Here is a 144,179-nt window from a genome sequence, read left to right as displayed (position 1 = left end):
GTGCGTCTAAACGCCATTTTACCTATGTAATGCATATCTTTGACCTTAGAACCACGTTAATGTTACACCAGAGTTTGTATGTGTAGGTAAGCAATGTATAACATTCATCTTAGCTTCGCTGTAATACTGAGTCACAGAAATAGTTAATATCTTTGCCTTTAAACTATAGGTTACACATCCTTTTTTTACTCGCACTGTCATTTTTGTACTACGCGCTGACTGGTTGGCAAGAGGAGGGGTCTTAAGTTTCCCACTAACGCATTTGAGCTGTTTCCCCAATCTTGGACTTTTAACACCACGCTGTGATTGTCTAGAGATAGGGGGAGGAAGTGAGGCAGGAAGTTTTAATTTCTCCTTGACGCAGTTGAGCTACTTTCTAATGCTAAGCTGTGATTGGTTGGAAAGACGGGAGGGAAAGCGTATAGATTACACAATTGGTCTGTTTCCATCAACTTTTAATTTTCAGTGCTGCACTATGACTGGCTGCACATAAGGAAGTGGACATGGCTTTTAATTTTCCACTAACACAACTGTGACATGTCCGCCATATTGGATTTTTCATACTGCACTATGATTGTCTGGAGATAGGGAATACTGTGCTGTGACTGGTTGGAGTAAGGTATAGGGGTGGCTATGCGTTTTAATTTCCCACTAACACAATGGGCGTGTTTGAACCATCTTGGATTTTTAATACTGAGTTATTATTGACTGGAGATAGGGAGAGTGGAAGGGGAGGTTGTGTGACTTATCACTGATAAGGATGATGATGTCACTGAAAAAACCGGTGACATCAATGATGATGCCACTGATAAGAATCATGACATCAGTAAGTCAATGACGTCTGTGTGCCAGTCACCAATGTAATCAAACTGGTGTAGGTAGTAGATACCTATACTAAAACTCATCCGCAGCACGTTTTCTGTAGTCGACTTTCGTTCCTTTCACAGAGGTCGGTAGCTGTGCCTCTAATCTTCTAAAAGCTGTGAACAACTTATGAAACGAACATTGGTGCTTCCAATAGGAGCGTTCACAGTGACATGGACGAGAAATAGGATCAAAACAAGTTTAATCGTGGCGCTGTAGAGCATAACTGTCTATCACGACTGCAAGCGTCATTTTCAGTTAGCGGAAGCCTCTATTTTACAATGTCCTATCTCTTTTATACAGAGTATAGGACGTTATCTACTTCCACCACCGTGACTGTTTCTTCCATTTTACCTACAAAAATTGGCTTTTTCAGATTTCCCACCATTTTACTTAACGAAGTTGGCTTATTTCCCGACTTTATCAGCAAAATTGAAAACATTTTGGAGTTGTCCTGCAGTAAAATTGGCAGAATCACTCAGGATAAAATGGAAATCTGACAACAATGATGACAGGGCGGACATTTGCCCTAAACCATATTTGATACGTTTCTGAATTTCAGACAATGACGATCTAATATTCTTTGAGATACAGTGACGTCTAATTCAGCACATTATTGGCTATAATCATCAACCTCTCTCTGACGCTCTTATGTTTGTGATGTCACTGTGGCTACTATTGCCATTAAACAACAGGTGAGTATTTGTAACGACGCAAATGCCGCTAATACTCTACGTTGTTAACCTTCAACTTCATGTCCGACAATATGACCTTCTAAAACACGTCCAGCTGTTCAAAATATTCTAGATTACATTCACGTAGACTGCTAATGCTTACGTAATAGTTCTTATTCTAAGAAAATGGTACGATCAGTATTTCCAGGGAACTATAGATGAGCTGGTGTTACCCATGAAACACGCTGCTGTCACGCTGAGTGTTGCTCCTAATAAGATTCAAGGAGGCTTGCAGGCTCAGAATCCCATTTCTCAGGAAGAACAACGAACAATGTCGATAGCAGTTCTGAAAGAACTGACAAAGAAAGTGACGCAGCCAGAAGACATGGCCAGGTGTCAATGTAACTTCGCATACGTACACACCATTGGCTGTCATGTAAATGACAATTCTCTGTGAGAGGTAGAACGGCCACCAAAGCGCATTAGTGTTATGTGTGTTTATTGTTGTTACCATGCTTGGTATGGTATGTAAAGTGCGTGAACAGAGTCAGATGTTGAGTGATCAATGTGAAGGACGTGGAGATGCCAAGTACTCGTGTGAGACAGCGTTACCAACACCTAACATAGTTTGTCAGGATCTTCACTCTGTCTCCATTTAGCCGACTGGTCGAATAATGCAATATCCAGATTTTTGGAGCATTGAAATGTGACAGTGGCTCGATTTTAGATTCCATGAGAACGTGCAGACAGTCATACTCGTCGTCAAGGTTCCAGTCGACCACGTCTGACCATCACAAAAGAGGATCGCTATATCGTGCACCAAGCACATAGTAACGCCTTCACATGTGCGTCCGCTATCCTGCAACAGTTAATGAACTCCCTGCGACAGTCTGTGTCATCTCGCTCCATTCGTCGAGTACTAACAGCAGTCGGATTAGGGAATTACCGTTCCTAACGTAGGCTGCCGTTAACACCACGATACAAACGGCGGTATTCGGAGTGGTGTTGTGTCCGGGAAGCATGGACTGTTGATGAATGCCGTCGCTCTGCGTTCAGCGATGAATCGCGGATCTGCGATACCCCTGATGACAGTCGTCGGCGAGTTTGGCGGCTACCTGGCGAGAGGTCCCATTCAACCATTGTTTCGCTACTCCTGGCGTCACGGAGCGAGGAGCCATTGGGTATGATGCCAGGTCACAGCTGGTATTGATAAAGGGAACTTTAACTGCACGGGATACGTCACGGACATTTTGAATCCTCATGTGTTGCCTCCAGTGTGGCAGTATCGCCATTTATCAACATAACAGTGCTCGTTCACACACGAGATTTGTCTCTATGAACTGTCTGCATATCGTTGAGGTACTCCTGCGGCCTGCAAGAATCCCGAATCTGTCCCCATTAGAATATGTGTGGGACCAGCCTGGACGTCAACTTCCTCACACTGCCAGTATCCAGGATATCAAGCACCAGTCATTGTATAACAGCTGTGGGCTAGCTTACCTCAGGAGAGGATGCAATTGCCTTATAACAAACACCCTTCCCAACCGAATCAGAGCCTATGACTTTCTTCATGCATACGAATAGGGTTCGTTTCCTTATCTATCCCTACATTTTTATATTACGATCTGTCGAATTCTCAGTCATGTATCTTGTAAAATATTCCGGTCGCCTAACATATTTTGTTGCTGATCGGAGCCCGCTAATGGGCAACCGATAACCAAAAATGGTTCAAATGGCTCTGAGCACTATGGGACTTAACATCTTAGGTCATCAGTCCCCTAGAACTTAGAACTACTTAAACCTAACTAACCTAAGGACATCACACACATCCATGCCCGAGGCAGGATTCGAACCTGCGACCGTAGCATATTCGATAACCGTCCTCCAGCAGTATGTGATGGATCTCGTAGCCTCTTGCGTAGCTGCGGTGCTGGAAAGAGAACTCATGTCATCTGACAAAACTACCAAGGAACTCCGAAAGTTTAACCATCACATTTAACAAAACTGTTTTGCAAGCAAATCAGTTTCTTAATATTCTATACTCAGATCGACAGATCGTCCACATACTCAAAACTTCGCTCAACATCACAGATAGTTTAAATCGAGTTGTCTCTCATAACTAACACAAGAACCATTGAAGTGTTTCTTTTCCTTTTAGATTTCTGTCCTTACAACGTCGTTTACTCTGAGACTAGCAAAGCACAGCCGAGCCACCAATCCAAAATGTAGGCGGCCGCCCACATCAGGCTGGGACGTCCATCCGCCGCTTTCCTTTTCAACGTCGTGCATTTACTTCGCTCTGCCTCCGCTGGTGCACCTGTCGGACGAAAGTGCACACAGTTGAAAGTTCCCCAACTTATTAACTGGATAAACGGCATGATTAGGTCAGACGAACATCTTGTGCCGCGCAAAGAATATAGGGGTGGAATATCACGTTACCGAAATCGCCATGTCACACCTCAAGGGTATGCAGAGGGGATATAAAGTCACACTAACAAGTCGAGCCATATTACCACTTTCTTTCTAAATTTGTCTCTATTTTTAACAACATAAGTAACATCACGCATTCTCTTAACCAGTGAAGTTTTATTCCGTTTCTTCCTCTCCATCCGAGTGCTCTAATTATTTTGTCTGGTTGTGCATTTGTGATACAGCTCCTGGCATATCGTATTTTTCTCTGTGGCGTTACAGCTAGAGGGTGTTCGTGTATTAACTCATTTCCTAATGAATCAGAGAAAACTGATTGTTTTTTATAGCGAACTAGCGAACTGCTTGTGGCAAGCACGATTATAAACAGTAGTGTGTGTGTGGGGGGGGGGGGGGATGTTAGTGGTGATGATGGGGCAGCCTGGGAAAGCTCTCTGATCAGAGGCTAGTCCTAGTATTTCCTACCAGCGATTGTTCTGGTCATAACTTAGAGCATTTCTGTGGTTTTTCAAATTTTATGAATGAAACATGTCTTTCAAACATCAAGACTATAACACGTCACCATAAGTCCATATGTTTTCCAGTCCGCAACTGATACAGTGTTTCGGGTAACATGCCTTTAAAATTAATTTATTTTCTTAACTGAAATTTCATGATACACCTACATCGCAAACCTCGCTGAGGTTGTAGCGAAGGACTTAAATATGGAGGGTGTGATTCGATCATGCCATGGTTAGATAGCTACGATTTCCAAAATAAAACTGTCTTTTAAAATTCCATTCTGTAACTAATCACACGAGCGAATGTCTCTTTTCTTTCAGTATTTCTAAAAGAACGTCGCGTTTGAATAAAGCTATCTGTTTATATTGACTTTGTGGGTATTTCGAAATAACATCTCACACTTATGTTGTGTATTACTCCAGGGAATTGGTGAAATGGTCGTCTGAAGCACAGTTTGCGTTACCTGTGGATGATGGATAGGACTTTGCAGCTTCTCTCACACAGGACATCGATCACAATTACACGGGGTCACTAGGTCACGCGGCTACATCAAGATGCTCAGATCCAATGATCCATCAATCAGTACAAAAGTAAACTAACGTCTCGAAATGCAGACAATCAAGGCTTATCTTGCTGTTAAAAGGAATACTGAGTCAATATAGGAACAAATTAGTATGCAAGTTAATGCACTTGTAGGAATGTTTTATGCCAAACAAACACATACACCAAAATAACTACATACTACGTAAAAATAATTTTGTAGACACGACGACGTGATCTTTCGCGATCAGCATACGGATAGCACCCCTGCCACTATTCAACTGTGTAAGATACTATTCATCGCTATTTTGTGGTGCATACAAATTTCAGTATCTCGTGATGCAGTCTTGTAGGCACTTACACTAAACAGTTACTGAAAGCACGACACTCACTTCGCAAGGAATTTGTAAGAATGTGCGGTGTAAGAAGAGCCTCTGCGATTAAGCAACTGAGCAGTCCCAAAGTGTCTTCCAAACAGTAACTCCATGTGAAATAATTTACATGTATCTGCTCTCGTACACCATAAAATCTTCCTTCATCCCAAGTGTGAAAGATGGATAATGTTAAAGAGTGTGGCATGAGTCCCTAGTTGATGCCTCTCTGTCAGATGGAGCCATTGACAAACGATGAGCGCAATTTCAGTCCGGTGTCTGCATACTTCTGACAACGTTTTCTTAACGTTTCTGTTGCTAAAAGCAGTCTATCGAAACAGTGCACAATGTAGAAAGTGTGTTTACGTCAGAAAGATAGACATTTGTGAAGCATTAGCCCATTCACGATGGTCGTCTAAATTACTCAGATTGAGGAATACTATTCATGTATAGAAATTGTGCAAAAGTTACTCGCATTATGACGAGGAAGAAATCTGAGTGTGCCACCTCCAAATACAACATATGGAAAAATAATGAGAAAAAGATATCCAGGGCATCCATCATTGGGAGTGAATTCCTAGATGTTAGCCAAGAACCGCTGTACAGTACGTTACCAGTGCCAGGCTCTAGGTATTATTGCTTATGAGGAAGATCTGTTATCTTCCGTGTATGGCACTCAACACCAAGTTTTGGAAGAAAGTAGTACAATACTATTGAGAATAGTAAGTTTACTGAAAATAGTAAGTTTACTGAAAATAGTAAGTTTTTTCATTTATAAGTACAGATAATTTCAATTCGGAAGTTGCGGAAATTCTCTAAACATATTCAAATGTTAAAACGTGCTTTCGTCTGGAAGAGGTTTTTTAAGTATTGTGTCTTTTTTAATGGTGCAAAACTGCAAAAGGAGTAGAGGTGTTAACAGTTTTTCAAGTGGAATGTGTTTCGGAATGTTATTGTTGGTGTTGTGGTGTTCAGTCCAGAGACTGGTTTGATGCAGCTCTCCATGCTACTCCATCTTCTGCAAGTTTCTACATCTCCAAATAACAACTGCAACCTACAGCCTTCTGAGTCTGCTTGTTATATTCATCTCTTGAACCCCTATCTTTTACTGCCACACTTCCCTCCAGTATTAAACTGGTGATCCTTTGATGTCTCAGAATATGTCCTATCAACCGATTCCTTCTCCTAGTGAGATTGTGCCACAAATTTCTTTTCTCCTCAATTTTCTTCAGTACATCTTCATTATTTATGTGACCTACTCATCTGTTCTTAAGCGTTCTTCTGTAGCACCACATTTCAGAAACTTTTACTCTCATCTTGTGTAAACTGTTTATCGTTTAAATTTTACTTCCATACATAGCTACACTCAACACAAATAGTTTCGGAAAAGACTCCATAATACTTAAATCTACATTCGATGTTCACAAATTTCTCTTCTTCAGAAACGCTTTTCTTGCCATTGCCAGTCTGTTTTATATTCTCTCTACTTCAGCCGTCATCAGTTACTTTACTGCCCAAATAACAGTGCGCATCTACTACTTTTAGTATCTCATTTCCTAACCTAATTCCCTCAGCATCACTTGATTTAATCCGACTACATTCCATAATCCTCGTTTCCCTTTTGTTTAAGTTCATCTTATATCCTTATTTCAAGACACTGTCCATTCCATTCAACTGCTCTTCCAAGTTCTTTACTGGCTCCGGCAGAATTACAATGTCATCAGCAAACAAAATTTCTCTTTGTTCCCCATGGACTTTAATTACTACTCCAAATTTTTATTTGGTTTCCTTTACTACTTGCTCAACGTACGAAATGAATAACATCAGGGATAGGCCACAAGTCCGTCTCACGCCTTTCTCAATCAGTGATTTCCTTTCATGCCTCTCGACACATAACTGCCGTCTAGTTTCTGTAAAAGTTGTAAATAGCCTTTAGCTCCCTATTTTATACCCCTGCAACATTCAGAATTTCAAAAAGAGTACTCCATTCAACATTGTAAAAAGATTTTTCTGAGTATAGAAATCTATAAACGTAGGTTTGCCTCTCCTTAACCTATCGTCTAAGATAAGTCGTAGTGTCAGTATTGCCTCGCGTGTACCTACGTTTCTTAGGAATACAAACTGATCTTCCCCGAGGTTAACATCTACCAGTTTTTCCATTTTTCTGTAAGGAATTCATGTTTGTATTTTGCAACTGTGTCTTATTAAACTGATATTTCGGTAATATTCACACCTGGCAGCATTTACTTTCTTCTGAATTGGAATTATTATATTCTTCTCGAAGTCTGAGGGTATATCACCTTCCACATGCATCTTGCACACCAGATGGAATAGTTCTGTCATGGTTATCAGTAGTTCTAACGGAATGTCGTCTACTTCGCGTCCTGGTTTCGACTTAGATCTTGCACTGTTCTATCAAATTCTTCTCGCAGTACAATATCTCCTATCTCACCTTCATTTACGTTCTCTTCCAGTTCTGTTATATTGCCTCAAGTTCATCTCCCTTGTATGGACTCTCTATGAACTCCTTCCACCTTTCAGCTTTTCCTTCTTTGCTTAGGATTGGTTTTCATACAGATGCTTCTCTTTTCTCCAAAGGCCTTTTTAATCTTCCTGTAGGCGATATCTATCTTTCCCCTAGTACTATCCGCTTCGAAACCCTTGCATTTGTCCTCTAGCCATTCATGCTTAGCCATTTTGTACTTCCTGTCAACATCACTTTTAGACGATTGTATTTCGTTTCTCCTGCTTCATTTGCTGCAGTTTTATATTTTCTCCTTTCATCAATAAAATTCAATATCTTTTGTGACATCCAAGGCTTTCTAGTAGGCCTTGTTTGTTTACTTATTTGATTCTCTGCTGCCTTCACTATTTCATCTCTCAAAGCTACCCATTCGTCTTCTACTGTATTCTTTTCCCCTGTACTTCTCAATCGTCGGCTAATGCTTGCTCTGAAGCGCTCAACAACCTCTGATTCTTTCAACTTATCAAGGTCCCATCTCCTTAATTGCCTACCTTTTTGCAATTTGTTCGTTTTAATCTATAGTTCGTAACCAATGAATTGTGATCAGAGTCTACATCTGCCCTGGAAATGTCTTGAAATTTAAAATATGGTTCCTAAAGCTCTGTCTTACCGTTATATAATCAATCTGAAACATTTCAGTGTCACCGGGTTTCTTCCACGTATAACAACCTTCATTCATGGTTCTTAAACCAGTTCTCAGTGATAATTAAATTATGCTCTGTGAAAAATTGTACCAACTGGCTTGCTCTTTCATTCCTTACCCCCGTACTTAGTTACTACCTTTCCATTAGCTTCCTTTAGCTACTATCGAACTGCAGCCCCCATAGCAATTAAATTTCCGTTTCCCTTAACTATCTGATAATTTCGTGTATCTCATACATTGCTTCAGTCTCTTCGTCATCTGCAGAGCTAGTTGGCATATAAACTTACAGTACTGTGATGAGCGTGGGCTTCGTGTCTGTATTAGCTACAATAAGGCGTTCACTATGCTGGTCATAGTCGCTTATCTGCGTTCCTATTTTCTGATTCATTACTAAACCTACTCCTGCATTACTCCTATTTGATTTCGCATTTATATCCCTGTATTCACCTGACCAGCAGTCCTCTTCCTCCTGCAAACGAACTTCACTTATTTCCACTATATCTAACTCTAGTCTATCCATTTCCCTTTTTAGATTTTTTAACCTACCTGCCCAATTAAGGGATCTAACATTCCACATTCCGACTCGTAGAATACCGTTTTGTTTCTCCTGATGACAACATCCTCCTGAGTAGTCTCCACCCGGAGATCCGCATGGGAGATTATTTTGCCTTTGTAATATTTTACCCAAGAGGATGCTGTCATCACTTAACCATACAGCAGAGCTGCATACCCTCGGGAAAAATGACGGTTGTAGTTTCCCCTTGCTTTCAACCTCACTTTCAACACTACAAGACCGGTTATTGTTGATCAGTCCATCATCCAGACCGTTGCCCCGTAACTACTGAAAAGGCTGCTGCCCCTCTTCTGGACCTACACATTTGCCTGGACTCTCAGCAGGACTTACGATAAGATTATGTGTACCGGTCAGTCACAAAAGCCACTCCACCATGGTTCAGGGAAGTGTGGGGGGTGTTCGGAGTGCGACGCATTTAAAATGTTCTGTGTTTCAATATTAACTCAACAATCCAGCAACTTTGACAAAACATGTAATTTATTTTGAATACTCTGTTCCTTAAGCTTCTCGAAAAGAGATAAATTCTAAAAAAGATAATCAATTTTTGTAACTAGAATGAGATTTTCACTCTGCAGCGGAGTGTGCGCTGATATGAAACTTACTGGCAGATTAAAACTGTGTGCCCGACCGAGACTCGAACTCGGGACCTTTGCCTTTCGCGGGCAAGTGCTCTACCATCTTTTTTTTTTCTTTTTTTTTCGTTATTGTTCGTTTCAATTGTTCGTGGCGGACGCCACCTGACGGCCGTTGAAGTTCGTTATTGATCCATTTACTCAGTTTTTTATTACAGAGGGCAGCTAACCCTCTGACCGAACACGCTGAGCTACCGTGCCGGCTACCATCTGAGCTACCGAAGCACGACTTACGCCCGGTCCTCACAGCTTTACTTCTGCCAGTATCTCGTCTCCTACCTTCCAAACTTTACAGAAGCTCTCCTGCGAAGGTTCACAGGAGAGCTTCTATAAAATTTGGACGGTAGGAGACGAGATACTGGCAGAAGTACAGCTGTGAGGAGCGGGCGTGAGTGGTGCTTTGGTAGCTCAGATGGTAGAGCACTTGCCCGCGAAAGGCAAAGGTCCCGAGTTCGAGTCTCGGTCGGGCACACAGTTTTAATCTGCCAGTAAGTTTCAATTTTTGTAACTAGTTACCTTGCAAAATATGAACTTCGTCGATTTACGTTCAGTTACTATTCCGTAGTAATTTAGATGGTTATTTAAGCATTGTGGTCATTATCAGACTAGCCTGCGTCACAATCTATCAGTTTGAAATTTTTGGATTATTGCGTATTTTCAAACGTTGTTGTAATTATAGCATGTCAACAGACTTTGTAACCAAAAGAATACAAGTCGACTGTCTTGATATTAAATAAGTATAGGTATCGCAGATAGTATGTCAAAGATTGTCATTTCAACTACATATAATGTTCACGAAAACCGAGCGTGAAAACTTCAATCGAAGAGATTAATATCCAGCAACATGTGAGCCACTACTTGACAACTGATCGTATTTCTTAGTGTATCGCCCGATACGCAGCGTTAAGTGTTATAAGATCTAAGTAACTTTAAATATTACATGCAAGCCTAGTATGCTTACGTTTCTTGCTTTGTATGTCATCGAGAGATCACACTCTACTTACAGTCGCTGAGTAACTGAATTTTTCTTTGTGAATGTGGTTTCTGTAAATGATCACAATATGGGAATCCATCGGGGGAGCCTGGAACCCCTAGGGAGCGCAACCTCAACTGTCGGACACGGTTGTCTCCCAGACAAAGGTGGCTGGCAGGAAATGAAATACCACCAGTGAACTACGAGGCTAGCTGTCGTCCTGTGGTTGAATGTTGGATCGTCGAGGACTAGATCAAAAGTTTAAAACTGTGAAATGTTAAAACCATTGTCACATCACTAAGTTCAATGTCTACATTTATCAGTCGAAACATAGCTAAGGCGACCTCCGTAGGCGATGAAAAGACCCTCGAAATGCCACAGAAAGATACTATAATAACCGTTGGTGATCTCAATGGTCATGTTGCCTAGAAAGCAGGTAACTGTTGATGTCATGGTAACAATAGCAGAAGTGTAATAAATGAAGATAGTAACAGAATAATAGATTTTGCGGGAGCTCAAAGTCTAATTATCACAAACAAATTTTTCGAGAAGTGGGCCTCGCTTCTTTCGACGAACTACAGTGCCAGAAACGTCAGACAGATTGACTTCCTTCCCGTTCGAAAACGACATCAAAAGCTAGCTATATATGCAGAGGCCATTCCTTATGAAACAGTGGCTCCTCTATACCGCTCACTTGCAATTCGAATGCACATGAAAATAACGACTCCAAAGAAGGAAGAACGAAATGGCCCAGCACGGGTAACGTGGCGGCCGTTCAAAGAAAGACAAGTAGGCATCTACATCTACATCTACATTGATACTCCGCAAGCCACCCAACGGTGTGTGGCACTCTTCCACCAACTGCTGATATCGAAACAATTTGGAGAGTATTAAAAGAAACTTATCATGCAATTACTTGTAGACAAATAAGCATTTCCAAACACAGAGTTCAATCCCGCGTCCGGCCGTCCTGATTTAGGTTTTCCGTGATTTCCCTAAATCACTCCAGGCAAGTGCCGGGATGGTTCCTCTGAAAGGGCACGGCCGACTTCCTTCCCCATCCTTCCCTAATCCGATGAGACCGATGACCACGCTGTCTGGTCTCCTTCCCCAAACCAACCAACCAACCAACCAAACACAGACAGATCATTAGACATGGTCGTGAACAGGAGATGTTACGAAGAAAGTCAATGCAAACAATGAGTTTTATCACAAGTTCCTTACTTCAAAAACACCTGAAAACTCGAACGCCTACTGCGATGCTGAGCATCATACAGAGAAGACAGTTGCAGCAACCATATCAGTTCATTACAACGAGATCTATAAAAGGTTTGACACACCAGCTGGCGGCCGTGATATCCATCGCCTAGCAGAGGAGCGGCATAGGCGTAAGGCAGACAGAGAGAAATTCTGTGGCACCAGTCACAAAGAAAGTAAATTTATCGTTGACCAAAAGAAAGCAGCAGAGTGCTTGCGGCGGTACTTCGAAGCTGTGTCCAGTGAAGAGTTCCACATTCCTCAGTACAACAGTAGGCACCAATTCAAGAACCCATGATACTGATCACGAAGTCTGAAGTTCTAGAGGATATACTGAAGATGAAACTTGGGAAGGCGACTGGGTTAGATGATCTGCCAGCAGACTTGTGGAGATCAAGGCACTTAGAGGCAGCTGAACGGCTGAATAGTATCCTCATCAAGATCACTGAAGAGAAGATGATACCAACCGGGTGAAAACTGAGTAGTACAGTCCCAGTCAGGAATTATACTCCTTCTATCAATGGAGATCTTAGAGCGCATCGTAGACAGCAAAGTATACAAGGTTGTCAATTTTACCAGCAACCAGTGTGGCTTTGTGACAAGCTGTTGGAACCACCGATGCTATCCATGTAAATCGCTTGCTTATTGAGAAGCACCGTAAGAAGTCTAACCATTTTCAATTCACTTTCCTGAACCTGGAAAAGACCTTTGTCGGAATACCACGAATCTCATATGGTTTGTCCTCAAGAGTATGCAGATCTAATTCAATGAGTTCAGTATCGTCCGTCAAACGGCTATGCTTGGGTTGCAATCTAAACATTCGTCTAGTGATAAAATGTCATGCTGTAGTTTGTTGATTGGCTGTTTAGTGTGTACAGTGACACCTCAGAGGCTACTCAGTACATAGTTCAGCATGCTCTTACACTTTTATGTGGACAGTCCAGAACATTTTAACAATGTATGATTGTATCAAAGTTGAGACAAACTCAAGAAAGTCCACTTGACGGATTATACTGCACTCACTTGAAAATGGTCACACAGACGAAATTTCTCAATTGTGATGATCAAAAAATAAAACGACAATTTAATCCAACTATTGACAATCATGCCGGAGAATGTTACCATTCCAAAATTTATTCGATGGGTGAAAGCTAATGATGGAATGAGTTACAGGAAGCTATAAGGAAGTGAATACTATTATAATACAAGGAATGGTATTAACTGTGGTGCGATCCTAGAAATGAGTGTAATTTATCTTATATTTAGGAGTAAATCGTTCTAGGCTATCCTTTTTTTATACGTGGAAGGAATTAGAAAAGCGACAGTGATATGAAGTGGGAGACTCCGTTGAGTTTTCCAGCTGTGCTGTTCACATAGAAGGGTTGGCGTCGAAGTCAAAGACGAAAGGTTTATGACCATTTGAAAGATTCAATAGTACCTGCTTTATTACTGCACTGCTGGTTCTCTGACTTACGGTTCAGTGATGCATGAAGCACAATTTCTGAAGCTGTTTCGTTGTCATGAATGCAGCACGCATCGGTCTTTAAAGGCTAAAAAATCTTACATTATATTTTAGTACTGATTTTCCTTCTGTTCCGTTTTTTGCTAATGTATTCATCATTTGGATTTGATGCTCTTGCATTTGCCATGTTCGCAGATAAAATTATAGGATACAAGGTCCACCTGTTGTGCAAAATACTGCTTTTTACATGTGACCCAAACATGTTTAAGTACCTTCGTGCCATCATCAGTGAGTTTCCTTTATTCAAATATGTGAAATGTAAACATATTTCAAGTGATCATCAACCTACGAAAATTAGGCCTTATGCTGTAGTCATTACCTTAATTTTACATGATACGGTTATGCAGGACACTCTGTACATTTAATGCACTGATAGTTTGTAATCTGCAACTAGATGATTTTATTGTGAATTTGGGTGGCACGTTAACGCGTCACTTCATACCTAAACGTGAGTTCAGCGTGTCAAGTCATTTTGCACCTATACTTGCCGTTACTTACGTTTTGCTTTGCAAATCCTTCTTCATCTGCGTTCTCGTGCGTTACTGAGAACCAGACAGAAATACTACATATATTTTGCAACATTTCGTTTGCAAATAACAGTTTCACTTCGCCAAAACACATTGTAAACGTTGTTCTTGTGTGTCCAGTCCAAGGCGGTGTTAAATTTTTCTCAAGTGAATCTGGCACCAAATTAGAATTTGTTTACTTTCTATCTCTCTCTCTGTTTGTTTGTTTGTTTGTGTGTGTGTGTGTGTGTGTGTGTGTGTGTGTGTGTGTGTGTGTGTGTGTGTATGTGTGTGTATGTGTGTGTGTGTGTGTGTGTGTGTGTGTGCTTTTTAGCTGTTCGTGTCGTCTTTTCTGTAAATTTCTTTTAATGTGTTAAATAGTGTGCCTTTGTATAGTGTAATTCTTTTATAACTTGATCTCCTCCTTGTATTGCCTCCTGTAAGTGGAAGTTTCTTTCCATTGTCTGTTTATGGTAGAGGCTGTGGCTGGATTTTGGTATTTTTAAATTTGTTTCTATTTCAGTTGGGTGGTGGGCGTGGGCTGTTTGGTGGGGCAGCAAATGTGGCATATTTCTCTGAGGTGTTCTGAATATCTTTTTTTAAAATTCCTGTGTGTTTGTCGTATGTATATTGACTGACAAATGTTGCAATTGTGTTCATATATGCCTGATCTGTTGAATTTATCTATGGTGTTTCGTTTGTTCTGAACTTTTTCGGTGTTGCATTGTATTTCCTGAACATTATTGGAAGTCAATGTTTCTTTAAGATGTTACTTATTTTATTATTGTAGGTAAGTACCTTCCATTTAGTTTTGTGTGTATGTTGTTGCGTTATGCCTCGCATATGATCATTGCCTGTTTGTTGTGTTCTTCGTGTTCCTTAAGGTCTTGTGTATATGTGGCCTGTTCATTCCTTTTCTGTTTACATTTTTGCATCCGTATAACAGCGAAGTTATTTACTAGTTGTAGCAGCTGGCACGATAATGATTTTCCGGTTGTGAAGCACCGCTGGCGGAGATGTGGCTGTTTATCAGTGAGGCTGCGAGCGGGCGACGCGGTCCCAGGCAGTACCCTCTACCGGCCTACCCCATAGCCATCGATCTCAATCCGCTGTGGCGCGTCCTCTGCAACCCGACCCCTCTGAAACATAAAACCGTATAAACTCCGCCGTAATGGATCCTTAGCGTGCTCACCAATCATTACATAAACATAATTAGTTACGGAAGAGCGGCCGCCCTTGATCCCTGCCGCCTGCCCTTACGTGCTCGTTATCACAACCCGGCCGCAGATATGCGGGTAACCTTCCCTAATTTGTTGCTCGTTTCGAGAAACGCTTAGGCAGGATGCCGTGCACTGATAGATGCGATGTCGAACGTCATATCACGCTTCTCGACCACTGTGACATTTGATTTATGTTCGCTATTATGTCTACACGCGGCACTTCCTCTTCTGCTTAGAATTTAAAGTCCCGTCTACGGCGAGGTAATTGAAGACGGAATAAAAGCTCTGAATGGACAGAGTTACGTGTTACATACAGCATTTGAACGATTCTTTGATCGAAATGATGTGGAACGAGTCAGTTTACAGGACATGTATACTCGATTGAATCAAGGGAAATTCCTATATCTGGATGGCCTCACGAGAAGCGAAGTCTCACTCAAGCCGAATATGAATCCAGTGCCTTAACCACTGAGCCACCTTTTTTCGATGTTGTGTATTGAGGGTATGCGAGAGCTAGACTACACCTACTCACTACTTAGATTTCCAACTTCATCACTACTGTTTCATTTCTCTTATTATTATTATTATTATTATATGGTATTCTGCCTTGTGGTAGGTCTCTGTCTTCGTACGGTGAATTTCTGATGCCAATGTTCCCTGTCTTCAGCTTCTTCCTTCAGTCTGCTGTATCTCTTTCCATCTGTCATACCATCCAAAAGTTGAATTCTTCTTCTTCCTCGTCCTACCGTTCCTTTAATTTTCACTTCAGTGACTTCATCTATGAGCCCTCAGTGTCTAAGTATGTGTCAGATCGAGTTAGCCTTCCTCTGAAGGATTGTATTCAAAATGTCTCACTTCTCTCCTATTCTTCTCAGTACATCGTTATTCGTCACCCGATCGGTCCACTTGATCTTGTCCATTCTTCTCCAGCACCACATTTTAAAACTTTCAAGGTATTTTTTTTTCTTTTTTCTCTTGGTCCCCGTCTGTGCTCCGTAAAGTGCAATGATCCAGATGTAACACTTCACCAGTTTCTTCCTTCATTCCAAGCTTAACTTGCTGGTCAGCAGATTCCCCTTTTTATTGAATGCAGTTTTAACCATAGCGATTCTTGCTCGAATTTCACTGGTGCATTAGGCATCCTTTGTCACCAAATTTTCCAAGTATTTGAACCGTTTCACATCCTAGAGTTCTCCATTGTCGATAGTTATCCCCAAAAATTTCTCCCTTTTTTATATCCGCATCACTTTTGACTTTTCGATGTTGATTTCCATGTCGTATTTCCTTCTAGTTTCCACCAACTGCTTCATCATGTGTTGCAGTTGCCTTTGATTAATAGCAAGCACTACCAGGTCATCTGCCTACTTGATGGTATTGATGAGGCGTCCTCCTATCCTGAAGTTTCCGCATCAAAAAAAAAAAAATGTTCAAATGTGTGAAATCTTATGGGACTTAACTGCTAAGCTCATCAACTCCTAAGCTTACACACTACTTAACCTAAATTATCCCAAACACAAACACATACACGCATGTCCGAGGGAGGACTCGAACATCCGCCGGGACCAGCCGCACAGTCCATGACTGCAGCGCCCTAGACCGCTCGGCTAATCCCGCGGTTTCCGCATCCTTTCATAGCTTCTCTCGCCAGCCATTCCCCATACACGTTGAAGAGACTAGGCGATAGACAACACACTTGTCTGACGCCTCTTCCTATTTCCACGATGCTTGTTTCTCCATAGTTCAGTCGCACCTTTACTCTTTGTCCCAAGTACAAGTTGAGAATTAGTCTCCGGTCTCTCCAGTTTATTCCTATCTCCTTAAGGATGTGCATCAATTTTATCCAGTTGACTCTGTCAAAGGCCTTCTGCCAGTCTATAAAACAAACACAAACTTCTTCGTTAACAGCTAAAACTCTTTCCGACAATATCCTCACCATGCCTATGGCGTGTCTCGTTCCTTCTCACTTCCTACATCCAAACTGGTCCTCTCCTATTACTTCTTCAATTTTGTGTTCCAGCTATCTGTTGAGTATTCTTGCAATAATCTTCGCTACGTGTGATATTAAGCTGATTGTTCTGAAATCACTACATTTCTTGGCTTGCTGTTTCTTCTCAAGAGCAACCATTATGACATTCAAAAAGTCCTTAGACCATTCCCACTTCAGAAAATTTTGTCAATGAGATGCGTCAATGCCTTCAAACCCTCATTTCCAATTTCCTTCAGCAAATCCACTGGCTTGGCGTCATCTCCAGTGGCTTTCCTCCTCTTCATGTCCTTAACCGCCTTCTCTACTTCAGTTGTCAGTACACTAAGTCCTTTTTCGTCTTCGTTAATCTCTGCCTCTATTTCAGTGCCTTATCGTATAGTTCCTTTATATATTCTTCCCATACTTTCAGCACCTCCGTTTGTTCAGCAACCATTTGTCCCCTAAAGTCCTTTACACATCAAATACATTGTAGCATAATGAAACGAAATAACACATGTATCACGATTTGCAGAAGAAAAGAACAGTTTTAGATCAACGGAAAGCTAGTGGTAAAGTTGGTAACACTACATACAACACATACGATACCTATTTAGTCAGAAAGATAAAAATAAATTGTAGCAGTGCCTCATTGTGTTGTGTGTAACATCAAAAAATGCAAAGTTCTGCAGAGTAGTGTGTTATTAGACCAAAAGCAACAGTGACATACGGGAAAATAACCACGAAAAGGTGCAAGAAGACGTCGTTTCCTGATACAAGCGGAATACTAGGCTTGAAAGATCGTAAGTAAAACTCAAGATCATGTATAACGAATTTGTCTTTCGGTCCAGAAAGCAAGTCAAATTGTAAATACAGATCACTGATGATGTTTAATTTCATTAAAACTAACCGCGTTTGGTAACAAAAACGCGTATATTTTTGTACTTGCAAAGATGTAATTAAAATACCCTCAGTGCATGCCCCATGTCCGGTTGGTCCAAACATTTTATTCTGGAAGCTAGGAGGAGTTGACCTCTCGCAATTTCCTGTATACAAATAGCTTTTTTTTTATTATTTTAAGACGTCAAGGTAAGGCTGCAACTGGCTAAACGAGAGGTTTTGTAGAACACTGGAAATCACTTTTATGCGTGTATAAGAACTATGTCACGAATAAAAACTCTATACTCGAGATTCCAGGGAGTGAGGGGGGGGGGCGGAGAGGGGGCGCAGCGACAAGTGCCCCATCCCGTCCCCCTTACGGATATCTATGGACGTCATTATATACTGCTTTCCCCCACACTGATGTGTGGCACAAAACATGCTGTAAGCATAACAGTCTTTTTGTGATGCAGGTTGATAGCACTTCGTGTACGTTAAAGAAATGACGTTGCTCCGAAGTTCGAATTTCACGACAAACAACAGATACTCGGTATAATTGGTTGGATGAACCGACTGTAAATGAATGCTAGCGCTCACCCTCTGTGTTCAGTATTACAGGTTAGAAGGAAAAGACGGCAGAAATTCACATGGCAGTCGTCAGTCCTTGATTAACAGCTCAGGCGGGCAAGAACTACCGGGGGGGGGGGGGGGGGGGGGGGAATGCAAGGGGGGGGGGGTGACTTTTTTGAAACAACCGACCCAGCGCATTAGCGTAAAGCTGTTCAGAAAAGGTACAGAGAAAATAAGTCAAGAGCTAATGCTCGTTCCCTTCGAACAGACGTCCACTACACCATCTTACTTTTACGCATTTCATAAGTGCTATAGTCGTCACGTTAGTTCTGAATTTTTTAGGTAAAGAGGAATTTTGTATTTCTGTCTCTGCATCGCAGTCGAGAAAGTGCTTATGTATCTCGGAAACTGAAGCAAACGTTTACAACTACTACAAATTTTTGTGTCACTCCCGGACAAACCACATACAAACGTCTGGAAATCAAGAAATGATCTATATGGAGCATAATCAAAACATGACAACTGTTCAGGTGGCTACGGAGCGATTTACAAAAATATTTCCTCACTCTCATTGTTTAGAAAAGAGTAGATTAGCTCCCATTGACTTAATCATCAAAAGTAAAAGACCGATTAGTCTTCCTTCTACATCTACATCTACGTGATTACTCTGCTATTCACAATAAAGTGCCTGGCACAGGGTTCAATGAACCACCTTCATGGTATCTCTCTACCGTTCCACTCTCGAACGGCACGCGGGAAAAAGGAGCACTTAAATTTTTCTGTGCGAGCCCTAATTTCTCTTATTTTATCGTGATGATCATTTCTCCCTATGTAGGTGGGTGTCAACAGAATGTTTTCGCAATCAGAAGAGAAAATTGGTGATTGAAATTTCATGAGAAGATCCCATCGCAACGAAAAACGCCTTTGTTTTAATGATTGCCACTCCAATTCACGTATCATGTCTGTGACACTATCTCCCCTATTTCGCGATAATACAAAACGAGCTACCCTTCTTTGTACTTTTTCGACTTCATCCGTCAGTCCCACCTGATGCGGATCCCACACAGCACAGCAATACTCCAGAATAAGGGCGGACAAGCGTAGTGTAAGCAGTGTCTTTGGTAGAATTGTTGCACCTTCTAAGTGTTCTGCCAATGAATCGCAGTCTTTGATTTGCTCTACCCACAATATTATCTATGTGATCGTTCCAATTTAGGTTATTTGTAATTGTAATCCCTAAATATTTAGTTGAATTTACAGCCCTCAGATTTGTGTGACTTATCAGGTAATCGAAATTTAGCTGATTTCTTTTAGTACTCATGTGAATAAATTCATACTTTTCTTTACTCAGGGTCAATTGCCACTCTTCGCACCATACAGATATCTTACCTAAATCATTTTGTAAGTAGTTTTGATCATCTGATGATGCCGGCCGCGGTGGTCTCGCGGTTCTAGGAGCGCAGTCCGGAACCGTGCGACTGCTACGGTCGCAGGTTCGAATCCTGCCTCGGGCATGGATGTTTGTGATGTCCTTAGGTTAGTTAGGTTTAACTAGTTCTAAGTTCTAGGGGACTAATGACCTCAGAAGTTGAGTCCCATAGTGCTCAGAACCATTTTTTTGAAGTCACCACCGAGCGGGGTACTTATTTGAAATGACTCAAATTTTCTTTGAACTGTTCACCACCTATGTCTCCTGAGTCGGGGGGACGGTAAAACGATCCAATTAATAGTTTAGTCCGATTGTCAGGTATAACCTCTACCCATACAATTTCACATGAACTATCTACTTCAATTTCGCTACAAGGCAAACTACCTCTGACAGCAATAAATACTCCACCACCAACTGTATTTAATCTATCCTTTCTGAACACTGTTAGATCGTTTGAAAAAATTTCTGCTGAACTTATTTCCGGCTTTAGCCAGCTCTCTGTACCTACAACTACTGGAGCTTCAGTGCTTTCTATTAGGGCTTGGAGCTCTGGTTCTTTCCCAACACAACTACGACAATTTACAACTACAATATCAATCGTTTCTACAACTACCTTACTGTGTTTTACCTGCCCACTTTTAGACGGACGCCCCTTCTGTGGTTCCCTGAGACCCTCTAACCTAAAAACCGCCCAGTCCCTTCCACACAGCCCCCGCTACTCGTGTAGCCCCCTCATGTGTGTAGTGGACTCCTGACCTATTAAGTTGAACCCGGAAACCCACCACCCGATGGCGCAAGTCAAGGAGTCTGCGGCCTACACGGTCACAGAACCACCTGAGCCTCTGCTTCAGACCCTCCACTCGGCTCTGCACCAAAGGACCACAGTCGGTTCTATCGACGATGCTGCAGATGGTGAGCTCCGCCGTAATCTCGGAAGCAAGACTGGCAGTCTTTACCATTTCGCCGGCCGGAGTGGCCGTGCGGTTCTGGGCACTAGAGTCTGGAGCCGGGCGACCGCTACAGTCGCAGGTTCGAATCCTGCCTCGGGCATGGATGTGTGTGATGTCCTTAGGTTAGTTAGGTTTAATTACTTCTATGTTCTAGGCGACTGGTGACCTCAGAAGTTAAGTCGCATAGTGCTCAGAGCCATTTGAACCAACCTTTACCATTTCCTCAAGCCGCCCGAAACCAGACATAATCTGCGCCGATCCAAATCGACACACTTTATTGGTACCGACATGGGCCACCACCTGCAGTTGGCTGCACCCTGTACTCTTCATGGCATCCGGAAGCACCCTTTCCACCTCCGGAATGACTCGTCCCGGAATGCACACGGAGTGCACACTGGCTTCCTTCCCCTCCTTGGCAGCCATGTTCCTAAGGGGCCCCATTACGCGCCTAACGTTGGGGCTCCCAACTACTAGCAAACCCACCCTCTGTGAATACCCAGACCTTGCGGGCCGAGAAGCTTCCTCTGGAAGAAGATAGACTGCATCCGACTCAGAGACATCGTCAGCCACAGATAACGCCCGAAACCTGTTCGTCAAACGAACCGGAGAGGCCCTACGATCAGCCCCTCGGAAAGTTTTTCGCTGCCTGCCAGACTTTGGAATGATCTCCCACTCGACCACAGGTGAGGGTTCAACCTCAGTGCAGGCAGTACCCGGGGAGGTCACAGTAGTGGACCGATCGGAGGACACGTGGGGCGTGCTCGACGTCTCTCGCATCCCCGCGTGCGATCCCCCACAGTGACGCCACTGGGCAGCAGCCTCAAGCTGTGTGACGGAAGCCAACGCAGCCTGAAGCTGTGAGCGAAGGGTTGCCAGCTTAGCTCTCATCTGTACACAACAATCACAGTTCCTGTCCATTACTGCAGTCGCTCCTGTTTGAAGCTCGTAAAAATATGTAACAAGCGAACGATGTACTCACCTTATTAGTAGCAGGAACTAGCGGTGCGCTCTCGATGACGGTCTAACCTTCGGAAAATGGAGGAGAGTTGCTTCCGAAAACTTTGATTGCGTCTCGTTTACTGCCTGAAATACTGTAGGACAATCAGTGATCGAACTCCAGAACTTTGATTTGGTAGATTCTTATCTTCCTACGTAGGCACCAAGCCACATCTCTGCTGCTACTTTCAGCACAACCATGACTTCTACCGCTGCTGCTACTAACTACTAATAATAACAATAATAATAATAACTATATTTATTGTAACGATGAATAATCAACTAGAAAACAACAACGTATTTATAACGTATTTTAAAAACCATAATCATTGCATTAATACCAGTACCAAATGACTAACTCCATAAATACTTAGAAACAATGCCAATTATATCAATGATAAATGCAGGCAGTATGAAAAAACCAGCCATGTTAGTATAGTTTACATGCGTTCTATCGCTGAACGCAGTTTGCATTGAATAACCGCATGAATAAGGCAAAAAAGGTAGTTGCGAAAGCCGTAAGAAAATGCGTAACACCGAAACAAGAATTAGCTAAGAATCTGATCCAAGAAATCGAGAGACAGTGAAGGAAACAATCAGCGTAAAGGGAGGATAAAGCGAGGAAATGAACGGACCTAAGGAATGATGAGCTAAACTGCTAGAGAGGAGGAAATCTACTTACATTTTTTTAACAGGAAAAAACTTACCATCGACAACGAAATCATGAAAGACAGAGCACCAGCTTGGAGTGTGGAAAAATGGGAAAGGAAATCTGCTGCTTCCTTGTCAAATGAACCATATCGGCGTATGCTTTAAGCGATTTAGAAGAACCTCAGTAAACCTAAATCTGGATGGTCGAACCGGGGTTTGAACCGTCGCCCTCCCAAGGGCGAGCCTAGTTTCTTGCCGCTGCACCACGTCAATCGTTGCGTTAATGCCGATGCTATGCCGATGGAAACAGAAAATGATCTTGAATTCAGTCTAATTTTGCATCACAGGTAGATAATTGGCAATGTAAGTCACCCTTCTCAAATCACTAAATCTGAAAAAATGGATTCTATCTCCCATCGAGGTCATTTGTCTGTAACATTCTGCATTTGTCTTAAAAACAATGTTTCAAGGTTAAGGATTCTAAAGACAGCTGGAACCAACGTCGCAGAAAAAGCAATACCATGGAACCGCCTTGTAGTATTTTCCCTTACTTGAAAATGCCGCCTTCATCCTATGTCTTGGAACTGAGAAATTCATCCAAAGACCACCACTAGACTTTGTATCTGTAATTTCACTCCTTTCAGTTATCCAGAGACTATTTACGATTCTAATATTAAAAACTTGAAAGTATTTCTTAATTCTAAGAAACCAACTTTATCCTTCTTCTTGAATGCTACAATATTTGTAGCACAGAACGTTTTGTTTCAGTATCCTTACGTTTTTGACTCAGCTCCAGTCACTTTCCATTTATGTCTTATTTGTTTCTCACCCATCATTACTACGTTTCTATGCTATCCTCCTGAGTTTCTTTCATCCGTCAGTAAGTTAGACAAAACACCATATGATCAAAGGTATATAGATTGACCCGTAAACAGTATTGAGGGCACTTTCGTTTCTCTGAATGATTCCTCCGCTTCTACGTCCAGAAGTGTACTGCACACATGGTAAGATAGGTTATAGAGAAACTTCGTAGTCGACGTAGTTATCTGTATAAAGATGAGAATCGACCTGATATCAATACGCCAAGTTTTCACCGTGGACGGCGCGAGGCGCAGCGCACGGAGTTGTTATGAACGCGCATGCTGAGCCGCGCATGCGCAATGTCAGCTCAGTATGGCTTAAAATAGCAGAGCTCAGCACGTACTCGCCAGTACTACTACAGTGGTACTTACCTGAAGATGGCCAGAAGACTCTGCGCCGAAATATGGTGGCAGAACGTTACTGACATCCGGCAGTTCTCCCGTGTTTTTATGGAACAAGATATTAAGTACTTAATATGTTAAGAAAGTAAAGCAACAGCTCGGGAACAGACTAGCCGAAGAGGAACTTTTCCAGCGTGAGGTATGCGACAAAAGGTGCATAGCGTGTCAGGTTCGTAACTCATCCCTCCCTGTTGTTCCCCTCCTTCATTGAGACATAGTACACGGGAAAAAAAGAGTTGCGGTACCTCACCATATACGCCTACATTTCTTTAATTTTAGCATCTCAACACGTGGTGTATGTTGTGACGAGTAGTACGTTTCTTGACTCCTTTTTGGAACGTGCACTTTCATAATTTTGTGCGTATGGTTTCCCGCGATGCAGACGTGATATCTCCCACTGCAGTTAGTTAAGCATTTCCGTGACACCTCCAGACTCAACGGAGTCCGTTAAAATGGTATTTACACTAATAGCCACATATGTCGCGTTTCAGGGAAAATATTACAGTATAAAACTTGTCGACATCGTTAAATTTTTTAAACACGCTGAGTTCCTTTAAGTGATTGCAAGATGATTTATTAAAGAAAACGATAAGCCAGATATTTTTCCAACACGTGAGGATGTGGAGGAGGAAGAGAAGAAGGCCAGGAGTCTGCAATAATTGCAATAACTACGAGGGTCGTTCAATAAGTAATGCAACACACTTTTTTCCGAAAGCAGGTTGGTTTTATTCGGGATCCCAATACACCATATTATTCCCTACTCTTCTGGCTGCAAAACATTGTTTTTCAACAAAATCTCCGTTCCCCACCTTACTGGAATGGGCTGTATGCCCGCATGGTACCACTCTACCGGTCGACATCGGAGCCAACGTCTTACAGCATCAGTAACCACTCCATCATCCAAGTACTTCTTCCCGCGAACTGCATACTTCATTCGGCCGAACTCTTTGGACTTAAAGGCGGTGAGGTACCCAGCAGGCACACACCTCTGAGTACTCAAACTGGTGGGCAGCACTACTAACGGAGACGTCCAGTTGTGCAGCGAAGTGTTTGATTGTGATCAGTCGATCGCCTCGAATGAGAGTGTCCGCACGTTCTAACATTGCAGGAGTCACAGCTGTGTGCGGCCCGCTGGCACGCGGGTGATCGGACAGGTCTGTGCGACCTAGCTGCGATGACATACTTCTCGCCCATCGACTCATCGTGCTTTTGTTCACTCCCAAGTCTTCGTAGACATTCTGCAAATGCCCATGAATATCTGCGATGCTCTGATTTTTCGCCAAAAGAAACTCAATGATGGCTCTTGGGTTGGAACGCACCCCCGTAAATAAATGCCATTTTGAAGGCAACGTATAGCACCGCCACCTATCGGAACTTCATGAAACTGTAGGGGCCGAAGCTGGAATATTCCACGATATCCCACAACAAATTCTGTCTTTTTTCAACCGAAATTTGCCGAAAAAAACATGTTGCATCACTTATTGAACGCTCCTCGTACATTGTCTGTTTAGTGTTAAGCGTTAGATACAGTCAGCGACACCATAGTGGGTTGTGCACTGTACCCAACAGTGCAAATGGACGGAGATGGCCATGACTGCATGAGTGGAGAGTGTAAGTTGAGCAGCGGACGTGGGGAGGCGCTGGCGGCGGCCTCGTTGTCTGTCTGGTCACGGCGCGGCCTAAGCCCTGCCCGTCCCCGGTCCTCCTCGTTCGCATGCACTTGTTGTCCCGGAGATCAACCGCAAATTACGTGCCAACAGCCTCGCGGCTCTCGCACTAATCCCACCGCAACCTTACGTCTTTCTTAACTGCCACTTTGTATTCAAAACGCGCGATTACTTTCCCAGGGAATTCGCCACTCGTTAAAAACGTGGAGTCTATTGGGCGCAGAGCAGTAGCGTGCCCTCCTAACCGGAAAGTGTAGCCAGCTACTCGGTTAGAGCATGCACTAAGTGCCATGACACGCTCTTAGCCATGTCATCGACTGCGAGTGGTGTTCACCGAGTACATTACGACCAGCCATTTATCATCCTCTAAAAAGATAAAAGCCCCTCTTCCCCAGACCTAACTCCACATTGCGATTTAATGCTGTTAGCATCCTACTATGTATACTTGTTCCTCTATGGCGAATACCCGTCTAATATTACGTCTTGTCTAGACAATTTCTAATGATGTTTCTCTAAGTAAGTGGGCACCAGCGCCGAGATGGTTCGTTAAACAGAGCCATGAGCGGTTTGTCTCGCTGCTGTTTTCCAGTCCGCAGTTGTGGTCGATCTCTAATTACGAGATATTACCCTTTCTTTCTTCACCTCCTTCCTTGTAATGGAGAACGCAGAAAAAAACTTCTTCATTTTATATTCACTCATGTTTTTGACAAAATACGTCTTCTGCCTCCATTTCGCTTCCTTAATAGTGATTGTGAGATCGTAAACATATAGCTTCTCCCTTACCCATTTATTCTCGTTACTCCAACACAATTATTTCCATTGTCCACTAGGCAAGTCTTAATTTTCGAGCGGTTTGAGCCTTTAAGTTTCGTGTATCATTGTCATAGTTAAGAAATTGCAGCACATTCGAAATTTACGGCATTTAATGGATAAATGAGCTACAAAAATGTTCACTGAATAAACATTGTTTTTTGCCTTGTTTCACAAATTTTATTATTAATGTTACCGCACAACATAGATTTCGGGTTATAAGCCCATTTTCAAGTGCATTACTGTTTCCCAAAGATGATAATGCACAGATAAACATGATGATAAGGCAAAGATAGTCGTCTCAACTTCTTAATGTATCGATCCATGACTTAATGTAAAATTATTCAATGACCATTTTTAACAATTACATGTGAAATTACACAATTCAGCAATTATACTAACATGACGGGACTAAAGTTATGCATCAGCCAAGAACTTTTTGTCTACTGATGGACTGAGGCCCAAAGTTTTACTTCTATCCTGGAGATGTGATATCATCTAAAAGAGGTGAATAATTGGACTGGGTTTGCTCGTTTAATAACAGGCCGCGTGGTCAGAGGCGCCTTGTGACGGTTCGCGTGGCTCCCCCCATCGGTGGCTCGAGTCCTCCCTCTGGCATGGGTGTGTATGTTGTCCTTAGCGTAAGTTTGTCTGAGTTAGACTAAGTAGTGTAAGCTTAGGGATCGATGACCTCAGTAGTTTCGTCCCATTAGGATCTTATCACAAATTTCCAAAAAAATTTTCCATATAATAGGTGTGGGGATGTACACATGTGTCTTTTAATTTCTAAAATTTCTAGTTGGTTGAGTTTAGCCCCCTTTAATTTCTAAAATTTCTAGTTGAGTTAGGCCCCCTTTTCCTGTGTGTGTGTAAGACATGTACATCGCCAGCCGCTGTGGCCGAGAGGTCCTAGACGCTTCAGTCCAGAACCACGCTGCTGCTACGGTCGCAAGTTCGAATCCTGCATCGGACATGGATGTGTGTGATGTCCTTAGGTTAGTTAGGTTTAAGTAGTTCTAAGCCTAGGGGACTGATGACCTCGGATGTTAAGTCCCATAGTGCTTACAGCCATTTGAACCATTTGAACTTGAACATCGATTTGTGGTTATTGTTCAGGCAATGTTCCGCAAACGCTGAATCAGGCATCTTCAATCTCCATTTTCTACGGTATTCTTTAAGCCTGGTGCAGACTGACCTCCCCGTCTGTCCAGTGTAGCAAGACTGACAGTCACGGCAAGTGATTTTATAAACTCCACTTTTTGTGATGGCTGGTTGTTTGTCTTTTGCATTGAACAAACAACTAATATTGTCTGAGGGACACAGTAAAACACAGAGGAACCATTTGCGTTCAAAATGTTACTTATCCTATTTGATGTTCTCCCTATGAAAGGTAATCTGCACCATTTCTTTTCCAATTTGTCTGTATTTTTTATTGGGGACAGCAGGGACATGGATCACTTCTTCACAAATAATGAATTTAATCCCAACATCATTGATAAAATTCTAGGTAAAATGATGAAGTGGAGGAGAACAACACATTGACTCTGTTGTCAACCCGAGAAGATTTTATCATTGAGATTCGCCGAGAAAGAAATTCTAAAGAGGTACTAACCAGCGGTAACGATTATATTGATGAAGGTGATAATGTTTCAGGTGATATTGTGACGGGGAAAGTTGTTAAGGAGGTTAATAAGGACGGCATAGCATTAGTCTCGTCAGCTATTGATGAATTTGTGTGTGGATCGGCGGATATTGGTGAATTATTTTTGAAGGAAGGTAGTAATGATGTTATATGTGCAGAAGTTATGAAAGTTGAAGCTGCTGGTGTTGATACTTCAGAGGTAGGAATCTGTGCGCATCCTCCTACTAATGGAGGTGAACCCGAAAGTCTGGATGGATCTGTGGATCTTGTATGTTTGTTTGAGAATGAATTTGAGGTGCGATCTGAAATTAATGTGGCACAGGAGTGTGTAGGAGAGGAAAAGGTATTATGCTCAGGTTTAAATCAAAACGCAGCAGTATTTATTTGTACTGTTGATTCTGAAATTGCACGACACTGTAGCTACAATTTATGTGATATAACAGCAGAGGATGGTGAAACTACGAATGCTTCTTACATTGGTGATTTGTCGACGGAGGTAGATGAGGTTTTATGTAGCGAACTGTATGATGTATCAGCGGCTGTTGAAAGTGCTGTTTGTGAAGGTGTTTGTAATGACGTGGAAGTAAAGGGTAATGCTTTATTTCATGATAATGATTTTGTAGCTCCTAATATCGCTAATTTTAAGGGAGAATACAGTGAGTTTGATTCTAATATACACTCCTGGAAATGGAAAAAGAACACATTGACACCGGTGTGTCAGACCCACCATACTTGCTCCGGACACTGCGAGAGGGCTGTACAAGCAATGATCACACGCACGGCACAGCGGACACACCAGGAACCGCGGTGTTGGCCGTCGAATGGCGCTAGCTGCGCAGCATTTGTGCACCGCCGCCGTCAGTGTCAGCCAGTTTGCCGTGGCATACGGAGCTCCATCGCAGTCTTTAACACTGGTAGCATGCCGCGACAGCATGGACGCGAACCGTATGTGCAGTTGACGGACTTTGAGCGAGGGCGTATAGTGGGCATGCGGGAGGCCGGGTGGACGTACCGCCGAATTGCTCAACACGTGGGGCGTGAGGTCTCCACAGTACATCGATGTTGTCGCCAGTGGTCGGCGGAAAGTGCACGTGCCCGTCGACCTGGGACCGGACCGCAGCGACGCACGGATGCACGCCAAGACCGTAGGATCCTACGCAGTGCCGTAGGGGACCGCACCGCCACTTCCCAGCAAATTAGGGACACTGTTGCTCCTGGGGTATCGGCGAGGACCATTCGCAACCGTCTCCATGAAGCTGGGCTACGGTCCCGCACACCGTTAGGCCGTCTTCCGCTCACGCCCCAACATCGTGCAGCCCGCCTCCAGTGGTGTCGCGACAGGCGTGAATGGAGGGACGAATGGAGACGTGTCGTCTTCAGCGATGAGAGTCGCTTCTGCCTTGGTGCCAATGATGGTCGTATGCGTGTTTGGCGCCGTGCAGGTGAGCGCCACAATCAGGACTGCATACGACCGAGGCACACAGGGCCAACACCCGGCATCATGGTGTGGGGAGCGATCTCCTACACTGGCCGTACACCGCTGGTGATCGTCGGGGGACACTGAATAGTGCACGGTACATCCAAACCGTCATCGAACCCATCGTTCTACCATTCCTAGACCGGCAAGGGAACTTGCTGTTCCAACAGGACAATGCACGTCCGCATGTATCCCGTGCCACCCAACGTGCTCTAGAAGGTGTAAGTCAACTACCCTGGCCAGCAAGATCTCCGGATCTGTCCCCCATTGAGCATGTTTGGGACTGGATGAAGCGTCGTCTCACGCGGTCTGCAAGTCCAGCACGAACGCTGGTCCAACTGAGGCGCCAGGTGGAAATGGCATGGCAAGCCGTTCCACAGGACTACATCCAGCATCTCTATGATCGTCTCCATGGGAGAATAGCAGCCTGCATTGCTGCGAAAGGTGGATATACACTGTACTAGTGCCGACATTGTGCATGCTCTGTTGCCTGTGTCTATGTGCCTGTGGTTCTGTCAGTGTGATCATGTGATGTATCTGACCCCAGGAATGTGTCAATAAAGTTACCCCTTCCTGGGACAATGAATTCACGGTGTTCTTATTTCAATTTCCAGGAGTGTAGAAAGTGATATTTGAACAGAATGGTATCTTATGGGGGGATGTGATTTTACTGTAACTGATTGGCGATGGTACGGTAGAACATTACGATCGTTATTGCCTCATTTGTGGACTCGAGAGAAGTTTAAGATAGCGAGAGGTCTAGAAGGTAGAAGGGAGAAAAATGAAAGTGGGGCGAAAGAAGCATTTAATTAACTATTTTGGGACTAATACGAAATTGAGGGGTGGATCGAACAGGATATGTGTAATCTAGACATGGAAGAGAAGGGACGAGACAAAGAGTATGATTTGTTGAGGGAAAAGTGTTTAGAGCGAAAAGAAATGATTAACATTCAGCCTATCACTGAAATTAAAGTAAATGATGAGAAAGTAGACGCACTGCTCGATTCTGGAAGCAATGTGTCGGCAGCGTCGGAATGTTTTGTACGTAGGATAAAGAATAAGATATTTGTGTTACTACCTGTAAATAGTGTAAAAGTTAAAACAGCAATTGGCGGTTTAAGTAAACCGATAAGGCAAGAAGTGCTCTTGGAATTCAAGTGTGAGGATAATCATTTTAGTATAGGATGCTTTATAGTGAATTGATGTGGTGCTGGGAACAAATTAGATAAAACTTCGCTTCACTGCGTGGGAAGGTGCTTGCATTTTGAAATTGAGGACGAAAAAAGGAATGTAAAATTTAAGAATCTATTGACGGAGGACAAACAAATTGCGCACACCATAATTACACATGATTGGGATGAAGGGAACAATACGTGTGACAAGTCTGGAGGGGTAATTTTCAATATTTTATTTTAGGATATATTGTAGCTTTTTTGTTGTTTAGTCGCATAAGGATTGTTTTTGGGGGGGGGGGGGGACACAAGGTCTGTGCAATTATAAAGATACAGTTTAGACACAACTGTGGCGCTGCGGTCGCTTCCTACTCGTCGACTCGATCTCTCTTGGTAAAGGGTGCAGGAACGTATGACTAGTCGTGACTTGTTCTTCAAATGCTTCAATTGGCTCTAAGCACTATGGGATTTAACATATGAGGTCATCAGTCCCCTAGACTTACAACTACTTAAACCTAACTAAGCTAAGGACATGATACACATTCATGCCCGAGGTAGGATTCGAACCTGCGACCGTAGCGGCCGCGTGGTTCCGGACTGAAGCACCTACAACCGCTCGGCCACAGTGGTCGACTGATTTGTTCTACTGAAGTTGAGTACACAATCTTGCTGCTGTAATGTAGTACTGACAAGGCAACATAACCGACTGTTGGATCAGCTGGCCTTTAACGAACCGGGTTTTGTGGAACTATGGAGGGTATAAGGCGAAAATTAATTGAGGTGAAGTACACAAATTCAAATGCCTTCCATTAGAGAAAGAGTGATATCTGGAATAAGTCTCATGCTATAGTCCACACTTCAGACGAAAAGCATACAAATTTCGTCCAAAGCAAACAAAATAGTTGTATTCTTGTTTGTTCAACCTCCACCATGAGCAAACATATGTGCTGTGTCAAACGAAAACCGGACACAGAGTAGCGTCACTGTTAAGTCCCTGCGACTAAAAAGCTCGCTATTTCGCGTTTACTGGTGAACAGCAAGGTGTGTAGCTTGTCATTCATTTCTGTAATTTGTTGTAATAATTAATCTCCATATAGAGATTGCACTTCATTCTCATGTGGTATTTTATGGTATTGACTCGGTAACACCTCGAAAGTGTATAAATGTCAACTTAACTGTTAGACATTCTCTGAATAGATATTAAATATTACAATAAATTTACAGTAGTCTTAGAAAAAGTTTTATCTGTATAAACATATGCAGGAACTGAACAATATTCACTGTTAACTGCTCAGTCATTATATTAGTATGTAACTTGCTTCTGTCATTTAGGCAGATCGAACATTTTGTGATATTTCAACTTGCTCTTGGGAATAGCTACAAAGCCGAAACCATGATCGTGTGAAATAAACGAATCGTAATTTACAGCTTAAGGGCATAAATTTCTTTCAATACGTTTATGTATGTAGTGGGAATGACGCGAGTCGGCGGTTATGCTTGTGAACTCGTGTACTCGCTCTCGTTTTTGAGCGAGTCGAGTCCACTTGTACCCGTCAACAGACTCAAGTGACGGATAGGCTGCGGCGGAGATTCAAGAGTCGAGTTTACGAGCATAAGTCTCTCCCAGGGTGGGTAGAAGAAGTACTTCTCATCCTCGATAAATTAATCCAAAGAGAAGCACTTATTCAGGAAGCTTTCCTGTACAAATAACACCTCATGGGTTCACTTCATGAAACTGACATCAGTTGCATGATACGTATGTACAATATGGTTAGGCAACATTACAGCTGAGGCAACCATAACCACCTTACTCTCTCGCATTGTTCTTTTTTGTTGAATGGGTTTCCTTTGGTCAAGTTACATAGTGTCAGTTACATTTACATAATAGAATGTCCTTCCACAAAGTACTTTGCTAAGAGTCTTCCATATTTCTGTATTTTCGAAAAGTATTTGATACGGTGCCCCATAGCAGACTGTTAACGAAGGTACGAGTGTATGGAATAGATTCCCAGATATGTGAGTGGCTCGACGACTTCTTAGGTAAAAGAACCCAGTATGTTGTCCTCGACGGCAAGTCTCCATCAGAGACAAGGGTATCGTCTGGAGTGCTCCAGGGAAGTGCGATAGCACCGCTATTATTTTCTGTATACATAAATCGTCTGGTGGACAGGCTGGGCAGCAATCTGCGGTTGTTTGCTGATGATGCTGTGGTGCACGGGAAGGTGTCAAAGCTGAGTGACTGTAAGAGGATAGAAGACGAATAAGACAAAATTTATAGTTGGTATAATCAATGGCAGCTAGCTCTAAATGTAGAAAAATATAAGTTAATGCGGACGATTAGGAAAAACAAAGCCGTAATGTTCGGATACAGCATTAGTAGTGGCCTGTTTGACACAGTCGCGTTGTTTAAATATCTGGGTGTAACGCTTCAAAGCGATATGAACTGGGAGGAGCATGTGAGGCTTGTGGTAGGAAAAGCTAATGGTTGACTGTGATTTATTGGGAAAATTTTAGGAAAGCGTGGTCCATCTGTGAAGGAGACCGCATGTAGGACACTAGAACGACCTATTCTTGAGTACTGTTCGAATCTTTTGGATACGCCTCAGGTCGGATTAAAGGTGGCCGAGCGGTTCTAGGCGCTTCAGTGCGGAACCACGCGGCTGCTACGGTCGCAGGTTCGAATCCTACCTTGAGCATGGATGTGTGTGATGTCCTTAGGTTAGTTAGGTTTAAGTAGTTCTAAGTTTAGGGGACTGATGACCTCAGATGTTAAATCCCATAGTGCTTAGAGCCATTTGAACCATACTTTTCGGATTAAAGGAAGACAGCGAAGCAATTTAGAGGCGAGCTTCTAGATTTGCTACCTGTAGGTTTGATCAACACGCATGTGTTATAGGTATGCTTCGGGAATTGAAATGCGTATCGCTGGAGGGAAGGCGAGGTTGTTTTCGAGGAACATTATTGAGAAAATTTAGAGAACCTGAATTTGAAGCTGACTGCAGAACGATTCTACTGCCGCCAACATATTTTGTTTTAGGACCACGAAGGCAAGATACGAGAAAATAGTGCTTGTACGCAGGCATAGAGATAGTCGGCTTTTCGTCCCTCTGTTTGCGAGTGAAACAGGAAAGAAAATGACTAGCAGTGGTACAGAGCACCCTCCACCACACACCTTACGGTGGTCGCGAAGTGTGTATGCATGTGTAATTCCTACTTCCTTTTGTTGTAAACAGCGTCAGCATCGTCGTTAAGATCCCAGTGTAATGCCCTTTATATGTCGTTTACTCAATGCGCAACAGCCGGCCGGAGTGGCCGAGCGGTTAAAGGCGCTACAGTCTGGAACCGCACGACCGCTACGGTCGCAGGTTCGAATCCTGCCTCGGGCATGGATGTGTGTGATGTCCTTAGGTTAGTTAGGTTTAAGTAGTTCTAAGTTCTAGGGGACTTATGACCACAGCAGTTGAGTCCCATAGTGCTCAGAGCCATTTGAACCAATCAATGTGCAACAATTTACTTCTTTCTCCAGTCTCGCAACGACGACTGACCAGTTGACGTTGACGTATCAGAGATTGAAGCAAACGGCTGGAATAACAGACTTTACTTTCCCAGCAAGAAAACTGCTTTTGTGAATTCCAGCAGCATCTGACGAGCTTTTAATACACCTTGGACCTCATACGAAGCTCAGCTGGCTGCCCCAGCTGACAAACTTCAGGTGAGAACGACTGAGGCCACTATATAGCATTGGTTATAGGTATAGCGTCAAAGAATACCCTTGACTCCCTTTTTGTATTGCAATAGACTTGGAACTGAATGCATTAGAACAGGAGTAATTTGTTATCTGTCTGAAGAAGCTACTGAGCCATCTGCAACTTTTCCACAGTAATTCTCACAATGCAACATATCCTTAAAGCCCTAATGACATCACAGTTTCTTGAAGTCATCATTGTGGTTCAGCACCATCAGAGTGTTTTTTAATGAAGCACCCGCGAGCCACACGACCGCTATGGTAATCGGAAAGAAGACTTCAAGGTCCAAAAGAATTAAACAATTTAAAAGTGAAGGGAGAAAAATAAAATTTTCTACGTCCTTTCGATGCCGAGGCACAGCACAAGCTCAGATTGGACAAGGGTGGGGTAGAAACCATTTTGTCCTATTCTTTACAATTTTACCAAAAGTTGCCGTAAGCAAATCGGGAAACCATGGAAAACCTGACAGTGATTTGAACTAAGCTCCTTCCGAATATCGCCCCAGGACCTTAAACGCTATACAATACGACAAGGTTCTCCCGTATTTTGGAATAAATAGCTATTTTTACTGATCATCAGGCCATGAATAAGTTTGAAATCACACTGAAGCGCCAAAGAAACTGATATAGGCATGCGTATTCAGAGTGCAACCCTTCCGCAAATTGCTGCAGATTTCAGTGCTGGGCAAGCAACAAGTGTCAGCGAGCGAACCATTCAATGAAACATCATCGATATGGGCTTTCGGAGCCAAAGACCCACTCGTGTACCCTCGATGACTGCACGACACAAAGCTTTACTCCTCGCCTGGGCCCTTCACCACCGACATTGGACTGTTGATGACTGGAAACATATTACCTGGTCGAACGAATCTCGTTCCAAATTGTATCGAACGGATGGACGTGTACGGGTATGGAGACAACCTCATGAATCCATGGACCCTGCATGTCAACAGGGGACTGTTCAAGCTGGCGGAGGCTCTGTAACGGTGTGGGGCGTGTGCAGTTGGAGTGATATGGGACCCCTGATACGTCTAGATACGACTTTGACAGGTGAACCGTAGGTAAGCATCCTGTCTGATACCTGCATCCATTCATGTCCATTGTGCATTCTGACGGACTTGGGCAATTCCATTAGGACAATGCGACAGCCCACATGCCCAGAATTGCTACATACTGGCTCCAGGAACACTCTTCTGAGATTAAACACTTCCGCTGGTCACCACTCTCCCCAGACATGAGCATTATTGAGCATATCTGGGATGCCTTGCAACGTGCTGTTCAAAAGAGATCTGCACCGCCTCGTACTCTTACTAATTTATGGACAGCCTTGCCGGATTCATGGTGTCAGTTCCCTCCAGCACTACTTCAGACGTTAGTCGAGTCCATGGCACGTCGTGTTGCGGCACTTCTGCGCGCTCGCGGAGGCCCTACACGATGTTAGGCAGGTGTTCCAGTTCCTTTGGCTCTTCATTGTAGTTTCTCCGCTAGCACAAATTACATTTCAAATTGAACAGGTACCGTGACAAGGTAGTGGCTTACACTGATGGACCCAAGCAAAGGGGCTTGATTAGCTGTTTTGTTATTTCGCTAGAAATATCCCTATGATTCGCACCTGCCATCCAAGTTCATTGTCTTCCATGTCGAATTGAACCCATTCATCAATTATGTTTAGCAGATTAGATGTTACCATTTACTGACTACTCAACTGAGCAAAGACACTGAGTGTTTTTCAGAGTATCCAGAGAATGTAGCCGGCAGAAATGCCCAGAATATCCAAGACACCTTCCTCACCCTAAAGAATTAGGGAAAAAGAATATTATTCAGTTGGCTTGTATATCGCGTTGGAGTTCGCGTTAACGATATCGCAATTGCTGCAGCCTTAAAGGACCGTCTTTTACTTAGTACAATGACAGTGCGAGTCCTATCCTTTCGCTGAAGACTTGTAGTGACTGATCTGTATAACAAAGAGTTGCTGGAAATGATGAAAATACATTTCAGGTTATTAAGGGTCCACAGAACTATAGCACACTTCCACGCACCTCTCAGGCGAAACTAAGTAATTCTAGCTCGTCTTTGTATAGAGCTCATCTTTTAACTATGGCTTCTGACTTCATCACGAAAAGCCTTCGAAATATGCCGTCTATTCTAACAATACAAGAGTTTCTCATATTTCAACGAGGTGTGTTTGCATGCTGTAGAAACAACAACATTTGGCAAGGTTATAGACATGCCCTCTATATCAGCTGAATAGATCTGGAAGGATGGATGGGGCCGCTGTTTTCGAGTCTGATTCCGAGTGGGTGCGGTGCTGCAGCAGTATAGCAATGAAATCATGCACTGCGATTGTTGCTTTGTCTTTCGTCATTTTCTGGTAATATTTTACAATAGGACCGGTGCAGCTTCATCTGACGTTATTAGATACCTTTTTTATGTATTTTATTGTTATTGACAATTTTCATTACATTTCATTCTTATCTCTCTTCCGCCTCACTGTAAGTCTCACCACCATTTTCTTCTTCTTCTTTTTCCCTTTTTCAATCTTGTCACTTTCTAATTAAATGTTTACAATAGTTAACAGTGTATGGCCTGGTGGCAGAGTGGATGTCAGACTACAATCCCAGAAACTGAAGTCCAAGCCGTAACTGGTATTAGGATTCGTCTCTCGTCCATCTCTTGTTTTACTTCTGATAATGCTTTGAGGATTATGTCAAAATGCCAAGCTGTATCTTTTTTCGGTTTCTATGTTAAACTACAAGTTCCTAAGTAGCTGGCAATGTAGGAATATTCACAGGTCAGAAGAAGCTAAGGACACACCTCCTGTTGACTTCATAAAATTTAAATGTTTATGTCCTCCTACTTTCATAGATCAGTGACACTTGAGCTACGTTACGTTCTTGTCATCATGCTTAAAATTTGAATGAAACCATCAGCAATGTCGGCCGAAGACTTTCAGTATAAAGAGTCATGCTCATTCTTCCAATGGCCTTGTCAAACATGTCAGAGAAGCGGACAGAGGTTCAGGGCACCGTATTGCCCTTGAGATGGGAAACTGTCGCCAAAATGTAGAAGAATCAGCAACAAACAAAGGCATAAGGATGCAGAAGTCAATGGAAATCACTACATTAAAGATAAGCAACGTGTATCCACAGGACATTTGACTTGTAAATGAAAAAGTGTAGTGGTAATTTCTCCATTAGCAAAACGTTCTGATTTAGTCCCCAATTCGAATCTCTGACAGGGACTGCCAATGGCAAGGTGACCATGAGAAAAAAGTTGAACAGCCAACGAAAGGGTAATATTCTACGAGTTGGAGCGTGGAATGTCCGAAGACTTCAGTACACTGATAAAAAATCACAAAATAGAGAGGTATATTTGGAAAAGACCTGGCGAAACAGAAAGATTCCATCTGGATTATATTAAGGCCATGCAGAGTTTCCGAAATCAGATATTTGATTGTAAGGCATAACCATGAGCAGATATAGACTCATATCACAACTGAGTAATGACTAGTTACCCGCTCCGGCTTTACACTGATGCCGGCCGTGGTGGACGAGCGGTTCTAGGCGCTTCAGTCCGGAACCGCGCTGCTGCTACGGTCGCAGGTTCGAATCCTGCCTCGAGCATGGATGTGTGTACTGTCCTTAGGTTAGTTAGGTTTAAGTAGTTCTAAGTTCTAGGGGACTGATGACCCCAGATGTTAAGTCCCATAGTGCTCAGAGCCATTAGAACCATTTTTTTACACTGATTACACTAAGCGTCTACAGCCGAACGACTTCTTTACAATAATTAGTAATACACACAAACCTTCTTTGTGAATCAGACTATTTATTAGTGAAAACCGTACCAAAATTCCTACAGTGGTTCCTGAGATTAGCCTTCATATACAAATAGAAGAACGCAGAGTGGGACTTCAGTTTATCATAGCTATAGATGAAAATTAGGCCGAATCGTTCGGAAGAATCAACGTGGAAAGAAGTGGGGTGTTGAAGTGCTGAGGAATGATGCAATGTGTTTGAAGTTGTTCAAGGCTGTACATAATATGATAATGAATACCACAGTACGCTGTTCAGTTGTACAGGAATGGAAAAAATGTCAGTTACAGAAGTCGGACAGACAAATAGATGTACGAGCAAGGTAACTGTTAAGAAGCCTCGGGTAACAGAATAAATTCTTCAATTGATCGACGACAGGAAAAAGTACAAAAATATAAAGCACTTAAGTATTAAATAAATAGGAAACGCAGGGAAACCAAGAAAAAATGACTGCAGGAAAGCCGCGAAGAAATGAAAAGGAATGGTCATCGGAATGATTGATTCAGCATACAGAAAATTAAAAACAACATTCGATGAAATGAAAAGCAAAGTCTTCAACACTAATAAGCAACAGGAATTCCACTGTTAGACGTAGATGGAAGGAGCATATAGAGTAAGAAATGGGAGACGATGTGGAAGACACATTGGATCCAATATTTGATTCAGAGTTTGAAGGAGCTTTGGAGGACTTGCGATCACATAAGGCATTGGTAATATCGTTTCGGAATTTATGAAATCATTGGGAGACGTAGGAGCCAAACGACTGTACAAGCTGGTTTGTAGAATCAACGAGTGGATATATACCATCGGCCTTTCGGAAAAATATCATACACTCAATTCAGAAGAAGGAAGGGAAGAATAAGTGCGAGAACTATCACAAAATCAGCTTAAGAGTTCAGGCATCCAAGTTACCGACAATAATAATGTATAGAAGACTATAAAAAACTTGGGGACCTTGTAGATGAAAACCAGTTTGGTTTTAGGAAAGATAATGATACTAAAGGGGCAGTTGAGATGTTTTCTTAGTAATGGACGCAAGAATCAAGAAACATCAAGACACGTTTATAGGATTTGTCGACGTAGAAAAAGCGTTTGACAACGTAAAATGGTGAAAGATGTTCGAAGTTCCCAGGAAAATAACTGTAAGCTATAGGGAAAGGCGGGTAATATGCAATGTACTCAAGAACAAATAGGAAATAAAGCAATGGAAGACAAAGTACGAAACATTCGGATTAAAACAAAGTTATAACCTGGTGAATGGAATGACCAGTCTTATGAGGATAAAATAGGGATTGGGAATAAATCGAAGAAAGACAACCGGCCAGTGTGGCCGAGCGGTTCTAGGCGCTTCAGTCTGGAACCGCGCGACCGCTACGGTCGCAGGTTCGAATCCTGCCTCGGGCATGGATGTGTGTGATGTCCTTAGGTCAGTTAGGTTTAAATAGTTCTAAGTTCTAGGGGACTGATGACCTCAGATGTTGAGTCCCATAGTGCTCAGAGCCATTTTGAAGAAAGACAAAATTAATATGGAGTAGCGGAAATGAGATCAGCGATAAACTTAATGTCAAAATTTGGGAGCATGAAGTAGGTGAAGCGAAGCAATTATGTTAACTTGGAAGTAAGGTAACACATGATGGACTAAGCAAGGAGAACACAAAATGCTACTAGCACAGTCAAAGAGGTCTTTCCTAGTGAAAATATGTCTACTACTATCAGACATCAGCCTTAACGCTTTGCGGACGACAATCATACTGGTACGGCGGTGGCCGTAGTGTCGCGCCAGCCTCCGATAATACAGGTACGCTTTCGCTTTTCTGTCATGTGTTATCTGCAGCCTTAACGGCATGATTACTCCCCTCTGTGACTGAATGGTGCTAAAATCTGTTGTGAACATCTAAATCTGCTTGCGCTTTCAGGAGGCCTTGTATACATTCGATCAATGGGAACTAAATTCGATACTTGCACTTGTGTTTCCGTGTTTGGTGAGAATGATGCATTCGAAAGGTTTGAGTGACGATGAAATTAAGGAAATTCTTGTAAATGAAGACGCAGCTGCAGATTCTGGTGGTGATTTGGAAGACCGTGAAGACTGTAAGGTACTACCAAGAGAAAAATGAAGATTCATCGAGTGACAAAATTATTCACGAACCGGGCCCTTCACGGACGAGGAAAAAGGAAAAAGTCGGAAACAGTGAGTACAGATGGCTGACAGACAGCGTGTCTACCCCTCAGAATTACATTTTTCCGACAATAATTCTATAATGAATCCTCATTATACACTAAGTGAAGAAACTAGTGAAAGTGATTGTTTTGATCTTATATTTGACAGGCAATTGATGGGATACATTGCCAGTGAAACCAGCAGCATTTACAAAGTAGTAAATGGTCGATGTCAAGGATCTTCTTGGGGAATACAATAGACTGAAACAAATGCAGACGAGAGTATCAGTTTTGTGCTGACACCTCATGCAAAAAAAAAGAAAAAAAAAAAAAAAGAATAGACTGAAGGACCATTTGTCTACAGACCCACTGACTGAAACACATTTCTTTTCGAAAGCAGTGACTAGGGGAAGATTTCTGTCAGTTTTTCGAATGTTACATTTTAGTGATGGAGGCGTTTTGGGAGACGCTGAGAGGATGAATAGGCTTTATAGAATTAAGTATACTGTGAATTTTTTTATGGTGTAATTCAGGTGAGTTCTAAATGTATTCAGAGATCTGTGCATTAACGAGTCTCCAATGCAGTGGAAAGTTAGATTTGTTTTTAGGCAGAATATACGAAGCAAAAGGCAAAGATCTGGAATAAAACTGTTTATATGGGGCGGTGCTGAAACTAGATGCGCTTTAGATAAGAAAGAATACTCAGGAAGAGGAACAAGAATTAAAGATACTTATGGCCTTGCTTTTTCTGGCGCTGTATAACTACTCTGTTGAAATTTTACCTCAACAACAAAATTTTACACTTCCATGTAATAATTTTCAAATAATTAACTACCATAAAATCACTTGGTGAGAACATAGCAAGCCAATAACTTGTTTTATTTCAAAAACCTATATATTTCACGAATCTTAAAATAACTTAGTTCAGAAAAGGAGGCGAGTGTGTAAAAACTTAGCCTTCCAAGGGTTAATTTGACGAAGAAATTTCTAAGGATGTACGTTTGGAACACAGCATTGTATGGAAGTCAATCATGGACAGTGGGAAAACCAGAAAAGAAGATAATCTAAGTTACTGAGAAGTGGTGCTACAGAAGAATGTTAAAAAGTCGATAGGCTCATAAGGTAAACAATCAGGAGGGTCTCTACAGAATAAGCGAGGAATGAAACATATGGAAAAATTGAAAGAATAATAGGACATGTGTTAAGACCTCAAAATAACTTCCACAGTACTTGAGGGAGCTGTAGAGAGTAAAAGCAGGAAGACTGAGACTGGAATATATCCAACAAATAACTGAGGACGTTGGGTGCAAGAGTCTAAGATAAAGAGGTTGGCACAAGAGAGAAATTCATGTCGGCACACATCAAACCAGTTAGAAGACTGATGACCCAAAAAAAGACCGAACCCAACTGTCTTGGGTGGAACCAGGACTAGCAACGTATTGGTACAGGAGAGGGGGAAGGCGTTCCTGCCAATCGCTCAGTGGAAATTGCTGGCGTGTGTAGGGGCTTATGCGTTTGTTCTTTCGGTAGGGATGGCCCCTTCACGCCTGGGGGCCATAGTTCGGCCTTCATAGACTCCGCATAGTCTGTTGTCTATTGGCCGTGGCAGTTTCGGCAAGGTAGACCTACCCTGGGGGACGGAGGGTGCACCCATGCACCGCCAGAGATGGAGGTGAGGATCTTATGCAGGTAATTGGTGCAAGTCTGGAACTTGTCAGTCTGATTCTGGGCCATCTGATGGTGGTTGTCGCCTTGGTTGGCTTCTTGAGCCTTGGAAAAGTCATATCAGGGCTGTAACGTCATTTAGTTGCCACGACTGGAACTGATTGTAATGTGCAAAACTCTTGTCCACCAACTATTTCAACACAGAACGCCTCCTGATACCAGTGACGAACTTATTACTAGAGCTCTGTATGACAGTACAGGTGTGGCTGTGAGGACTGGGCTCGCTGGTTTAGTCACAGAAGGTCGAAAACGGTTCTGTCATTGTGCACTATGGCTAGTCTACGGCTGTATAATAGCGTGTATCTACATGAAGCAAGGAAGTGTGTTAGAGTTTCTTCTGAGGTTACCGTCCTCATTATTTTGTTCATCTTCCGACTTTACTCCGAACCCATATACTCAAACTATTAGCTGAGACACACTGGGGATGTCTAAGATGAAGGGCTACGTGTTTACCTGTTACGAACACCATTTCTAACTTCCCATACTTTGCTCGAATGTAAACCACATCATCAGATACAATCCTGGCATTAGGCATAACCTAGCACTCGATTCGTGTTTTCCGACACCATCCCCTCAACGGCTTCCCCAAATTGTCTCAGTTGTTGACATCGATGGCCTGTCTGTTCTTTCCTCGTCACATAGAGAACTTCTTCCCTATTTGAAGCTTCTATCTATTCGTAGATCTTGCTTCGCGATAAACAGCTGTCACCATACTGCCCTTGCATTCGACGAATAATTTCCGCAAGTTTAACACCTTCCACAGAACACAAAAAAAAAAAAACGAATCACTGCCCTTATTTACACCTTGGGGCAGATCGACATGGAGCTGCCATGTTTCACTGTGTTGTACAGTACAACGACTAACGCGGCGATAAGAGAGACGAGAAGAGAATTTTTGCAGATATATATATTCTCTTATGTAGTATATATATATATATATATATATATATATATATATATATATTATACATCGTTTATACCAAAAAAGTAAGTAGCCTAAGTCCGTCCGAACGTTTATTAGAGTAACATGTGAAATTTTGAAGTAAATCGGTCAAGAATTTTTCGAGGTTTTTGGTAAAAACGTTAAACAGCGACTTGTCTTAATATAGTACCATAGATTTTGTATATGTATTTATGCACAAAACATATTAAAAAATCATAGCCTACGTGCGTCCGAACTTTTATTAGAGTATCGAGTAAGCATCTGAAGCAAATCTATCCAGAACTTTTCGAGGTTTTTCCTAACAACCTTTCCCTATAAGTACCAGATATATATTTATATAAATAAATATTTAATAAATGTATAGCCTATGTCCATTACAACGTCTATTAGAGTATCGTGTAAACGTGTAAAAAGTTTAAATAAATCGGTCAAGAACTTTTCGAGATTTTTGGTAACAACGACTTGGCTTTATATAATAATAGAGATACGGATATATGTAGACTGATCTTGTTGTACACTCAAAACAGCTTTTGTTGAGACGGAAAGAAGGGCTTGCTCAAACTAATGCACGTAAAAGAAAGCGTTAACACACACTCGCGGCTTCTCGCTATAGCATGACAGAAGAAAATGTGAACAAAAAACTGTTGAACAGTTAACACAACACCTGTACAAAATTTAAATAATTTTAAGGTAACTTAGGAGAAGACACAGATATACTCTAATTAATTATAGTGAAAATCATTGTGTTTAACAATACACTGCATTTAAAATACGTTGTAGAGATATCTTTCGCCTGAAACGTATTAAACAACATAACACCACATAAATGACTTTTTCGTCTCACAGCAGATTAATTTTGTATTATCACATATACGAGGGCTGTCCAGAAAGTAAGTTACGATCGGTCGCGAAATGTAAACCACTGGGAAAATCCGGTAAAGCTTTGCACATATGTGTTGGGCAGTGTCTCTAGTGTGCCCGTCGATCGTGTCGCGTCGGTCTTTTCTGTTTTGAGTGAACAGTGAGCACGTGAAGATGCGTAGGGAATAGCGTCTCCCGCCAAGTATGAGGGCCTGGTTAGAGATTTTGCCTGTGTCATGCATCCCACATAACACAACTGTCGAGCAGTTCCTTCCTCATGCCAATTCTCGGCCGCACACTGCAGGGGCAATGAAGACGCTCCTGCAGCGTTTCCGATGAGAAGTGTTTGATCACCCATAATACAGTCTGTAATTGGCTCCCCCAGAGTCTCATCTCTGCTCACAAGAACCGCTGGCTATGAAGACAAAATTTTCCACAGACAACGAGCTGCAGACCAGTGCAAATAACTGGCCGAAAGCACAGGCGGCTGCTTTCTATGACGAGGATATTGGAAAGTTGATACAACACTACGATAAAACTGGAAGCTGGAGCGGCGACTATGTAGAGAAGTAGGTGGAAGGTGTACCTAACTGTTGCAAATAGAACGTTTCTGGTTTTCACTGTGGTTTCCATTTCGCGACCGATCGTAACTTACTTTCTGGATAGCCCTCGTATGAAACTGGTGACTGTTCTTCATCTACTCTCACACAAGCTTTGTTCGATATTTCCTACACAGTGAAGAAAGTACTGTACTTGATGCACCATTGGGTTATATCCCAGAGCAAATGGGATCAAATTTTTGTCCAACCATCCTGCGATTCGCTGCTTTCTTAAATTCACTTTAGGCAAATGCTGAACTGATTCCACTGACTAAACTATAGCCAGCTCCTCCAAACATTTTGAACCAAACAATCTCTATTCAGCAGCTAAATACCCAACTGCTTACAGCTAGTTTGCTTACACAGATTTAATACTGTTCTCTGAGATAAGTGATTTTCACTTGCGTACTGTGGCTCATAATCTACTGAGTCTGAAATTTCAATCTTTAAATGTTTAGATCCTAAATACTTTATTTAATTTTCGTTCTCGCCTACATCTTAAAAGATCAATTAAGATATTATTTTGAAAACTTTAACTGATCCTTTGGCATACGTTTTGAATACATATCCTCTAGTGTCTACGACATATGAGTTTAGAGTTTATATCTTTATGCTAGCTATGTCTTTTCTGGTCCTGTAATCTTTTCCAGTTTCTTTAATTTATACCTTCCGCTAATTGATTTTCTTCTTTCATTATTTTTTCAATAATCCTTTAAATCAACTCTTTAATTCTGTAATTACTGCTTCTAAAATTTCCGAAAGCTTAGAAGAACTTCGGATGTAACAATGTATATTCCAGTACTATTATTACATCAATTTTCGCCCACATAATACAGCAGGTCATGGTTCAAATTTTTTGCTCGTGTATGTGAATTTTGTCACTTAAGTTAAAAAGAAGTAGAAGTGGTCCATTTTTCAGAAGACAAGTGACTTAATGGATAGAAATACACCAACAGAAGAAACTGTAAATAAGATTTTTCGGAAGTATTATTAAGTGATATGTTTCAAATGGATTTCATATAGAAACAATGTGAAGGCATCATTTACACTTGTACCAGAAATAGCACTAAAAGACAAATATTCAGTTGTGTACGAAAACTGAGTAAACTCTTTTCGAGTACTTGTTCAGACATGTATAAAACTCAATTAAAGAATTAGATATTCGCATGCATGTGCGACTCGTGCGTGTGGACTGCATGATGACAACCTCCTAGAAAATTACAATATCCATCATAAACGTAAAACTAACAATAATTAAGTAACCATATTTTCAGTACTCACTGTTCAATACTCACTATTAAATGATGGTGGAACTACACTGCATGATGATAGCCGCCAGAAAAATCATTATATTCAACATAAACATTGAAATTTGCTCTAATTAAGTAACCACATTTTAAGTATTCACTGTTCAGTACTTACAGGTAGGTGTTGTTTTGCGAACAAATTGCACTGTTTGTATATTCGTAGAACGACATAAACGAAAAGCCGTTGGTTGTAGCTAACACTCGCCAATTCCTTTCCTGGGACTGCGAGTCCAACAACTTGCTGCTTCTCCTTACCACTGCCCCTCCACTTCTCTCCACGATTAGCCTGTCTGCTAGAGTCAAGACCGAGCTGCAAGCCTTGCAATTTCATGTGATTAGGCTATTCGAGTGAGGTGAGTTTTTCTAGTATTTAGTTACAGTTTGTGTGGATCTTAAATTGTTACTTGCATCTACAGGGTGTTTGTTACAAAAAGGTACGGCCAAACTTTCAGGAAACATTCCTCACACACAAAGAAAGAAAATATGTTATGTGGACATGTGTCCGGAAACACTTACTTTCCATGTTAGAGCTCATTTTATTACTTCTCTTCAAATCACATCAGTCATGGAATGGAAACACACAGCAACAGAACGTACCAGCGTGACTTCAAACACTTTGTTACAGGAAATGTTCAAAATGTCCTCCGTTAGCGAGGATACATGCATCCACCCTCCGTCGCATGGAATCTCTGATGCGCTGATGCAGCCCTGGAGAATGGCGTATTGTATCACAGCCGTCCACAATACGAGCACGAAGAGTCTCTACATTTGGGGTTGTGTAGACAAGAGCTTTCAAATGCCCCCATAAATGAAAGTCAAGAGGGTTGAGGTCAAGAGAGCGTGGAGGCCATGGAATTGGTCCGACTTTACCAATCCATCGGTCACCGAATCTGTTGTTGAGAAGCGTACGAACTCTTCGACTGAAATGTGCAGGAGCTCCATCGTGCATGAACCACATGTTGTGTCGTACTTGTAAAGGCACATGTTCTAGCAGCACAGGTAGAGTATCCCGTATGAAATCATGATAACGTGCTCCATTGAGCGTAGGTGGAAGAACATGGAGCCCAATCAAGACATCACCAACAATGCCTGCCCAAACGTTCACAGAAAATCTGTGTTGATAACGTGATTGCACAATTGCGTGCGGATTCTCGTCAGCCCACACATGTTGATTGTGAAAATTTACAATTTGATCACGTTGGAATGAAGCCTCATCCGTAAAGAGAACATTTGCACTGAAATGAGGACTGACACATTGTTGGATGAAGCATTCGCAGAAGTGTACCCGTGGAGGCCAATCAGCTGCTGATAGTGCCTGCACACGCTGTACATGGTACGGAAGCAACTGGTTCTCCCGTAGCACTCTCCATACAGTGACGTGGTCAACGTTACCTTGTACATCAGCAACTTCTCTGACGCTGACATTAGGGTTATCGTCAACTGCACGAAGAATTGTCTCGTCCATTGCAGGTGTCCTCGTCGTTCTAGGTCTTCCCCAGTCGCGAGTCATAAGCTGGAATGTTCCGTGCTCCCTAAGACGCCGATCAACTGCTTCGAACGTCTTCCTGTCGGGACACCTTCGTTCTGGAAATCTGTCTCGATACAAACGTACCGCGCCACGGCTATTGCCCCGTGGTAATCCATACATCAAATGGGCATCTGCCAACTCCGCATTTGTAAACATTGCACTGACTGCAAAACCACGTTCGTGATGAACACTAACCTGTTGATGCTACGTACTGATGTGCTTCATGCTAGTACTGTAGAGCAATGAGTCGCATGTCAAGACAAGCACCGAAGTCAACATTACCTTCCTTCAATTGGGCCAACTGGCGGTGAATCGAGGAAGTACAGTACATCCTGACGAAACTAAAATGAGTTCTAACATGGAAATTAATCGTTTCCGGACACATGTCCACATAACATCTTTTCTTTATTTGTGTGTGAGGAATGTTTCCTGAAGGTTTGGCCGTACCTTTTTGTTACTCCCTGTATATCTTTCAGATCTGTAATCCAGAAGTTAAAATGATTAATGTAGTGCAGCATTAAACATCTTTTCGGCTTGGATCCTTAGTAATGTGACAAAAAGGTAATGTTAAAGCACATGGAAGTTAGAATGCAACTCTAAATGCTATTAAAATTGTTAAGGGTCAGCAGAGAAAATATGGAATAGAATAGGATACAATTACAAAACCGTATGAGTGAACTTGTGGATGTGTGTTAAGAAATGCGCTTATCTCTGCTCTCAGCCACCTATTAGGAATGAAATATAATGCAGCAAATATTATATAGACCGAGAATAGTGTGTTGGACGTAAAGTGACTTCACAAAAAATGTCACAAGTATGATATTACACAAAAGCACATAAAAGAATATGTTCAGTTTTGCCACATTAAGAGTCATGAACATATGAATATTATTATATCCACAGATTAACACCCACGTGCGAACAAAAATTTTTATTAGGTGGAGCAAGGCCACCGCTTAATTTTAAAAAAAGATGAACTTTCTTCGAAAACAAAAGGCTCCTTCTCCTACCAAAATTTTATAACAAGCCAAAGAATATGCCACCTTATTGAATTGAAATATTAGCAACTGAACTGAATTTACGTTTCTTTGTCGGGTTTCCTCTCGACGCTTTCTGGCGGATGCCGAGGAAGTAGACGGGCGCAGAGTCCGGGGTCGATGGCTGGCGTAGCGAAGACGTGGCACCTGGACGTTCCCGCTGCGTCGAAGTATCTACCGGGCGGCAGTCCGCGGCGGGTCGAAAGACGCCTGTTTCCTTTCTTTTTTTTTATCTATGCGCTGATCTTCAGCCGAAAGACATAGAACAAACAAATAGAAGACATTTAAAAATAACAAAGGAGAGAATATGGTGAACATAGATATAAAAACGGGGAACATCATGGAAGGCAATAGACAAAGAAAGGGGTGACTGTAAAATGGAGATAAAAAACTATTTAAAAGTAGCGTACACAAAAAGCCACACACTGCGACAATTAAAAGAACACAAGGCACAGTATGACTGGAGCATTAAAAAGTATCGACGTATGGCGTAGCACATAACAAACACTGACGGCGAACCTCAACGCAGTACACAATTAAAATCCCACCTCTTGACGCACATCAGAAACAGCACTAAACACAACACTGACGTGGCACACTGACAATGATCAAAACGGAGGATCTGCCAGGCGCAAGGATATGAGGGAGACCGGAAGAAGGGAGGGAGGGAAGGAGGGAGGGAGGGGGGGAGGGGAAGAGAGGGGGGAGATGGGCGGGGGGCGCGCTGGAGAGGGCCAGGTAGGGAGGGATGTGGGAAGGAAAGAGGTAAGTATAGGAGAAAAATCCGCTCTGGGAGAAGGAGGTGAGAGGGAAAAGGGGGCCCTGGGGAGGGGGGGGAAACAAGGCCAGGTTATAGTTGGAAGGAAGGGTAGACGTCACGGCGAAGTTCGTCATCCGGGAGGGGGAGGCGCTCGAAATTGCCCTGATGAAGGAGATGGAGAGTGTGGAAGTGGAGAGAGGGAGGGATACAGCGATAGAGGCGCGGCAACGGGCGGGGGGTGGAGAGGAAGACGGAAACCAGAGGGTGGGGGGGATCAAGCCTGCGGACAATGTAAAGGATGCGGAGATGTTGGAAGAACAGGAGGAGGTGGGGGAAGGGCATCAGTTCATACAGGAGCCGTGTGGGGGAAGGAAGGCGGATACGGAAGGCAAGGCGGAGTGCATGGCATTCAAGGATTTGGAGGGCCTTGTAAAAGCGGGTGGGGGCAGAGATCCAGAGGATAGGACGGATGAGGGATTTGTAGGTGTGAAGGATGGTAGAAGGATGCAATCCCCATGTCCGGCCAGACAGGAGTTTCAGAAGGCGGAGGCGGGAATGGGTTTTCTGCTGGACGGTCTGGAGATGAGGGGTCCAGGTGAGGTGTCGGTCGAGGGTGAGGCCAAGGTATCTCAGGGTGGGGGTGAGCTGGATGGGACGATGATAAAGGGTGGGGTAGAAATCATGGAGGCGAAAGGAGCGAGTGGTGCAGCCTACGATGATTGCCTGGGTTTTTGAGGGGTTGGGACGGAGGAATCACTGGTTACATCAAGTGGTGAACTGGTTAAGGTGGGTTGGAACCATTGAATGGTAGGATAGAGAGCAAGGGAGGCGGTGTCATCAGCATACTGCAGAAGGTGGACTGGTTGGGGTGGCTTGGGCATATCAGCCATATACAAGAGATAAAGGAGAGGGGAGAGGACAGAACCCTGGGGGACACCAGCCGTGGGATAAAAGATACGGGAGTTGGTGTTGTGGAGGGTGACATAGGAAGGACGGTGTGAGAGGAAGGAAGCGACCAGACGGACAAAATTGATAGGCAGGGCGTAGGTTTGGAGTTTAAAGAGGAGACCGGGATACCATACACGGTCATAGGCATTTTGGAGGTCAAGGGAAACAAAAATGGCGGAGCGACGGGAGTTGAGCTGGAGGGACAGAAGGTGAACGAGGTTTAGGAGTTGGTCTTCAGCAGAGAAGGAGGGTCGGAAGCCACACTGGATAAGGGGGAGGAGGTGGTGTTGAGTAAGGTGCTGATGGATACGCTGGGAGAGGATGGATTCAAAGACCTTACTGAAGATGGAGGTGAGACAGATGGGATGATAGGAAGAGGTGGCAGAAGGGGGTTTGTTGGGTTTGAGGAATAAGAGGATGCGGGACGTCTTCCACAGTTCAGGGTAGGAGCCAGTAGTGAGGATGACATTATAGAGATGGGCGAGGACAGTCAGGAAGGAACAGGGGCTTTCTCGAAGGTGGCGGTAGGTGACACAGTCGTGACCAGGGGCCGTGTTTGGACTGGAGGATAAGTTTAATGTCCTGTGCTGTGATGGGAGTGTTTATGTCAGAGGGGGGCAACTGCCCCAAGTACTGGAGACTAGGAGCAAGTGGAGTGACCAAGGTATCGGCACGTTCCATGACGGTGGGGAAAAGAGAATAATCAAAGTGGGGATCATCTGGGATGGAGAAGACCTCAGAAAGATGGGAAGCGAAGTGGTTGGCCTTACTGAGGTTGTCAGGAAGGGAGCGATCGTCATGGAGAAGGGGGTAGTGGGGAGCAATAAGGGAACCAGTAAGGCTATGGAAGGCAGACCAGTGCTTGGAGGAGTTGATAGGGAGGGTGGCGTTGAGTCGTGTGCAGGTCTGGCGCCAGTCTCGGCGTTTCATTGCTGTAATAAGATTCTATACATGTCGCTGTATTTGCCGGTGGCGTTGGAGTGTATCCCTGTCACGAGTGCGCAGGAAGGAGCAATAGAGGCAGAGGGATCCACAGAGGAGGAGGACAGCCCGCGGAGGGAGAGTGGGATGGTGTGGGTGGATGGTTTTAGTAGGAACATGGGCCTCCACGGCGGCAGTAATTACCTTCTGAAGGAAGGACGAGGCATGGATGATGTCGTCAGGATGGCGATAGGTAAGAGGGTGGCTTTCGACCTGGGTGGAGATGGAGTCCCGATAGGCATCCCAGTTGGCACAGTGATAGTCATGGACGGCCTTGGGAGGGGGTGCAGGGTGTGGAGCCAGAGGGGACGGTGAGCAGACGTTATGGTGAGAAGGACAGGGAGGTGATCGCTACCTGTGGGGTCATGGACAGCGACAGCGATACGCCCAAGGAGGTTGGCGGAGGCAATGACAACATCGGGGGTGTTGTCACTTTCGGGTCAGGTGGGCTGGGGAAGGGGAACAAGATCACCTTCGATTGTGGAGAGGAACTGATGCCACCGCCGAAGGGCGGCAGGAGTGCGGCTATGGATGTTGAGGTCGGCGGCAATCACATAGGTGGAGAAGGTGTGGTCAATGTGCGAGATGAAGTCATAAGGAAGAGGAGCAGTGGAGTGGACATAGATGGTGGCACAGGTAATGGTGAGGGAGGGGAAGAAGATGCTGAGGATAAAATGTTCAGTGGGGTCATTGAGGAGAGGTTGTGGCCGGACGGGGATACGCTTAAGGTGGCCAATCGCTACTCCACCCTGCGCACGAGGACCAGGAAGGTCAGTGCGGTGGAGGATATAGGGAGAGGTGCGGATAGAATGGTGGGGCTGGAGAAAGGTTTCGTTCAAGAGGAAGGTGTCGACCTGGTGGTGGGAGAGGGTGTGCATGAGGAGGTATTTGTTGGTGCGGAAGGAGCGAATGTTCTGGAAGAGGATGTGATACTCATGCCGCGCCATGGCGGGAAGGAGGGGGGGAAGAGAGGGAAGGGAAGAGGCTTAAACTAGGGTGTCGAGGTGGGTGAAAGTGAAGTGGGCTTGGTTGTGGGAATAAGTGGCGAAGGTGTTCAGGTGGAAAACGGAGCGAGCAGCAAGGGAGATTTGTTGGAAGGTGTGGAGGCGCTGAAAAGGGTGAATGTTTTGGAGTACAACGGTAAGGAACCGGATGATGTTCTCAGCCGTGGGGGGTGGAAAGAGGGTATTGTTGGGATGGACAGGCAGATCGACGGGACAAACAGGGACTGTAAGCTCAGGGGTGGCTGGAGGGGGTTTAGCTTTACACTTGTGGGAGTAGGTGGGATGGGGGCCATTGCAGGTGTTACAGGAAGGAGGAGCAGCGAGGTTGGGGCAGTTCTTAAGAAAGTGGGAGGCCTTGCAATCGGGACAGGTGGGAGGGTTTTTGCAGTTGGGGGTCAGGTGGTCATTGTACATCAGGCACTGCTGACAACAGTAGGATTGGGGAGGGGATTTGGAGGATTCGACAGGGTGGCGATGGTGGTATATCAGGGCGCCCTGGGTGAGCAGATGGTCAATGGATGGGGCGGACTCAGAGAAGACCCGCATGAGGTAGGTGGGACCAGAGGCATTGTGGATACAGCGGGCAGAGCGGATTGCCAAGTCCGGGTGGGAGTTCAGTTCTGCCAACACTTCATCCTCCGTGATCACCGCGGGCTGAGAGCGGTGATCACAGCGGTGTAGGTGGGGGGGGGGGGGGGGGTGGGCGACGGGGAGGCTGGGGCTGATGAGGAGTGGAAGTGGAAAGGAAGGGTGTCAGAGAGGTGTGGGGGCCAAACATAACTCGTGGGAGTTTTCGAAGGAGATCCGTGTGAAAGGATGGGGATGGGGACTCGATGAGGACTGAGTCCCTGCGGGGAATGAGTTGGGAGATAGGAGCACCAGGTAAGTACTTTCGTACCTCCACAGTGAGGGTATGAGCGTCGAGGAACTTAGGATCGGGAGTTGACAGGACAAAGGTATGGAGGGTGGGGGCCGGGGTACGGGTGGCTGGAGGAGGGGTGGTGTCCTTGGAGACGACAGGAGGAGGGGGAGGTGGTGCTGACTTTTTGTGGGAAGTGGCGGGAGCAGAGTCGGTAGTGACGCGCATTTGGGGTTTTTTGTAGAATGGAGGCTGGGAGGAGGGGAGAGGGACGAGGAGGAGAGGGAGGTGGCGGGTGGCAGATCCCTGTGGCGTAGTGGAGGTGCCGGGAGAAGCAGCCGGTTCAGTGGTGGCGACAGTGGCTCGGCACGACGTGATACGTGCAGGAGATGCAGACGACGAAGCGATGGGGTGGGTGAGAGAGGGGAAGCCGACCACCTGAGGGGTGGCACCAGAGGCGGCAACAGAGGCGTACGTGAGGGCAGGGGTAGTAGTGGGAGATGTTGAGGGTGTGGGGGCTGGAGGAAGGGTGTAGAGGTGTGGGTATACAGCTGGGGAGGAGATAGGGGGATGGGTAAGTGGTGGAAGGGGAGGGGAGGTGTAAGGCGGGAGGCCAGGGGCGGCACTCCAGGAAGTGACAGTGGGAGAGGGGGAGGGGTAGGTGTAGATGACAGTGGAGGTGGGAGTGCTCATAGCAGACAAACGGCGACACACAGACGTTCGGGCAGCAGGCGGCGGCGCCGGCGGCGGCGGCGAACAGACGGACAGACAGCAGGCAGCGGCGGCGGCGGCGGCGGCGGCGACGACGACGACGACGACGACGGACAGCGAGCAGGCAGGCGGACGGACGAACAGCTACAGCAGCAAGCGGCGGGCGGGCAGACAGACAGACCGACCGACTGACAGACAGATACAATCTTCGAAGACGGAGATTCCACCCTGAGAGTAGCCCACGCTTTGCAGTCTGACGCTTCGAAGGAGGGGATCCAACCCTCTAGATGGCCTGTTTCCCTTTCTTCCGGCTATTTAACATTGCGGCTCCAGTCTTCCTCCGCTGATTCTGCAGTGATGATTGGCGGCCGTTGGCGATCCCTGAATGGGCAACTTTGTATTCTAAATTTCTACAGGCGAGAACGAAGGTCTACATACTGGAGGTTTTGCTCGCTCATGCTCGCTCGGAGATGGTGCGATCGAGTACGAATGATCGGAGAGAGCATGCTGTAGTCGAACGGTATAGAGTGAGCATGCTGTGGTTAAATGGAGAACTTTGGGGAGGAAACAGACCATCCGATTCGATGCGCTCCCCAGTCTGTGTTGTGATCTTTCTGTAATGTGATGTTGATTCTGATATTCCCAACAACTGACGAATTCCTGCATTTTAGTGTCTAATTGCGACATTATCGTGATTCGTGAGAGAAAATTTGGAAAGAGTTAAATGCTTCACAGAGAAATGTGGTAACCAGAAGCCTTTGTAAAGATGGTCGATCTCGAAATAACACATCAAACTGCTGTTTTTTATAACATGCTTTATTTCGTTACTTCAACTGTACGTGCGAAAATCTGTCAGCACTAGTGTGAAAGTTAATTCCCAAGAAATTAAAAATCTGACAACAAGAAAACTGTTTCAAAAACACCTAGATTAAATAACGTTTCAGCAATGTGATTCTTCATAAATTTCGCAGATTTTCTCTTCTCAGGAAAGGGCGTTGTCGTGAACATTACCATCTGAGGTCATCAGTCCCTTAGAACTACTTAAACGTAACTAACATCAGAACATCACACACATCCATGCCCGAGACAGGATTCGAACCTGCGACCGTAGCGGTCGCACGGTTCCAGACTGAAGCGCCTAGAACTGCGCGGCCACTGCAGCCGGCCTGGAGACTACATGTTCAGTACTTATGGTATCTTTTCAGTGTCAATTGAAGGTGGAGGAGAGAGGGAGAGGGCGTAAAGGAAAGGAAAGGAATTCATGAAGTCAGCGGCATCGGCACTTTATGCAGAGTCAGCGACGACAAGTGAAAACGTGTGGCGACACGGGATTCGAGCCTAGAATCTCCTGCTTTAGTAGGCAGTTACGTTAACTACCGTGTCATCCGGACTCAGTGTTTACCGCAATTGCGCGGACTATCTCGGTGCGCTTCTCGGCTGACCCACATTCACACCTAGCATTACCCATCCGCAGTCCCAGTCCGTGTTCCCCTTGCTGGCTACTTTGAGATTTCTGTAAGAGGTCGAACGTGATTTCCTAAGTACCAGACATCAACAGTAATGCACTCTCGAAATAAGCGGTGAAAATGCTACCTGTTCATATCTAGGTCGCCTTAAATAGATTGTGTAAGTGAGCATTCTCTTTCAGTGGTCCTCAGAATATGAACAGGAGTTTGTTAATCTAAAAGATTGACTCAGAAGCGTCCTGCCTCACCCATTGCACACATAGCTGCCCCCTCATTCTAGTTACTGACTCTTCTAAATATAGGTTGGGCATAAAAATCAAAGACACGGTCATCAGGAGAAGAAAATTATTTCCAAAGAGGAAAAGAAATGTTTTTTATAACATTTTCTGAGTAAAACTTCCACGAGTATTTACTCAATACCACCTTTAAATTTGTTGTGGACTGGAAGCCCTTTTTGGCAGTTTTTTTCCCTCAATCACCGTACACCCCAGAGAGCTGCACAACGACTACTGCAATAGTCTCTCTTGTTCATTAGTTACCAGTACAACATTTTTCTTCAGTCCACAGCCCACCACGCTAAGGCAGACACATTTCCAAAATTAGCAGGGGGTCCACGAGAAAATTTTGGTGTGTCAGTGCAGCTCTGCTATGAGATTGAACATCAACCTCCAGCAGTCCTCACGGACCTACTTCCACCAGTGGTGAAGGTAGCAAATGCCACAGTGGATCTGCAGGTGCCCATGTAACAGGTGGCCTACAACCCAAATTACCAGAAGAAAAGAGCCCGTTTTCTGTCTGACATCAACTTTGGATTAGACACGGTGCACTCAGCCTTTCTACAGCAGACGATGGTGAATGCAAGGTTATTACACATAGTGACAGTGGACAGTTTCCCAGAATTCTACGCTATTAATGGTTTTCAGTACCTACTGGCAGCACCAGTCCACCCAACAGCCTTCCAGGACGAGTGACATGGGCATTCAGAATACAAATGGGCCTAATACATCAAGAGACTTACTCGGAAAATACTCTCAGCATCTTTTTAAGCACCTACCATAAAACACGTCGACGGGTAGAGTCTTGTAAAGGACCTCCATGGGCTGAGGAAGTGCTGTGTCTACCAAAGACCAGTTACGTGCACCCATCGTTGAGACCCGAGCATTCTATCCACAGGACCCAGTCCTGCTCCATGAATTTGGCACCAGCTTAGCTGGGTCTTTGGCACAATCATCAGCCTTCATGGAGCAGCTATAGCCAGTGTTGATACTCACAAGATAGCTGCCCAACGGCACATCAGTCAGATGCATGGCTGCTGATTCTCCACAGAGCTACAGCCACCAGTACTGTCAGCAACAGACCGATTACGATTACCAGTTCTTCAATAAAAGCCTGATCTCTGCACTAGTTCACCATAACCACAGGAAGAGGACTCGGGGGAGGAGATGCTTGAGCCTCCAATCCCCAAGCCAACATTACCGCCACCAGAGAACGGCTCGATGCCAGCAGCAAAGGAAGTCGTGAGCGCGTCTCACAGACCACCACCAGTGGCCTCTCGTCCAGTGCAGACGACGCAAGACCTTCCAGCTGTACTCGGAATCTCTTGGGAGGAGGGATTTAATTTATCTGCCACCAATAGAGTGCATTTCTATCGAAAGCACATGTTTCGTGGCCTTATGCCACAGTGAAGTGCCAATAGTTATATCACTTGGATCACCGCTGTGCCCTGCACCCATCCTTGATATTGCATGGCCACTATCCTCGCTGCTCTGGCATTTGTCATCAGGAAATTTCCACTATTTAAGATATTGTATCAATGCTTCTTCTATTCTTCAAGAAATACTTAACTAAAGGACTACCGTCAGTTTTCCAGTTGTGTTTCAGAGGCGAACAGACCCAAGGCCACAAGCATTTTGGTTGTTGTTCTCAGTTATTAGGTGTTTATATTTGTTAAATAGATTATTAAATTTTTTCTTTGTATTCCTTGTTTACTGCGACGCACAGCATAAAGGGAAACGCAAGACAATACAGAATCAATTGCTCCAACGTATTCCGTAACTCGGAACAGAAAGCATTTTGCAAAAAATTAAATAAATGCAGTTTATTTTTGTTATGGCTGACGAATCTCTTGACTCAGTTCAGACAACGGCACCGAATCCTCTTATCAACAAAATATGTAGACATAGGACTAAAATGACAGGACAAATTTTCAGTGATGTAACAGTAATAAGTAGCCCCGCCACAGGAGAGCAAGAATACATGACAGAAGTATACCGCCATCCATATTTCCACCCATTCGCCTGGATGACAGCGTATCTGGACACGACAGTCGTTCCAGTGTAACAAAACACATGAGTCATCCAACCGAGCCACGTTTTTCCATTGATACATGGTATATTTTTTTATGATTCGGCTTCCAGTGACTGTCACTGAGTCAACGTGGGAACACGTTCCACGGCATAACAGTTACAGTGAGATTGATCAATCGATCTGCTGCAGATACCCATGTTCAATAATGTGTGATGAACGGTGCTCTTCAGAACACTTGTGCGTCCCCCAGTATCGTATGCTGTCGTCAGATCTGTCACAAATCGGTTATTGTCCTGATTTACAGAGCGAAAAGCCTCCAAATTCCACGTTCTGTGATGAAGTTTAAACGTCCAACACCTTGTCATCTACTCGTGGTTGCACCATCCTTCAACAACCTTCCATAGATGCTCACAACAGTAGCATGTGAACAGCTTACCAGCTTCTCCATTACTGAGATTCTTGTTCCAAACCGAGCGAGGTGGCGCAGTGGTTAGCACACTGGACTCGCATTCGGGAGGACGACGGTTCAATCCCGTCTCCGGCCATCCTGATTTAGGTTTTCCGTGATTTCCCTAAATCGTTTCAGGCAAATGCCGGGATGGTTCCTTTGAAAGGGCACGGCCGATTTCCTTCCCAATCCTTCCCTAACCCGAGCTTGCGTTCCGTCTCTAATGACCTCGTTGTCGACGGGACGTTAAACACTAACCACCACCACCACCACCACCATCTTGTTCCAAGACGCTGGGCCATAATAATCTACTCTTTGTAAAAGTCTCTTGTATCGGTGAATTTTCTCATTCGTGGTTTGTATCGTCACTAGAATGATTCTTCCTTCGTCTCTACTGCGCTTATACAATCATCAAACAAAGTCAAGAGATCAACATAAACATCATTTCCGTCCTTTTTATTGCTCATGAAAACTACACATTGCATGTTGTACCACCAGTGAGACCTTCAGAGGTCGTGGTCCAGATTGCTGTACACACCGGTACCTCGAATACCCAGTAGCACGTCCTCTTACATTGATGCATGCCTGTATTTGTCGTGGCATACTACCCACAAGTTCTTCAAGGCACTGTTGGTCCAGATTGTCCCACTTCTCAACGGCGATTCGGAGTAGATCCCTCAGAGTGGTTGGTGAGTCATGTCGTCCATAAACAGCCCTTTTTAATCTATCCCAGGCATGTTCGATAGGGTTCATGACTGGAGAACATGCTGGCCACTCAAGTCGAGCGATGTCGTTATCCTGAAGGAAGTCAGTCACAAGATGTGCACGATGGGGGCGCGAATTGTCGTCCATGAAGACGAATGCCTCGCCAGTATGCTGCCGATATGGTTGCACTATCGGTAGGAGGCTGGCATTCACGTATCGTACAGCCGTTACGGCGCCTTCCATGATCACCAGCGGCATACGTCGGCCCCACATAATGCCACCCCAAAACATCAGGGAACCTCCACCTTACTGCACTCACTGGACAGTGTGGCTAAGGCGTTCAGCCTGACCGGGTTGCCTCCAAACACGTCTCCAACGATTGTCTGGTTGAAGTCATATGCGACACTCATCGGTAAAGAGAACATGATGCCAATCCGGAGCGGTCCATTCGGCATGTTGTTGAGCCCATCTGTACCGCGCTGCATGGTATCGTGGGTGCAAAGATAGACCTCGCCATGGACGTCAGGAGTGAATTTGCGCATCATGCAGCCTACTGCGCACAGTTTGAGTCTTAACATGACGTCCTATGGGTGCACAAAAAGCATTATTCAACATGATGGCGTTACTGTCAGCGTTCCTCCAAGTCATAATCCGTAGATAGCGGTCATCCACTGTAGTAGTCCTTGGGCAGCCTGAGCGAGGCATCTCATCGACAGTTCCTGTCTCTCTGTATCTCCTCCATGTCCGAACAACATCGCTTTGGTTCACTCCGAGACGCGTGGACACTTCCCTTGTTGAGAGCCCTTCCTGTCACAAATTAACAACGCGGACGCGATCTAACCACAGTAGTGACCGTCTAGGCATGGTTGAACTATAGACAACACGAGCCGTATACCTCCTCCCTGATGGAATGACTGGAACTGTCGGCTGTCGGACCCCCTCCGTCTAATAGGCGCTGCTCATGCATGGTTGTTTACATATTTGGATGGGTTTAGTGACATCTCTGAACAGTCAAAGGGACTGTGTCTATGATACAATATCCATAGTCAGTGCCTATCTTCAGGAGTTCGGTGATGATGCAAAACTTTTTTTGATGCGTGTATGTCAGTAAAAACTTGTGATTAATTGTGTATGGCGTCTAAGAAATATTTGTAGTTTTTAGCGTGCACTAGACTTTGACTCCGAGGGTATGAATTCCGCATGCTATGCTTTGCAGTCATAACCATGAGGTTTCTGATCTCAAAAGTCATGATATACTTAGTATATAATCGAGCATTCAACATTGTGTGTCCCATTATGGACTGCTTATTAACTGATGAAAAGTGTGGTTCTTTAAGTATTGTGTCTGATTTTAAGGCTTAAACTGGCCTCTAGAGAGAGAGAGAGAGAGAGCTGTGAATGTGAAAAGATTAATACAAACTGTGCTTTTTTTCGTTCCTTCATTTTGGTAACTATATGTTAAGACAGACGTAGCAGCAAATATGTGTACCAAAACTGACAATACAGAACAAGTGTTTTAAGACAAGGACTTTTCATCCTTGTAGCTACAGCTAGATCTTATAAAATTAACTCACTTCGGTAGTATGGTACTGTTCAATATGTCTGTTCAGTCTGTTAACACATTTAGCGTTGCAAATTTCTTACAATTTTTCTCAAGTGAGAGAAGTTATATGTCACTTCAGGGCAGGGCATGATTCTGAAGAACTCACTTTCTGTATTAGTATGAAGGCAGACGAAAACTGTCTTTTATTAGCACAACATATGGAAACCTTTGGATAAATTTGAAACTATGCTCTTACCTTTCTGTAGTTGCAAGGTGTTAATGGCTTTAAACACATTGAACTTCCGACTATGTCCTTTTACCATACTTCTCACAATTTGAATCCATGACTAGAAGACTTGCCTACTGCACAATAATATCCCGGCGCTTAGCTCATTACTGCACACAAAGCATTGTAATAACTGTTGCCAATGTCTGACACGAAAACCTCTTAAAAAACCAAAGCACTTTACACAGTTAAAGTTGACAGTTATAAGCGACAGTCGAATGAAAACGAGACAGATGGTAAGAAGTTATGTGACCCATCCATATGTCGCCAAGGTTGTTTCGACTATGCTGCAAAAGTATTGCTGGGAAGTCCTTACACATTCTCCATGCAGTCCCTATATCTGCCCATCTGATTATCATATTTTTGAGTCCTGAAAAAAGACATTCCTTGCCGTCTATTTGCTTTGGATAAAGTGGTGCACACCTGTCCATTATAAAATGCTTTCAGTTAGTTTAAACAAAAGTCAGTTTCTTACCTACAATTTTATGTTCCCACTTTGCTTCTTGGGAACTTAGATGAAACATCACATAAGAACATCACACTTTGTGCATGATACCTTAAAACAATGAATGGCAATAGGTATGTGTGTCTACACACACACACACACACACACTTTATAAGTAAAATTATAACTGTCATATCTCAACTGGGTTTATCATTTTAGATTAATTGAAGCCTTTGGTACAACTTTGCTAATTCACAGTCAGACTATCACCTAGCAGTCTAACATAGACATTCATAATCGTGTGCTTCACCACCTCACAACCCAGTTGTCACCTTTCAAACTAACTTAAACCTTGGGTTCCCCTACAGATCATCCTATCGCCATAACTTATGTTCCAGAAAATAAAATAGACACAAACAAAAATATTGTCAGTGATCGGATATCTTCCTGTTTGTACACATTTAATGTCACACAGCATGTTATCATTACGTCATGGACAAAAATGATGTTTTGTATTAACCTTTTAATTCTGTATCATCACTCTCACCATATCACTTCTCAAAAATTGAGGGAATTGCTTTGACTGTTCCCAAAAGACCCTTCTTGGAACAATTATTTACTTAAAAATATCTGTAGGGCTTTGTTAAACGTATTGATAACCATATTTGAGTGAAACTTGTTACTCATAATTTGGAAGAAATCCATAATAAACGCAGGACACACATTAAAACAAAGAACCGCATAGAATAAAATATGTACACATAATAGACACTTCCAATACATATATTACAAGATTAGAGTTAGGCAGTCTCTACAGGGGAAAGACATATTCATAACTGAGTTATGAGAGCGACATTTTCCAAACAAGAACTTCTTCAATTAAAGCACAGACACAAATAAAATATCGTGATGTACGATATTCCTGTTGCTTCTTTTCTTCTTCCTTCTCTCAAGTGTAACGAAATTGATGAAGCAAGCATTGCTATGGAAAAAAATGGCTGTAGTTTAAATATGTTAGCAATATTCTTATACATTTCTGTTCAGTTTTACATGTCGAATATTTTGTACAATGACTCATAAACAAATGATCAGTACCATTGTAACTACTACAGAGGGACAGTGGCACACTAAGAAGGGACTGAGGGGGCAGTCTGTTCTGGGTCTCAAGTCAAGGGGACCCTCAGGTCTCAAGGACCTCAAGATTTGGAGGATTATCAGTACCATCCTGTGTTTAGTCAAATCCCAAACGAGGCCCATGTATTTTCAGCAGATAAAAGTCAGTTTGGAGTTTGAGGCCCCATATGTATGTAAAATATGAACATTGATTCTCTTTTACCTATTATATGACAATTATTGTCAATTTATGTGTCCAAAATATTAAGAATTTTATAAAACTTTGCATGAAATTTAAAAAGCAACAAGACAGATAATCGTTTGTCTTCTAGACACAATTATTCTACATGAAACGGTCTGTGATACCTCTGCCATCTATACAGTTTATAAATACATGGGTAAGTGCAGTGAAGAGCTTGCCAGTGATTTATTAACTTTGTAACCAAAATATTACATTGCAAAATTTATCTTTTCCAAGGTTATACATAATTATTCTGCAGTTTATTTTATGTATATGAAAATCCTACTAGATGAACCAGAAGATATATCGAAAGGTATTCAACAACAGCTAGAAAATAATAGGCTCGATATTGCATTATGCAGGGTTCCAGGTTATGACGATGTTGTGTCATTGCCCGATTGTACATGGAGGAGTACAAGGAAGAATTCGAACAGTCAATATAAAACTCTGTTCAGTCCCCATACTAATTGTTCCTCAAATCCTTGTGAAGTTCATGCATTCTCATATGTTCCATCTAGTGTCACCTGCACTCATTCGTCTCATCTTCTACAAATAGATGGGAATTCTTTGTCGAGAAAAAACAGGAAAAGTTTGGATTGCTTGTCTGATACTTCATGGAGTGCTCATTACAATTCAGTTAAAGTCATAAAAGAAAACATGGAAACAATTGTGACCACTTTGGAAGATATGCAGGAACCTTAATACTAGATCTGCAGCAAGCTTCCTCCTTCCAATTATTTGTGTTATGTGTCTTTGACCTATACCAACTTTTGACACAAGATACTAGCGGAAGTAAATTTTGTCCAATAATATTCACAGTCTCAAAAAATGAATTTCGGCAAAAGACTCGCCAAATCAAATGAATGAGATTTTAGTGATGGAACGAACTACAATTACAGACAATGTTGTTATTTTTGGCTCTAAAAATGCAATGATATAGACATTAACGCTTACCAATGAGGAAAAATTCCAGCTGAACTGCTGATGACACTGTATTAGCCATTCAAGCACTTCACTGATCAACGTCTGAATACACAAACCAGTTCATACAAGAATTGTTACAACACTACATTGTCATCAAGGAAATCACCAAAGTTTTCCAAATTGCTGAAACAAAATTTATACTTGAAGCTTCTGATGACACTCTGGCTGTAGCACCAGAGAATCTCATAAAAAATTTATAATGAGTTTGATAGAGAGCAGGTCCCCTAGGAAATAAGAAGGTATTAAGGACATCTACATGTATCTGATCTGAGTATACTGATGCTAGATGGACAACCCAAGAAATCCTTCAGTTTATAATTAAATGGTACTTCAGTGAATGATTACATAATACATTACTTAGAATCCAATACTTATTGACCGTTTCTGTCTCAGTCACATTATGCAAGAGAAGTTTTTCTAAACTGAAACTAAAGAAAATTTTCTTTCCTCTGCACTGAAACGACTAGTAAATCGGTCCATTTAATCGACTGAAAGCAAAGTTGTATTTCAAATAGATTTCAACGACATTGTTGAGAATTTCATTGAAATAAGGACATGAAAACATGTAGTACAGTAACATCAATAATAACTACTCTCTCATACTAGGGTTATGAAACTAATTGATATTATAGTTATCTGTGATTCCAGTCATATGAAGTAAAAGATAATTTTCATATTCTGTTCTAAATTATTCCTACCTGATGGTTGCTATACTGATAGCTGATTCATATTGTAAGTTTCTCACCTATAACATTAAGTATGTGTATTACAATTACTGGAGCATAGAGTACACACATTGTAAATACCTTGTTTTTTGTCATCTATTAGATCTATATTATCAATTTTTGCAAAATGTACTCTACAAATACATTAACTGCTAAGTAGACATGGTGCTCTATGTAGTTTAGCAGCTCTGCACCTCCAACAGAATTAGTCCGCCACTAAAAAGGTACTGTGAAGTGATCAATTTCAATAATAGGCACATAACTTAAACCCAGACGAAATACATCCTCATCCAATCTATTAACAACTAATATGTATTTATTATAATATACATTTCCATATGCTATGCATACTTCCATGTGGAAATTTAGTGTTGCTACATTCTAAAACATTTCTTTAGTAATAGTATGCGTTGCTTTATCCTGACTGAAAAAGCGGTAAGTGGGTATGTTGAGTGCCGTGGCAGTTTTTATTTCTTATCAATTTCTGACAAATTGGTTACATTAAATTTATTTTAACATGAATTAATTTTATTAATTATTCTTAATTTTTTAATTAATTTTATTTATGATGATCTTCAGATGATGCACAAGAAAATGTTCATTAAATAAAATCAATTAAAAATTAAAATAAAATTAATTTAATTAGTTTGTATTAAAATAAAATCAGTTTCCTTAACTCATCAAGAAAGGTGTGCAGTAAAAATATGCCAACTTCCTTTAATGTAGTCACTTACTACCATTATATAAAAACCGACATCCATTTTGAGCACACTAAAATTAATGTATAAGAAAAATGACACCAAAAATTAAACCAAAGTTAAAAAAAGCACTTTACTTTAGTCTCAACTGCTTTATCATAATAATTACATTTTGTGAATTTTTATCATCTCTCATCACAGCTACTAAGTGGACATATTTGGTGCATTGGTGCATTTTGATGCAAATTCGTTATCATTCTTCTCAAGCTCCCACAAACTAAATAAAATCATTTTATATATATATATATATATATACAATCAACCAATGTGTTTTCTGCAAGGCCCATGTTCATTATACATTAGTCCTGAATGAACTGTGACAGAAATCTGAACAACAGGGGACTGACATACTAGGACACACTTTAACTTCTTACAGTTGTCTGGCTATGTTCTTCTTGTATTTTTTAGCATTGATAATGGCCAGGCACTAGCCGAAATTTAAATTTGCCTAATAAAGCCTGAATGAAAAGGATAACTGACTGCTGTCCTCTATCATTTGAAAGTTATATCACAATCACTGAGTACACCCACATTCCAAATGGAAGATAACTATATATATATATATATATATATATATATATATATATATATCTGTGTGTGTGTGTGTGTGTGTGTGTGTGTGTGTGTGTGTGTGTGTGTGTGTGTGTGAAAATTTTAGACCAGAAATTCAAGACCATGAAATTCTTATCATTATCTTTGAGTTTCTTCATCTCTCAGTCTAGTATGTCTTCCTTCAAAAAAATGAAAATCGCAACCACTAATAAAGTTCGAATATCTGTCTGGGAAAGCAATTTTAAATTCATTATTCAGTTCCAAACAAATTTTCTCTCCATGTCTAGTAATCAACTAGTAATGTAATATAAAATATTTACCTTAGCTCACTAGTTTTTTTTTAAATTTCTATCATTAGCATTGTTGAGCTTCATGAGTAAGGCTTCCATTTAAATAGAACAAAAATTTATTAATAAAAATGAATATCCATATGGCAGTGTATCATAATTTTGTAGAACTGTTCCTTTATCATATTTAAATGAGAATTCTTTCTTAACATGACTGTTGTTAATATTTAGCGTCTACATCTCTGGTTATCTGATTGTACTCTCATCATATCCTTTCCTTCACTTCACTCTTAGTTAATCTTATCATATATTCGTCATTTGACATTTGAATGTTTTTACAGTTTAAAGTAAGCCTTTTACTTTCATCTCTGTACGTTTATTGTTTTTTTAATAATAACTTATGGTCCATTTGAAGCCCATTTTGTAATCCATCTGTTGTCTTGTAATTCATCAGTATACAAGCTGTTTCAAAAGTATTTCAACCATTATCAATACCTGCTATACTGTCGGTATCAAAATAAATGACAGCTTTTCTAAATTATCTAACACACCACGTAACCTGAGTCTTGCATTTGATGTAATGAATGCTGTATTATTTTCTACATAACAATCCTTGAAGTTGTACTTCATCTGTACCATATGCTCATTAATAAAATATATATATATACTACCTAATCGATTATCCAACAGTATCACATAAGATTTTTATAAATCTGTAGCATACTCAGTTTTACTCATATTTTGACATTGTCCAAATTTTCCCCACAATGAATTCAGACGTATCTCAGTAGCATCTTGTTTTCCTGGGTTTACTTTTATTCTACCAAGACCTAAGTCAGTACCTATTTTTTCTTTCACATGTTTTATATATATCTCATTACTTCAAAATTTTGGGGACTGTTTTCTAATTTTATTTTCATAAACCCTTTCACATTAATTTATAAACAACAAAATGCTTTTATTACTAAAATTCCTCACTTTGTACATAGCTCAAATAGGTTTATTGTTGTTTTGTTAATCGTTTCAATTTTAAAACATTTCTTACAACCATGCCAAAACCAGCTATAGTACTGAGAAATAGTATTGGTTTCTTTATCAAAACTGTCTACTGTTGCTCCAGCTATATTTACTTCACCACCATGAAGAGGATGTTGAATATTATTATTGTTTGAATTATTAACCAAGCTATAGTTTCTTTACAGTAATTTTCCTTCTATTGTTTACCCAATACAACCTCGTCTTAATATATTCTGCATCAGAATAAAGGTAGTCATTAATCTCTTCCTTCATATTCAACACATGATTTTATTTTGTTTTTTGACTATGTCATTAGAGAAATATTTCCATATGTTTCAGTTTTATAGCACAAAAACAATAATATTTTATATCAGGAATTGGTCATATGTAATTTCCATTTTCCATGTACTGAATAAGTGTGAGAGGTAACGTTAATATCCTCTGGTGTAAATTCTTCTTTATTGTATTCCCCAAATTGGTTAATAATATCCTGATTAACTCTTTTTATGATTTGTATTATCTCCTTTCTTAATTTTCTTAATTTCACCAGTAGTTAGTTCTCTACCTAAGATAAAAACTGTGTGAAATAATAATGCAACTATTATTGCTCTAGGACAACACAGGTTATCACTTTTATTAATTCCAGTAATGCTTCATTTAGTATTTTTATCACTAGCTAAATTTATTATTTTATTATCTCTGGAACTACTAATATTTTTATATTAAATGTAGTATTTGCTATATCACTAGACTCATCAGATGCTAATATATCTCTGATTTTATTGCACAAAACGTGAATGGATCGAATAGTACTATCTGATGCTTTATATACTGTAGGAATTGCATAAAATATTTTTGGATTTGCCATTGCTATATTCAACTTATATCTGTTTCTAAAATTTGTTCTCTTTTTATCTTCCTGTACCACAGAATTAAATGCTTTCATTGTATAATCTGTTTTCTCACTCATGTTATTATGTTTACTAACATTAACATCCTTAAAGACAATTTTGTAGTCAATACACGAAGCTTTAAACATTTTCATTAACTTTGGATCTTATTTCTTTAATTGCAAATAAATCGGTTTTAGGCAGTTTGTCCTGTTTTTCTTGCTCAAATGGTTTATAACTGAATGGATAAATTTGATCTAGTCTCCCTATACTGTCCTGTGTCTGTCATCGAGTTTTCTCAAAATATCATCATCAAACCTGTACAAATTATCCATATTACGTAAACATTTTCTTCCTGTTTTAGTCTTTTGAAATAATTTTTGATGAAATGGAAACACTTGTAAAATAATTGAATTAGTTAATTCTGATTTCTTTACTTTATTGTAGTGTCTATTTGCAACTTTTAGCTTTGAGTTCAACTTCTCTCATATTATTGAGAGTCCTTGTAGAAATAGGTTAATAATGTGTTATAATTTAATTAATTAATTCATTTTACTTAATATGTTGTAATTAGTTGTATTATTTCTTCTACAATAACCACAAAGTTGGGCAATCATGAATTTCTCCATTTTATAATTCTGTTTAATTAAAAAAATTTATGAACGAATATTGTAATGCACTATTCTCAGATTTCTTCTTTTTAACATTTTCTTGAGTACATTTCTTACATGGACTTGAATGATTGTCGTAACATGATGGATTTGAGTATCAAAAAACGAACTCTTTAATTTCTTACAATCAACACACATTTTTTGTATGTTATCAGTGACAACAATATTTTCGAATGCTCTTCACTCAGAATTCGTTTTAAATGATTTTAAAATAACATAAAGAAATATTTTTTCATAAGCACAAGGAATTCTTTTACTCTTATAAAGTCTTGTATGACATTCTTTTATACATGCCCTACACATTGCACTACACGAACCTTTTTGTATTTCTGTGAGTAAAATTATCAACTGAGTTCTCAGTTTTGCGCTTTCGATTCAATTTGTATAGAAAAATTTTATTATGATATTTAAAAATGTATATGTTCTAGTTTTTGAAATGTATTTGCAATACTGTTATTGTATCAGGAATTAATACTGATGGTTTACCAGAATCAATACCCAATGGTGATAAATCGTATATACCAGCTCTGTGAATTCATTATATTTATAGAAAGTATCATCATTGAAAAAATGCAACAATCTGTTAATCTACCTAAATGCAGAATTCATTCTGGAAGACACACCTTGAAACTCTTTAGTTAGAAGTTCTTGTGTTTGATAGTTAAAATTACATTCATCTACCCCATATAGAAAGCTTCATTAAAGAATAAAAATGTTCTTATTGTATCTGTTTTGACAATACCGTTTTAATAAAAAATTTTACTTAATCCCACACTAGTTATTGCCTTAGGATATCCTGAGATTAATTATAATGTATGGAAACTCATCATATTATTAACAAATAACCCAACATCACCAGAAGATCTTTCACATACTCCATCGATTTATTGCAAATATAAACTAAGAATATCAACCAATTAAATATTAACTGTGATTTCATAGATGTACCTAGCCACAACCACTCCTGATAAAAAAGTATATAAAACCCCATATGTAAATAGTAAGTGACCAAAATGTTTACATGATCAGTTGGTGCAGATGACATGATTGGTGTAGTTTTTGGAATACTTGAATGAGTTGTTGTTGCTTTAACATACAAGGTTTGAACAGCATTAATATCATTTTGAGATAATTCTAAACCAAAACCAATATAGTAAGGATATGTATTGCCACATAAATATCCATGTGCTTTAAACACAATGCATGACCAATATTATAAAGAAGAACTTCAAATGGATTTGATTTATCTTTTGGTGTATTCCCATCAGTTTCCAATTACCACAACTCTTCATCATCCATATGTACTTCCACTGCATCATTATTCATATTTGGAAAATATGTGACCAAATACATTATCTTTTTCATCTAGATCCTCTGGACAATGATGGCCATTATTTTGTAACTATATGCTTGTCTTTAGCTTGTAACTATAATGTCACTTTTATTGTTATCCTAATGAAACCGAATGTCCAATATACTTTTACCATAAATGAAATGCTGCCTTTGTTGCTTGTATACCTTTTTTGTTGCACATTTACAATATCATTTTATATTTTAATCCATTTATACATACCATTTCTTTTTTATACAATCAACAACTATACCTCCATATGTCTCATTCGTTCAGTACAATTCATATACTTGTCCAAAATTTAAATTTTTATACATAAGATGAATCATTCAAACAAGTTCTTGTTCTTTAGCTTTAGTTAATTCACCTAATTATTATTGTTATTGTTGATCTTATTACTACTGTTATTGCTCTTGTTGTTAGCAAAATCAACAAGTTGTTGTCTTCTCAGTTTAGAATAAGCTTTTATTCTAGTTGTTTTGCTCTAGCTTTTAAATCGATTACTTTAGGCTCTCCATTTATAAGATTTATTTTTATAAGGAAAATATGAAACTATCTACTTTGGGTTTTATTAGAAAACAATTAATAAGGTTTAAATGTAACCAGTTCAAAGTACATATAATAATAAAGAAGTAATTATGATAATTGATCAAAATTATAATCTGTGGTTTAAAGCTAAGGATGTTGCAGAAATATAGGTATATGAAACTACAAGAAAAGCAACTTGTCACCATCCTAGCGGAAACCATTTGTATTATTACTCAGAAGAACCATTATCACCTAAGCTTAGGTACCTTGATACAGTCTAAAGACTGAGCCCAGCCCTTAGGCTCCTTCAGCTGCCACTGTTTTAAATGTATTAATAACTAATGATATTTTAGTGTTTCTGTAGAATATTCCAGTGGATCATAAGAATTTTAGAATATTAAAAAATTTTTTTGAAAACTAATGATATTTAAGATTTTCAGGGGCCAAAATTTTGATAACTTCCAAAACATTTGCTTTACTAACACTAAAACAAATCATAAATTTTTTCTGCAAAAAAACTAAAATTGATTTGAAGTAGTAACATATTACAGTAATATATTGAATGATTACCCTTTTCTTGATTGATTACAAATTTCAGCAATTGCCTCTCTGTTTTTAATAGAATACATAATATATATTAATAAATTAATAAAAATAAAAATGTAATAAAAACATTTTCTGTTAAATGGAACCCATTCCAAGTACATTTAATAACAAGGTATCTTTAATGAATATATTTCAGAAGAACTGCAGGATTATTTATAACAATAAAGAAGTACTTGTGACAATTGATAAAAATAGTGTTCTGTGGTTTGAAGCTAAGGATATTGCAGAAATATTGGAATATGTAAATACAAGTATAGCAGTTTGTCACCATACTAGAGAAAAACATCATAATATATGAAAATATCTGCAGGCACGAATTGTTCCCAACACTAAATATAAAACACAATACTGTATTTATTAATAAATGTTATATTCATTGATCATGAAATCAAAAATCTAACAAGCTAAGCAAATCCAAGATTGGGTTACGAAGGTTTACCATCAGTCAGAAAACATGGTCAGTATACACTTCAATCAACAATTGATAACCTACAAGAACAAACTGTAAATTTAGAAATTGATAAAGAAATGGCTTTGTATGTAATGAAAAAATATGAGAAGACATTCAAAACTTTAAAAGACAACAGAAAGTGCTTGTAGGAAAAATAAGAGAAATATAAAAGCATATCATTGTACCTATGGAAGATATTAATTTGAGAAATATGTTCGTTTTTTTAAAATGATTTGTTAATGAATTTGAGAGTGATTACTATGTGATTAGGTACCAAACTAGAAAGCTTTGAACCTGTATGACATACATCTAACTTGTGAAAAATAATAAGAATAATATGTAATCCTAATTCAATAAACTTGTGCAATAAAATGAAAGAGGTATTGAATAAGAAAATTAATTTCTACAGTAACTAATGGATATACTGAACAACTATTTTTATAAAGTGGAAGGAATCTTTTGCAAAATAACATTGTCCTTAGTTACCCTACTATTATGTGAATGATCAAATCCCAAAAATTTAACATATACTTGATTGGCTTTCATTCCCAAAACATTTTCAACTACATATACACCAGAATATTTTGTTTTCTGTAAATCATGTTCATAAAAACTTCATTTGATATCTTCCCAATTATATGTAACTGGATTAGAATGAATAACAGTCAGTTTCAAAAATTTATGTTGGCCAATGGGCTGTGTAACCTATTTAAAAAATTCCTTTACATTTGCTGATACTAACTTTATCTTCCATTTAAAATTTGGTTTATTATTCGATAAAATTTCAGCTGGCTTATAATTTTGTCAGTAACTGCCATTGGCGTGATTTTGATTGTTGAATGCTTTGTATTATTGTATTCATCAACCAGTTTATCAACTATTTCAATTGGTTCATAATTACTTTCTAGAATAATTTTTTCCAGAAATTTTCTTTAAGTGTTCCCATTAAATCTTTCAACATCAGATGCTATTAATTCAATAAAAGTTGAACAATTATTAATTTTATATTTTTTGTACATTCTTGAAATTCTTAATTTTAAAATTCTTTGTTGTTATCTGTAAATTTCTTTAACACCACGGCTTTAACTTTTTTTAATTTTTCAAGTGTTTTTAGTAGGTTTCTCATAACTAGGCTAGTCCACAAATTTTGAAAAAACATCTATTATAGTTAATAAATACTTGTAGCTTTTATAAATTTTTAGTATTCCATTTATGTTTCCAAAATATATTCCCACTAGATAGATCATCTATACCAAAAGATTCATGGACAATTTATTCACTAATATTCAGACCATTACCTACAAAAAAATTTTAACAGACGTACTCTTCATAGCTTTACATACTATACGAAGATGTTCAATCCTTGGCCTTCTATTTTTTATTAGTTACTCTTTGAGGATTATATTTTTCAGTACATTTTCTACACTTCAAACATTAGATTTGGTTATCAATTTACACAGATAAAAATGTAGTAACCTTAATTTAATTCACCAAAACAATTAATTTTACATCTACTGGCACTGTTTTCCAAGTATCTGGTAACCTTACATTTATAAAATTTAATATATGTACCACTATTGATACAGGCTCATTATCATTATTTATTTCATATATAATATGAGATAACCTTACTGTGATCTCCATGTCATCAAATATCAAACGTTGATTTATATTTTTACCATTGTCTATGGTCTTCGTTAGTTAAAAATCATATTCAAAATCACACATTTTTTTGTTCATTTCCAATCATAAACGTAAATTCAACTATTTGTTTCTGATGCACGATATTTTGTTTTGGATTGCATCCACCTAAAGCAAATTTATGGACTGTATCCATGCTTTCCTCCTTTTATCAAGATATGTTGTTGTGGTATGGTTATCTTTGTGAAACTCATTAAATTTTTTTCAGTGAGATGTGCTGTAATGACTTCATTATTCAATTGTGTTAGAATACTTGTTTTTTCTGGTTTTGTAAAATATTCTTTTTCTAAGTATTTTTGGTAACTGCATCATAACCACTTACAGTCTACTAAAATTCTATCTATAAAATCAATATATCCTCTAGACATTTCAAAACTGGCATGTCATTCGTTATGAAACTGTCTGATTCAATTTAGTTTTCTTTCTTTGGATCAATTCTTGCTTATAATTCATTTGAGTCTATTTTTACATTATTCACATCACCTTTAGGCTGCAGCTTATTTCCAAAAATGTCCATTTACTACATTCAAAATTTCATTAAGGTTTTAAAACAAATATACACAAATGACCACAAATTACTTCTTTAAAATGTTACATTTGTTTTCAGTTATAGTACAATTCACCTGAGCCTAGATATTTAACCAATTTTTCAGGTATATTTCCTTCAACTGAAACAAACACAATTTTCTATCTTTATTCTTACCATCGCATATCCAGTGAGTGCCAATATAATCATATGTATCTAATTAACTGACTGAGCACTATGGGACTTGACTTCTGAGGTCGTCAGTCTATCTAAATTAACTATTCCAGATTCATCTTCTCTTGGGTGATTGGGTACTTCATCAAACACAGAAACACCACAAAACTGTTTAATACTAAATTTAAGCAAGTTTTACTATATCAAAAATAATTAATGCATTAGAATACATGTTGTTGTTGTGGTCTTCAGTTCAGAGACTGGTTTAATGCAGCTCCCATGTTCCTCTATCCTGTGCAAGCTTCTTCATCTCCAACTAACTGCTGCAACCTACTTCCTTCTGAATCTGCTTAGTGTATTTATCTTTTGGTCTCCCTCTACGATTTTTACACTGCAGGCATCCCACAAATACGAAATTGGTGATCACTTGGTGCCTCACAACGTTTCCTACCAAACCATCCCATCTTCCAGTCAAGTTGTGCTACAAATTCCTCTTCTTCACATTTCTATTAGGTACCTGCTCATTAATTATGTGATTTACCCATCTAATCTTCAGCATTCTTCTCTAACACCACATTTCACATTTCGAAAGCTTCTATTCTCTTCTGATCCAATTATTTATCGTCCATGTTTCACTTCCGCAAATGGCCACACTCCATACAAATAGTTGAAGAAAAGACTTCCTGACACTGAAATCTATATTCGATGTTAACAAATTTCTCTTCTTCAGAAAGGCTTTCATTGCCATTGCCAGTCTACATTTTATATCCTCTCTATTTCGATCATCATCAGTTATTTTGCTCCCTAAATAGCAAAACTCATCTAGTACTTTAAGTGCCTCATTTCCCAATCTAGTTTCCTCGGCATCACCTGATTTGATTCAACTGCATTCCATTACCTTCGTCTTGCTTTTGTTGATGCTCATCTTATATCCTCTTTTCAACACACTCTCCTTTCCATTCAACTGCATTCCAAGAACGCTTCATCCCATAGGCACCCTAATAGTGACGAGTAGACAATACCCCCAACTGGATCACATCCTTGTTGCCAGTGGTGGGGTCTTATCCATCCATCGCTGTTAGGGTTCCTATGGGATGCAGTTCAAACAAATAACATTAGTAGTTTTATTTCTATAGAGCAATTTACAGTACTTAACTTTGGAGATTTACAAGTAGTAGTCGCAAACGAAGGGAAACAGACGATATAGTGTAGAGTCCTCAATATGTGAAATGTTCAGGCAAGTTGCACTGATAATTATCGTCCGCAATCCGGTGCCAATCTCTGCGGCCGAGGCTAGCAGGAGCGACACTTATATCCACTTCTTCCAGGTGTCTCTCTTGGCATAGTGTGGTACAATTCCGCGCACCATTGGCCGACGATTCCTCACCACCTTTTCTCCTCTTGCATTTTGTGTCTTCGTTCTGGTGTTTCTGGGTACGCCACAACATCCTCTTCCATTTCCAAAATATATACGGCTTATTTCAATAGTGGTACAAGTCCATTTCCTCTACTTTTCTGTCTATAATGCTTCTGAAATTAATGAGCCAAACAAACAGTAAGAAAGGTTCATCTCTAGCAAGAAGCCATATGCTTGAATATTTCTGGTATCTCAACTGCAGATTTTTCAGATCTCATTTAACTTTAGGACTCTGTACCTCAATATGAACAAAAATGGACTTGTACCACTATTGAAATAAGCCCTTAATATGCCCTCAAGTATTTTGCCCTTGTATAGAACCTCTATATACTCCTTCCACCTTTCTTCTTCCCCTTCTTCACTTACAAGTGGTTTTCAATCTGAGTACTCGATATTCATAAAGGTGGTTTTCTTTTCTCCAAAGATCTCTTTGATTTTTCTGTGGGCAGTATCTATCTTACCCCTAGTGATATATGCCTCTACATCCTTACATTTGCTCTCTATCCATTCCTGCTTAGCCATTTTGCACCTCCTATCGATTTCATATTTGAAACATTTGTATTCCTTTTCCCCTGCTTCATTTCCTGCATTTTTATGTTTTCTCCTTTCATCAATTAAATTCAGTATCTCTTTTGTTACCTAAAAATTTCTACTAGCCCTCGTCTTTTTATCTACTGGAGCGTCTGCTACTGTCACTGTTTCATCTCTCAAAGGTATCCATTCTTCTTCTACTTATTTCTTTCCCCCATTTTTGTCCATCATTTCCTAATGCTCTCTCTGAAACTCTCTACAGCCTCTGATTCTTTCACTTTATCCAGGTCCCATATCTTTAAATTCCCAAATTTTTACAGTTTCTTTTTACTCTTTTTACTTTACTCTACATTTCACAGCAAATAATTTGAGGTCAGCGTTCACATCCGCCTCTGGAAATGTCTTTCAATTTGAAACCTTGTTCCTAAATCTCTGTCTTACCATTATATAACCTATCTGAAACCTTCCAGTGTCTCCAAGCCCTTTCCACATATACAATCTTCTTTCACGATTCTTAAACCGAGTGTTAGCTGTGATTAAGTTACACTCTATGCAAGATTCTACCAGGTGGCTTTCTCTTTCATTCCTTACCCCCATTCCACATTCACCTACTACTTTTCCTTGTCTTCCTATTCCTACTACCGAATTCCTGTCCCTGCTAACTATTAATCTCTTCAGTTTCTTCGTCATCTGCGTAGCTAGTTGGCATATAAACTTGTACTGCTAAGGTAGGCATGGGTTTCGTGTATATCTTGGCTACAAAAATGGGTTAACTATGCTGTTCGTAGTAGCTTACCTGCACTCCTATTAGCTTATTCATTATTAAATCTACTCCTGCATCACCCCTAATTGATTTTGTATTTATAACCCTGTATTCATCTGGCAAGACGTCTCGCTCCTGTAACCGAACTTCACTAATTCCCACTATATTTAACTTTAACCTATCCATTGCCCTTATTAAATTGCCTGATTAAGGGATCTGACATTCCATGCTCTGATCTGTAGAACATCAGTTTTCTTTCTCCTGATAACGACGTCCTACTGAATAGTCCTCACCCAGGAATCCGAATGGGGGACTATTTTACCTCCAGAATTCTTTATCCAAGAAGACACCATCATCATTTAACCATCCAGTAAAGCTGCATGTCCTCAGGAAAAATAATGGCTGTAGTTTCTCCTTGCTTTCAGCCATTTGTAGTACCAGCACAGCAAGGCCGTTTTGGTTAATGTGACAAGGCCAGATCAGTCAATCATACAGACTGTTGCCCTGTAACTACCGAAAATGCTGCTGCCCCTCTTCAGGATTTTACACATATTGATTGTTTAATGTGTTTTTGTCCAGTTCCTTCTTTCTTCATTGCTTAATTATGCCTTTTTTATAATTCTCCATTACCTTTTTTCTTGTCCATTATTGCTTTTGCAACACCAGCTGCGCCACTAGTTAGAGAATCAATAGTTGCTAGATATGGTAATGTTGCCAATAATAAAGGAGTATATCCTTCTTCATGGTTTGTTAGTCCTGACCCTTCTCTATTTTTTCTTAGATATTCAAAAATTCTTTATAACAGGAATACCTAGTGTCATGAGTAAATTGCCAACAGTTTTTTATCATTTTCCTTTTTTGTGCACCAGTTACAAATTATCAGTACTGTTTAACTGTTCATTATTGAGTTTAATTTTAATTAACTTTGGTTTAGTTTTGCCACTAGGTACCAGAGTATAAACAATTCTGAAGTAATTCATTTATATAGATAAAACATTTTATAAGGATTAATATATATAGTTCCCAACAATTATCATCAAGTTCAATACTCATTCCTATTTCCCTCTTTCAATACACTATTCTTCTAACTGCTGTAGCAGCTAATTTTTCTCCAATTCATGCATCAGAAGCATGCATTCTTTCCTTAACATCTAACTGAAGGTCTATATTTGCTTCATGTCTTTTTCCTAAATCTTTATTATCTTATATGCAATATCACGCTTTTTGCAAGCTTCATCTAAGGGAATTATTCCTTAATCTCCTCTAGCTAATCTTCCATCTAATTTAGCTCCCAGACCACAAAATCTACAGCCAGGTAGGTGCATTTCAAAAGCTAGTTTATTAATTAATGTGTTAACTAAGTGTTTTCCATAATTTGCACTTTACCAGAATGTGTGTGACAATGGATCTAAAAATCTAATCAAATATGTAATTTTTTTCACATTGTTGATAATAAAACTGCAAAATTTATTTTTTAACATTTTTGTTATTCCCACTTTTTCATTTCAATCATTTTCATTTTCAGCTAATCCTTCTCAATGAATAAATACGAATCTAAAAATTAAATTTCTGGTGTAATTCAACTAAATGTATTGAGTTGGTTTTTCTGTATATTTTTTCATTAAGCCTTCATCTTGTTTGCTTCTGGAAAATCTGAACTTGAAATTGGTTGTCTTAATTTTGGAAAATATTCTTAAGCAGTTTTTTATACAACTTTTCTATTTTTACCTTTACTTGATCACCAAATTTTAGACACATGTCATCCATAGTAATCTGTTATTTAGTTAACTGATTCATTAATCCATCTGTACCTTCGTATTCTTCTCCACCAATGGTTAGTTTTTCTCTGTCAAATTTATTTGTAAATTTCCAACATATTTAAGCATACCAGCAAGTTTCAATCCAAAAACTTTATCTTCACTATGATTAATATTCAACATTTTTCTCTTATATTTATTTTTAACACCATCCACATTCTCTCTATTCTCTTCATTAATTTTTTTTTTACTTTTTTCTCTTCTTCATGTTCATTCATTGCAGCCTGTATTTCTGATTTGCTTAATTTGTAATCACACTGTGGGCTTTCATATTTCTGATTCACTTAATGTCTAGTCATACAAAGCAGGGTTATCATCAGAGCATTTCTAATGTGGACTTTAGTATCCTGGTAGATTTACATTATATGGAACCATTTATTATTTTCTCCATTTGCTTTCAGAACATCCTCACCTAATGCTTCAATTCCTTGTATTACCTGCTTGATTACATCAGTAACAGGCTGGCCTTCTTTTTTATATTTTTCATATTCTGTTCTTGTTTGTTTCTTCCATTTTCTAAATTCTTCTTTCAATTCTTCAGTTTTTCCTATTTAGTTTAGCTTTTTTTTACAACCACTGGGTCATATGAGCTTAGGTATTATTGGAGTTGATGGTACAATTATTCAGCTTACAATGGAAAACATAAAAAACGTTGATACAATTTATTTTAACGAATAACATTTATATTATTATGAAAGACATATTTATGAACATTAATAAGATAATGATACTGCTTTTACACCTCTAAAAAAATAGCACCCACTTGTGTCTGGCCCTCATTTAGCGTCTTTACCAGCTCATCAATGATAAGTATTTTTTTAATATTCAATGTTCTATTCTATGATTTAGAGTGCACATTTAATAAGGATAAAAAAACATTAGATTACAAATCTTTTATACAACAAATGAATTTCCTTTCATTAAGTTTCCTAATCCTGTCTGTCGAAAAAATCCAAACTGATCATTCCAGAATTTCTAACATATTTCCTTAAAATCATCAAACTTCAAATCTACACAGACAAACTCATGGTAAATATGACTTAAATTTGTATGATTTCGCCTAAAAAAATTTTAATAATTTAAATTATCTCTTACTAATTGTTTAAGTATTTTAGAACATGTGTGAGCAAAATAAAAACAGTCTGTTCCTATATGTCTACCTCAAGTACATATTCTCTAACTACATCTTGATTATCAAGAATGAAATAATCGAACACTACAAGTTAATTATCTTGGCATTGATCTAGTGGAATAATTTCATCACTGTTTCCCATAAACGTAGTATTCTTCTCATTTTTTAATCTTCAACTTTTTTTGGACATTTTTATAAATTCTTCATATTTCAGTTGATCTAAACTTTTTGAGTAAAGATACAAGTGATTTACATTATTCCAGTTTAACCATTCTGGAGCAAGAATATAAATGTCAATCATTAATGTTCTTTTACCACAACGACTTGGTCCTATTATTCCACATCGAACAGAATTTGATTTCTTCTCTGGAATTCTTATTTTTGGTTCCCAATCAGTTTCCATTCAATTATATAAATTTCTATTAATACTAAATGAGTTGCCTATTTCAACTGAGTATTAAGTCATTTCTTGTCAAAAGAGAAGTTTGAATAATGTTGCACTAGCTGACTTTATACATTTCTGATTCCAAATATTACACAAAAAATAATAAATTATACTGTGATGGAGAAACGATAGAAATTCCTCTTGGTTAAGACAGTTTGAAACGCATAGAAAAATTTATTCATTCAAAAACCCTAATACACTCATTACAGCAGATCAAAATTTTAAATAGATTTATAATTGAGAGTGATGTGAAATTATATATGATATAAAACATAATGGTGGAAGTGTATTAGGATTTAGTAACCAAATTATTTAAGCTCCTAAAAAGACTGTTGCTATAGATGTTCCTAAAATTATTCCATTTAAGTTAAGTAATATTAATTCTAATTTAGCTGAAGGGATGTTTGTGAAAGATACTGACATTTTCATCGCTAAACTAACATTATTGCTTCATTCAAACCTAATGTAGAATTTGGTGGACCAGTAATTCATGAGCCACATTATCCTGTGTATATTCCTATTTTTGATACTGTTACTGTAACTGACTTGAATGGAGCTTGTGTGGCAATTGTTATAGAAATGCCTTAAAAAATTGTATTCTTTAATAAATAATGATTAAAATATATAACTATCAGTTGTACTCATTGCCTGTTAATGAGAAAAGTGAAAATAATCCAGATACACCTAACAAGGAAACTGAGATTAATATAAATATTGTTGATGGATGGGCCTAATCATGCTCAGTGGTACATGAGCATTGGTATTATTGGAGTTTATGGTACAATTATCCAACTTACAATGGAAAATCTCATAAAAAATTAATTGATAATTATGTAGCAAAGCTATTTGATTTTATTACCATAAAGAAAGGAAATAATGTTATGTCTAGAAAAGAGTATCCTGATATTTCCTCGTCAGTTTTGTTGTAGTTGACTTCATAACTTAATTATAAAATAAATATGGAAGGACATATACGAAATTTTCTGGGAAGAAGACTTTTAATTGGAGTTCCAGTGCTGGAGATGCTCTCCTTAGATGTAATGCCCACAATGATGCTGGAGTTGAAATAAAAGATACACTTCCAAAAGAAAGTAAAACAGTAGAATCTTTGGAAATACATGTATCTATTGTTAAAAGTGAACTGAATTATGAGCCTGAACAATGAGAAGACATACCGAAAAATCCTAAAGGTCCTATTCTCTCTATGGACTAGAAACTGAGGAAGTTGCTGGTTTAAGTAATAAGAAAAATTTTGAGCTAATTGGATCCCATGAATTTGTACACCTTAGCAGAATTTCATTTGCCTTATTTTATTTTTGGTGTGTTTCAAACTAATCGTAAAAATAACCAGTTGGCACATTCATCACTATATGATCAGATAAAGCTGGGTGACCTATATTTGAAAAACAGGAAGAAACTAAGTGTTTCCTCAAGAAGCATGGAATTTAGAACCACCAAATAAGTATTTGAAAGCTTATGACGCTTTTCTCGATTTTAAACAAGTTACTCAACTGAAAGGAGATGTTGATGTAACTCCTTATAATTTCATAACTAAAATAATCTAAACTCTGTCCGAGCAGGCCTCATGTCATCCTCAGCCCACATGTGTCACTGAATGCAGACATGGAGGGCATTTGATCAGTACACCACCCTCCCAGCCGTATGTCAGTTTATGAGACCAGAGCCACTACTTCTCAATCAAGTAGCTCCTCAGTTTGCCTCACAAGAGTTGAGTGCACTCCGCTTGCCAACAGCTGTCGGCAAACTGGATGGTCACCCATCCATGGGCTAGCCCAGCCTGACAGCGCTTAACTTTGGTGATCTGACAGGAATCGGTGTTACCACTGTATCGAGGCTGTTGGCCATTATTTCATAACAAATTACCCAATATATGTGATTACTATGATGTAAAGAAAAATATTCTTACAAGTCAAAAGACAATGATGAAATTGGTGCGTACATTTAATGACAAGGTACCAAAAGATACACTTCTCTATACAGTCATGTAATTTAATAAAAATAGGAAATGCGATTCTCAACACAGAATACTTAATGAAGGTTTTAATTAATAGATGATATTCGATTTTATTCATTATATTTTTTCTGGATAGCCCTTTCCCTCTAGATTATGTTAATATTTGACTGAGAAATTAACAATAAAGATTTTGCTCCTTGCCCTGTGAGTTATGCAAGCCAACTTACTTCAATGTATATCAGGTTGCGGTTTTTGAGGGGTGAGGGTCTTATCCAAAAAAGCAATCAGTATTCATTTATCTCTAAAGATAAATGTTATAACGAAATCAAATTTCACGTACTTTGAACTTGGCATTTCAGAAAAGTCTGAGCTATAGTGGTGGGAAAATCTGTCAGCAGATGGTTTTGAGGTAAGCTCCATTTAAATTAATAGGGGAATGTACCTCATTATAAACACAAAATACACTTTTTTACTGTTAATTTGAGTATTGCAATTGACATTACATGTTTTCTACATTTAGTCTCTTCAAATAAAATGTAATAATATGAAGAAAATAATTCATTTACACCAAAACAAACAATTGAAAATGACTTAATTTGAATCAGTTTTGTCACTCACATACCAACTATACATACAACGTTCAAGGCTCCACTTCCACCAAACTCTACTATACACATTTACCAAAGGGGGACTGCATTACCAGAGGTCATTATAACATAATGTATAGAGAGTAGTGCCATTTGGTTAAAACAACCAACAATCTTGCCTTTCTGTTTAATAATGGACCAAATAAATGGAGCACTTCTATTAATTCAGAAGTTAGTCTCCATGTAACGCCATGTACATAGTATTAGAAGAGTCTCAAATACATATAGGCTGTGTGGAGAGCAATGTGAGCTTTGTTTTGCACTTTTTGAAATCTTATTAAAGGAAATTTTCCGGTAAATGTGAATAAATTTGTTAACTGTAATTACTTATTTCTGTATACCTTTCTTCTTAAAACTCCATTTTTTTTAGTTTTTGGGCACTTGAGAAGAACGTTAACATATTTGTACCCAGATGCACCGATGGGCCAACTTGGTAGTTAGAATTAGAGATGATGAAATTCATATAATTTAATTCTTTTCAAATTGCAATTGAAGATAAATAAAGTGCTACTTTTACGTGTGGTTAATTTTCCATCTGATTTTTTTTAAATTACTTGTAGTGGACTCAAAACTGATGTAGATTTTTATATTGTAGTAATGATGGGGTTGAGCCCAGTAAGTATGTTTTTACTGCACACTCCTTTTTTGACGAATTAATTAAATTAATTTTATTTTAATTTTTACTTAGTTTGAAAATTTTCAGAAGTAACATTAATATAAAAGGAAAATAAAACTAATTAAAATTTAAAGTAACGTTGATTTAATTAATTTATACTAAAATAAAATTAATTTGATTAATTTGAAAAAAAGGGTGTGTAATAAAAACATACCAACTATGATCAACATATCCACTTACTGCTTTAAATTTATATTTACATCATGGCATTGCCTCAGATGTTTATATAAATTCTTTCTGCAAGCAAGAGCATTACCATACATAGGCCTATTCAGATTGGCTGTCATGTTACATCAGATTAAGTCAAAACATTTCACAATACATTTCAAAGGGTGGTATTCACACTGACCGTCAGTGGACCATCACATAACGTCTAAGTTTCTCAGTAGGATAGTTTTGATGGCATCATCCTCTGTAACATCGGAAGTTAACCTATTTTCTCCACTCTCACGCGTGCTGTAATTGTGGGTTTGGTACATTTGTATCTTCTTAACCTTTATTTTATTAATGTGCTTTATTTTTGTGGTAAGTTGCAAATGTTCCATGATAGCTTTGATATTTTTGCCACTGTAAGTGTTGTTCCACAAGAGAGGTCAGATATCTGAAAGCGAAGAATTATTTAGGTTTTACAGTAAGAGAAAGAACTGCACCCACACTGCATATACATAAGAAGAAAGGTTGATGATGTGCTTTTTATTAAATAACATTTTAAGTGAAAAACTAAGCTCTAATGAAAGAGACACATACAGTTGTTTATGCTATTATTAGTTACGTAAGAAAAGAAGATGGTGGGCGAGATAAACAGGGTCTATTTATCCCCATATTGTTCAACGTGTTCTTGCATATGTATTTTTGCTAGCAAATAAATGTTGATACTTTAAAACATTGTTTCACTTCTCAATATCCCGCCACTCAAAAGTGATAAATAACATACGTTATGCTGTTTGCCTTGGCCATTAATAAACTTTATTGCTATACAAGGTGTGATTGGAAAGTTTTAAGTATGGGCTTGTAATTATACAAAGGTGCTACTTACATGTTACTGTGATGCATCTCCTTCAAAATAGTCCCCTTCTGACTGAACACACCGACACCTACGCTGTTTCCATTTTTGGAAACATTCCTGGAATTTTATTTCCTAAGTGTGTCAAGGACGCTCTCCATATTTGCCTGAATGTCTTCAATCTAGTCAAAACGCTTCCCTTTCAGTGAAAATTTCATTTTAGGAAACAGGTAGAAGTCTACATGGGCCAAATCAGGGGTGTTGTGGAAGCACAGGAATTTTGAATTTGGTCAAAAATTCAACGATGGAGAAAGCACAATTAGGTGGAGCATTCTCATGGTGCAGCACCCAACTCCTGTCTTTCCACAATGCAGGCCTTTCCTCCTGCACCTTTTCGTGCAAACGCTCAAAGACATATTTGTAGTCTTCCTGATCATTTGTCTGTCCTCCAGGGGTAAATTCATGATGCACAATACTGATAGAATCGAAAAAAATCACCAACATTGTTTTCATCTTCGACCAACTTTGCCATGCTTTTTTCGGTTGTGGTGAATCTGGAGTCAGTTAAAATTGACTGAACCGTATAGAAACTTAAATTAAGTTCATCAGCCGTCTCCCTAATTGTAAGTCTACGATCAGAGCACACTAAGTCGCCACCTTTCACAACATTTTCATTCGTTTCTGAAGTGGAAGGACGGCCGGACTGTGGTTCATCTTCAAATGATTCGTGGCCATTTTAAATCTGTTGAACCAAACAAAATGATTTGACTGGCTCATACAATTATCTCCAAAACCTGTTTTTAATAGTTTGTAAGTCTCAGAAGCTGATTTCCGGGTTTTAAAACAAAACTTCACACAAACTCGTTGCTCCATCTTTACATCCACTTTCACGCAGACAGAATCCGGCAACAAGCCCTAACAGACCCACACTCAACCATTGCCACAAATAAATGAATAAAGGAAACGCAGTTTCCTGTCAGAGGCCGTTTAAGGACAAGGAAATCACTCACTCCCCACCCTCCATGTACCTGCCCACCAAACCAGTAAGCAGTAGCGGATCCATTCTTCAAACTTTCCAATCGCACTTCGTAGCTCATCAATTTCGGTACTATACTCTGACTTTTTGTACCACTCATAACCTCACTTTCACCGTTCAGTACTTGGCTGAGTGGACTGAAGTGACGTGACACTACGACAATGTGAACTGGTCGTAATTCACATTGTTCTACAAAACCCCAAAACAAAACAAAAAGTATACACGTGCTAAAGATCACTTGCAGACCACAAACCAGGCCAGGAGGGTTGCTAAAACAGCAATAACTCGGTGTTTAGCACTATCTCCATCACGTCACCTGAGCTCTAACAAAGTGACCAATGGAAAGCCAGAACCATAAGGCCAATCGAAAAGCGCTGTGTTTCACCCATGTGTTCTTTACATTATTAAATGTTGTTTTTGGCAGATTAAAGATTTATCAGAAACACAACAACCTTGGTACAATTTTTTACATAATTCGTTCATCATAAGAATAAACCTGATGTAAACGAACACAAATGCGGTGATTGGTCAGAAGCCATAGCACACGTACACTGGTGTTAGGCTCTTGGAAGTAGGTCCTCCTTATGTATTAGATGTTTTATTACTAAGTTGCACTAAATGGAACTTTAAGAAATTTAAATGTATTAACAGCCATCAACGTTTTTCTTAATTACGCTGTAGCCACACAGTTTTTATTTCAAAAATCGTGTACAGTCACAGCCTCTGCAGCGTTGTGCCCTGATTTTCGCGCTGATAATGCGCAGTATAAAAACGGCTGAGGCTGTTTTCTGTTCGGTAGTGAAACACATGCTTGAAACACGATTAAAAAGTGCCAAGAAATAGGCTGTTCTTAATGTTTTTCTTAAATTTTGAGATAATAGGCTTTGAAGTTTTCGTGTATTTACTGCAGTTGATTACAAATCCCTCATTGAGCATGTAGCGCAGTCGGTAACGTAATGCGATGAGAACGAAGTGAGGTTGTTCGTGTGTTCATTCAAAACTCCCTGCCAGCACGGTAGCTCAGCGTGCTCGGGCAGAGGGTTAACTACCCTCTGTAATAGAAAACTGAGTGAACGGATCAACAAAGAACCTGAACGGCTGTCATCGGACGTCCACCACGAACAGATCTGTCGACCAATATAGAGCAAAATGAGATTAAAAAAATAATTAAAAAAACTCCCTTAAACCATTTCTTTTTCTTCATTCAGTTTGAAATACCAATATTTCGTAATTATAAAACTCATCATCATTTTTTATGAATAGTGCACGTCTTCTTGTTTCTAATCACATAGTGGACACGAAATTCCTGTTTCCATTTTAAATACAAGTTCTTAATTATCGACGTTTTATGAAAGACTGTTCATAAAAGTTGCTTAAATTAAGAAAACATAACAATTTAATTTTCTAAGGCAGAAACGAAAAACCAAATTCTCTTTATTTGGACTATGTCCATCGTTTTATACCACAGAGGTACAGAAGTATTGCAGAAACATGAAAAACAATCATTTTCACAACATCGAGCACATGATACAAATGCTGCATTTATACATTTGCAACTTTACCATTACAATATGAGCCCAACAGAACTGATGTGGAGCCAAGCTGCGGGATTTGGCCCGAGAAGTAACAAGATTGTTAAGCTGCCGTGCGTACTGGAATTAAACGCGCACCGCTTTTTCACATGTCACTGCCGAATGCTGGAGGGTTGTAGAAAGGCTCATCATAAAAGCAGAAGAGAAAATGCTGCACCTGGTTGCTTCGATGTGGATTCTGTTGTTGATAGACTCGTTATCAGCGCAGCAGGTGACACTTCCAGAACTGAAATGTATTTCTTGGATTTGGATAAGGAAGGAGCTAATAGATTACCAGACGAATGAGTGTAAGTAATGCCTTCAGTGGCTCGAATATTTAACTGTACGGTGAAATCCTTCAACACTCTCTTATGTTAAATACAGCTAATGCAGAAAAATTACTCTGTTAATAAGCCAGGAATTTTCATCATTCTTTTTTTAAATTATGATAGTAACTTAGCTAAAAACGATCACGTGTTGCGGTTTTCTTCTAGTCGGGATGATTTGCATTGTATTATTTCATTCTGCTTAAAAATTAAATCACATTCGAAGCTGTATTACTCCTCTGCTCGTCTCTTTTTGCGTGTGAACTGCGGTTGGCCACGTCACTGCAGGCTAGGTGTACCAGCTGACTGGCCTGTATTGCCCAACTTAAATGCGCCGTTAAAGCTGTTGTCCCGCATGATCGCTCAGTCTATGTGCACGTTACACATCATAAAACGTTTCCTTATGACCATACTTGACTGTACTCAAGATAACTTGGCTGCAGTCCGATGTGGAACGGAAATCCAATGAGGTTCGATCAAACGCGGAAGAATACATAATGCAATGTTTATATCAGGTCTATCCGTATGATGAACGGAATATAATTAAATGTTAGTTAACGACTTATCGGCAGTAAAAGCGTTCAGGAGACTCCAACATGAACGATAACAGAAAAAAACTTATGCTGCTCTTCATTGTACCGACGTGGTTATGGGCAGAATAGAAGGTAGTAAGTTCCCATCATGATATATGTGCTAACACTTTTTTTTCTTTTTTGCATTTATAACAGATACTGGGACCACCGATGACATTTGTATCCCTCCTGTTCATAAATATCTGGCCGTTTTTTCCGAGTATATCGTGAATTGCGAGAGTGTGTGCCTTAATTAAGGCACGTTTACATGGGCCATATATTGTATACTGATAAGAGTATACCGAAATAATATTCTCCAGCAACACTGCGGTCACACAAATTGCAGTCACATGTACTACAATATCAGTGGCCACTGTTGTCCAGCAGTGTTTGTGACACTACGTTTCTGAGCCAAAAGTGTTTGTGAGGGGCCACTCTATCACCACGAAATGGACGAATGATAGTTAGTGAAAATCACTGTGGCTATATTACTTTTACATCACACAAGGAAGCAAGTTAGAACAACAAGAGAAATTGGGCGTTGTGGATGCTTTCTTTTTTAAGTAAGCAAAATTCTTCAGAAAATTTATCTAGTGAACTGATAATGGATACCTGTTTCAGAATTTTACCAGAATGTTGGAAAATGATATAGAATATTTCGTACAAGCGATTTGTGCAAGAATAGCTAAAACCGATGCAGATATGAGGAAGTGTATACCAGTTACAGGACAAATAGCGATCATCCTTCGGTTTTTAACTACTAGTGATTCCTACATGAATTAAATGTATCTCTCTAAAGTGCACTAGTAATCAACAACCTCATGGTACCAGAAGTATGCAATGCTTTGGTAGAAGGCCTGAAAGATATCATTAACGGAGATTTCAAATAAGAATGTTGTTGTCGTGGTCTTCAGTCCAAAGACTAGTCTGATGCAGCTCTTTGTGCCACAGTATCCTGTACAGGACTCTACATCTAAAAAAAACAACTGCTACCTACATATTTCTGAATCTGCTTACTGAATTCACCTCTTGATCTCTTTATGTTTTACCCTCCACATTTCCCTCCAACACTAAATTGGTGATATCTTGATGGCTGAGAATGTGCCCTATCAATCAATCCCTTCTTCTAGTCAGACAGTGCCGTAAATTTCTTTTTACTCAGTTCTATTCAGTACCTCCTCAAAAATTATCTGATCTACCCATCGAATCTTAAGCATTCTTCTGTCGTACCACATTTTGAAAACTTTTATTCTCTTGTTGTCTAAACTGTTTATCATTTGTGTTTCACTTCCATACATGGCGACACTCCGTACAAATGCTTTCAGAAATGATTTCTTAAAATTTGAACCTGTGTTCGATGTTAACAAATTTGTCTTCTTCAGAAACGTTTTTCTTAGCATTGCCAGTCTACATTTTACATCCTCACTACTTTGGCCACCGTTAAGTTATTTTCCTGCCCAAATAGCAAAACTCATCTACTTCTTTAAGTGCCTCATTTCCTAGTCTAATTCCATCAGCATCAACTGATTTAATTGAGCTGCATCCCACTATCCTTGTTTTGCTTTTGCTGATGTTCATCATACATCCTGCTTTCAAGACACAGTCCATTCTGTTCAACTGCTCTTCCAAGTCCTTTCCTGTCTCTGACAGAATTACAATGTCATCGGCAAACTGCAGAGCTTTTATTTCTTCTCCCTGAGCTTTCATTTCTGCTCCAAATTATTCTTGGTTTCGTTTAATGCTTGCTCAGTGTACAGACTGAATAACACCGATGATAGTCTACAATGTTGCCTCACTTTTTTCTCTGCCAGTGTTTCCTTTACTTGCCCCATGATTCTTATAACTGCAGTCTGGTTTCTGCCTTTTGCTTCCTGCATTTTACCTCTGCTGCCATCAGAATTTCAAAGAGTGTACCAGTCAGCACTGTGACAAGCTTTCTCTAGATCTACCAATGCTATAAATGTAGGTTTGCAATCCTTAACCTATCTCCTAAGAGAAATCACAGGGTTGGTATTGCATCATGTGTTCCTATAAATATCCAGGATCCAAATTGGTCTTCCATGAGGTCAGCTTGTACCAGTTGTTCCATTCTTCTGTGACGAATTGGTGTTAGTATTTTGCAGCCATGATTTATTAAACTGATAGTTCAGTAACACTCATACCTGTCAGCACTTGCTTTCTTTGGAATTGGAATTATTATATTCTTCTTGAAGTCTGAGGTTATATCACCTTTCTCATACATCTTGCACACCGAATGGAAGAGTTCTGTCATGGCTGGCTCTCTCAAGGCTGTCAGTAATTCTGACAGAATGTGACATAAACCTGGGGTCCTGTTTCGACTTGGGTCTTTCAATGTTTTGTCAAATTCTTCTTGCAGTATCACATCTCCCATCTTATCTTCATCTACGTCCTCTTCTGGTTGCATAATACTGCCTTCAAGTACATCTCCCTTATGTAGATCCTTTATATACTCCTTCCATTTTTCAGCTTCCTCTTCTTTGCTTAGGACTGGCTTTCTCTCAGAACTATTGATCTTATACAGTTTCCTCTCTTTCCTCCAAAGGCCTCTTTAATTTTTACTGTAGGCCATATCTGTCTTTCCCCCCATGATACGAGCTTCTAAATTCTTGCATCTGTCCACTAGATATTCTTGCTTGCCCATTGTGTACTTTCAGTCAATCTCATATTTTATACATTTCTATTCCCTTTCTCTTCCTTAATTTGCTGCATTTTTATATTTTCTCCTTTAATCAATTAAATTCAGTAGTTTTGTGTTATCCAAGGATTTCTTCTAGGCTTTGTCTTTTTACCTATTTGATCCTCTGCTGCCTTCACTATTTCATCTCTCGAAGCAACACATTTATCCTCTGCTGTATTTCTTTCCCTTGTCACAGTCAATCAGTGCCTAATACTCAGTCTGAAACTCTCAACAACCTGTGATTCTTTCAGCATATCCAGACCCCATCTCTTAAATTTCCTACCTTTTTGCATTTTTTTTCATTTTTAATCTACATTTCCTAACCAATAAGCTGTGGTCAGAGTCCACATCAGCCCCTGTAAATGTCTTACAGTTCAAAATCTGTTTCCGGAATGTCTGTCTTACTATTATACAATTAGTCTGAAACTTCCAGGTATCTTCCATATATATAACCTTCCTTCATAATCCTTAAGCCAAGTGGTTGCAAGGAGTAACTTATTCTCTGTGCAAAATTTTACCAGGCAGCTTCCTCTTTCTTTCCTTTTCCCCAGTCCATATTCCCCCATTATTTTCTTTCTCTTCTTTTTCCTACTATCGAATTCCAGTCCCCCACCACTATTAAATATTCGTCTCCCTTGACTATCTGGATTTCGTTTATCCTGTCACATTTTTTCAGTCCCTTCAACATCTGTGGAGCTAGTTGCCATATAAACTCGCACTACTGCGGTGGGTCGAGGCTTCATATGTATCTTGCATTCAATGATGTGTTCACTGTGCTGCTCATAGTAGCTGACTCACATTCCTATTTTCTTCCGATATGTCTATTGATAATATGAAACTCACAGCATCATATGTGGGTGAGGACCCACCTGCACTTTCACAATTCCTATGCAACGCTTTTGCTTCACATTTGGCATAGATTTAAAGACTTCTGAATTATTTCTATGCTTTATCAAGCGTGAGTCTGAGCTCATTGGCAACATCTTGCCAAATGTTTTTACAGATTGCAATATTTATATACATTAACTTCCACGTCCAGTAGCTCTGGTCGTAGATAAATAGCATTCATAATATTCATAGTTACCTCGTTTGTCCACTTCTCCATTTCTGTACACAACAAACAACTACAAAATATGTGGCTTTATCTACATGCACATGGTATTTGCGCTGTCAGTGAGAGAAGTAGACAACAAAGGTGAGAGCGAGAGAGAACCGTTTATAGACAAGGACAGATGCACATATTGTCCTGCAATACGAAATATTCTCCGCCTTAGGCAAACCCTCGACAGTGTGTCGGCAGCTACCTGCAAAGGCCTGCAACATAAGCAATATTGTCCAGCGATAATGAAAAACTACAGTCTACTGGGCATACATTGCAGCAATGTTGAGGGTAAGTGTTGCCGTAAAATATGGCCCATCTAAACGAAAGTACACCTAAAATTACGACGTTTATACTCCTCGCTTGTCACTGCTACTTGATTTTTTTATTTCCGAATATGTCAGTATTTTAGAAGATGTGGCTAGACAGGAAACTAAAAATAGAGCAGAAATTGAATTTGCTGATAACTTCAAACATGCAGAAACGAAGCGAGAATATAATGCATGTGTAACTCAGTTTACAAAGTTAAACCTGCACGTGGGTGAGACATAGTGCTTTTCCATTGGCCTTCCACCCCGATTTTTCGTTGGTCGCTTGGTTAGACCTCAGAAAGCGTGTTGAGGATATTGCTAGACCTCGTGTTATTTCCATTCTTTCAAGGATAGACTGAATAGATTCTAACCTCCTTGATCAAGTCCTTCCACTACCTTCCCCACTCCTTCTCGCGTCCACCCTGACCCCCCTTTTCCTGTGTCATCTCCCCCCATCGGCTCCCCCCCTTTTTTCCTTTCCTCTCTTCCCCCTTTTTTCCCTTCATCGGTCCGGATCCTTCCCCCCGCCCCTCATTCTGCCAGCATGTGTCCTCTACAGTGCTATTTTAAGTGCGTGTTCAGTTTTTAAACTGTTGCGAACAGAAACCAGAATGTTGCCGTGTTTTTTTAAATTGTATCTGTCTATTTACTATGTGTTTTAATCAGCATCACCTACCCTTTGTTTTTATATTCTCTTTGCAATTTTTCGCCTTGTTCCGCTTTTAATCAGTCACCGTTTTATCACCTGTTTTTATTTTTATGATATGTCCTAATTTTGTTTATAACTATTCTGTAGGATGCAGAGCGGCATATCACGCTGCTGCCAGTCCCAAAAAAACTTGATCCAGTCTATTTCTGTATGAGAATTTGTGACAGAACATGAAAACCAAGGAACTAAATATCGGCCATTGGCATCATCTCACGGCCGCCTGTATAAGAGGCCGGAGTCGTCAAGCTGACAACGACATAGCCTGTGACGTCAGTAGGCCGGCTAGCGTGACCAGCTAGGCCGAGACTAAAGTTTAGATTTCGTCGAATGGAGAAGACGTGTCAGATATAAATACGCAATCACTTTTTTTTTGTAGATTTGGTCCCAATATATAAGACAGTAACCTAGAAAAGCTAATTTCTCGCAGTATTACGCCGACTTTATGTCGGAATTACGCATTTTATTCTCGTTTCCTTGCAACGATGAACTTTTCAATAACTCACATGTTCTTCATATTATGACGTTTCTTACCCGGGATTTGGATATACAAGTTCAGCAAACAATTTTGTGAGTTGCCTACTAACATTATTTGCAGACTTTCAATTATTTCAGTCTGTTATTTGGAATGTATTATATTCCTTCCTATATAAATGACAAACATGACAAACACCTTCTTGGAGGCTGCACCTTACTTAAATACGATGGTAACCCAGGGAATATTTTTGGCACAGCTTCTGGTAAAAGCTGGTCTTTGACGAGGAAACTCGTGACAGTTCCCATCAGAATCCTTGTAAATCTCCACTCTTGATACGTCACTTTCTTCAAAATGTTTAATGCAAACAACACTTATATTTGATGGAGTCGAGTCCTTTCTGGGGATATTTCTTGTCCATCGTTTTCTGTTTTCCTCTTCAGTAGGGAATCTGAACACTGAGATGTAACCCTCTTCATTGCTGGATTTGTAATTGCTGTTGCAACCAGGAACACAACATTTTTCTGGCATCTGCAAATAGAATGATGCATTAATTGCTAACATCTTAAATCAAAATACTATTATGTAAAAATAGCAAATGAGAATTTAAGTGGACTGGTTTTTTCTACTGCTTGGACATCACGAAACACAAGTATACAATAGAATCAAATGTGTAGAAATAGTCATAATATTAACACAAATCACGTAGGAGAAGATTCTGATACTAACCTTATGAATTCAAAACTTTATTATCGAATTGTATCTAGAATTTAGTAGAACTTTTGTTGCAATTGTGTAGACGAAAGTCGTTCACGTAGCACACTTGCACATATACATGTAAAAACACTACAAACTTCACAGAATTGTATACTTACATTGTGTTATATCTTCTACTGTAGTCACGACTACCTGCTATAATTTTTGCAGAGTCCAGTATAGCATAATTACACTGTAATGTCGGATAAAACAGACACCGCGGAAGTACGTAAACAACTGCTTCCGTTCGCTGCCTTATAGCCACAGCCATGCGGTAGGCCCTAACGTAACGTTGCCACATTTCAGTCCTCCGGCCTCTAATACAGGCGGCCGGGATCATCTGCTTTGCGGAGCTACTCGTCTGTATATGCTTGTAGCGACACATATCTTTGATGGCTAGCTTGAGATCACTGGTGTAAACTGTGAAGTTAAACTTTGGTTTGTTTACATGTGAAAGGCAACGGGAGCGCAAGGAGGTGGACGAGTTCTGCTAAGGCGAAGGAACTTAATGAAATGATAGCCAGACGTTTAGCATGGTTTACGACGCCAGTGGGGCGTAAAGTAGTTTTTGCAGGAGTATTTACTGCCGGAATGAGTTTCATGTCAATCAATTATTTTCCAAATACATTTTTTCTTGATGATTTTCGAGAGTTTATGCAGTTATACAGGTGACTATTCACTTTAGTTGCCACTTTTGGAATTAGGTATTTTGAGCTCTAGGCTGTATTAATATTCCCCGTCTTGGACCTTTTTTCACACCGTTAGGGATGCCCAGCTGTGATTCGTTGTGTGTGGAAATTAGAGTTGCAGAAAATAACGTTTTTTTTCCCACAAAGTCTCATACACACTTCAAACGAAAAAACTCATTTTGCATCTAATGGTTAGACATGTAAAAGAAAGGAATTTCAGTCTCAGCAAGTACCAGCGTAAGCAGAGATAATTTTGTTTCTGCGTGGGAAATTACAAATTACAGTAGTACTAGAGTAACTAGCGTAGCCTTAGAAAATACATTCTGTATAGAAACGTGTCTTATCTTAAATACTTATATGTCAAAAATGTTTTGAATCATTGTTTACAGTATTGAAGGGCGAGCTATATTTTAAGTGGCGTTTAGATGAGACACCGATTTCTTAGCATGATATCCAGTAAATGAAATGGGAAGGCATCTACACGTTGCGTTATAGGGTAACTTGTAATAAAGGTGTTTTTTATTTTGGGTATCAACAATGTCAATAAGTTTTTTTTTTATGTAGTGTCTGCATTTTACTACATATACGTGCAAGTTCTTTAACGTGATTTGATTTTGTGGAATGTTAGCTGACAGGTATATTGCATTTTTCAGGCATGGCCTAGCAGTCCCTATACCAGAAGACGTCTTGAAACGTTTTCAGGTAGTAATGGATGATATGAAAGTCTCTTCAAACGAAAGATCATTAATAAAGCCGTTTACTGTGTACGGTTTTGACACATTTCATGCAGGATCGACATACACTAAACAAGGGGCAGTTGTTGGAATACCATCATTTTTCCATTATTCCTCTGTAGATCAAGTGGACAAGACAGTCATTAAGGCAAGTAACATATCAGCTCTATCCAGTTTGTTGTTGGTGTAGTAAAATTGTTACTTTGGGGACAGTAGTACTCAGTGGTAGAGTACAACGTATATGCCTACTCCATTTTAGTTGAAAATGAAAAATCTTGTAGCTACAAGTCAGTTTTGGCTCTCTTGAACCGTATTCATATACTTGTTAAACTATGAGTAATTTGAAGTTCATAATATACTTGAAGTTCTTTATAACAAGTACACCCCCATCCATTACCTTTGTTTTACCACTTGTATCCTGATACTTTGATAGAATTCACATGGTTGTATGTCAGTTTCCATATTGGTTGATAGTATTTATTTATTTATTTATTTTTCATCACAGATAGAAGTTGAATGGGCTGTATCATATTCAATACTTTTGGCTTTATATGTATTTAATCCAAAGTAACGTTTTGTGTGTCTGGGCCTGAGCTCCTAATCAGTAACTGTTTCTTCCCCAATTTACTGTTGTTTATATTATCTATAGCCCCACTTCGAATCATTTTCATAAATGCTACTGTATTATTGATAACAATGTTAGACAAGAAAATAGTAGCCAACCATTTATTTTCTGTGAAGATGACAAACTTCATCAGAAAAATTGGAACAATTAGAAAATCAGCACACAGCAGTGTAACGAGAGTTTTGAACTACATCTTTAAAGTTTTTTAGCTAGTCACTAATATGACTAGCACTAATCTTGCCATAGAGACTGCTCTAGAGCTGATGATGTGTGAACTATTCTCTGTCCCACTTGGTGCATCCATGACAGAAATTTCACAAAAATTGACTGTCAAATTCATTTCATGTCCTTCAATAAGTTTGAATAGCGTGAGGAGAAGCCATGATTGTGTATTTGAAGGCTTTTGTGGCTTCCCAGTGAGAGATGGGATTAACTTGCATCCTCCATTTCTTTGTATTGTATCTCCTTCATTCTTTCATAATTTGTCAATTATTGAGACTCAATAATCTTTAGAAGATATTATTTGCAGAGAAATGAATCTTAATCCTAGGATATCACGTATCAAGTTTGACAGACATTCTGAAATCCGGGTTTTAGTAGTCAGAAATATTGAAGTGTTTGCAACGGGGTGTCAGTGCCTCAGACTCGTCTATATCCAATATGGCAAGCATGATGTCACTTGGGCAAACATAACGTACGCACAACAATAATTTATATGTACAAAATATTTAAAATAATATAGAAACTAATATATCACCTACTAGAATTTGAGAGCTTTTGATGGGGACGGTCCGAACAACTCATCCAATGAAACTGTAAGGCAGGGGAGCCAGTCTTAATCCTTCCTGAAACCGATTTGAATTCGCCACCTCCAGGAGCTTTTATTAATATGCACCTCAGGTTCAAAATTAAAAAAAAAAAAAAACTAGTCTATGATTTACAGTTAATTGGTTGTCACCCTTCCCTCAGATTCCTATATGAAGCAAAAGAATCAAAAACAATAGTCACCCTCTCTTCAGTGTGGGGGATAACCCTACAAGTATCCACAACTCCCCCCCCCCCCCCTCCACCCCTCACCACCTTCCCCAATTTCACTTCCCGAAATCTGACTCATCAGTTTCCACAACTATCTCAGGAACACACACACACACACACACACACACACACACACACACACACACACACACACACACACACCAAACCCCCGTCAACTAACCACTCTTAACCCCCATCAACTAACCACCCTTGGCCTGTACAGCTTACTCACTACCCTCAGAAAAATACAATAATGCCCAGGGACGTTCTTCTGCCAGCAATACTCATCTAAATGAGATTGCAAGTTAGAAGAGCACCTCTTCCTCCTCCCTCTGACTGATTTAACCACCCGCCAAAACCACTCTATTGTATTAATACGTTCCCCAAGTTTGTAATTTTTAAACTGTAAACTATGATTTACAATTAAATGATCATAACCCTCTTCCTCAACCCCTGTATAATGAAACAGCATCTGAAACTACAGACTACCCTTCTAAATACACTCTTCAATTGACTCCACCAATTGCCTCTTAGTACGCTCCTCCTAAACCCTCAAAACACAGTCAGCATACCCCCCTCCCCTAAAAAAAACCCCACACCCATAAACCAACCAGAGACTTCCTCTTCCCAAACTGTGATTTGTCTATCTCAAACCACACCCCCGGTCCACCCAACATACCCCTATACTTCACATACTCAGGACACATTTCCCTACAAAAAGAAAACCAGTGTAACACCATATTCTCACTCACTCCAGTTTCATGTGCACAAAAACTAATAGAGGACCTATAACAAATATAGTAAGTCATCAAAACAATCTCTCTCGTGGCCAACCTGGATTTCTTGAACCAGGTGCCACGTTCATGGAACACCAAAGGTTGTCCTTCCGACACCAAAACATGTACCCGTCCCAGGTCCAAGATGATGGAACTCTCGCCAGCCTCATATTTTCTCAGCAGACACTACATCTGACAATCTCTGCTATTAATGCAAGCATCTGCAGAAACTTGATCAAGGACATCATGTCCTCCCCCTATCTCCGCCTGCAGCCTTGCGCTATTGAACTTGATTGTCATATCCATACCTAACAAGAGAAGCTACACAATAAATTAAACTGCACCACAAACAGAAAACCAATAACACCAGTCGAAAACACAAACACACACACAAAAAAAAATTGATAACTCACGGAAAGCAATTTCAATCCTTAAGTCACAGAGACTGCCAATACTCCACTCTGCCAGCATTAAAGCTCCAATGAACCCAATACACCACATAACACTCAGACCCCCCCCCCTCTCTCTCTCCCCCCCCCCCCTCTCTCCCCTCCCCCTTCCCCCCCCCTCCCTCTCTCTCTCTCTCTCTCTCTCTCTCTCTCTCTCTCTCTCTCTCTCTCACACACACACACACACACACACACACACACACACACACACACGCCAATTTGGGGTTTGATGAGATGAACATGATTGAAACACATTAATCAACAATGGCCCATGTCAGTGTACTCAAGAACTGGCAAAAGTGAACTGCAATGATTCTTCCATCGTGAGACATTTGCATGCAATGTGGAAGGGGAAGGTTGTGGCTCCAAGCCAAGCCAGAATCACAAAAATCAGCAGGTGGTGTACATCTCTGCTTGCTCGTCATCAATTGGCTCATGAACAGTGCCAACAATTCCTATCCAGCATCATTACTGGTGACAAGAAATTATGTCTTTATGCTAACATAAGGAAAGAAAGGAATGGTTGAGCCCAAACTAAACAGCAATTCCCCATGCAAAGTCCTGCACACACCCACAAAAGGTAATGTTATGCATCTGGTGGAAAAGTGTGTGTGTGGTATACTACGAATTGATTCCCTGAGATGTAACCAACACTCCTGACATTTATTTTCGACTACTGAGATGATGTGCAGATGCAACAAAGGAACAGTAACCCAGAAAACTGCGTGAAGTGATGTTACTCCACACTAACGTCCATCCGCATTCTGATAGACTGACAAAAAACCAAGTCATCCCAGCATTGGCAAACTATTGTAAATAATGAAGGAGAATATATTATTGATGACTAAAGTGTCGGTTACATGTATCTGTTGTGTTTATTAAACTTATGGAAAAAAATACTATGAACTTACGCAGCAACCAAATAGATTGCACATGTTTGTAGTGAGCGATCAGTCTTTCGTGCATAAGTTTTTAATTAGAACTGAATTAATGAAATTAATAAATTCAGAAGTGTGAAGTATTTTAGCTCAAAATAGTTCAGGTAAGATGCACCACCAGGTAAGAGAAAATATAACTTTTCAGAAGTTATGTGTTATACCAGTGTGCTAATGCCACGTGCTAAAGCACACTCTTGTGCAGACTGGAAACACTCAGATTGAAGTGAAGGGAAGATGATGACAGGCTACTGCCACTCATATTCCTTGGTTGTCTGTAAGAGCTATTGGTCACTGAGAGTGAGACATTACTATCTTCGATTACTTCCATACACTTAAGTAGTTCATGTGATTAAATGGCTGTTCTTACTATCATACTTGCTATTTTATGAGATACTGTACTTTGGTCTACATACAGGAAAATTATTAACCTCGTGCTGTTCTTACATGTGACTACTAAAAACTGTACCTTTACCACAAGTTTAGCTATTTGTGTGTTACTTACACACCAACTGAATTAATTTTGTAAAGTATCTTTCACTTGATCTTAAGTGACTGATATCGCTTTAGGATGCCCTTGTATGAGGTCAAATGTGGTCTTTGTGTTAAATAAAAATCTATTACAACTAGGGTTGCTATTTTTGTCAGTATTGAGAGATAGACTGTCATTACTGTCAGATGATATTTCAGGACAAGTAAGTGCAACACTTATTGCCACTTATTGAAACAAGAACATCTGCACAACTAATACAGCTGTTATCAAATCACATGCCTCTGTCCAAAAGGAAAACTACACGTACCAATTTATACGTTTAACACGCATAGCGAATCAGGTCTTGCATCTCTCTAACAATAAAATCACTTTTCATCATAATAAAAAATTGTGTGACGAGACATTCCATCACACTGTTCCATTCCATATTATGAGATACATACTAAAACTGCTGCTGTACTTGTAGGAGGCAAATCTCACTATGAATAATTTATTCTATAAGAAGGAAATGTAGCTCAGAATATTATTACAGTCACAAGCACATTGAAATGTACTTACTTCGAGAAGGCACAACGCCAAATATTTTTGACAGCAATACATGTGGCGATACTGAGAATTGATCTTAATGTTTAAATACTAAGCAACTATGTCCCTCTATATTTAATGAATTTGTGGATAATGTGAGATTCCAAAAACCAACCGTATCCAACTTTTAGCATTTTTGAGTAATGTGAGCAATACATGACCAAAGATTATCGTATCTGGAAATTTTATGGCTACTGCTTTGTCAAAGTTAAATGAAAGAGAGAGAAGACTTTACGGTGTCTTAACAGAGATTGCTGTAAACCGTCACCTTCAATGCTTTTTTTAGTCATATCATGCTGCTAATACGAGATGGTGCCCACATTGCTCTTTAATGTGTGCACTGATATTTAAAAAGGAGCAAGAAGCTCGTCCTCCTTTGTTCTCTGGCCTGTTAACATCACTTTTCAAGCAACTCTGACACTCTGCTCAAGAAAGCTCAAGGACCTTAGTATCCATGCAAAACAAGAGTGAACCAAAGTTTGCAGTATCACTTGTCTGCTCCGACTCGTGATGTAAGTGTATTGTGTGATGTCATGGTGGTGCAGCACATTTCAAATGGATCGTGTTTGTAAGGGGAATGTTGGAGTATGTAGTGGTGCTCTCCAGTGTGGGATGTTTAAGTATCTAAATTGTTTGAGAGTGATGTTAGTAATTTATTGGACCTCTTGAGTGCTGCTTGTGAAACGATTCTTTCAAACAGGCTAACCTACTGAGCAGTATGTCACCATGACCTGGTGTTTGCTTTCACATTAGTTGGCTTTGCCAACTCAAAACCAAACTGCCACTGTCCACCTAACCTTGACCCTGAGAAGCTACATATTGGTCTCTGTCCACAATATGTACACCCCCCCCCCCCCCAGTTCAGTGTTGATACCAACTAACTATTCAACTGCGAAAATACACACCTAAAGCTGTGTCACCACAGCAGTCATTAAAATTACGTTACTAGTCAAAACCAACACATAGTATCAAATATTCTACTTGACCCAATTGTGATTTCAGTTTTTCTATTGTGGTTCTGATGACTGCTGAAGATTTTATTTGCGTAATTTTTGAGTTTGTATTTGTTTTAGTTTGACTTCATTATTAGGCTTGTAGTATTATTTAGTTTGCCCCCACTCAAACCCCCAATTAATGTGATTATCCCATTAGTTATATGTTGTTTCTGTAATTAAACATTTTTCATATCAAGATCACTTGACATTTTCATTGTATTTTGCAGTGACCTATTTTGGCAGTCATGCTGTCATCATCGGATCTACAACATACCAAAAGTAAAACCATTACAAGGAGAATTTGTCACTGTCTACAAACCTGTATACCAGTGATAACTAGTACATAAATATTAGTTTGATACCTTCGGAAAATTCTTATCGTGCATACATACCACCAATTCAATGAGAACACTTTCCACTCATAAGAAACACCACCAATTTATGGTTTGTCAAAGACCTAGAAAAAACTATGTAAAATACCCATTGCACAAGAGTGGAGGTGATCAAATGGAACATACCAGTCATGGCCAAACATCGCAGGTAGGCTACAGCAGAGTGATTGGTTAACAGGTGGCCTATGAGTGCATATATCAGTAATTGGCATTCTTACAATGGTAAACTTGGAGAATCCTCAATTGAAATTCTTAAAAAAAACTGCACTAGAGAATCATTACACCATGGGATCCAAAATATACTGTAGGATTGAGTGCTTGACACCCATATAGGTACTAATTTAAGGCAAAAACTTTCATCACTAGACTGAATGGCATCATATGCTAGTACAGTATACCATTATTTGTACACCATATTGTGTATGACATAATCAAAATATGATCCCCCAGACCAAAAATCCACATGTACAAGACTCTTACAGGTGGAATATCCAGATCACCAGAGGACGGTCTGGGTCATATATGCATAAGTACATAACCATAGAATTTAAAATTACGAAAACAAAAAATACAAAAACACTTTTTAGTGCAATTGCAAAAGCTTTTTACCATTTTTCACCTTTTCTTAAAAAACTGTTTCAGATATTTTTCAAAAGCGTATAAAAATTCCAAAAATTTGAAACAAACTTATTTGAAAAGTGGGTCCTACAGATATACAGAGGACTTTTACAGAAATATACTGTAACAAATGTTAATGGAAACTGCCACAAGTTTACAGGCTGTAATAACCTATAACCAATGAGATGGAAATGGCAGACAAGAAACACTGCATTTATAAATAATTCAGTGAGTAGCAGCATCAAATAACCAACACTAACTTGTCTTACTAACAGGCCATTGTATTCAGACACTTGCATACAATGTATGCACACATTTGTAGACAAAAATAGCACACACTGTTGGTAACCAAACACATGGATTGACAGGGATCTATTGAAGCCATAGAAACGTAAGTAAGCTGCAACAGTTTTACAGTTGAGTTGGCAAGGTTTATCTGCTGTCAGGTATCATGATGAGATCTTGGGACCTCATGTGCAGTTGTTCTCAGACTTCGTATTGATGGATGATAATGCTCGACGTTGTAGAGCGCGTGTGGCTAATATTTGCTTAGAAATGGAAGATATTGTACAAATGTTATGGGCTGCTTGCTCTCCTGGTTTGACGTCCATGATTATAATACCAGAAAAAAAAGACTAACACTATCCTTTACTCAACCTATCCTTGGTACACAAAGGGGTAAATTATGCTGCTATAAAAATTTTCGACAACAGATGAAATAAAATGTCTGATAGACAGCAGTAATAGCTTCAAAAATAAATTGAAATCATATCTCCTTGACAACTCCTTCTAGACCATAGATGAATTCTTGAATAGGAATAAATAAATCCATAAATATAGTATATGCATTTTGTGCCATTTAAGGGAATGGGGTAAATAATAGAAACATTAATCTTTAACTCTGTATTGTTATATATATATGTGTGCATTTCTTTTGCACTTGACACATTCCACATCATAATGGCTACCGTACCGCATGATTGATCAATGGAACACGCAACCAACCAACTAACTACATAACTTAGCATAAGAACCTACAGGACGAAAACTTGTCCTACAAGTAGACTAAAAACCAATATTACTAACCTGTGTTTATGAAGGAAAAACAAATCATTAAAACACTAGCGTGTGTGACACCAACCATACTGGGACCGAAATTAAAGCAGCAAACTGATACTTCCTTATCCTACATCTAACTCAGGGCATAATCATACCAGCTGTCAACAGATGTCCGTATGATTGCGTTCTCCTGGTAGATGCCATTCTGGTCAACAGACAACCACACCCACGATGACATCTTGTCACCTACCAGGCAGGGTAGTTTTTGCTGGATAGTGTCACATCCACAATCACTGTGGACACAGACAGTGCTGTATGGCACAGGGAAGACACCTACCAGACACTCTGCAGTGGAGGACCATATGGAGAATGGAAGCAGGAGATTGCAAACTGATGTGGCCCTATGACTTTTTGTGAATTTTTCTGTTTGTTTATTTGTTTTTTCTCCTCAGATGTAGAGACAGTTTATAGAGACCGAAACTGTATCCTGACAGCCAGGGAAGGACTAATCACATATGACATCAGAAAGAGAGGATCGTTATTTGGCTGTAAGGACACAACACTACCACCTTAGTACAGCACGGCAACTGGCATCTGACCTTGCAGCATTCACTGGGCTTGTTGAATCGAGGCAAACAGTGTACAGAAGGCTTCAGCAGAGTGGCCTTTACTGTCAGACCTGGTGTATATGTACCTCTAGCATGTATTTATAGAAGGGAACATGTAGAGTGGAGTCGTCAACATGTTGCTTCAACAGTCAAACAATGGGCCAATGTTCTTTTCACAGAAGAGTAGCAGTTTGGTTTCGTGAGTGATTCTCAACATACTCGCATCTGGAGGGAAAGCTTTATTTTTACCTCTCGAACACCCAGTCATGAAATTTTACAGTTGAGTTGGCAAGGTTTAACTGTTGTCAGGTATTGTGATGAGATCTTGGGACCTCATGTGCAGTTGTTGCGAAGTGCTGTGGGCTCAGACGTGATGTTATAGAGCACGTGTGGCTGATATTTGCTTAGAAATGGAAGATATTGTACAAATGTTATGGGCTGCTCACTCTCCCAGTTTGAATCCCATAGAGCATGTCTGAGATGTACTAGGGAGATAGGTTGCACCACATCAGCATGCACCACCTACTCTCCAAAACTTGCGATCAGTGCTACAGGAAGAATCGGTGTTATTGCCTCAGCATGAGACTGATGACATCATTCACAGCATACTCCATCAATGTCTGTATGGTTGCCAGAAGTGGTCACAACCTGTCCTGAGCATATTAACCAGATATAGAAATGTGTGTGCTAATCTGTTAAGTTGGAAAAAAGAACAATGATGTCTACCATTACACATGTTGACTTGGTTAACTTAAGTATCCTTCAAATTTTTTCTACTTTAGTATCACCTGTTTATACTGTTTTCTGGCAATATAAGTGCAACCTTGCTAAGTTTCTGTTTGTTGCTTTAATTTTGGACACCAGTGTGCATAATATGACATCATTCACACAGCTCTGAATTGGTAGATACCATGACAGGTGAAACCAAACCAACTCAGGTGCGTTCCACGTTCTTATTGTACTACAATATTGATTGAAAGTGTATAATAATAAGCCTCTGTATTTTAAGATAAAGATCATGGATTACTTGTCATTAGACATTGCTTGGAATAAAACATATTCTATAAGAGGAAAGGGCACCAAATTGGAAACAATATCTATAGGTACTGAAATATATAACCGGGTGACAACAGCCCACATGGGGCAATATACCAATGTTTGACCAAGACACTGTGCAGACGTGTCAACTGTGAAACCTACACGTGCTGTAATAAATGGATTATGTGAGGATGGGTTACAAAACAATAATTTAAAAGTGTTACTTACTAGTTCGGCTAGTGGAAAACGTATGTCTTAGGTGAATGACAGTGTCTAACTTTCAACCTATGATATCAGCACAGCATGTGCATTGGAGATCATTGCAATATAGGTGATGCAGTGGACTAGTATAATCTATACATACAAGAAACATTGATTTGAGCACAGTATGTGCTGAGGAGATCATTAACAATTGGGTAATGCAGTAAAAAGAGTAATCTATGCAAATAGGAAGCACTTGCAACAGGGAGCATGATTATAAAATCAGAGGAAACACACCCTGTTACTGTCATAAGAAAAATATTTGGACTCAACCATGAGCAGTGTGTGCAAACTGGTCAACTGTTACTGGTAGTGACTACACATACACTCTTGCTGTGTTAATCTCAAGCCCACATTCCTAAGTCATCTAGTGCTACTTTTACATACACACAGCAAGTGTTTTTGTAATTGTAAATTTTAATGAATGTGACACGTAATTAAGTACCCAGCACAGTGGTTGTTGTGACCCAATCTATTCTGTGGTGATCTCTTTGTTTCACCTGTATGGAAAGGTTTTGTTGTGTGCGTGGATTTCTGTTCTGTGAGATTGTACATTGTCATCCATGCTGTGGTGTGCAAACCATGGCATACCGTATTAGCATATGAAGTGTGTTTGACCATTCACACTAGCAGTTTTTGCTTTAAGTTGGTATCTCTATGGATGTTAAGTTCTCGGTGTATCATATGGTATGTTTTGGATCCCGTGGTGTAATGCTTCTCTAGTGTAAGAATGTCAATGATTCTTCAGTGTGTGTCTGTGAGAATGTCAAGTACTGACGTGCACACATACACCACCTATTGAATAATCATGTAATGGCTTACTCTGCCTTAGGTTGCCTGCCCATTTAATTTTTCCTGTTATGTCATTGGGCCATGATTCCACATTCCATTTATTCACCTTCAATCTTGGGCACACAGTTGGTGCAATGAATATTTTATATGTTCTTTTTTATGTCTTTGACAAGCCAATGTGGTGGTGTTTCTTATGAGTGTGAAGTGTTCTCATTGTATTAGTTGCATGTATGCATCCTAATAAAATCTTTCCGATGGCATTTAAACTAATGCTAATGTGCTTCTTATCAGCGATATACCGGTTTGTACATAGTGATATATTCTCTATGTAATGGTTTTACTTTTTTACATTGTAGATCTGATAATGATGGCAAGATTGTCAAGACAGATGATTGTGAAATAAAATGAAAATGCCAAGTTATCCTGGCTGCAGAAAATTTTCCAGATATGAAAAATATTTAATTGCAGAAACAACGTATAACTAAAGGGATATCTGCATTGATTAGTGGGTTTTGGGTGAGACCAGACTAAGGAAAACTACAATCCTAATAATGAAGACATACCAAAACAAATAGTAACCCAAAAATCACACAAACAAAATCTAGAGCAGTCAACAGAACCACAATAAAAAACTGGTATTGCAAATTTGGTCAAGGAGAATATTGGATAATAGTTTTAGTTTTGACCAGTGACGTAATGTTAATGTATGCTGTGGTGACATCATTTGGTGTGTACTTTCGCAGTTCGATTGCTAGTCGGTGAAGCCACCAAATGTGGCAGAGGATGACATGTTATGGTGACCAACTGATCTGTAGTTTAGCTCAAGGTCGAGGTTAAGTTGTGGAAAAATAAATTGACAATAACTGATACACACAATCTGTCAAGGTAAGGTACAATTTATGTTGGTCTATTTACGGTAGTTTCTGTTAAGACATTGTAAAGGTATCTCCATTCATTTCACTTTGACAAAGCAGTAGCCATAAAATTTCCTATTACGATAATCTTTGATTATATACTGTTAACATTCACGGTAAGTGCTGAAAGCTGGACGTGGTTGGTTTTTGGAACGATATATTATCCACAAATTAATTACTTTCAGAGGGAGATAGTTTGCTTGGTATTTTAACAGTAAGATCAACACTCAGTACTGTCATATGTATTACTGTCACACTTCCTGGCATTGTGCCTGATGAAAGTAAGTACATTTTAGTGTCCTTGTGAATGTAATAATATTCAGGGCTAGGATTTCCTTTTTATAGAACAAATTATTCGTAGTAATATTTGTCTCCTGCAAGCACAAAAACAGTTTCAGTATATATCTCAAAATATGGTATGGAACATAGTGATGGAATTTCTTGTCACACAATTTCTTATTTTGATGAAAAGTGATTTTATTGTTAAAAAGGGAAGCAAGATGAGATTTTAAAGTATAAATGGGTAAGTGTAGCTTTCTTTTTGGGTTGAGGTATGTTGTTTGCTAAGAGGTGTATCAGTTGGGCAGATATTCTTTTTTCAGTAAGTGGCAATAACATTTGCACATTTTTTCCTCCTGAAATATGATCTGCCAGTAATGATAGTCTGTTCCTCAATACTGACAAAAATTGCAACCCCAGTTGTAATTGATTTTTGTTTAAAGCCATGACCACTTGTGACCCCATATAAGGCCATTGCCAGTCAAGTGATACCAATCACCTAAGAACAGATGAAAAATACCTTATCAGAATTAACTCAGTAAGTAATATATATATTCCTGACACCATCAGTCTTGGGGTGATCTGCAATGTGTGATAACTGAACATCGCTATAAAAGCATTTTATTGGCTGACCAACTCTAACAGTGGTGCTGTCATTATGGATCTTATGCTTCAAAATAATTTTTACAATGTATTGTCAGTGTTGCAAGTCACTTCAAATTGCATATGTACATTCTACTACCATGAAGATCACTACACATTGACATATACAAGACAATAATCCAGCCAAATGCCCTAGCGCCACCTGGTGGATGTATGTGGTGGTCATTGAATTTACACCACGTCTGTCAGTTGCCAGATGGTGGTTAGCATGAACATTTGCATTTGCTGCAATACAGTTATGTTTGTATCCGAGCATAGTACTTTTATATGTGACATGCTTGTAGACTCATGCCCTCTTCATAGGAGTGGGAAGTGCATATGCAATGTGAAGTGACTTGCAACACTATTGCACAGTATATTGTAAAAAAATTTTAAAGCATAAGATCCGATGATGATAGCATAGCTCTGTCAAAACCAGTCTTCCAATAAAATGCTTTTTAGTGATCTTGGCTCATGAAGTTCCCTTCATTCATCACAAGTAATACATAATTACCTAAATCAGTGGCACAAGGTGCAGTTCCTACCAGTCGTGTTCAAGAATGCCATGAGGCCAATAATTGTGCTGTATGTAAAGCAAGTACAGTTTCAAAATAAAAAGTATGACAGTAAAGAAAACAATTTCAGTCAGATGAACAATTCAAGCGTAAGGATGTAGTCGAAGATAGTAATGTCTAGCAGTCAGTAACCAATAGCTCTTACAAGCAACCAAGGAAGATGAATGGCTGTAACCTGTCTTCTTCTTGCCTTCACTTCAATGCGAGGATTTCCAGTCAGCACAAGAGGGTGCTCTAGCTTGTGGCATTAGCACACTGTCTGATATAACACACATTTTCTGAAACATCATATTTTCTCCAATCTGTTGGTGCATCTTACCTAAACTATTTTGAGCTCATATATGCTAAACTTTTCAACATAACTCAGTTTTAAGTAAAAATTCTATTCCTCAGTTTGTAATCGGACACTTCATGTAGCTCAACAGACAGAACATGTAAAGTACTTTCTATGTTGTGTTTGTTACCTATTTCTGTACTTATGCTCCATAAAAACTGTGCCTTACATGCATCATTTTGACAAGTATCAGATTGTGAATTCATTCTTATCTTTGTTATTTGTTCTTGAGATCTTGGTGTCATTTGATAATGGCATCATATGAGACCAAAACTAGCTGTGATGTTCAATAAACGCTATCATCTGTTGTTGTGGAACTCATCACACTCTTCATAGAGACATTATTTGTTCCTCAGTTCATTAAACCATTAAAATCTGCATTTGGCTCATGCTTCCACTACCAAATATAGGAAATATGTTACTGATGACTTTTGTGTGTCATAAACTGGGGTGGGGTGCATGAATGCCTTGAGTGAACTGCTTGTAGACTGCATTAAAGAGCGTAAAGATACAGTTCAGGGTTGAAAAACAGACATGCATTAATATGCCAAGACAAATAGTTGTAGCAGTTGGAGTCTTGTTTATTTTACCTTAAAGTAGTACACCAAAATTTGAAGTAGAATCAAAATTGTTTTATGTTGACTCATTAAAATATTTTAACATGGTATAAGCTTAGTTGGTAGGAAGGATTTGTGGTTGGTAAGTATTACTTTTGATATTCAACAAACTCCAGAGAAAGGTAATTACTATGTGAGTCACCTACATAGCTACTTTTAAAACTTGTAAGAATCATATTCACAGAGGTGGTGATACTAAAGAAGCCACATTTTGTTTATATATAGAAGAATGTGTTAAGGACATGTACCATAGGAGTGGAATAGGCAAATTACAAAAAGAAACTGATAGTATGAGGAAAAATAAAAAAAATATTTTTGAAAGTTTTAAGGAAGTAGCTCTTTTTCCATAGACTTACCTTCATATCTCCACAAAGTATTGGACAAACTTTGTAGAGGATTGCATTGTAGGCAAGCTTAAGCACTTCCAGTGGTTGAAACAATGTCTGCATATGAGAGCAACCTCATGTGTCCTAATGGGCACTGTAATATGAATGTCGAAGTGTGTACATTAGGAGTCCTGAAATTTGTGAGTCTTCACAGTCCTGGTAGTACGTATGTTGTCATCATTGAGCAAGATCCCATGCAGTACTTTTGACTGCTCCTGCAGAAATCTTTATATGAGTTTAGGAAGGCATAATTTGGAAAGTAAATCTGTGACTACAATTGTACCTCCAAGTATGATTTTGCACATAATGCATAACCTGTTTGCTCCCTCCATTTTCATTGATCAAACACTACTGGAGAATACAATAAAATGAGATGAATCTGATCAGGTGGTGTCAATCTGATCATTTACTGGTTTTTCCACACTTGGATAACTGAGGGTAGCATTTTAACAATTACATTGCAGCTGACCATTATTGTGAATTCTTGACTAATCTATTTACAAAAGTGGCATGTTGGAGTGCGCACAACCAGAAAATCGCATTGTCAGTAGGTGTGTGATTCTTGTGCTACACTCGTTTAGTCAACACAATAGTGTGAAAACTTCTGCTGGTGCCTGTTACTTCCGAAGTCTAACTGGTAAGTTGCAATATTATTGCTTGCATATGAATGTCTTAAGTGATATAGTTTCATTTTTTTGTTCATTGCTAATACTGCTCAGTCACTATGCAGGCCTAATTGCAAAACTGCATTTTTGTTGGGTGAATCCGATAATGCGAGTATACCCAAAGGTTCTGGGACCAACATGGAAATACAACTACTAACCAGAATTTCTTCTAAGTACGGTGAAAGCTGTCAAATCAGCATCCAGAAAGCTTCAGAGCAATACGCAGTTCCATATACGGCATTAAATGACAAACTCAAGGAAAGGTACAAATACGAGATGGGCGGCCGACCAGCATTAACCAATAGTGAGGGTAAAAGCCTGGTTGAAGGATTATTGTGTTGTGCAAAATGGGGGTTTCCTTTGAAGAATAATGATGCTAGGGATATTGTACAGGCATATCTCAATTGAGCAGGGAGGATTGAAAAAAGATTTTGTGACAGTCGACCTGGGCATAGTGGGTAAAATCTTTTCAGAAAAGAAAGAAAGAACTAATGGTTAGAGTAAGTGAAAATGTGAAGAGGGCAAAGGCAGCAGTTACCCAAGAAACAGCGATTGATTATTTTAAAAACCTTGAAGTGACCTTGAGTGGTGTCCCTCCCTCCCAACATTATAAACTATGATGAGACAAACTTTTGTGACGATCGTGGACAAGTGAAAGTAATAGTGAAGTGAGGCCCAAGACATTCTGAAAGGATAGTGGATATTTCTAAGTCAAGTATCAGTGTGGTGATAGCAGCAGCTGCCGACAGCTCAGTCCTCCCACCGTACACAGTTTATAGGGCAAAACACCTCTACGATACTTGGACAGAAGAGGACATAACTGGTGCAGGTTATAATAGGAATAAAAGTGATTGGTTTGACCTAACGATGTTAGAATCATCGTTGCCATAATCCCAGCAATTGGAGGGACCTGAAGTGATTATAGGTCGCTATCTCTAGAGTCATCTGTCTTATAACGTGATTAAACTGTGCCAGAAACAGGAAATTAAATTTGTGCTTCTACCACCTAATTCTACTCATTTGTGTCAGCCACCTGATGTGGCCTTTTTTAGACCTTCAAAACTTGCTTGGAGAAATGTGCTAGATGATTGGAAAAGGAAGAATAGAGGAGTGGTGACAAAATCCCTATTTCCCAGGTTGTTGAAGAAAACCTTCGAAAATATAACTATCACGTCCAATAAAATGTAATATCTGGGTTCAGAAAAGCAGGAATTTTTCTTTTCTTTGTGATAAAGTCACTTATTCCAGAAGCAATCGATAACAATGCACATGGCACCTGTTCATCAGAAGCTTCTTGGGCAGCAGCCTTCAAAACGCAATTGAAACAGATTCACGCTATTGAAACAAAAGGATAGTCCAATGGCGTCTGGACATTGGTGTGTACGGATATTGTTAGTACATGGATCCCACTTCGTACCCCATTGGAATCAGTTGCCGTCCAGGTCCACTTGGACTTTGCAGTCACGGTATGCAATCTCTATGTCTCTCCTGACAACCCACGTAATCTGCTGCCCTGACTGCCCTCATTCAGCAGTTCCCCCTCTCCCTTTCTCCTCCTTGGGGAATTTAATGCCTATCGCCTTTTTTGGGGCAGTAGTTTTGCATCTAGTCGGGGGCTCCACATTAAACAATTTCTTGCGGACTATGACCTGTGCCTTCTTAATTATGGCTTCCCGACTCATTTTAATGCTGCCCGTGGTGCTTTCTCTGCCACTGATCTTCCACTCTCTTCCCCTCCCCTTCTTTCTTCCTTCCTTATGCTGGTTGCCGTACAATGACCTCTCTGATAGTGACCACTTCCCAATGATTCTTTTGTTCCCTTCCCATATCCCGATTACCAGGTTACACTGCTGGGCTGATTAGCCTCTATACAGCTCCCAGGTTGTATTCCCACCTCCTTAGCCAGTTTGGATTGATGAAGTCGTCTGTGATCTGTCTGGTAAGATAATCTGCATTGCCAGCATTGCTGTTCCCTGCTTGACAGGCCCCATTCACCATCAGCCTGTTCTGTGGTGAAGCTTGGCCAATGCCACCGCTATCCATGATCATTCTCACACCTTGAAACATCTTAAGCGGCATCCGTCCTCTGCTGGTCTTATTAAATTTAAACATTTTCACGTCATAGCCTGCTAATTAATCATACAGAGCAAACAGATGTGTTGGGAATGCTTTGTCTCCTCTCTAGGTTCTTGGTTCTTCTGTCCGTTCATCATGGCTGTGGGCTACAATTTGCACCCTCCAAGGTTGTCAGCAGCAGTCTTCCATTCTGGGCCTTGCCCTTCCAAGTAGCCTTTGTACAGACCCATCAGTTCTCGCAGAACACCTTACAACTTGGGCTGTTGATAAATTATTGATATATCAATATTTTTTCCAAAAAATGTAGATATACAGGGTGATTAAACTTTCAAAACACTTTAGAAATAACACCACTGGTCAGAATGACATCAAATTGCAATGGAATATTATCGAAGAAGGGCGAAAATGTATGGCAGAAGAAAAAAATAGTGTGAAAATTGATGCATAGATGGACCTGTATGTGTCGCAATACGTAAATGAAAACACCTGTCATGCACACGACACATTGAAGTTGGTATAAACACACCGCGTAGACAGCTTTTCCTCCTTTCGTGTCTGTGATGTTCGCCATGACTGTCTCAATGCAGGATTGCACTCTGCTTGTAAAGCAGTATGGCAAGAATGATGACTGTGCATATATGTCGCTCTGCAGAAGTTCCAGACACTGAAGGGTTTGATAAAAGACGTTGGTCCGATGGCTGCTGTGGGTCTAGTGAAAATGATTCGGAAATTCGAAAAGACAAGTTCTTTTGGTGTGCAACTTGCTTGAGGGAGGACATGAATTGATTCAATGTCAGTGGAAGCAGTGGCCACAGCAGTTCAGGAGGAGACAAGTGGTGGTTAGCAAATGTGTAGTGCACGGAGAATTGCCCAAACATTGGACATGCCCATGAGCATGGTGTGTAAAATCCTACGAAACATTGTTCTTTGCTATCCGTTCAAAATTACCCATGTGCACAAGTTGCTTCTTGTTGACCTACCAGCAAGAGAGACATTTGCTTTAGAATTTCTTGCTTGCATGGAAGTGGACAATGATTGGTCGTGGAAGGTTTTGTGGACAGACAAAGCCCACTTCCATGTGACAGGATATGTCAATACACAGAATTGTCTTTTGAGCAACCATGTCATCCCAGCTCTCCAACAGTGTGGATGGGACCATTTTTATGCAAGATGGCACACCTCCACACATTTTAAATCCAGTTAAGCAGCTGCTGAAGCGCCATTTTGGAAATGATAGAATTATCAGGCGCCATTTCCCTACAGCCTGGCCGCCCTGATCACCTGATCTTAATCCATGTGACTTCTGGTTGTGGGTCTATCTGAAAGATGTTGTGTTCAGTGATCCGATTACAAACCTAGCTGCATTGACTGCATGCATTGCGCAACACATTCTGAATGTGACCGCGGAAAAACTTCGATCAGTTTTCTTGCAGGAAATCTTGGACAACATATTGATCATGTTTTGTGCCATTCACACAGAAATAAATAATTTGATTTGATTTTGATTGATGCTTTTTATGCGGTTTTTGGGCTCTGGACAGTTAACAACCAGTGTGAGTGATGCTTTTTACGACAAGCTGCCTATTGGCTTCTGTCTCAGGTTCTTCAGCTGACATTCATCTGATGATTTTAATGACATTTCGCCAGCACAAGTGGCTGGCATTGTCAAAGCTTCACCCTCCATTGCTGGTGGTGAACTGGAGCCGAGCTCGCGGCCACAGACAATATGTACCTGGCCCGCCAATGTCTGAGGGCCTCTCTGCAGTCATTTCTGGGGCGGTTCTCCTCTTGCTACCTGCGACAGTCGTTTGCTGCAGTACAGGAAGCCAGGATCCGTTTACCTTCAGGCTTTCCTCTTTCTTGTTGAAACTGTCTGCATGTTTTTGTATTTCTACAGCTTCTCTGAACAAGCGGGTGTGATAGTGCTTCTTTACAGCCAGAACTTCCGTGTCGACGAATTTTATTACGTGGTTGATGTCACTCAGTGCGTGCTCTGCCACGGCCGATTTCTCCACCTTTCCCAACCTGCAATGTCGCTTATGTTCTTTGATCCTGGTGTTTATTGATCGCCCAGTCATTCCGACATACACTTTTCCGCACGTGCATGGTATGCGGTATGTTCCTGAGATTATAAGTGGGTCCGTTTTCTCCTTTGTCGACCTAAGACACTCTTTGATCTTCCTTGTCGGTTTGAAAATTGTCTTTACGCAATATACGGCCAATTCTGTCCATCTCTCTTGGAATGTATGGCAGAAAGGCCATAGCTGACATTTCTTTTCTGATTTCTTATGTCGCCAAAAATTTGGCTCTGGTACACTTCTAATATAATTTGTGGAGTACCCATTGTTCCTCGGAACACCTTCCAGGTGTTGCATTTCATGTCTGAGGTGTTGCGGCTCGCATATTCGTCCTGCTCGCATTATGAGCGTATTAATCATGGCTCTTCTCTGGCTCGGGTGGTTGTTTGATAGTTTGTGCAGGTATCAATCTGTGTGTGTCGGTTTTCGATACACTCTGTGTCCCAGGTTTGCACCATCTCTTGTGACCTGAACATCTAAAAGTGGCAGTTTTTTGTCCTTTTCTACTTCCATGGTAAATTTTATGTTGGCATGGAGGCTGTTCAAGTGCCTTAGGAAGTCACTGAGCTGTTCTTCACCATGGCTCCACACTTCAAAAGTATCATCGATGTATCTATACCACACCTTAGGTTTTCAAGTCGCCAAGTCCAGTGCCTGGGCTTCGAAATGTTCCATGAAGAAGTTGGCCACCATTGGACTAAGAGGACTACCCATGGCGATGCCTTCCAGCTGTTCGTAGAAATTGCCATTCCACGTGAAATACCTCATGGTGAGACATGGATGGAAGAGCTTTGTGATGTCTTGTGGGGAAATGGAACCAATGTGCTCCAGAGCGTCACTGAGTGGCACTTCGGTAAACAAAGAGACAACATCAAAGCCGACCAGGATGTCGTTTGGTGCAAGTTTCAGTTTCTAAAGCTTCTGAATGAAATGTTCTGAGTCCTTTATGTATGTGTGTGTCTTCCCCATGTGTGGCTGGAGCAGAGAGGCCAAGTGTTTTGCCAATTTATACGTCGGTGATCCAGGAGAGCTGACAATTGGTCTTAATGGAAAGTTGTTCTTATGGATCTTAGGTAATCCACACAGCCGAGGTGGTAGGGCTTCTGTGTTGCGCAGGTTTCTCTGTATGCCCCCCAGCAGAGCAGATGCTTTGATTAACCGATTCTTATTCCATGTGATAAGCTGTGTCGGATCTGTGCTTAGTTTTCAGTGCGTCGTCGAATCTAATAGGTCTCGAATCTTTTGCTCATAATCTTCGGTCTTCATTATGATGGTGGCATTCCCCTTATCAGCGGGCAGTACCAATATATTCTTGTCGGTTCCATTTTCCTGTAAGACATCACAAAGCTCTTCCATGCATGTCTCACCATGAGATATTTCATGTGGAATGGCAATTTCTACGAAGAGCTGGAAGACGTCACCATGGGTAGTCCTCTTAGTCCAGTGGTGTCCGACTTCATCATGGAACATTTCGAAGCACAGGCTCTGGACTTGGCAACTTGCTAACCTAAGGTGTGGTACAGATACGTTAATGATACTTTCGTAGTGTGGAACCATGATGAAGAACAGCTCGGTGACTTCCTAAGACACTTAAGCAGCCTCCATGCCAACATTAAATTTACCATGTAAGTAGAAAAGGAGAAAAAACTGCCATTTCTAGATGTGCTGGTCACAAGGGATGGCGAAAACCTGGGACACAGCGTCTATCGAAAATCGACACACATGGACCGATACCTGCACAAACTATCAAACCACCACCTGAGCCAGAAAAGAGGCATGATTAATACGCTCATAATGCGAGCAGGATGAATATGTGAACCGCGACACCTCAGATGTGAAATGCAACACCTGGAAAGTGTTTTGAGGAGCAATGGGTACACCAAAAATTATGTTAGAAGTGTGACAGAGCAAAACACTTGGCAAAGTAAGAAATCAGAAAAAGAAATGTCGGCTACGGCCTTTCTGCCATACATTCCAAGAGTGACCAACAGAATCGGCTGTATATTGCACAAACACGGCATAAAGACAATTTTCAAACTGACAAGAAAGATCAAAGAGTGTCTTAGATCGGCAAAGGAGAAAAGGTACCCACTTACAATGTCGGGAATATACCACATACCATGCACATGTGGAAAAGTGTACGTTTGAATGACTGGATGATCAATCAACACCAGGATCAAAAAACATAAGCGACATTGCAGGTTGGAACGGGTGGAGAAACAGGCCATGGCAGAGCATGCACTGAGACTGACCACGTAATAAAATTCGCCGAGACAGAAGTTTTGGCTGTAGAGAAACATTATCACATCCGCTTGTTCAGGGAAGCTGTAGAAATACAAAAACGTGCAGACAGATTCAACAAGAAAGAGGAAAGCCTGAACGTAAACGGATCCTGGCTTCCCGTACTGCAGCAAACGACCATCGCAGATAGCAAGAGGAGAACCGCCCCTGGCGAAACGTCAGTAAAATCATCAGATAAACGTCAGCCAAAAAACCCGAGACAGAAGCCAATAGGCAGTTTGTCAACAAGTGGCCACGAAAGTCTTAACAATGCTGATTTTGGCCTTAGGACAATTAAAAACTGATTTTTGCCATCTGATGTGATATGACCTTGCCGTGGTGAATGGGCTTACGTAACTAATGGTATCACACCTGTACACCCATGCACACTGAGTAGTACAGTTTGTTTAACATCAGACATACACCTTAGGCGTTGTTACATGATTCATTTGTCATTTGTAGTCGACCACTATTTTGTGGCAAGTGTGGTCAGGCCGCCCATTAAGGTGTCCATTGAAGTGTGTGAATTGCTCTGGACCTCACCCTTTCTGGAGTTGGACTGCAGTGTGTATCTGGAAGAACGGAAGATACAGGAGCGTAAAACTATTAAGCGCATCCCCTATACTGAGGTGAAAAAGCTCTGTAAAGCCATGCTGCCACCGTGTTTTGCTACCTCCTTCACTTCCATTGTTTTACAGCCCACACAGAATGCTGACGCTGCTATACAAATGGAGGCTGCTACACAAACTGAGGCTGCTAGTGTCGGCACTAATATCTGCGTGTGTCCATGCACTTGCGCTGCTGCAGTCATTTCTATGCCTGTCCCTCCCCCGAGAGCTTCAGAGAAAGCTGTGGTTGCTGACATTGTAGAGCTCCCTGCCCCTCCAAAGGTTCTGCCTGGTCCACTGTCCAATGTGGACAGTGGACTTGCGCTGCTGCAGTCATTTCTATGCCTGTCCCTCCCCCGAGAGCTTCAGAGAAAGCTGTGGCAGCTACGATTGTGGCTGCAAAGTCTACTCAGGGAAAAAATCCAAGGCACATCATCAACCACTGGTGGAATTGGGCAGAAAACCTGACAATGTCGACATTGATCTAACGTGTCTGTCGATTCTTCCTCAGAGGCTATGGAGCTTTATGTCGGATTGGGGCAATCATCTCAATCCAAAACTGAGCCTCCACCCATTGTGCACTCCCCTCCCCATTAGAAAGTCAGGATGAAAGTACTACCCCTCTGATAAATGGCTCCCATTCTACAGTGGAACATGAATGGATTCAGGACATACTTGGAGGAACCGAAATTCCTAGTGCAGCAACATCCTTTGTGCTTACATTTGCAGGAAACACATTTCAAAGCATCTGATGCACCTGCACTATGGGGCTATACCCTATATCGCAAGGATGACCTGACTGGGGAAAGAGCCAAAGGAGGGGTTGCTGTGTTTGTCAATAATGGGCACCACTCCCCTGCTCTTCCGCTGGATACTGACCTACAAGCAGTTGTAGTTGAAATTGCTGCACGTCAGAGGCTTACAGTTTGTTGTCTTTATTTACCTCCACTGGATGTGTTATACTCTGAGGCTTTCACAGATCTTATCGCACAACTCGTGTGACCATTTCTCCTCCTGGGCGACTTCAATGCCCACCATGCCCTGTGGGGCTCAACGTCTACTTGCCCTCGGGATCTAGTTTTGGAGAGCCTCCTGACCTCTCGAGAGCTGTGCCTCCTAAACGCTGGTGCTCTGACTCATTTCTGTGCTGCTACTGGGTCATTCTCAGCCGTCGACCTATTCTCTGCTCTCCAGCCCTCGCTGACTCTGATCATTGACGATCTTCATTCCAACGACCACTTCCCAATCTGCCTTCAGCTACTCAATGGTGTGTTGCTGGAACAGAAGCCACCAACATTGATGATTGGCAAGGGTAACTGTACGTTGTTCGGCCAGTTGGCTGTGTTTGAACACTGTGACAAAGTGTCCAGGAATGGGTGGTTCACATCACGTATGTGATCCATCATACTGCTGATCTATCCATACCATAGTCTTTCGGCCCTCTTCAGAGGCGACCTGTCCCTTGGTGGACAGAAGAGTGCCATTTAGCTATCCCGTATGAGCGTGCGGCTCATTGATGGTTTAAATCCTGCCCAACAGCGGACAATCTCACAACCATTCGCATTGCGAGAGCCAAGGCTCGCCGTGTCATTAAAGAGACCAAAAAGCGGTCATGGCATAAGTTCCTGAACTCCATCAATCATTCCACTTGTTGCTCAAAAGTATGGGAAGCCATCCGGAGAATTTCTGGTAAATACAGCTGTTTCCCGATAGCTGCAGTGCTGAACCAGGGGTGCCTCTAAACACCACCTAGAAACATTGCTCATATGCTGGCCATGCATTTTGTATAAACCACTGCCACTGCAAGCCAGGATCCAGCATTTCATCGCTGCCATGCGACTGTCGAGAGGAAAAAGTTGGACTTTTTGGTCAAACAGTTCTGAGACCTACAACTCCCCTTTCTCCATGTGGGATCTCGAAGCAGCACTGAATGAGACTTCTGACACTGCACCAGGTCATGACCACATCTGTTACTGCATGCTTTGACATCTGCCAGTAGCATCAAAAGAAATCCTTACTGAATATTTTAATCTAATGTGACACAGGCGCCTTCCCCAACTCGTGGAGGGAGGCAATTCTCATCCCTCTCCTCAAACCAGGAAAGGACCGCAGATGTCCCAGTAGTTATCGGAGTATCACCTTGATGAGTTGTGTCAGAAAGACCCTGGAATGGATGGTTAACCATCATCTAGTATGGCTGTTAGAGGCCAGGCCACTCCTTAGCTGCTCTCAGTGTGGATTCTGAATATTTCGGTCCACAGTCGACAACCTGACCCTCCTAGAGGCAGCTATTCAGCAGGCTTTCCTCCGTCAGCATCACTGTATCAGCATCTTCTTTCATATCAGTAAGGCATACGATACTACTTGGAGACTCTGTACTCTCACACAACTGCATCAATGGGACTTTCGTGGCCACCTCGCCATTTTCATTCGGTCTTTCCTGTCTCAGCGGTTTTTTCGGACCCAAGTTGGTGAGACACTGTCTGATTGATTTAGGCAGGAGAATGGTGTCCCCAGGGCAGTCTTTTAAGTGTTACCCTCTTTGCCATAGCTATCAACAGTATAACATCTCCAGTAAGGAGCCAGTACAGTGCTCTTTATTTGTGGATGACTTTGCTGTTTTCTGTTCCTCCTTCAGTGTTGCAACGGTGAGCCGTCAGTTGCAACTTACAGTGTGCTGGTTAGAGGAGTGAGCAGTAAAGACAGGTTTCCAGTTTTCTGCCGAAAAGTGCGTGTGTCATTTTAATTGTTCTCGTTGTCCTCATAGTTTGCATGCCTTGCATATGGTGAGGTCACTATCCTACATTTTAGAAATACAGTGCAGCTTCTGGGCCTCATTTTTGACTCCAGATTGTCATGGTTGCCACACCTGCGAGACTTGAAAGCCAGAACCCTGAAGGCACTGAACGTCCTCAAGTGCCTCAGCCACAGATCTTGGGGAGCAGACAGGGCGCGTCTCCTCCAGTTTTATCAGGCTTTTGTGTGTTCACGGCTGGACTATGGGTGCCCGGTGTATGGGTCAGTGCGGCCCTCTTATTTGCAGCTCCTTGATGCTGTCCACCACGTAGGGATTTGACTGGCCACGGGTGCTTATCAGACCAGTCCCATACCCCGCCTCTGTGCTGAGGCTGGGGAACCGCCCCTTACCATCCGGCAGCAGCTCCTACTGGTGCGCCAGGTTTGTAAGTTTCTTGCAGCTCCAACCTCACCCGCTCACCATATTGTTGCTCATCTGGACCCTCTTTTTTTCCCACCATCCCCGAGCCACAATGCTGTTTGGGATCCGTGTGCAACGTGTGCTGGAGTCCCTCAGTATGGAACCAGTGCAGCCCCAAATCCAGGGTTTTAACCACCTGTCACTCTGGTCACTGGAGAGGCCCAGAGTGATTTTAGATTTGGTGCATTACAAGAGAGATTTCACTCCTGCCACAGTTTTTAATGCAACATTTTCTGCCATTTTATCTGAGCACCATGACTATGTAGCTGTTTTTACGAATGGGTCGAAATGACGATTCTGTTGGTTGCTCTGTTGTTTATCTGGATCATGTCCTCAAGGTCTGACTGCCTCAAACATTTACTGTCTTCAATGTAGAATTGTCTGCGATCTTGCGTGCACTGGAGCAGATGAGATTTTCTTCCCATCCTAAATTTCTTGTCTGTTCTGACTCACTAAGTGCCTTTCACTCATTGCAACATTTGTATCCCACAAATAAAATAGTCCAGACAATCCAGGATGCCCTCTTCCAACTAAAACGACTGGGGAAGGAGGTGGCTTTCTGCTGCGTTCCAGGGCATGTCGGCATTGCTGGGAACGAAAGGGCAGATCTTGCAGCCAAGGAGGCATGTCTCGATCCACAAGTCTTTCAGTGTGCCATCCCCCTGCACCCACTCACCTCACTGTTGAGCTCACAAGTCGTGCATCAGTGGGAGGATGAGTGGCTGGAAATTACTGACAATAAGCTCCATGTAGTCAAGCCCACAACACGTGTGTTGTGTACTTCCTTCCAGCCCCGTGGATGGGACAAGGTTCTCCTCACTTGGCTTCAGAAAGGCCACAGTCCTATGATGCATGGCCTCCTGCTCCAGCGTGAGGACCCTCCAATGTGTGGTGCTTATGGCATCCAGATCACTGTGCACCACGTTTTATTGGATTGCATTTTATTTTCTGACCAGCGGGCCGCGGCTGACTTGCTGGCGGATCTGCCATCTCTCTTAGGAAATACTAAAACGAATGTGGTTGAAGTTTTAAAGTTCTCTGACTTGTCCAATGTTTGTACCAAGATTTCAGGGAGAGGGTCTTAATTCATTCACAGGCTGACTGGCTCATCCGTATTTTACGTAAGTGCCAGGTGCCAGCCAGTGACAATTTCCTGTGGCATCCTTGACAATCATTTCTTGTTTTCCTTATGCTTTATTTTCTTATACAGCATTTTTCTTCATTTCCCGCTTTCTTTGCATGCATGCTTCCATTTTACTAAGTTTGTCCACATTCAATTCTTTTAATGTATGTCAGGGCACTAATGACCTCAACATTGAGCACCCATAAGCCCCCCCCCCCCCCCCCCACACACACACACACACACACACACACACACACACACACACACACACACACACACACACACGACCAGTATTAAACTGTGATGCTTACAGCGCCATCTATTGCTACATTTTGTAACTATTTAATTTTCTTCTGCCATGTGTTTTCCTCGTTCTCCAACAATATTCTGTTGCAATTTGACATCATTCTGACCAGTGGTGTTATTTCTACAGCGATTTGAAAGTTTAACTTTAATTATAATCACCCGGTATATCTTCTTCCCACAATTCAGCTCCTGGCCCTGATTCCATCCATAACTAATTGCCTCAACACCTCAATCTTCCACAACAACATCTCTCTTTCAGGTGTTTCACAATATTTGACTCCAAGGCATTTCCCTGTCTCAGTGGAGAGACAGTCTTGGCAAGGATCCATTGTCTCTTGATAGTTATGCCCCAATCAGCCTGCCGAATGTCATCTGCAAGTTACTAGAATGGATGGTGGCTTGTCGGCTCAATTTAGTCCTTGGGTTTTGGGACTTTTTATCTCCTTACCTTTTGGGAGGGACAGTCTCCAATTGATCATCTGCTTCAATTGAAAACCGCAGTTTGGAAGGCCTTCTCTCAGTGCCGTCATCTTGTCGCAGTTTTCTTCCATTTTCATAAGGCCTACAATACAGCTTGGCACCATAACATCCTCCTTGTGCTCCATGAGTGGTGTCTTCAGTGGCCCCTTCCAGTTTTTATTCGCCAGTTACTGTCCTACTGGTCGTTAAGAGTCCAAGTTGGTACTGTTCTCAGCTTCCCATGGACGCAAGAGAATGGTGTTACACAGGGCTCTGTATTAAGTGTCCTTTTTCTCATTGGTATTAATTGACTTGTGTCCTCTTCTGGCCCATTGGTCATCCCTACTCTGTGTGTGGATGATTTCTGTATTTGGGCTAGCTCCCACTCGGTGGCCTCTCCAAATGACAGCTCCAGGGTGCCATCCGGCATGCACTCACACGGTTTTCATTCTCTGCCCTCAAATTGAGGGTGCTGCATTTCCGTCACCATACTATGGTCCATCCTGATCTGGAGCTCTACCTTGACACCCAATGCCTGACCATGGTCCCCCATTTCCATTTCTTGGGTCTTCCTTTTGACTACAAGCTTACTTGGTTGCCCCATATCTGTCATCTGAAGGTTAGCTGTTTTCATGAACTCAGTGTTCTTCGCTTCCTTGCTCACACCTTTTGGGACACGGATTGTTGGAGCCTTCTCCACCATTACTGGGCATTAGTTTTGTGTTGTGTAAACTATGGTTGTTCAGTTTATGGATCAGTTGCCCCTTCAATGCTGCTTCTCTTAGACCCAGTTCACCATAATGGCATCCGTTTAGTCACTGGTGCCTTTTGCACTAGCCCTGTCGATAGTCTTCTGGTTGATACTGGAATCCCTCCCCTTTCAATTCGGCAATCCCAGCTTCTGGTTTCTTATGCCATCACTATACACTCATCCCCTGCTCACCCCTCACCTCATATTATGTTGTTTTCGCAGTTTCGTTTTGTCACCTACTCACTTTTCACATGTCCGTGGCTGGCGCGCTGCCAAGATGACGTAGCGCCGCCTTATCGGCGGGGTCAAAGGTCAAGCGCTCAGAGAGCTGACGTAACATGCTGTTGCATACTCTATGTCGACAGATTCTAGATGTACCCTTGTCCGTTTTTAAGCTACGCTACAGATCACTTTATTTGTGAAAATAAATTGTACAATCTCCCACAAATTTAACATATTCACAAGTACCTTTACCTTTAATCCATACAAATAGAGTTTCATTAACCGATAACTTACGTCTACTACGTGTATACAAGGAGAAGGGTGAGGGTGACATATATGTTGATTTGCCAAAGTCTTTATTTGCATTTTCCACAACATGGTATGTGCGGTAAGCTATGACGTCACGATCGACGAAGCTTTCCAGTCCTGATACATTTGGTAGGCCTGTACCACCGCGTACAATAGCGACTGTTAACCATCCGTTGCCATGGGTAAAGGAATCATTAATGTCGATGCTGAAGTTCAGTCTGCAATCACAGAAGACTGCGGGTCCATCCAATAGAGAATGTGCTGTGACAGATTTGATAGTATTCTTTTTCTTGTCAGCAGCTGATGTTGTCATTTCGACGTCTTCAATTGTTTTATATATGGTCTGTCTTGACAGCGCGACCTCACTGCTCTCTACTGTGATCACCATCTCTCCTCCATGTCCTCTTCCCCATGTTCTCTCCCGACCTCCTCCCCCCCCCCCCCCCTCGCCCTCCGTGTTGGTTAGTCCCTCAGCCAAGGATTTGGATGGATCTCTTCTGGAGTCCGAAAGCCTCTGCCGCTCCAAAGGTGTTTCATTGTTTGTTCCAAATACTCTTATGGGTTATGGCTCTAAATCTACCAATCATGTGGGGTATGCCTTCACATCTTCTGTTTGCACAGAACACCATCTCTTGCCTGCCACGTATGGGTTGTTTACTGCAGAATTGATGGCCATCTGTCAGGTCCTCTGCTTCCATAAACAGTCCTCACTCAGCTGAGTTTTGTTATGTATGGATTCAGTGAGTGGCCTTCAGACTATCGCTTAGTTTCTCCTTGGTCTCTGCCATACATGACCACCTTGCTGATCTTGGTAATGCTGCTTGTTTGGTTGATTTCCTTCGGATTCGTGACCACGTAGGTATCCCAGGTAATGAAATTGTAGAGTGTCTGGCTGGGGGAGGGAAGCACTTACCCTCTGTTCTCCATGAACACTCCGGGGGCAGATTTGCGGCTTTACACCAAATCCCCTTTTTGCTCTGTCTTCGGTCAACTCCTGGGAGGCTACCCCCCCTCGTCTAACAAATTTTGCGCCGTCAAGGAGACTCCCACATACATTTTTCTCTCTGGCTCTCCTGGCAGAAATATACCAGCCTCTGCCATCTTCATATTGACCACACTAGATTGACCCACAGTTTTCTAGTCCACAATGAGTTGCACTCCCCAGCCCTTTCTCTTTTTAGTTGCAGGGCTACCCTCATTGTGATCCATAATTTGCTGAACTGCTCCTGCTTTTTGACCCTTCACACTAAATATGCTCTCCCACCTTTCTTGTCGTGAGTGTTAGTGAACAACCCTCACATGGTTACATCTGCCCTCAGTCTTCTTCATGAAAGAAGTTTTCCCTCTCAGGTATAAGTCCTTGAATTTTTCTCTAGAATTTGAATACCTCAGTTAGCGTTGGCTATGGAGGCCTTGACCTTGGCTCCACACCAGCTAGGTTCTCCTCACCTTTTCCCTACATTTTGTTTTCTGTGTTGTTTCCCTTTTCATGTGTCATCTTCCCCTGGTGTTGCCTGATTGTCTTATGATAATGGTATGGTGTGGGTGTCATGACAGGCCAGTGGTAGTGCTGGTGCCCCACCATGCATAGCGTTTCAGGGGCACCTATGCTCTCCATTTCCACCCACCCACCTCCTGTTATTTCCTCTTCCTTCTGCCTTGATGTCCCTTTTCCCTCTCTGTTTGCATGTTATCACCTCCCCTTGACTGAACTGTGCTGTTTGTGTAGTTCCTCCCTTGATTTCTGCCAACCTAGATCATGGGACCAATGACCTCACTCTTTGGTCCCCTCCCCCAGATCAGCCAACCAACCAACAAACCAACCATCTCTTAACAGTCAAAGGTCCTGCACTGGGATATAAGGATTTGGGTATGAAGGAATTTGTTCTGTAGGATTGAAGGTAGAAAAAGATAGTCTGGAAGGTATGAAACTATTGAGGTGAAGGTAGGTGTTGGGGTGAATAGTGGAAGGCAGAAGGTGAGGAGTTGAGTGGGTGGCCAGGGCTGTGATATCAAGAAGAGGTAGGATGGAGAGAGGCACTGTTAGCTGCAACAGGCAGAAGATGTGCTTAGTCATTGCTGCACATTTGTGTAGATTTTGACTTGAACCCATGCTGCAGTGTTCTTATTTGGCATGTCAGTGTAAAAGTTGGCACAGAAACAGCTAAATAAAAAAATTGATGGAATTCACACATTTATTTATATGTAAAAGCCGATTTTGGAATTTCCCTATGTGCAAGACAGTGTTTTCAAGATTCTTGTGCCAATTGTAATTCAAGATCTGCATATTTTACTGTTCACGTCGCTTCTGCATAGTCTTTCATTGATTGCATCAGTGCCCATTTGCATTGTGCTGCAATAAACTCCAACTGTTATCATCAATTGTAGGCTTGAAACTTATTTGTGCTCTATTAAAATTTTCGAGAACAGTAGGCAGATCCTCATCAAATCAGTCATTCTCTAATATCATTGTATAATTATGTGAGAAATAGGTTATTTTCAAGAATTTTTGGATGTTTACAAAGCTATATTTGCTTAAATTACCGGCCCAAGTGTTTTTGGTAACTTATTTTATAGCAAATCAGCATTTGTGATTCACAGTTGCTGCCAAAAAATAGATCACCCCAAATTTCGCCTTATTTTTGAGAATTTTCGGAAGTTACTATTGCCCTTTGCATAATCTAATTAGTATTAAATTAACATTTGTGATTTAGTTACTGCAGTAGATATTATAACTAAAATATTGTGTTACATCTATTTTTCACTGAAAGAGGAGAATATGTTATTCTCAATAACTATAATTAATCTTAAAAAGTTTTAGGAAATCAGTAATTTTACCTCAGGTTTTTCTGTGCCTTAATAGAAATCTTGTTTTGCATATTTGCTTGAATTCTTATAGAGTGTCAGTATTTTTTTTAGCTCCACACATATAAAAGATGATCAGCAGGCTTAGTTTGAAGTTATTTGTTCACTGTCCTGTAGTACATTGCTGTTCTGAAACACAGAATAAGTTGGTTGACATTCATAAGCAACTGGAAATCACCCTGAGTACTGTCGAATGATTGGCAGCTGCTGCGAATAAGTGTGTTGTAAAAGCTCCTGAGAGTCATGTACCTGTGATACCGATACCAAAGGTACCTCAAGTATTATCATCTCCTGTGAATCCTGTCTTCTCTGCAGAAGGTACTGGATCTGCCATCAATCATCCACTTGACTGCAAGTGGCATTTAAGTAGAAGATCTAGTCATCCTCTACGATGTGGGTAGGGACCAGGAAGGACTCGGAGTGTTACGCTGATCCCCCTAATCAACAAGTTTGAAGTGCTGTCTTACATTGTACATGTAACTGAGCCAGTGGAACTCACTTCATCTGTTTTTGGGAAACCTGTTTTGTACAGTGTCAAGAGGTGGAAAACACAGAAGGCTGGATGTCTGTTAATCACCTGCAGTTCAAACATAGAGCAAATGATGGTACCCCTTAGGGAAATGCCAACAAGGGAGAGGGAAGGACACCAGGAGCACTTGGTGTGTATGCCAGGAGGCCTCATTCAACAAATTCAAGAGGCTATTCCAACAGCCATAAAGGGAACAGGATGCAAGCAACTGCAGATTATGGTGCATATTGGAACAAATGATGCCTGTTATCTGCACTTCAAGGTCATACTTTTATCATTTCAGCAACTGGCAGAGAAGGTTGAGAAGACCAGACTTGTGCAAGGAGTTTAATCAAAGCTCGCAATTTACAGCATTGTCCCCAGAACTGATCGTGGCCCCTTGGTCCTGAGCCAAGTGGTTGGGCTGAACCAGAGACTTTGAAAGTTCTTTGACAAGCTGTGCTGTGACTTCTTGGACCTGGGCCATAGGGCTGAGAACTGTAGGGTGCCTCTGAGTGGGTCAGGTGTGCACTACTCATCAGAGGCTACTACCCAGGTAGCTGACTGCATCTTGGGGCACACAAAAGTTCTTTAGATTAGGCGACTCTCCATCCAATCCAGATAATGATAGCTGTAGGAAATGCAGAAGTATCAGTGTAAGATCGAAACAAGTGCCTCCCACAGGTGAGAGTATTAAAATCTTAGAGGTTAACTGCCACACCATTCACAACAAAGTGCCAGAGTTCGAAGCACTCCTGAAGAGCAGTGAAGCTCGCATAACACTAGGTACTGGAAGCTGGTTGAAACTTGAAATTGACAGCAGTTAGATTTTTGGAGAAAATGTAAGTGCATATTGAAAGGATAGATAATGGAAAATGGAGGCAGTGTATTTGTGGCAGTAGACAAGAAACTCGAAATCCATGAAGGTAGGAACTGAAGCTGCATGTAGAATTGCTTGATACCAGTTTTGCTGTGGATATCCTTGTAGACGTCAGGTGTATTTGTTGCCATTAAATCCAATAAATTTCCATCATGAGTGGGGTTCTGAACTATCTGTTCTAGGTAGTTTTCAGAGAAAGCATTGAGAAATGACACTACTGATTTTTTTAATCTAGTTTAGATTAAAAATGTGTGTGTGTGTGTGTGTGTGTGTGTGTGTGTGTGTGTGTGTGTGTGTGTGTATATATATATAATAGAGGGAAACATTCCACGTAGGAAAAATATATCTAAAAACAAAGATGATGTGACTTACCAAATGAAAGTGCTGGCAGGTCGACAGACACACAAACATACACACAAAATTCAAGCTTTCGCAACAAACTGTTGCCTCATCAGGAAAGAGGGAAGGAGAGGGAAAGACGAAAGGATGTGGGTTTTAAGGGAGAGGGTAAGGAGTCATTCCAATCCCGGGAGCGGAAAGACTTACCTTAGGGGGAAAAAAGATAATTTTCGATTATTCCCTTTTGAGAGAGCGATTGAAGTTGAGTAGTCATGATTTCTTCTTCTTTCTTCATTCTTCCCAAATTCTCTTCATACGTTCACTGTGTTCACTCTTGCATTCTTCCAGCCATCTTTTTCCCGTTCTGTTCTCCGTATGTTCTTGTTTGTGTGTGTTTCTTTATGATGTTTCTAAACTGTTCTTTATTGTTTATGTTGTCTTGTGTGATCCCCAGTTCTTTAGTGTCTTCTTCTGCTTCAGTGATCCACTTTGTCTTGTTTTTGCTCTTGTTTACTGTCACAAAGATTTGTCTTGTGAACCTGCTTTTATTCATCCTGCTGATATGTCCACAAAATTTCATCCTTCTCCTTCTAATGGTGTCTATTATTGTTTCTATGTCTTTGTAAATGTCTGTAGTTGGCCTCTTCATCCAAATTCCTTCCCAAAACACTGGTCCATATATTTTCCTCAGAATTTTTCTTACCTGTTTTTCAATTTCTCTGATCTTCGTATGACTACGAATCACTGAATCACTGTAGTTTCTGCAGCATAAACTGCTTCTGGTAGGACTACTGTGTTGTAATGCCTTAGTTTCACATTGACCGAAATAGATTTCTTATTATAGTGAGTCCAAGTGAGCTTATATGCTTCTTGTAATCTGGAGATTCTATCTTTATTGGCTATTGAGTTCAGTCCTGATGGTTAGATTATCACTCCCATATATATGGCTGAAGTTTAAAAAAATTGTTGACCATGTGCTGGATAGGTATGTACCCAGTAGAACAGTTCATAGTGGGAAGGACCCTCCATAGTATACAGTCACTGTAAAGAAACTTCTATAGAAACAGAGACTAAAGCATAATACATGTAAAACAAAGTGTAGGACAACAGACAGAGAGATGCTAAATTAATCACATTTGGCTGTCAAGAGGGCTCTGTGTGAAGCCTTCAATAACTACTGTAGCAGAACATTGTCAGATGATATTTCACTAAACCTAAAGAAATTCTCGTTGTATGTAAAGGCTGTTAATCACACTGAAGTTACTGTCGAGTCCCTAGAGAATGAGGCAGGAACTGAAACTGAAAGTAGCAATGCAAAAGCTGAAATGCTTAACTCTGTTTTCAAATGTTCCTTTACAAAGGAAAATGCAGGAGAACCTCCCCCCCCCCCTCCCCCCTTCTCTCACCAGGGGCTTGACGACTCTTTTGTGAGCACATGCTTGGATAGCACAGCCCGCAGCCTTTGTTTGCAGCATTATTTCCATTTCGTGCTGCAAGCTTACACTTTCACTATCCCTTCCCCCTTTGTCTCTCCATCAGATGGTTTTCTTGGTGCAGACACTGGTTAGACTTGGTTTGTGATTGCGACTCTAGCTTCCATTTCTGGCATTTATTACACCTTTTCATTGATAAATACATGGTCGCCATTGTTGGATTTGACCTGGCACCCATTTTCAAAATTCTCCAAAAGTACAGATCATGCAGAGGTGGTCACCTGATGGTCCTTCCATTTAATAGGGCCATGTACCAAAAACCCAGTATGGTAGCCATCCTGTTTTGGACGGGTTGTCAAATACCTTCATGGTGGTAGCCCCCTGGCCATCCAGGGCTTGCACTGCAGGTGCCAGAGCTGAAAACTCCCCAGATATGCCAAGGTGTATGTGCCTATCGTGACTGGGGCATGGGGACTCCAAGCAGTGGGTTACTGGCCGGGTTGCTGTTGCCGAGTCTGGGTGATACCCATTGAGAGGCCCTGTTCAGAGTGGGTGGCATTGTGGCAGATGAGCTGCAGATGAAGTTATCTCCCAATGGTGGCCATACGGGCTCAGCTGTCTCTATCAAAATGCAGTCCTCTTTTAATAGAGAGAGATATGACCCTAAAATGTTTCCTTCTCCGGCTGCACCATGGGAGGAATGTAGGGTTGAGTGGCAACTGGCGAAATATTCCCCCCAATACTTAGTTTACATGAGGGCTGATGGGCATTCCTTCTAGGCCACAAAGCCTTTACTCTTTGTAAAAACCATAGAGGACAAGTTTGAGGAAGTTGCAGTGATCTCCAAAATGAAGAGTGGGTCAATTTTGATCAAAACAGCGTCCTATGCCCAGTCTTGGGCACTGCTCACTTCTAACAAGCTGGGTGATGTACCATTGACTGCTATTCCCCATAACAGCCTAAATATGGTTCAGGGCTTCATTTTCCACTGAGACCTACTCTTACAATCCAATGATCAGCTACGCGCCAACTTGGAGCGATGGGGTGTACATAGGGGCCAAAGGACAATAGGGTCACTATCAGTGCCTTCATCTTGAAACCGTATTGCTCCCCCACCCCCTTACATGTGGTGCTTAAACTGTTTGAAATTGGGGCACATGTATTTGTGCTGCAGTATTAGGGCTATCTGGAGAGATTGTGGACAAGTGCTGCGTGCGAACGCTCAGTCTGCCACTCCTCCCATCTGTGTCAGCTGTGGAAAATACCATTCTCTGTGCTCACAGATTGCGCTGTTTACCAGAGAGAGAAGGAAATACAAGACTAACTAACTTATCAAGAGGCCAAGAAGTAGTATGGGCAGTTGCACCCAGCATGTACAATGATGTCATGTGCTATAGCTATGACAACCTCGCCCCTTTTGGTGACACTGCTCCCACCTGTTACACCACCTACAGGAGGCTGTCAGGGCCACTCAACCACGTCTTTGGGATTGATGGCTTCCCACGCACCAGGGACATTGTTCCCTACCTCTCAGCTAGAGACAAATCAGCTTCCTCCAGCTTCTCTTGCCAGGAAGGGATCCTTCAGGACACTTCCTTCCAAGCTTTCCACAGGTGTCCAAGGAGCTACTAGTCAGTGGCCGAAGTAGCCACAGGCTGCTGGTCGCAGGGCTTCGCAATGATCATCTTTACCTGAAACTGATTCAAAGAAGCCCTCGCCATCATTGAAAACATGTAAGAAGGGGAAAGACAAGAAAAATCCTCCAAGAAGGTCATCACGGTGGCCACCACACCATCTGATCCCACCTGTTCCACTCCTGTGGCCATGGCAGATTCTGGCAGCCCCTGAGGCCCCAGTTCACACCACACAATGGAACCTGAAACCTATGTATATAAATGTGAAACCCCTGAACCATTTGCAGCAGGTGACCATAGGGCATAGCCTGCCTCCTTGGTCCCTTCATGACCTCACAATACATTGGAAACATTATTCTTCTGTGGAACTGTAGTAGTTTTTCCACCACCTGCCTGAGCTACATCATCTTTCGAACACTTCCTCTGCCTTGTGCATGGTCCTTCGTGAGGCTTGGTTTCAAGCAACGCAGATCCTTGCCCTTTGTGGATAGCAGGGATATTATAAGAATCGTGCTACCTATGAAAGGGTGTCGGGCAGAGTTGGCACAAATATATATATATATACACACACACACACACACACACACACACACACACACTCTCTTTCACTTCTCTCTCTGGTAATATATATAAATGACCTAGTAGATAGTGTCGGAAGTTCCATGCGGCTTTTCGCGGATGATGCTGTAGTATACAGAGAAGTTGCAGCATTAGAAAATTGTAGCGAAATGCAGGAAGATTTGCAGCAGATAGGCACTTGGTGCAGGGAGTGGCAACTGACTCTTAACATAGACAAATGTAATGTATTGCGAATACATAGAAAGAAGGATCCTTTATTGTATGATTATATGATAGCGGAACAAACACTGGTAGCAGTTACTTCTGTAAAATATTTGCGAGTATGCGTGCGGAATGATTTGAAGTGGAATGATCATATAAAATTAATTGTTGGTAAGGCGGGTACCAGGTTGAGATTCATTGGGAGAGTCCTTAGAAAATGTAGTCCATCAACAAAGGAGGTGGCTTACAAAACACTCGTTCGACCTATACTTGAGTACTGCTCACCAGTGTGGGATCCGTACCAGATCGGGTTGAAGGAGGAGATAGAGAAGATCCAAAGAAGAGCGGTGCGTTTCATCACAGGGTTATTTGGTAACCGTGATAGCGTTACGGAGATGTTTAACAAACTCAATTTGCAGACTCTGCAAGAGAGGCGCTCTGCATCGCGGTGTAGCTTGCTCGCCACGTTTTGAGAGGGTGCGTTTCTGGATGAGGTATCAAATATATTGCTTCCCCCTACTTATACCTCTCGAGGAGATCACGAATGTAAAATTAGAGAGATTAGAGCGCGCACGGAGGCTTTCAGACAGTCGTTCTTCCCGCGAACCATACGCGACTGGAACAGGAAAGGGAGGTAATGACAGTGGCACGTAAAGTGTCCTCTGCCACACACCGTTGGGTGGCTTGCGGAGTATAAATGTAGATGTAGATGTAGATGTTCTGGACACACTATATAGCGAATTTGTCTCTCTTAATACACCTTTGGAGGCTGTGGCTGTTTGGTTAAGGGCATTTCAGGATATTAACATCTGCAATGTTTACCTCCCTCCTGATGGTGAAGTGCCAGAGAACATACTGTTTGTGTTGGTTTGTCATCTACCCCCACCTTTCCTAAACTTGGCCGATTTCAATGCCCATAACCCTTTGTGGGGTGCAACCAGGAACACTTGCCACAGTCAAAACCTCGAGAACTTATTGGCACAACTTGACCTTTGCCTTTTGAATACTGATACCCCCCCATACACTTCACTGTGGTGTACAGAACTTTCTCAGCCACTGACCTTTCCATTTGCAGCTCTTGTCTTCTACAATCCAGCCACTGGAAAGTCCACGATGACCTGTGTGGTAGTGATTACTTCCCAATATTTTTATCCCTCCCTGAACGTCACTCCCCTCGACACCTGTTCACCAGTTCAGATGGGCTCTCAGTAGAGCTGGCTGGGGTGTTTTCTCTGCTGCTGTCGCCCTTGGCTCCTTCCACATGGAAATATCAATGAGGCAGTCTAGAATACAACTGCAGCCATTCTTTTAGCAGTTGATTTAGCAATCACCTACTCCTCGGGCCCACCCCGATGGAATACAGTACCTTAGTGGTCATCAGAAATCGCAGAGGCTGTTAGAGATAGTAGGTGGGCTCTCTGGTCCCACAAGCGGCACCCATCGATGGAGCACCTCATTGCCTTTAAGTGGCTCCATGCCCGGGTTCACCACCTATACATTTCAACCATTGGACCACGTACCTCTCCATTGCAGGTCTGTGCTAAGATCAGATGTCTCTACAGATAGCAGACACCTGCAGGTGTGCCTGGTATTAGCTGGAATGGCACTGTCTTCACTGACCCAGATGCCACCACAGAACATTTCGCTCTGCGTTATGCTCGAGCGTCATTGCCTGAGAATTATCAACCTCCCTTTCGTGTTCTAAAACAGCAAATGGAATGAAAGCAATTGTCTTTCTACATGCCATGTGGAGTCATATAATGTTCCATTCAGCGAGTGCCCTGATAAGCTCTAGGACCGGACTGCATCCACAACAAAATGATCAAGCACCTACTGGTGTATTGTCAGCATCATATCCTTGCCATCTTTAACTGCATCTGGACTGAGGGGCAGTTGCCATCACAATGGTGAGAAAACATCATTGTCCCAGTCTCAAACTTGGTAAACACCCTCAAGAGATGGAGAGTTCACCCAGTAGGTCTCACCAATGTCCTCTGTAAGTGCATGGTGAGTCAGTGGCTGCATTGCCTCCTTCACCCTTGAGGTCTTTCGACTCCATCCCAGGGTGGTATTTGCCAAGGCATTCCACTACTGGTAACCTGGTTTACCTAGAGTTTGACATCTGAACAGCTTTTGCCCGACATCAACACCTTGGTGACACCACATCCTTGCTGCCTTACTTAAGTAGGGTCTTCGGGGTCTGCTCCTGATTTTTATCCAGAACTTCCTGTAGCATTGTATGTTTCAGGTTCGAGTTGGTGCTTCCCACAGTACCCCCCATATCCAAGAGAATAGGTTCCCACAGGACGCTGTACTGAGTGTGCCTCTCTTTCTAGTAGCTATCAATGATCTAGAAGCAGCTGTGGGGTCCTCACTATCACCATCCTTGTATGCTGATGAGTTTTTGCCTCTACTATTGCTCCTCTAATGGGGATGTTGCTGGAAGTCAATTGCAAGGCACCATACAAAATGCGCGGGGATGGGTCCTCACCCATGGCTTTCAGTTTCCAGCTGCCAAGACTTGCGTCATGCACTACTGTTGACATTGTATCACTCATCCATAACCAGAACTTTACCTTAACAACCAGTTACTCAATGTGGTGGAGGCTTATCATCTATTATGACTGGTCTTCAATTCTCGGTTGACGTTTACCAGCGTAAGCGAAAGTGCTGCCTGTACCTTAATACACGTTGCTGCCTGAGTAACACCAGTTGAGGTGCAGATCACACTACCCTTCTGCAGCTCTACAATATCCTGCATTGATTATGGGAGTCTCCATGTGATTTGGCATTATCCTCAGCATTGCAGGTTCTGGAACTAATGCACCACTGCGAGGTTTGACTTGCAACAGGAGCCTTTCGAACTAGCCCTGTGAACAGCATACTCATAGAGGTTCGGATCCCTCCATTGAGGATCAGGTGCCAACAACAGCTTGTCAATTATGCTACCCACATTTGCAGCTCCTATCTTTTCTTTTCAAACACAAAAATCCATCTCCCATAATGGTGGCCCAGATCAGGGATAACAATCACAGTCCATGTCTGGTACATCCTCTTCGAACTCCAGTTGTTTCCTCTTCCACCTCTCGTTTGGGCCCACTGATGTACACCTCCACGGTGTATCCCTTGGCAATAACTTCGTCGTCACCTGTCACAGGCTCTGAAAGATTCGGTTCTTCCTGAGGCCCTCCATCACTAATTTTTCTCCATCCTTGTCGCATCCTGGGGTTCTGAAGTAGTCTGTCCTGATGGCTCGATGGTTGCTGGTCATGTAGGCTTTGTTTATTCTCACATTGGACATACTGAACTGTGCTCCTTGCCAGATGGCTTTAGTGTTCTCACTGTGGAGCTGGTAGCAATCTCTCGTACTCTTTAGTATATTTGTTCCCACACTGGTGAGTCCTTTCTCATCCATAGCGATTCCTTGAGCAGTTTGCAAGCTCTCTACCATTGTTACCCTTGCCACCTTTTGGTCATCAGTGACCTTCATCTGGACCCCGGGCCACATTGGGATTTTGAGAAATGAACTTACTGATAGCGTGGCCAAACTGGCTACCAGTGAACTGACTCTGGAGATTGATATTCCCAAAACAGACCTCCAATCAGTATTACACCATCAAGTTTTAGGAATCTGAAATATGGAATGGCTCACTCTGGTTTCACTGAAATAACTACAGGTGATAAAGGAGACTAAAAATCTGAGAGATTCTCCACGCAGACCTCTCGCAAAGACTCTACCATCCTTTGCTGGTTCCGCATCAGCCATACCTGGCTGACTCGTGGTCGTCTCCTCCATCAGGAGGAACCACCCCTCTGTTATTGTGGTTCCCATTTGACAGAGGTCCACATTTTGCTTTACTGTCCCAGCCTAGACTCCCTGCGGTGGCCTCTAAATCTCCCTGACTCACTACCCCTGGTGTTAGGAAACAGTGCCTCAGCAGCTCACTTTGTTTTACATTTTATTCGTGAAAAGGGCTTTTACCACTCTTTAACGGAGGGCCACTTAACCTTATGGTCCCATTGAGGGGCTGGTAGAATACTGTTGCCTCCTCTGCTCAGAACAGGCTGTAGCTGTCTGGGCTTGGTGGTCCAGCCCCGTCCTCACCCTACCTGCTCTTTTACTCTTCTTCTCCCTTCTCATGTGGTCTGTTAGACTTGCCCATCTTTTGTCTCTGTGTGCTTCTCTTGCCCTTTCTGCATTGCTAGTCTTTCCTAGGCAATTTCTGAGTGGAGTATGTCTGGTAAATGGCAGGTGCTGGGGGATGTATGTCTCCTTGTTGCACACTGCTTTTGGGGGCTTGTGACTGTTCACCAGGTGGGACACCTTGGGTGCCTTTCTTCCTCCGTCTCCCCCCTTTCTTCCTCCGTCTCCCCCCTTTCTTCCTCCGTCTCCCCCCTTTCTTCCTCCGTCTCCCCCCTTTCTTCCTCCGTCTCCCCCCTTTCTTCCTCCGTCTCCCCCCTTTCTTCCTCCGTCTCCCCCCTTTCTTCCTCCGTCTCCCCCCTTTCTTCCTCCGTCTCCCCCCTTTCTTCCTCCGTCTCCCCCCTTTCTTCCTCCGTCTCCCCCCTTTCTTCCTCCGTCTCCCCCCTTTCTTCCTCCGTCTCCCCCCTTTCTTCCTCCGTCTCCCCCCTCTTTGTTCCTCCGTCTCCCCCCTCTTTGTTCCTCCGTCTCCCCCCTCTTTGTTCCTCCGTCTCCCCCCTCTTTGTTCCTCCGTCTCCCCCCTCTTTGTTCCTCCGTCTCCCCCCTCTTTGTTCCTCCGTCTCCCCCCTCTTTGTTCCTCCGTCTCCCCCCTCTTTGTTCCTCCGTCTCCCCCCTCTTTGTTCCTCCGTCTCCCCCCTCTTTGTTCCTCCGTCTGCCCCCTCTTTGTTCCTCCGTCTCCCCCCTCTTTGTTCCTCCGTCTCCCCCCTCTTTGTTCCTCCGTCTCCCCCCTCTTTGTTCCTCCGTCTCCCCCCTCTTTGTTCCTCCGTCTCCCCCCTCTTTGTTCCTCAGTCTCCCCCCTCTTTGTTCCTCCGTCTCCCCCCTCTTTGTTCCTCCGTCTCCCCCCCCTTTGTTCCTCCGTCTCCCCCCCCTTTGTTCCTCCGTCTCCCCCCCCTTTGTTCCTCCGTCTCCCCCCCCCTTTGTTCCTCCGTCTCCCCCCCTTTGTTCCTCCGTCTCCCCCCCTTTGTTCCTCCGTCTCCCCCCCCTTTGTTCCTCCGTCTCCCCCCCTTTGTTCCTCCGTCTCCCCCCCCTTTGTTCCTCCGTCTCCCCCCCTTTGTTCCTCCGTCTCCCCCCCCTTTGTTCCTCCGTCTCCCCCCCCCTTTGTTCCTCCGTCTCCCCCCCCCTTTGTTCCTCCGTCTCCCCCCCCTTTGTTCCTCCGTCTCCCCCCCCTTTGTTCCTCCGTCTCCCCCCCCTTTGTTCCTCCGTCTCCCCCCTTTGTTCCTCCGTCTCCCCCCCTTTGTTCCTCCGTGTCTCCCCCCCTTTGTTCCTCCGTCTCCCCCCCCCTTTGTTCCTCCGTCTCCCCCCCCTTTGTTCCTCCGTCTCCCCCCCCTTTGTTCCTCCGTCTCCCCCCCCCCCTTTGTTCCTCCGTCTCCCCCCCCTTTGTTCCTCCGTCTCCCCCCCTTTGTTCCTCCGTCTCCCCCCCCTTTGTTCCTCCGTCTCCCCCCCTTTGTTCCTCCGTCTCCCCCCCCCTTTGTTCCTCCGTCTCCCCCCCCTTTGTTCCTCCGTCTCCCCCCCTTTGTTCCTCCGTCTCCCCCCCCTTTGTTCCTCCGTCTCCCCCCCTTTGTTCCTCCGTCTCCCCCCCTTTGTTCCTCCGTCTCCCCCCCTTTGTTCCTCCGTCTCCCCCCCCTTTGTTCCTCCGTCTCCCCCCCCCTTTGTTCCTCCGTCTCCCCCCCCTTTGTTCCTCCGTCTCCCCCCCCTTTGTTCCTCCGTCTCCCCCCCCCTTTGTTCCTCCGTCTCCCCCCTTTGTTCCTCCGTCTCCCCCCTTTGTTCCTCCGTCTCCCCCCCTTTGTTCCTCCGTCTCCCCCCCTTTGTTCCTCCGTCTCCCCCCCCTTTGTTCCTCCGTCTCCCCCCCCCCTTTGTTCCTCCGTCTCCCCCCCTTTGTTCCTCCGTCTCCCCCCCCTTTGTTCCTCCGTCTCCCCCCCCTTTGTTCCTCCGTCTCCCCCCCCCTTTGTTCCTCCGTCTCCCCCCCCCCTTTGTTCCTCCGTCTCCCCCCCCCTTTGTTCCTCCGTCTCCCCCCCCTTTGTTCCTCCGTCTCCCCCCCCTTTGTTCCTCCGTCTCCCCCCCCTTTGTTCCTCCGTCTCCCCCCCTTTGTTCCTCCGTCTCCCCCCCTTTGTTCCTCCGTCTCCCCCCCCTTTGTTCCTCCGTCTCCCCCCCCTTTGTTCCTCCGTCTCCCCCCCTTTGTTCCTCCGTCTCCCCCCCTTTGTTCCTCCGTCTCCCCCCCCCTTTGTTCCTCCGTCTCCCCCCCTTTGTTCCTCCGTCTCCCCCCCTTTGTTCCTCCGTCTCCCCCCCCTTTGTTCCTCCGTCTCCCCCCCCTTTGTTCCTCCGTCTCCCCCCCTTTGTTCCTCCGTCTCCCCCCCTTTGTTCCTCCGTCTCCCCCCCCTTTGTTCCTCCGTCTCCCCCCCCTTTGTTCCTCCGTCTCCCCCCCCTTTGTTCCTCCGTCTCCCCCCCTTTGTTCCTCCGTCTCCCCCCCCTTTGTTCCTCCGTCTCCCCCCCCTTTGTTCCCCCGTCTCCCCCCCTTTGTTCCCCCGTCTCCCCCCCTTTGTTCCCCCGTCTCCCCCCCTTTGTTCCCCCGTCTCCCCCCCTTTGTTCCCCCCCCTTTGTTCCCCCGTCTCCCCCCCCCTTTGTCCCCCGTCTCCCCCCCCTTTGTCCCCCGTCGCCGCCCCCCTTTGTTCCCCCGTCGCCGCCCCCCTTTGTTCCCCCGTCGCCGCCCCCCTTTGTTCCCCCGTCGCCGCCCCCCTTTGTTCCCCCGTCGCCGCCCCCCTTTGTTCCCCCGTCGCCGCCCCCCTTTGTTCCCCCGTCGCCGCCCCCCTTTGTTCCCCCGTCGCCGCCCCCCTTTGTTCCCCCGTCGCCGCCCCCCTTTGTTCCCCCGTCGCCGCCCCCCTTTGTTCCCCCGTCGCCGCCCCCCTTTGTTCCCCCGTCGCCGCCCCCCTTTGTTCCCCCGTCGCCGCCCCCCTTTGTTCCCCCGTCGCCGCCCCCCTTTGTTCCCCCGTCGCCGCCCCCCTTTGTTCCCCCGTCGCCGCCCCCCTTTGTTCCCCCGTCGCCGCCCCCCTTTGTTCCCCCGTCGCCGCCCCCCTTTGTTCCCCCGTCGCCGCCCCCCTTTGTTCCCCCGTCGCCGCCCCCCTTTGTTCCCCCGTCGCCGCCCCCCTTTGTTCCCCCGTCGCCGCCCCCCTTTGTTCCCCCGTCGCCGCCCCCCTTTGTTCCCCCCCCGTCGCCGCCCCCCTTTGTTCCCCCCCGTCGCCGCCCCCCTTTGTTCCCCCCCCGTCGCCGCCCCCCTTTGTTCCCCCCCGTCGCCGCCCCCCTTTGTTCCCCCCGTCGCCGCCCCCCTTTGTTCCCCCCCCGTCGCCGCCCCCCTTTGTTCCCCCCCCGTCGCCGCCCCCCTTTGTTCCCCCCCCGTCGCCGCCCCCCTTTGTTCCCCCCCCGTCGCCGCCCCCCTTTGTTCCCCCCCGTCGCCGCCCCCCTTTGTTCCCCCCCGTCGCCGCCCCCCTTTGTTCCCCCCCCGTCGCCGCCCCCCTTTGTTCCCCCCCGTCGCCGCCCCCCTTTGTTCCCCCCCGTCGCCGCCCCCCTTTGTTCCCCCCCGTCGCCGCCCCCCTTTGTTCCCCCCCCGTCGCCGCCCCCCTTTGTTCCCCCCCCCGTCGCCGCCCCCCTTTGTTCCCCCCCCGTCGCCGCCCCCCTTTGTTCCCCCCCCGTCGCCGCCCCCCTTTGTTCCCCCCCCGTCGCCGCCCCCCTTTGTTCCCCCCCGTCGCCGCCCCCCTTTGTTCCCCCCCCGCCGCCGCCCCCCTTTGTTCCCCCCCCGTCGCCGCCCCCCTTTGTTCCCCCCCCGTCGCCGCCCCCCTTTGTTCCCCCCCCGTCGCCGCCCCCCTTTGTTCCCCCCCCGTCGCCGCCCCCCTTTGTTCCCCCCCGTCGCCGCCCCCTTTGTTCCCCCCCGTCGCCGCCCCCCTTTGTTCCCCCCCCGTCGCCGCCCCCCCTTGTTCCCCCCCCGTCGCCGCCCCCCTTTGTTCCCCCCCCGTCGCCGCCCCCCTTTGTTCCCCCCCGTCGCCGCCCCCCTTTGTTCCCCCCCGTCGCCGCCCCCCTTTGTTCCCCCCCCGTCGCCGCCCCCCTTTGTTCCCCCCCCGTCGCCGCCCCCCTTTGTTCCCCCCCCCGTCGCCGCCCCCCTTTGTTCCCCCCCCCCGTCGCCGCCCCCCTTTGTTCCCCCCCCCCGTCGCCGCCCCCCTTTGTTCCCCCCCCGTCGCCGCCCCCCTTTGTTCCCCCCCCGTCGCCGCCCCCCTTTGTTCCCCCCCCGTCGCCGCCCCCCTTTGTTCCCCCCCCCCCGTCGCCGCCCCCCTTTGTTCCCCCCCCGTCGCCGCCCCCCTTTGTTCCCCCCCCGTCGCCGCCCCCCTTTGTTCCCCCCCCGTCGCCGCCCCCCTTTGTTCCCCCCCCCGTCGCCGCCCCCCTTTGTTCCCCCCCCCCCGTCGCCGCCCCCCTTTGTTCCCCCCCCGTCGCCGCCCCCCTTTGTTCCCCCCCCCGTCGCCGCCCCCCTTTGTTCCCCCCCCGTCGCCGCCCCCCTTTGTTCCCCCCCCGTCGCCGCCCCCCTTTGTTCCCCCCCCGTCGCCGCCCCCCTTTGTTCCCCCCCCGTCGCCGCCCCCCTTTGTTCTTCCCCCGTCGCCGCCCCCCTTTGTTCTTCCCCCGTCGCCGCCCCCCTTTGTTCTTCCCCCGTCGCCGCCCCCCTTTGTTCCCCCCCCCCGTCGCCGCCCCCCTTTGTTCTTCCCCCGTCGCCGCCCCCCTTTGTTCCCCCCCCCGTCGCCGCCCCCCTTTGTTCCCCCCCCCGTCGCCGCCCCCCTTTGTTCCCCCCCCCGTCGCCGCCCCCCTTTGTTCCCCCCCCCGTCGCCGCCCCCCTTTGTACCCCCCCCCGTCGCCGCCCCCCTTTGTACCCCCCCCGTCGCCGCCCCCCTTTGTTCCCCCCCCGTCGCCGCCCCCCTTTGTTCCCCCCCCGTCGCCGCCCCCCTTTGTTCCCCCCCCCGTCGCCGCCCCTCTTTGTTCCCCCCCCGTCGCCGCCCCCCTTTGTTCCCCCCGTCGCCGCCCCCCTTTGTTCCCCCCCCGTCGCCGCCCCCCTTTGTTCCCCCCCGTCGCCGCCCCCTTTGTCCCCCCCCGTCGCCGCCCCCCTTTGTCCCCCCCCTTCGCCGCCCCCCTCTGTTCCCCCCCCCGTCGCCGCCCCCCTCTGTTCCCCCCCCGTCGCCGCCCCCCTCTGTTCCCCCCCCGTCGCCGCCCCCCTCTGTTCCCCCCCCGGTCGCCGCCCCCCTCTGTTCCCCCCCCGGTCGCCGCCCCCCTCTGTTCCCCCCCCGTCGCCGCCCCCCTCTGTTCCCCCCCCGTCGCCGCCCCCCTCTGTTCCCCCCCCCTCTGTTCCCCCCCCCCCCGTCGCCGCCCCCCTCTGTTCCCCCCCGTCGCCGCCCCCCTCTGTTCCCCCCCCCGTCGCCGCCCCCCTCTGTTCCCCCCCCCCCGTCGCCGCCCCCCTCTGTTCCCCCCCCCCCGTCGCCGCCCCCCTCTGTTCCCCCCCCGTCGCCGCCCCCCTCTGTTCCCCCCCCCGTCGCCGCCCCCCTCTGTTCCCCCCCCCGTCGCCGCCCCCCTCTGTTCCCCCCCGTCGTTCCCCCCGTCGCCGCCCCCCTCTGTTCCCCCCCCCGTCGCCGCCCCCCTTTGTTCCCCCCCCCGTCGCCGCCCCCCTTTGTTCCCCCCCCGTCGCCGCCCCCCTTTGTTCCCCCCCCGTCGCCGCCCCCCTTTGTTCCCCCCCGTCTCCGCCCCCCTTTGTTCCCCCCCGTCTCCGCCCCCCTTTGTCCCCCCCCCGTCGCCGCCCCCCTTTGTTCCCCCCCCCGTCGCCGCCCCCCTTTGTTCCCCCCCCCGTCGCCGCCCCCCTTTGTTCCCCCCCCCGTCGCCGCCCCCCTTTGTTCCCCCCCCCGTCGCCGCCCCCCTTTGTTCCCCCCCCCGTCGCCGCCCCCCTTTGTTCCCCCCCCGTCGCCGCCCCCCTTTGTTCCCCCCCCGTCGCCGCCCCCCTTTGTTCCCCCCCCGTCGCCGCCCCCCTTTGTTCCCCCCCCCCCCGTCGCCGCCCCCCTTTGTTCCCCCCCCGCCTCGGCCCCCCTTTGTTCCCCCCCCGCCTCGGCCCCCCTTTGTTCCCCCCCCGCCTCGGCCCCCCTTTGTTCCCCCCCCGCCTCGGCCCCCCTTTGTTCCCCCCCCGCCTCGGCCCCCCTTTGTTCCCCCCCCGCCTCGGCCCCCCTTTGTTCCCCCCCCCGCCTCGGCCCCCCTTTGTTCCCCCCCCGCCTCGGCCCCCCTTTGTTCCCCCCCCGCCTCGGCCCCCCTTTCTCCCCCCCCCCGCCTCGGCCCCCCTTTCTCCCCCCCCCCGCCTCGGCCCCCCTTTATTCGTCCGCCTCCCCCCCCCCCCGCCCCTTCTCCATTTTGTTCCTTATCTCACATTCGTAGACCGTGGTGGTGGTGGTGGTGGTGGTGGTGGTGGTGGTGGTAGGGGGCCCGATGGCTGCAAGAGGAATGGCAGCAGTCACCACTGAGGAGAACTGCAGAATATTTGTCAGAAATCTGCAGTATGAAACTGTCTTGCTTGAGGTTCAACAGTGCTTGTCCAACAGTTATCTACTATACTCCTAGAGGTGGCAACCATACTTAGTGTGGGGAAAATAAGGTGTCACTAACAACGCTTGGTATATTTCTCCACTTCCCCAATCTCTCCAGGCCGATGTTACATTCCAACAGAATACATGAAGATGTAAAACAGCTAACCCTTCTCCCTAAGAGTAGAGAATGAAACAGGCAAAATAAAACTGAAAGAACTTTTCTGTGAAACTATTCACTCTAATAAGTATGAAATGTCAGCAAATATTGCATCATTCAGTCGCTTACCATAGGCACAAATTACCAGGGCATATAATATTGAATTTTAAACATCTGCCATTTTAAAGTGCCAATATATAACTATTACATGCCTTTTTTTAATGATGTCATAAATTTCATGAATTAATTTATATGCACTTGCTTCGTAACAGTAGTTTCTTACCATGTAATCTATTTCTTACAATTTTCAGGTGTCTGGGGAGCCCGTAGCCTGGAGTACTAAAGAAGGACAACAGTTTTTAGATTCTCTTATACTAAGTGATGCAGCCCAAAAGTTTGCAATAGGATGTGAAGTGGCTTATGTACGCACACCATATGTGTATCTGAACACGTTGTATCCCTTTGCTGCTCTTTCCTTAGTATACACAATAGCACAAAATTTGAACAGGAAACTGCACATGGAAAAGCAGCCTCAAGCAATAAGAGGAGTGGTGTATTCTGTTTTAGCTATTTTTGGTGTTGGGCTGTGGGCTGTCCTGAAAGATGTCACAAGTACCCACTATGAAAAAAAATGTGATGAAGAGGTGAGCTCATTGAGTGAAACTTATGCAAAAGGAGGACTAGAATTTTATTCAAAAATTCTCGAGCGAAACATTGCATTGAGGAGTCTCCTCGGCGAAAAGGGGAAAAAGCTGTACAGTGTATCTGGTAACAGACAATATTTCATTCGACAGAAAAGTTTGCCATTGATTAACAGGAAGCTGTTCTTGGAAAATCAGTTGGCAGCACTACAGAAAAGAACTGAAGCAGCTGAAGTGTAGAGTGTAATACTTGTGAATTAACAATTTAAATTTGTTGTGTAAATTGAAATTTTATTCTTTGAAGTTGTCTGAAATTGTCAGTGCATTTTAACTAACTGATTCATTTGTTACCAGTCAATAAATTTTATTTAATAAAAATTTGATTGTTGAATTAAAAGGAAATTTTGTGCCTCCCATATTTCTTGAAAAACTACTTCTGTTAAAAATAGTTTAATAGTGTGCCTGTTCTTACAGCTCCCAGATGCATACATTTTTCTCAGTACACGGAGAGATGGAATGCAAACATTGACATGCATTGAGGAGAAAGTTCCATCTCAATGTAGTCATCATATTGCAGGGGGCAAATTCCTGTTCAGCCATCAGGATCTTTGTTTTCTGTGAGTTTACTAAATCCTAAGGCGAATATGAAGGTGGCTCCTTTAAGTGGAGCTAGACTGTTTATCACCCTTTTCTTGTCCAGTCAGGGCTTTTGCTCTATTTAAAGACATCAGTGACAAAATGTCAAACTCCTATGTCTCCTTCTGCTCTGCTATCCTGATTTATGTTATCCATATCTCTCGTAAATACTATGAAAATTGCTTC

At 42.3% G+C, this 144,179-nt stretch overlaps 1 protein-coding gene across 1 annotated transcript; it reads left to right on the top strand.

Annotated features, from left to right (window-relative positions):
- The first annotated feature begins 93,839 nt into the window (after positions 1 to 93,839).
- On the top strand, positions 93,840 to 143,725 carry LOC124722092 (transmembrane protein 177). Its single transcript, XM_047247291.1, has 3 exons — positions 93,840 to 94,075; positions 94,750 to 94,978; positions 143,028 to 143,725. Exons 1-3 carry the CDS (start codon positions 93,921 to 93,923, stop codon positions 143,595 to 143,597), a joined length of 954 nt encoding a protein of 317 aa, XP_047103247.1. The 5' UTR covers positions 93,840 to 93,920; the 3' UTR covers positions 143,598 to 143,725.
- The last annotated feature ends 454 nt before the right edge of the window (positions 143,726 to 144,179 follow it).

Source organism: Schistocerca piceifrons, chromosome X (genome assembly GCF_021461385.2).
Source record: "Schistocerca piceifrons isolate TAMUIC-IGC-003096 chromosome X, iqSchPice1.1, whole genome shotgun sequence".
In the NCBI taxonomy this organism is placed as follows: Eukaryota; Metazoa; Arthropoda; class Insecta; order Orthoptera; family Acrididae; genus Schistocerca; species Schistocerca piceifrons.
This window is presented reverse-complemented; position numbering and strand designations above follow the sequence as displayed.

What these genes read in the sequence shown, in the direction of transcription:
- LOC124722092 (XM_047247291.1), top strand. Translation starts at nt 93,921, where the DNA reads ATGATAGCCAGACGTTTAGCATGGTTTACGACGCCAGTGGGGCGTAAA. An exon ending in GAGTTTATGCAGTTATACAG is followed by an intron (nt 94,076 to 94,749) that starts GTGACTATTCAC and finishes TGCATTTTTCAG; the next exon opens with GCATGGCCTAGCAGTCCCTA. An exon ending in TGGACAAGACAGTCATTAAG is followed by an intron (nt 94,979 to 143,027) that starts GCAAGTAACATA and finishes TACAATTTTCAG; the next exon opens with GTGTCTGGGGAGCCCGTAGC.